General features: G+C 34.2%; 1 protein-coding gene across 3 annotated transcripts; it reads right to left on the bottom strand.

Moving 5' to 3' along the window:
• Positions 1-50,231: 50,231 nt before the first annotated feature.
• CDH19 (cadherin 19) lies at positions 50,232-100,962 on the bottom strand. Of its 3 annotated transcripts, none has more exons than XM_019729359.2 (12): positions 100,788-100,962; positions 85,489-85,790; positions 82,539-82,833; positions 74,811-74,930; positions 71,646-71,810; positions 68,897-69,081; positions 68,077-68,330; positions 65,747-65,868; positions 59,591-59,712; positions 53,798-53,915; positions 52,164-52,415; positions 50,232-50,845 (listed from the first exon to the last, which is right to left on the bottom strand). In XM_019729359.2, exons 2-12 carry the CDS (start codon positions 85,681-85,683, stop codon positions 50,355-50,357), a joined length of 2,319 nt encoding a protein of 772 aa, XP_019584918.2. In that variant the 5' UTR covers positions 85,684-85,790; positions 100,788-100,962; the 3' UTR covers positions 50,232-50,354. The 3 variants fall into 3 exon arrangements, with proteins under 3 accessions (XP_019584918.2, XP_019584919.2, XP_074195964.1); XM_019729360.2 differs by having other exon boundaries at positions 50,232-50,824; XM_074339863.1 differs by lacking the exon at positions 50,232-50,845 and having other exon boundaries at positions 52,199-52,387.
• Between the last annotated feature and the right edge of the window lie 43,217 nt (positions 100,963-144,179).

Raw genomic sequence — 144,179 nt, 5'->3', positions numbered from 1 at the left:
CTTTGATTTTTCTAACCAGCTCCTTTCTCCACTCTAGCATGGACCCTAAAGTCCTTATGCAAATGAGACCACCTCTTGAATTTATGTGTCTCTAAAATGCTTCTGTCAGTGGCAACGAAGACATATCTATGTCATCCCGAGATCGTATTTCTGCTTGTTTAGTTCAAAATCTTGGAGAAGCTTATTGAGTTTACTAAGATGAATGATTCAGCCAAAACACCTTATGTGAAGAGGTGCTATGATTGATAGCCCTAACTCTGCCTCACAGTTTCCCATATACGTGAAATCTGACATAATAGACACTGTTAAAACGAGAGGATATAGGAACTAGAGAGATCCTTGTAAACTACAGTAGAGATGCTTGAAATGCTCCACAAAAAAGTTTAGAATGCCCAAGAAGTTTCCTTTCACCTATTTTTAGGATTTCCTGGCTAATATACCCTATATTCCATATCGAAGCCCATTTAGTTGGTGATTTATTTCTGTAATAATCTAAAATGTATTATTCTGTCTTTACAGTAAAACATACTATATGTAATCAACTCCAAGTTACCAATGACTGTAGTTTTTGCTAATATGCCATGTGCAAGATAGGATTATAATTACAAACTGTTGATTGAAAGAACTTTCTCAATTTCTGATATGTAAATTTGTGAAAAATATGTATTTTGAGCTCAGTGTAGTCTGCTCTATCTTTAGTGAAGTAAGTATAAAATATTTTGCGCAACCAATCACACAAACTCCTCATTTTTTAATAAAAGAATAGAAAACATTGATTTTGAAGATAGTCTTTCAATCACTAATTTATTATGAATATGATGTGAAATCTAAAGTTGTATATCCACTTTCATAAAGTAATGCATCATGCAGCTGAGGTCCAGGGGACCAGACTGACTAACTTTTTTTAGTTTTCAATTAAAGCTTAGTGCGGTGACAATGGTTAGTAAAGTTACATTGATTTCAGGTGTACAATTCTGTAATACATCATCTATATATCACATTGTGTGTGCACCACCCAGAGTCAGTTCTCCTTCCATCACCATATATTTGATCCTGTTTACCCTGACGTTTTGGCAATGCCATGACAATAAATGCCAAGACTTGAGACAGTTTACCTGAGCGTGCAGGTTCTTCAGTCGTGTGTCATCAGTCATGTGGCCCGTGATTTCATGTTGTTAGTGCCCACTGCTAGCAAATATGGATGTTGAACTTTCTTTAGAAACTCCAAGTACACTTTGGAAGAAGTCAAGGAGGACATTACTGTATGATGTGCTGCCACTTTCATGGATTCTAAGTACTTAGTGGAGGATGCTCCCTCCACGGTGCCATATGATTTTATTTTCAATGAAAGCTTCTAAATTTACCTAGTGTATTTGTCTACCTTGTGCATTCATTCAGATTGAGGGGAATCTTGTAAAGACAGAGTGCTGAGGGATATTAAAATAGTTTCTAATGAACACTGAGAAATGGCATATTTCAGCACTATTTTTTAGGCTCAATGCGCTATCAAGTAAGTAATTGTTTTTACACCCTTATGACTGGAAGTAGAAAAACTCAAGAGTAGGTATTAATTCATGATGGGTGGTTATCCATGAAAGCATACCTGGATGGAAAGCAAACACCCTTTTAACAAAAATGACTTCCGGCTCGGCCCGGAGACTCAGGCGGTTGGAGCTCCATGCTCCTAACTCCGAAGGCTGCCGGTTGGATTTCCACATGGGCCAGTGGGCTCTCAACCACAAGGTTGCCAGTTCGATTCCTTGAGTCCCACAAGGGATGGTGGGCAGTGCCCACTGCAACTAAGATTGAACATGGCACCTTGAGCTGAGCTGCCGCTGAGCTCCTGGATGGCTCAGTTGTTTGGAGCTCATCCTCTCAACCACAAGGTTGCCCATTCGACTCCTGCAAGGTATGGTGGGCTGTGCCCCCTGCAACTCGCAACAGCAACTGGACCTGGAGCTGAGCTTCGCCCTCCACAACTAAGACTGAAAGGACAACAACTTGAAGCTGAACGGCACCCTCCACAACTAATATTGAAAGGACAACAACTTGACTTGGAAAAAAGTCCTGAAAGTACACACTGTTCCCCAATAAAGTCCTGTTCCCCTTCCCCAATAAAGGGAATTCAGAAGAAGTCTGTCAGGCTGGTTTTGCTGAAATCCCCTTTACTTATTCCCAATATTTTCTCTTAGTAATTTTCCACCCACTAACCTCACACACACTGCTTCTTAGCTATACATCCCCCATTGTAAAATTGTATCACAGTGGTCTCTGTAGCTATCACAATGGTCCTAAGTAAGTCTGCTTTACCATCGATAACAAGTGTCATTGACATTTTTTTTTTTTTTCCTTTAGCAATATCTGCCAGGTTCCTTTAGAACTTTAGAAAACTTACATATAAGTGCTATCAAAAAGTTAATACCTGGGATAACACAGTAAAGAAAACTAAACAGTCGTTTTTGTTGATTGGCACATTTGATTTAATTCAACATGCCCACCTCCAAGGCTTTGTGAAAGCCATGCAAATAAAACACTGGTTGGATCATGTGCTGTTCAGCTAGGAGATACTCAGTTAAAGACACAAAGATTCAAACTTTAGAAAGTAAAAGGCTCATAGAAAACAATAGAGTTCTTACACCTTAAAAGCATTTGTAGCACCTAGTAGCCATCATCTGTCCAACCTTCTTCACCTTAAACTAAAGGTGGAAGCCCTTGACCTCTCAGAAGATTTGTAAAGTGAGCCAAGGCTCCGCCCTCTGTACAAAGCCCAGCTCTGCACCTTTCAGTGTGGCTCGTCACGGGACTCTACTCCAGAGTCACTCCTCCCCACATAGACTTTTTGAGAAACAGGAGCCCAAATTCTAGTCTAGGGAATGCACAGCAAGGCCTGGACACAGGTGGATATGTCAGCTAACAGTTTCACAGACATGCGTAAAGTACTTAAGTAAAAACCTAGAAGCCACAGTTCAGCGTCCTCCCCAATACAGTCACAGAGATTCTTTGCATGTTTGCCATGCTTATTACTGTTATCAGCTTATTGGCAGGATCTCAACCAGTTATTTGGGGTTGTCTTGGCAGCAGAAAAACTCCATAAAATGCACACACAGGCCGACCACACAGACAAAGCAAGTGGTCTAAAAGATGAGACTGTGTAAAGGCAGGCTCAGAGAAATTGAATGAGGCAGCTTTGCATTCTGCCCAGAAGGTCAGACTAAACAAAAACAAACATTTGTAAACTGAGCAAAGGTGAAAGAGTAGGTGAGTACCTGGGAGAGTGACTCACAGATTTGAATACCATTTGGGAATTGAAACCATGGAAAATGCTCTTCAGGGCCATATTTGTGTGTGGCCTCCACCCTAAAGTTCAAAAGCAATTTTAAATCACTTTTGTGAGCAGAGTTGAGATGCAGAGAATCTGTCCAGACTGAGACAAATGACTGATTACGGTATAAACTGCCAGTCAAAAAAATGGGAAAGATACAGAGTTAAAATTTATGGCCCTCAATTTAGCATTCCTAAATTATAAATTAAAAGAATGTGGGACCATTAGGATCAAGGAAGGAACTGTCAGAAATGAGAAAATGGTTCAATAAAAATGAAAATGGTTCTTGGGATTTTATTCTTCCAGTGGTAATGCTATATTAGGCAGTAAAGACACCAGAAAACAGTGTTTTAATTGATTTTGTCAAGCACTCCCAAAAGCTCTTCTTAGGGGAAAAGAAAAAGGACTAGTCAGTAGGAACACTTCTAGCAGAGTCTAGGAATCAGAATCTATCTTACACTCCCCTCCATTTGTATTTTTAGAACGCAGAACTACTTCTTCCCGTGGGAAAATGCAGACCAGTAAATGGACATTAGGCTAACTAATCACTGCTGTTAAAAAATAATAGTATTTGTTTCCAGGTCCACTCCCCCCGAAAATTGTCTAGGTTCTTTGTAGAACGGGCACATTTCTCCATATAAGCAATTCAGACATTCATTTCAATGTAAAGTTTGTAAAGGATCACAAATTTCTTATTTCTTATTCTACCCTGTTTATTCTGTTTCTATCATTACAGAGTGCAGATATAGTAGAAATAAGAAATTAGCTTATGAAATGTAAGTTGGGTAAAGAATGTGCCATTCAGTAACCCGAGGCAATTCCTTTGCCCTAGTGAGTATGAAAGGAAACTCCCAACAGGAGAAACTCATCTGAGCCACACGAAATCATGAGTGGAAAATCCCAGCAGATTATCCTCATCAATTCTCATTCCAGAGAACATCCTAAATTATGTCATTGATAACTATGCTATAAGTTATTGTTGTAACTTGTGCACAGTGTAGAATCTTCTGATTTATATAACTAAAAAAAATATTTCCAGGCCCCTTACTAATTTTGCTTATCAGTTACTTCTTGGCAATCGGGCCTAGCTTCAATACATCAAAGAGATGGTGGATTATGGAATTAAGTAAACAAAACTGAACTAAACTGGTTTTTCTAATAAGTAGTGATTTTCCATGTGACTATTTTTCTTAAAGACTCCGGGCTTCACATTGGCAGACTCATTCTTCCTTGATGAAATGGGGATTTGCTGAATCGTTTCTCTGTGCTGCATCAGTTGACCTTATAAACATATTTATTCAATGGCTTCTTGATGTTTATATTTTTTTCTCAGTGCCATATTTTCCTAGATACAGATGCCTCTAGTCAAATGGCTGGCATTAAATACAGTGCAATAACTGGCTGGCCAGACTGAGGATGCCAAGAACTAACGTTTTACATATATCCTTTTGCAGAGCTAATTAGTACCAAGAATGTCAGCAGACCCTGCCTGTCATTAGCAGACCCACTTGCCTTACCATTTTCCAACTAAATGAGTTCTCTAAAATCTTAGTAGGTATAGCTTTACTAACTCAGGCTATCTGCCTTCCTGAAGACGTCCACTCACTGAGAAAAGTATACACTGCCCTATAGTTATGGATTTAATTTTATAGGTGAATTTGATCAGAATATACAGAAAGTCCCACAAGAAAAATAATCAAGCATATAAATCAAATTAAATGGTGGATCTTTCAGAAATGTTTCTCAGCTTGACCCAGATCATTTCCACTTTAAAAATACAAATAAATGGTTGAATCTGTGCTAACAAATCAGACTTTTTGGGGAAAAAAAAAAAAAGACAATTTCTCACCACTCTCCTCACCGGTCCATTTCCTTGGGGATAAGCTCATTTTCATTGCTGCATGATCTAGTTTTTGAACAAACCAAGACCTTTGAAATAGCAGAATATCACCAATGGCAGGAAGAAAGTTAGTCCTAGTTTGTGTATAAAATTGCTGGCTCTGGTGACAGATTTGTGGGAAAGTAACCCCACCATACTGACAAAATGGTCATGATTTTATCAGCCTTCTTTGAAATTATATCACCTACAACTTGACTTATTCTTTGGTATTTTATATATTCTGTTTTTTGTTAGTATATCGGAAGTCTATGTCTGTGTATTATTATATCTTGCTACTTAAACTTTTTTCTTATTGCTTACAATAGTTTTCACTGGATCACTGTATCTGCCATTTGTTTTCAAATTCCTATATACTGATGGTAACAGATACATCTAATTAAATATTAAAGACTAGTGATAATTATAAGTGTATTTTCTTGTTTCTGGTCATGCAAAGAACGTGTTTACTATTTCCCCCATAGGGAAAATAGCAGATTGCTGATGTTTATGTATATTTATATTCATAAAAAACTTGTCAAATAGGCATCCTTTCACTTGTTTCTGTATCACTTACTGTTTCAGCATACGTGGAGATACATTTTCTCTTAGAAGCAATGAAATAATTATACAAATTGTTTCCCAATTTTTATAATATATGTGCATTCTCACAAATAACTCTACTTGAATATGATGTATTACTTTTTGATTATGACATTAGATTCTGTTCACAAAGATTTTCTTAGGATTTCCACAATGCTATTTATAAGTGAGCATGTTTCAAGTTTCTTTAAGGTCTGTAAGTGTGATTGATAGGTCTTCTTTTTTGATCCAAACTTTAAATAGTTTAGTTTTTATGTTATATTTACTTAATTAGAATTTTTTTTTTAAATTTTCGTATGTTATGAAACAATTCAGTTAGTTCTAAATAATTTATTTAAGGCTATGGAAAAATTCTCCTGTGGAACTCTGTGAGCTTGGAATTATGAGACATGTTAGAAAGCTTTCTGTATTCCATGGATGGAAACTGATCTACACAGACTTCTCTATTCCATCTGAGATTCATTTGGGTAAGTTATAGTTTAACCCAGGTTCCATATGCATTTGCATAGACTTGTGTAAAGATGAAATTTGTTATTTTTCTTAAAGTTTCATTTATTTTGACGGTTTTTCCCCCTTACTATTTCTTATTTTGTGTGTTTGTACTTTCTTCCTGTGTCTTTGGATTAGGTCATTGAGAAATATATCTCTTTTTACCAATTTTGCCCTATTGACAAATTTTTATATTCACATACATGGTCTATGGTTTTTCTGCTTTCTAATTCATTGATTAATATTTTATTTTTATGTCTTGTTTATTCATATTTCTTAAACATTTTCTTGCTTCAGATGAATAATTCATGTATTTTTATTTTTAAAAGATTTTAAAGCTATCAATATATATGTGCATACATAATGACATAACTGTTTAAAGCCAGTTATTTCTGAGTATTGCTTTAGCTCTAACCATAGAATATACTATGAAGCATTTTCATTATTATCATTTTTTTTGGACATCACACTACTTAGCTTGTATTTCCCCATGAACCTGAGGTTTTTCAGTTTTTGTTGTTTTTTTGTCTGTTTTATACAAAGGTTTTACATTTCAAAATGAAATTACTATTGCTTCCACGTTTATGTTTTGGTTTCAATTTTGATTTTATTGATATAAGGTAGTTTTGTGTGAGTCACTCCTACTTTGGGGAGTTTACTGAGAATTTTCTGATAGGCAAATATATAATCCATTTTTATAAATGATACAGGAGCACTTGAAAAGATGTTTTTTGTTTTCTTCCACATTTTAAATTTATTATTATTATTTTGAAACTTTTTGTTGAGAAAATATGACACAAAATCACACAATATAGGAAATAAATATATAGCTTAATAAACTATAATAACATCCATGCATTTACCACCCAGTACAAGAAATACAACACGTGTGGCCTATCTCCTCTCTATCATTTTATGGTTATCTTTGAGGTTTTCAGGATATGTTCTTTAAAAGAAAAAAAAAAGTACAATACATAGAATTATATGAATCCAATATCTAGGATTCAGGATTTTAAGAACCATCAGATGACTTAACGTTTTAAGTCAGTTCCTGTGAGAACTGGTTTGATTCAGGATACCAGTTATCCCAAATGCAGCCTTTCGGGGTCCAAACAACAAACTCAAGGAGGCTGCCACACATAACGTCATTTAGGGTGACATTCGCATTCCACATTCCACTTGAGATGATTCTTCTAGCCAGGTGGAAAGTGAGTGACCAATCTCAAAGTCCCTTAGTCCTGAGGCCTTGAACTTCTCTAATGCTCACTGTGTCATCTGTAGCCTCTGGATTGCCGGTCCCAAAACACAGCTAGACTTGCAATAGATGCATTGGTATTCACGATTGTGAGTGATATAGGGGAAAAGGAGAGTCAGCAAGTAGGGAAAGCCTCCGGCCTACACTACAGACCAGGGGCCAAGGAGAAGGGTCTGGCAATCATCCAAGATGGCGGAAATAACCAAAGCATAACAAAGAAGAGCCTTCCACAGGATTAGGTCTTTTAATCAGTTTAACTCTATCTGCCTATGTCAGGAGTCTCTTACAGGTATTCCTTTATTTTCAGATATAAAGCTTTCTTTCACATCTGAGGCATCTCAAGAGTTGTATTTATGGAAGAAGCTGAATTTTGCGAAGATTCTTACTTTAAATATTCTATCACTTTTAAAGAGATCACCCTCTTCCTGTCAGGCCAAATAGTTAAATCACTGAATCTTGTTCCGTGGGTATAACTAAATAAACAAAATAAAGAAATGAATCAAAAATAATCTCTACAAAACGCCTTCATCCTGAGATACTTAAATTAAAAGTTGACTACACGGAATACATTTCCTCCTTTAATACAAGGACAATTAATACTCTACCCTTACGCAGTAACACATGAGATATGTGGCGTTTATGTTCCCTGTTGCAGAGAACATTAATGAACTTACTTCTAGATTTTCCTTTTGTTTCAACTGATTGGTTTTTAATACCATATTGTTAAATTATTACTGTAGATAAATACCTATATCTTAATTGTTTTAAGAAGGTAAAAATGTCTATGATATGAGTAAATTAAATACAAATAAGAACCATAAATTTTATTTTATGAAATAGTCAATTTATTCTTTATTAGAACAGCAAAATATGTCTGATGTATGTTTGGTTCTTGAATAACTGATCCTGATTATAGTCTTTCCAATAATAATTACTAGGGCAGAGGCTAGTGGGTCTGTTTCTAAATACAGAGAATAGAGTAAGGCATATGCAGTCAAAGCAAAACCGAATATAATATCATTTTTCTCTCCAGTTATTTTTGAGTTATGTGATTATGAATATCCAGAGTGGGAAGGTACACACAGGAAATATTGAAACCACATATTATGACACTAATATACTTCCTTCCCTGTAATAAATCTGTAGATTTTACATATAAAAACTGAAATTCTTGATTTATTCTCTATGACAAAGAAACACATTTTCACTTGGAATTGTAAGTGTAAACAGAAATGTATTAAAAATGAAAAAAAAACACTACATCTGCTTGGCCTCATGTAATGTATGAAAACAGTAAAAATCGACACTGCATCCTTAATTCACTTTCTTCTTCCTCAATCATTTTATAAGACTGTATTTTTTAGTTTCATTTATTTTCTACTGTACACTAGCAGAATGGGTTTATATTTATAACAAAAACATTTGAGATTAACATATGTGTTTTTAAACAAAATTTAGGAAAATTTAAATAAAATAACACTTCAAGGAACGTGTAGACAAGATTCTACTAGTCTGGTTTACCATCGTGGATTTCACACTCAAAAAAAAAAAAAAATGTTGTCTTTGGGGTAGACTAGATAATGCTGCAAACCTGCACCATCACTGAGTGAGCCTGTGATGAGCTTTGAGACACTCACTCAATCTGAGGACTATAATAGCCTTCGCCATTTGGGTACCCAAGGAAGGTTCTAAAATTGAATAGAAATGGATTTGCAGCTCTGCTCACTGGAACAATATGTTATTGTGCACATATACTCAGAAGATCCCAGGGTGGGAGTGGGGGGTTTATGCTCAGCCTGTATTTCCGTATCCTCAGACCTCTGGGCTTTAGGGCACATTTAATTTTTACTTCTGAGTGGCACCCTTTCTTTTAGACAACTTTCCCTCTTCTGCTCCTTGCTAGTGCTAGGACTCAATCATCCAACACTACTCAACCAAGTCTAGGGTTATAGTTCAACAAGATCTTCAGTCCTTAGAATTTGAATATTGAACAGGCACACTTAAGTGTATAGAAGTTGGATCTGAATTATTATGGTGGCAGTACCCTCCTAATGAAGCTGCTGTCAGCTTTTTAGATTTCTAAAGCTACTTGTTCTCTCTCTCTCTCTCTCTCTCTCATGATTTGGTGGGATCCGTTTTTCCACAGAATACTTCCTTTGATTAACCATTAATTTTATATAAATCATTTAATGTTACCCAATTTTAACTGGTTTTGATCGCCATGAAAAAATCAAACATATGAAGGAAGCTCGAAGACCACTGCTTCCATAGAAACATTACAAATTTGAGCAATGCTGTCAGAATCAACTTTGGCAGAATTATAACAAATAGTCAAAGGTTTACAGCATACAAGTGTATATTGTTTTTTAAAGGCAAGATGAAAAAAAAAGGTGAGTGTGTATGGTGGTTTTGTCTGCCCCTCCCCTAAACTCTCCCCGGCTTTGTAGTGGTATTGAAGAAAGCAGCCCTTGTACCCTGTGTGAGACGCTGGTCCCAAGTCTGGAGGAAGCACAGTAGACCTTATTCTCAAAGAATCCCGTTTGTCTGTTTCTACCTGCCTCTGGGCTACTATTTACAAGCACTATGACTATATCTATGGACATTATCAAGAAAGTGAAAAAACAATCTACTGAATGGGATAAAATATTGACAGTCATATATCTGATAAGGGTCTAGTACCCAGAACATATAAAGAAATCTAGTTTGAGCACCTGTTTGCAAATCATGTGCTGCCTGGCCATTTGTATATCTTTTTGAGAGACATATCTAGCCAAGCCCTTTGACAATTTTTAAATTGGGTTTCTTGTGTTTTGGTTATTGAGTTGTAAGAGGAAAGTCACTTGCACTGCTTTTAAACTTTTCCCACTGGGTTCTATTTGCCTTCATGGAAGAGAAATGTGAGGAAAAATTATTTATGTGTACAGTACCTACATTAGCTAAATTAAATTCATTCTGATAAGTTCTTTGTTTTTTGAATTTTGTAAGCTAAAAGATCTTTCTAATAACTTTCATATCTATCCAGCTAGCTAGCTAGCTACACACACACACACACACACACACACACACACACCCCACACACACACACATTTATGTTTATTGTATTCTACTGATTAACATTAGTTTATGGAGTGAAAACTGATGATCTATATTCAAAATCAAAAACTGCCTGCAAAAGACAATTACATCCTAAAAATATTTCAGACCATGTAGAATGGAAGTTAAGGTTTTCATAAACATAGAGAAAAAGGTTTTATGTTGTAGTATTATTGCAGGGAAAAGCAATGGTTCTCTGGGAAGTGAGGAGGGAAGGACATACTATATAGTCTAGAATCATGGAGATTAAGGGAGGGAATGTTAATTTCTAGTATTCAGTAGGAGTAACGCAACAACTGATAATACTGATTATGAAATATGTAGCTGGTGATTTAAATTCAAACAAAATTTATATTGATTTAAAAATATATAGGTAGAATGAAATATATTGATTTAGTATTATCATTCAATGCATATTAAATCCTACAGACAATGATGCCAGAATGGTTAAATTAAAATTGCTGCCTGATATATGTTATTTCCTGAAGCTTCCTGTCTTTGCTAAATTTAATGGCAATGGTCACTGGGCTAATGTCAAACACTTGACAGATAATCTGTAATCCACCTTTGTTTTTGTATCATAATTTCAGCTCTCTGGTAAGAATTTAATTTTGCCTTTAAGTCAGAAAGCATCCACCAACTTCCTCCTGCTGATATTGAGACAATAGATTTTTCTCTTTTAACCTGCAGGTTAGACTATCATCATGACCCTTTTTAAATGATCTTTGAGGAAAAAAGATGCTGCAAAATCTCAACTTTAGCAAAATGCAACTGTCAGAATTTTATTCACACTAAATGGCCTCAGCATGTCACTGTTTTCCCATGGGAACTGCAATGGCTCCCTGTCAAATACCAAATTGATTTTAAAATTGCTTGGATGGCTTCTGAGGCACAGCAGTGGGGAACTGTGTGTTTATCTGAATCAGTGTTAGTACACGAGCCAGGGTCTCTTCCAGCAGGCGTAGATATATTAACGCATGTTCCAAGTGTAGGAGAGGTTAAAAGCCTCACGTTCAACAATTTAACCTGCACATATGGTGATCACAGCACAGCTGTCAGTTACACGCTTGGAATGGTCGGTATATGTGCTGCCAAAGTGAGCACATTTGGGATATTCACATCCTTATGTAAAGCACATCAGAACTTAAAAATTGTTTTACAATGCATGTATTTCCATTGTGACATAGAAACATGCCATTTACACAATTAAGGATTAAGGCAGAATACAACTTTTCAAAAGTAGCTAAGCTCTTTTACATTTAGAACTTATGAAAAACACAAAGGATAAATCAATAGCACTTGTGAATTCTCTAAAGATTCAGCAAATTTTAAGGCAATTCATCGTTATTTTCACTGTGCCTATTAACAGTCACTTGTTCAAAATAGACTGAAAATATTACAGCCAAGTGTGCTTCACGTGCACATGCAAGGGCCATGCAATTAATCAGTTAGTTTTAATTTATACTGTCTATTTTTGAAGATAATATAAATGTGTTGGTTTTTAAGAGACAAAAGTTTATTAGAAAATTTAAGAAATCAGAAGTATATGAAAAGGCAGAAGAAAGTTAAATATATACATATATATTTATCAAGCTACTTTCCACCACACAAAAATGACCATCTTTAGTACAGCGAACATTATCCTTTCTAGGAGGGTTAGCAGATTGGCATAGACGCTGGTGTGTGTGTGTGTGTGTGTGTGTGTGTGTGTGTGTTTGTGCTGGGGGGTGGCAGGGAATACATACATTCACCTGGAACACCACAGAAGACCACCTAAGACATTGACCTTCCTGACAATGGACCATGGAGCATGGGATGTAACGTCGAGGAAATTTAAAGGGTATTTTTGATTGAGCTATAAGAGAGATATCATATTCACAGGGAGTAGTTAGGTTCAATACGAGAAAGAAGCAGAATACAACTCACACTGAGAAAGATAAAGAACAAAAGATAGAGGGAGTTTTGCATGTTAGAGACTGTGAGCTGAGAGGGAGAACAGCGGAAGATTCTGGAGGGTCAGCGAGGCATTGGCGATGGGGTCCCATCAAGTATTGCCTAACAACATGGGCACACAAATTCATCTGATGACGATGGCCCCGAGAAGCTCAGACTGCTACCGTGACTGAGGTAAGAAGATTGAGAAAGCAAGCTGGGATCAGTGGTGATGATGTCTCTGAGAATGAGTGGGCGGAACCAATTTTAACCTCATGAGTTCTTTCTGCCACTTCCCACCCCCCAACGCCAAGGTTTTATTTTTCAAAAGTTAAAATAAGGAGGCAGGCGGTGTGTTGATGGGGAGAGGTGATTGTGGTTGTGACACAGGGACATGTGGTGTTCTGGTGGGTCTCCCCAAAGTCTTCCTGTAGGGGGTCACCTATCTAAGCACCAGACCTACAGGCCTCCTTTGCATGTCCAGATTAGGGGCAATCCTTCTTGCCAGAACACATCTCTGAGTGCCAACTTGTCACCTACTGTTTACATGCTTGTGTCCACCAGTGGTGATACCATAAAGAGTACTTGTATCTTTCCATATTTGCTTAAATGATAAAAGGAAGTAATAAGGGGTCTGACTCCATTTCTTGACTGCTTGTCTGCTGGCAGATTTTAAGCCTCATCCTTCCCTCTTCCCTCTGCCACACATCTGGACAAGCAGATGGAAAGTCCTTTGATGCAGGTGGGGAGTTCAAACAGAAAGTCTCTGTGTGTGGGAACCTCGCCCACCATTCCTTCCTAAGCGCAACCAAATCTCCAGCCAGTGTTTCTCCTTGCCCTTTTCAGTCATTTCGGGCCTGCTTTGGGGGTTTGCCTCTTCTCTGCAGAGACCTCGGTTATGTACACAATATACCTTTCATGCACATTGGGGTTCGTGTGACATCATCGGTCTCGACATGCAAACCAAACTGTACATAAAGATTTATTTGCATTTGCAGGGTGAGAATAACAAGGACAAGTAGATAACAAATGCCTGGAATATGGACGGGAAAGAACATATAGATTTTCTACATTAAAAGTAGCCATATTTTCAACCTCCAAAATTAGAGTGGCTTCAATATGGATCTCAGATTATATTTCAAAAAAAGATGCTTTACCATAACTTATAAAAATAAATATAACAAGATCTTGAGAGTGAATGTTTGTGTGGCTTTGGTAACTGGAAAAAGGGACACTCGACTAAGTTGAAATACATTTTCCAATCTTACATCCTAAAAAGAGCTGCAAACAGGTGGGGCTAAAATGTCCTCCAAAGGTTATTAACAGGTAGGCCAACTAACTCTGCTACGTGGACCATCATGGAGCTCTTCCCCTGAACCCATGCATGTGAGAAGTTAGTTTGCAGACAGGTGTGGCTGGATAAATAGATGGTTAGATTTGGAGGCATGCAATTTGGCAAAAATGAGAATACTGCAACTTTTTCAACTTGCTCACCTGTTGAATAAATGTGGAATGTTCCAAAAGAACAACAACAAAAAACAGATTATAATAGAATCATGTGTATGTACTGAGGTGCTTTTAAGGGGGTTATTGTCTAGTCATCTCCAGCTAGATGTCTGTTTAGGCAATGGATCTGATGTCCCCTGCACTTTCCCAGCAGAAGAGACATTAAAGAGAGAAATGTCGTACAGACACCAGAGAAAAACATATAAGTTTTGTGGTAATAATATTTTCCTCTGCTTGATTATTTTCAAATCTCGCGTTGGTTATTTCTAAATAACGATATTCTGTAACAGACAAACACATGCAAGTCTGGACATGACGTATTGACACAAGCCATTCATAATGTTGAATACAACCAATGAAACCTTTCCTGTGGACTCACTGTGTGAAATGTGAATTCGTAACTTCCATTTTTTTTAAATCCTTTTAACTTATTATACATTTCACTGCATAAATTATAGTAAAATATATGTTTCTAGTGCAATTAGTGGTATTAGACATATTTATAGTTTAACCCCGTCTTCCACACTGCATTTCACTAAGCAGATGTTGAAAAGTATTTTGTTTAAATGATGACTGTTAAAATATTTTGTTAAATAAAGAAATCCTTAATTAAAGTTTATTTTATGGGATACTTAGATCCACTGAAATGCTCTAAGGAACAAACTTATTTCATTGTTACTCATTTTTAGATTTGTCATATTTATTATTTCAGCTTTAATGTCCTTTTGTGTAAAACAATGATTTTGTACTAAATCAGTATGATTTGGGAAGACTACCAGGGATGTTATTTAAACCATGGGATCAGGAGTCAAATTGCTTGGTTTTGAATTCTGACTCTGCTTTTTAATAACTATGCATTTGGGTAAGTTATTTAAACTCTTTACCACATTTATGCAGGGAGGTTTGAATATTAAGTGCTAAATACTTATGACTGTACCTGGATTAAAAGTATGTCTCTATATCACTTACTATCATACATCATTATGCTAATAATTAGCCCTATAATTTTAAGATAAATTACCTGGTAGATCACGTACCAGATCAAATACTTAACAATAATTCATTTCAGCATTTAACATAGGAAATGAAATCTAGAATACAAAATAGACTTATTTATTCAACTATCTGTCTAAAAACGTTTCTCTAAAGTAATATAAAGGCACTGCAGTTACAAAATCATTACTAAAATATTTAGCTTCTTTATCTTTTTTCCTTAGTAGATGGATTATATCCTGCAAAACTATCCATTTGGTGAAGTCGATTTCCATGCATTTTTTAGAAGATCAGAACACATTTCTCTATTTAACAACAACAGGAAATTGGGAAAGCAGATGAAACATCAGACTGAATCTCAGGAGAGATAAAGGGAACAATTACAGTAAAATCACTTTACGGTGGTTTTAGAAACCAGTCCCTCAAACAGCATTAACAGTAAAATCTAAGAACCATGAAGAAAATATACTGACAAGTAACGGATAAGCAACATGTTATATATGTAATCAAACACTCCTTAAGAAAGTTTTTTGTTTATGTATTTCCTAGCATGAATTTTAAAGATATCCACATGCTACATTTATTTTCCCACAGAGGATTGTCAGGGCTGTTATTTTTAGTTTATTTACAAGACTAATACTATATATTTTCATTTAGAGTTGCCATACCGAATTCTGGCTTTCACTGTTCATTCTAGAGTAAATGAGACTCTCTTATGTTTCAGTACCCACAATATTCCCAGAGAACATTTTTGGGCACATAGACAAAACAGAAATAAATGTATGTATAGGATCGAGTGTGCACGCAGGCCTAGAGTCCTGTGCTGGAGAAACAAGACTTGCTGCATGCATGTGATTCTTGCCTCATGCATGTGAGACTTGCTGCATGCATGTGATTAAGCAGTCTTCTTGTCTAATGTTAACTTCACTCATCGGTCTCAGGGTCCAGCTTATAAATCTACTGTTTGACATAAAATCACGTATGTTTTACTGATTCCCTAAAAAGGCATTTCATATTGTGGATGATTCCAGAGATCGAGGGACTTAGTCATGAAATCATAGAAAACTTGTTACAACTCTGGTTTTATTACGCACACATTGTCCTTTTTATAGTTGAATTCCAGATTTTTCATCAAAAATACAATTATAAAATCTAGCACTTGGGGAATAAAGACAACATTCTTCACAAATTTATTTAGGGAATCAGACACATAAAATCATGTTTGAATGTACGTATTTAAATTGTCATCCTCATAGTAAGGCAAGTATTATTACTGATAATATCTCTATTAAAATAACTCCACAATGCGTGGCTCAGAGGTGCCCAGGAAAGACTGTGGTTGTGTGTATTTCATAACCAGTCACTGACTGCTTTTGGAACAGTCTATATAACATTTATGGTCTTCAAGATACAAACGGCCCTTGTATAACTTATCCTTATAAAATCACATTATTTTACAAAACAAAGATATCATCAATCTCTGACTTTGTCCAGTTTGTAGCTACCTAATCTTTATGACATGTTCCTACTAGCTCACAGAATCAGAGAACTGATTTTCCTTCAAAAAATATTTTAACATTAGTCTGAATCCAAGGCATTCACTCTCATATTAGGTGACACCAACAAAGAGTGCTCAGTATTCTGAATGAGAAGGAAAGTAAAATCAAACAAACAAACAAATAAAATCATGCTGCAAATACTCCCGTAGTTTTTTGTAAACAAATTTAACGATCCAGCCTCCATCGTTAAATTTAATATCACTATTAAATTGACAAGACATTTTTATCTTATGTACTCTTGCTTTGAATTTTAATTCTCCAAGTTATAACTAGAGACAATATTAAGAAAATCATGAGTGAAGATGCACAACTGTATCACATCCATTCTTGCAAGAGCTTCCATTCTCCAATGCAAAGGGGAAATAAAGCCTTTTTTGGGTGTATTAAATGATCTCCACATTTAAAGGCAAGCATCTGTTAACAGCATAAATAAAATGCAAAAAAAAGAAAAACATAAAAATACGTAAGTATATGGGAACAGCTATAAAAAACATCTCTCTTCATTTTGAATGAATGGTTCATGGCTCAGCTGCAAACCCAGAGGTCTATACTGAATCTTGGTGGAAATAAATGAAGTTCATTATATATCTGAAAAATATTTGAAATTACTATAAAGATCTATAAAATATTTACATCATTATTTTACCCAGTGTAAGTTATTTAATTTTAGCTATCGAGTGTCGTAATTGACTGTGGGAAGAGAAATGGTGATACTGTGTCCATCTCTATCATCAATATTCATCTTAAACTGACTTCATAATAAATAATGCATTGTATCACCACCTTTCCTTTCTACTACTTCCCTCTATTTATATACCAACAATTGTCACAGTTGATCTCCAACTGGTAACTGGAAAGACAAGTTCCTTCAAAAGTGACTGAAATGAAAACACAAGCTATCTCCCTGTAAACAATTCTGATGTAGTCAGCTGGTTATTTTTCTGGCCATCTGCCTCTTCTTTAGAACCATAATCGAGCAGACAGTGGTTTGTAAACAAAGCCTTATCTGTCCATCTTTCTGGTCTTATTGCCTTCTGCTCGATGCTTTGTGGGTTGGTATCTCACAATTAATCACTTCAAGTTGAAGTTCATGAAAATTTCCCCAAGTCTGGTCAATGTTTCATCAATTTCCAGTGTCCATTCTAGTATTTTAGATAATTTTCTATATCTTCATGAACATTTCCTGGAAAGTTGGGAGAGATGGTAGCAGAAATGTCTAGAGAATTATGATATTAACTTTTGTTTTGATTGAGTTCCCTAGAAAAAGACCTGAAGAAGGTATGTTCAGGAGCATTATTGGGAAATGCCCTGTGAATAAGGCCTGTGGGGAAGTGAAGGAAGTAGAACAGAAATTGTTGAAAAATCCAGAAGATGCAGCCAAGATTTCAGATGACCCCACAATATCTTCTAGAACTGAAAAAGCCATTCAGAATTGTCTCACCTAAAGGTAAAATGGGTGAGCATTTATATTCCCTTTATTGACTAATCGTTTGATACACACTATTCTAAGAAGGGGACATGAGCTTGGACAAGGCTGGGAGACATTCCCTCAGAGCAGTTTGGTTAAGAGTTTGAGATGCCACTGCTGATAGCACCTAGTGAAACAATGCCTTAGTCTTAGACGAGAAATCTTGGCAGTGCATCATGGCATCCACAGCTGTCATAAGTATGAAATCACTATCCGTCAAAAATATCCCTGGAGGTTACCTGCTCCCGTCAGAACCACTTATTTTGTCTCATGAGTGGTGCATCCAAATTTTTTCTGAGTTTTGATATGAAAAGTGCAAACCACAGCATAGATAGATAGATAGATAGATAGATAGATAGATAGATAGATAGATATAGATATGTGTATATATATATATATATATATATATATATATATATAGACTATATATATGTATAGTCTGATCAAACAATATGGTGAATGTTTAAAAACAAACAAACAAAATCTTATTACAGTAAAAGACACATTGCCATTAATCCCCCTCAAAATACTCACCCTCACTTCAAACATACTTATCCCATAATTCTTGACACTTTCTGAAGCAGTTCTGGAAGTCCTCTTTCGTGAGTATCTTTGGTTGCTCTGTTGTGGCTGCCTCCATGTCCTGAATCATTTTGATTTTGGGGAAGAGCCAGAAGTCACACGGTGCCAGATCCGGTAGATAAGGTGCGTGAGGACACACCGTAATGTTTTTATTTGACAGAAATTGCTGTATACCAGAAGCGGTGTATGACACGCAATGTTGTCGTGATAGAAGATGATTTATAGCACACTTTAAAACACATCTTCTCTCAACCATAGCTCACAGCCGACTGACTGCACCGAACAAGTTGAAACTTGTCACACACTGTTACTAAGGTTTAATGCACACTTCTTGTACTGAAGATCCCTGCCTTTCCGTGGGATGGCACTTGGCAGCAGCATTCACCGTATGTTTTGATCGCAAAGGAAAAGCTCAGTGTCACGCATCTCTTCTGGTACAGCAATGTCTGTCAATTGAAAGCATCACGGTGTGTCCTCATCCCCCGTATTCACCCGATCTAGCACCATGCGTCTTCTGGCTCTTCCCCAAAGTCAAAATGATTCAGGACATCCAGGCAGCCACTACAGTGCAACTAAAAGAGGACTTTCAGAAGTGCTTCAGAAAGTGGCAAGAGTGATGGGATGAGTGTGTTTGAAGCGAGGGGCAGTATTTTGAGGAGGATGAATGGCAATGTGTCTTTTACTGCAATAAATTTTTTCATTTAAACATTCATCGTATTTTGTTATCATACACACACACACACACACACACACACACCAGGGGTGCCAAAAAATGTATACACATGACTTGTATTCATCTCTTGCTATCAGTATATATTGAGTATTACAATTTTAATACAGATTTTTCCTATCTTAAAATGTGTATACTTTTTTCACACCCTCTCTATATATGTATATGTTGAGCTATAAAATGATATACATTTATGCATTTACATCTAAATAACTAGGTAACTTTATCTAGCTAATTAATATCTGAAGTAACAAAGCTATTCTTGAATTATGATAACTACTTTTGCATATCCAACATGTATAAGTGTTTATATATATATATATATATATATATATATACACACAGTATATAAGTTGGGTAACTCACTATGCAAAATATGTCTCTATTAGTTCATGTAGTAACCTAAAAAATATTAATTCTTAATATAAATTAATTTTTAATCTTTAAAATAAGAACCAAACATAAGTTAAGTATAATAATAAATCACTTTTTACTAATCACCTTTTTAAAAACCAGTAAAATACACAGAACATAAATTTACAATTAACCATTTTTAAGTGTACAGCTCTGTGGCACTAAGCACATTCTCATTGTTGTGCTACAATCACCGTCATCCATCCACAGAAGTCTTGTTATCTTGCAAAACTGAAACACTACCTAATATAAAATACTCCCAATTCCCCAAACCTCCAGCTCCTGGCAGCCATTATTCTACTGTCTGTCTCCATGAATCTGATTACTCTAGATAACATATAAGTGGAATCATACAATGTTTATTATTTTGTGACTTTCATATTTCACTTAGCATAATGTCCTCAGGGTTAATCCATGCTGTAGCACATGTCAGAATTTACTCCCTTTTAAGATGAATAATATTCAATTATATGTATACAGCACATTTTGTTTATCCATCAATAGATACTTGGATGACTTCCACCTTTCCACTATTGTGAATGCTGCTGCAATAACGTAAGTCTACAAATACTTCTTTAAGACCCAGGTTTCAATTCTTTGGGGTATATATCCAGAAGTGGAAATGCCAGATCATACAGTTATTCTAAGTTTGCTTTCTTAAAGAACTGCCATACTGTTTTCCATAACAACTATATCATTTTATGTTTTCATCAACAGAGCACAAAGTTTCCAATTTTTCTACATCCTTGTCAATACTTCTTATTTCCTGTTTTTCAATAGTAGCCATACTTATGAAAGTGAGGTGTTATCTCCTTTTAATGTTGATTTGCTTTTCCCTAATTATTAGCGATGTTCAGCATTCTTTCATGTGTTTATTGCCCATTTGTCTATCTTCATCGGACACATTTCTATTCAAGTCCTGTCTCCTTTTTAAAAATTGGGTTGTTCTTTCACGTGTTATGGAGATATAGGAGTTCTTTATATGTTCCTGATATTATTTTCTTTATATGTTTATGATTTACACATATTTTCCTCCACTCTGAGGGTTGCCTTTTCACTCTATTGTGTCCTTTGATGCACAAGACATTTAATTTTAAGATAGTCACATTTGTTTACTTTTTTCCTCTGGTCACCCGTGTTTTTGGTATCATATCCAAGAAACGACTGACAAATATAATGTCATGAAGCTTCCTCACTTAAAAAAAAAATCAAGTCCTACTACTCTGGCAAAACTGTTATGTTGATGCAGTCCTTCTGCTGTACAGTTTCTTCATCTTTCTTCTATATTTTCCTCAACAGTTGAGCCTGCATACTCCGTGCATGCATCACTAAAATCCTTTAGCCCATTTTTCATAAACTGTACTGTAATAGTCTTACCTTATCTCTAACAGTAGCAATCTACACTCTCATAATAATACAGAGCAATTCCATAAATTGTGTTTATTTTTCTATCAGATTTGTTCTGTCTTCACTATCGATTTAGTTTTCATATTTGGATGGCAGTAACTCTGCTATACTGCAGTAGCAGTATAACAGATGTAATAGATATAAGCTTTTCAAGAGAGTAGAATATTTATGTAGTGGTTCTCAAGGAAAAACATTTATTTCCTTGAAATATTTTTTATCTATTCTACCCCTTGGAACCCCGTGATTTGTTAACCTCTGGTTGCCATTCCATCCTTATAGTAGTTATAGCCATCCTGTTTCTAATACAATACAACTTGACATCTTCTATTTTAGAATTTTATCATTCCATTGAAAATAGGGAGCAGTTTCACAACAGTATCCCTACCATCACCTGTGGCTTACAGAAAGGAGCCAAAGGTAACCAAAACAGCGAAGTCAATGTGCATTTCATCAACAAAATTATTTTTAGCTCAGTGGACAGAGGGCTGTTTGGCTTTCTCAAGGAACAGAGTTATCTTCTAGTTTCTCTTACACCATAGACCCATTCTTGCATGCCCACATTCTGAGTTATGTGATCTTTTTCTCTGTACTCTGCCAAGGGAATGCATACATCTTCACTGTATTTTAAGTGAACTATTGGATTTCCAAGCTTCCAGGATCATCCTAGGAGTGTATTAGGATTGGTTTCTGGAGTTATAGAAAGGAAGTTACATCCTAAACCAAAGGAGAGTCTGCCTACCCACACTGACACAGTTTACTTTATCTAGACTTAAATTATTAGTCCTTGAGTTCCATAACCCCCGATCCACTCACAAACATGCTCTCCAAGTCTCTAATAATCAATGTTAGTGAATTACTACAGTTGCTTTGGTGTGCATACCATTTTGTACGTTTTGTAGTTTAGTCATGCCAGAGATATTTGACCTCATTACAGGACTCGCGGCCAGGAAAGAATGTAGGGGTCCAACATCCTGAGAGAAAAGTATTGTCTTGCAAGCCATCTGTCTCACAATTTCAAGATAGAAAGATAGGGCCATTGAAGAAACCTCAGATAGGAATCAATGCTGTTATGTGTCAACCCACAATTCTGAGTCCCAGTTTTGCCACTTAGGAAGCATGTGAACTTTGATCACATTAGAGATCCTCTCCAGGTCTTGGCTTCTGGATATGAAAAGAAATGTGGAGGTCATAATTTATGTAATACACTATATGTATACAGAATATGCATGAATGCATACACACAGTATCCCTACCATCACCATTGGCTTACAGAAAGGAGCCAAAGGTAACCAAAACAACGAAGAGAAAGAGAGAGAGAGGAAGAGAGAGAGAGAGAAAAGAGAACTGGACCATTCTTGAACTTTTAGGTTGTAAATCTGAGTGTTAGACTTGAAACTAAATGATGAACTAACAGAATATGCTCCAAACAGAATACGACATCTGATAATTAAGTTCATGAACTTGTTGTACCGATGTTGCGAACCTTCTTTGATATCAGAGGGATTATTCATTATGAATTTCTACCAACTGGACAAACAGTTAACCAAGTTTACTATTTCAAAGTGCTGAAAAGGCCATGCGAATAGGTTAGACGACATGAACTTTTTGGGAGCAATTCACGGCTCTTGCATCACGACAATGCACCAGCTCACACAGCACTATCTGTGAGGGAGTTTTTAGCCAGTAAATAGATAACTGTATTGGAACACCCTCCCTACTCACCTGATCTGGCCCCCAATGACTTCTTTCTTTACCTGAAGATAAAAGAAATATTGAAAAAAAGATATTTGGATGACATTCAGGACATCAAGGGTAATACGACAACAGTTCTGATGACCATTCCAGAAAAAGAGTTCCAAAATTGCTTTGAAGGATGGACTAGGCACATGGCTTCCCAAAGGGTGTATTTTGAAGGTGACCATAATGATATTCAGCAATGAGGCATGTAGCACTTTTTCTAGGATGAGTTCGTGAACTTAATTGTGCGACCTCGTATACGGGATTGTAAGGAAAACAAAAGTTTGTATGTGAGAAACGAATTTTGGCTGTTGAAGAGAAAATTGGTGGTGAGGGGTTATGAAGATTACCTTAAAAAATCAAAGGGATACTGTTCTTATAAGAGTAATTGTATGTGTAGAATAAAACTTCACATGAGAGAATTAATGTATAGAAATAATGGTGCAGAAGATTCTGTATCAATATCACGATATTCTAAAATCAACTTCAGAAAAAAATTATTGACTAAAATTTCTCTGGAGTAGGTTCATTCTCATCTATATGGGTGTGTATAAGCAGAGGTGGGATGGGAGTTTCCCAAATGTGTTGAACAAATTTATGCACCTCGTGAGGACCTGGACTAAGACGTTGAACAATTAACTTTTTTTGAACATGAGATCCTAGCATTGTACCTAACCGCATTATATTATAGTTAATTAATGATTACATTTAATGATATATTCAGGTATAGGAAATATTAATATAGTTAATATGCATTTCTTTATTAAAATTATTCTTACCATAATACATATAACACTTTCATTTAGGAAAAAATAAAGAATTACTGATAAATTCAAAACAGCCTAGAGGTATGGATTCATTTATAAAAATAAATATAAAATGTCACAGTATTTTCTCCCATTCAGTATTGCTGAATGTCATAGCTAAGATATATTGATGTTCTGCTAATTTTACCTTTTATTTATTATAGATTTATTTTTCTACTGCTATTAATCAATGTTAACATAATTTAAATAACAGTATTATTTTTTGTTCTGTTTTTATGAAACTTGGCTTTGATTGAAGTTTTACACAAAGTACCATTAAAATGCCAAGAAAAAAAATGAAGACTTTCAATATTTATTTCAAATTTTCTAAATAAATTTGCACCCAAAATGTTTTCATCAACTTTAATTCTGCTAGTTTATTGTCATTTGGTAAGTATATTAAATTTACATTGGTGAATGTAAATTTCACTAATTTCAAAGTATACTTATCTGTAAGAGGTCTGGAACATACGGGCTACACAACTACTAGAAATCTAAAACAATTATCTCTCTAAATATTTATATCTTGCTTTCCTTTATTTTTTAGGACTTTGCTTTTAAAAAGAATGTCTTTAACAATTCTAGAGAAATGTATGAAATTAACAACACTGAAAATGAAACTGTTACCCTACCTGATGGTTAATTTTATGTCAACTTTGCTAGGCCATGGTACCCAGATATGTGATAAAAAAAAAATGATTCTAGATATTTTAAAATGAGATTAACATTTAAATCATGTGGACACTGAGTAAAGCAGATTCCCTTTCATAATGTAAGTGGGCCTCATCCAGTCAAAGTGATCTTCCCTGAGGAAGAGAAATTCTCCTGGCAAACTGACTTTGGACTCCTACAGCAGCATCCACTTTTCCCTGGGTCTCCAGTGTGCTGGCCGACCCTGTAAAATGTGAACTTGCCAACCTCCCCAATCTTATAAGCCCATTACTTAAAATTGTTCAATCAACCTGTGTGTGTGTGTGTGTGTGTGTGTGTGTGTGTGTGTGTGTGCAGTTTTGCCTGAATTGGGTTGTAGTTTTCCATTGACGGTCATCACAACGCATGGTAGCGCTAAGAGATACCATGAGGAATCTCCTGTACTCCAGATGTACTCTTCCTTACTTCCATTGTGGAGTAGCAGTACAATTTCCCCCTGATAATCAGGATTAGCATCTCACCTAGCACATTAACCTCCTCCTTTGCCTAAGTTAGAGGCACAAAGTGGACAGTAACAGTTGTAACTTCCAGTCAATGGAATCGTTTTGTCTCTTGGGAGAAACGCTCCTCCCTTTGGAAGTCTCTAAACCAAAAGAGTCTAAGTTCATGGGGTTAGGAAGCAAATGTTTCCCAGTGGATCCCTAGGCATCAGAGTGAGTGACGCTATTCCCATTTCCATCACTTGACTCCTGAACTTATGAATCACGGTTATGCGAGAATCACACATATTTTGATACTGATTTAGAGCATATACAGAATCTTGAAGAACATTTCCCTGAACCCACAAGGCATGATTACTTAGCTGGCACCAAGAGGCTTAAAAAGGCCATTCAGCCCCTCTGTCAAGCCAGATGGACAGGTGAATTCTACGTGGTTGCACCGATGTACTTTATTTATTGTGAAATGAGTTCCTGGTTCAGCAAGGATGCTATCTCAAGTACCATGACAGTGTACAAGGAATTCTGCAAGTTCATGGATAGTAAATGCTGTGACTAAATCATGAACCCCGCTCCCCCCCCAAATTCATATGTTGGAGCTCTAACCCTTAATTGGATGGTCTTTGAAGATAGGGCTCTGGGAGGTAATTAGGTTTAGATAAGGTCATCAGGATGGTGCCCTCATGGTGAGATCAGTGCAACTGTAACAAGAGACACAAGGGCTCTCTCTCTCTCTCTCTCTCTCTCTCTCTCTCTCTCTCTCTCTCTCTCGGACATAGTGAGAAGGTAGCCATTTGGAAGCCAGAAAGAGAACCTTCACTGGGTAACCAAATTGGTTGGCACCTTGACCTGGGACTTCTCAACCTCCAGAACGATGAGAAATACATTCCGACTGTTTCAGCCACCTAGTCTATAATAATTTGTTATGGTCGCCAATACCATAACAATACAACCTCCATACTTGACATCATCAATACATGAGCCCAACAGAGAATGCCAAGAGTATCTGGGTATATAAGCTGAGTGGTATTTCCTTATTAGTTTATCCTATCTCTTTAATTTTTAAAATCCTCCTCTGCCCAGGCCCCCCTTTTGTGGGCATACACACAAGATACAAATATCTTCACCTTAGGTGCTCATTCAGAGAAACTCGTCAGCATTCTTCCTGTCATAATTTTTAATGATGTCAATATTCACGTATATGAACCTTTCCATAGCCTGACCTATTTTCCCTTAGTAACCTTGTCTCCCACCTAACCTCAATCCAAATTTTAGTAGACCCTCATAATTTCAAATTTATGCATCCCACTCTCACCAGTGGGATACAGTCTCCTGTATCTGCAGTTAATTTTTCTAGTGCTGCATCTCCAACAAGCTTTCCGCTGACAGAACTGGGTTCAATGACCCTATTATGTTCTCACTTCCCTTTATCCTCAGTTCTCTTTACTTACTCCTTACCTAGCCTCAGTTCCACAGTCAATCATTATAATCATTCCCTAGCATACACTCTCATTTCTTTTGCCTTTATTTTTTTACTGTTATAGTCCTCAAATCCAAATCTTTTAGTACTCCTTATTAACATCCGTGTTGGAGGAAAACATACTATGATACAGCATAATGTCACTTTAATTTATGATTATTAACCTCATGTAGGATTGACTAACAGTGTATGTTCGTAGCGCATTCATTCTCTCATTTTTCACACCTTTCTCCTTAATCCTCCAAAACATTCTCCTCCGTTATTACTCTTAGCTAATGTCTTGCTTTCCACTAAGGAAATAGGATCTATCTGCAGAGAAATTCCATAAGCTCCTTTCACCACATCCACCCACCTCCCTGTATTAGAGCTCAGATCTTTGAATTTAGCTCTCTTAACTATGAATGACCAATTCAGGTCTCCTCACTAAAACCAGCTTTTCCGTTTGACCATCAGATCCCATCTTCTGTCACTTACCCAAGGACATTACCCTCGTAATGTCTCCCTTACTTTCTAGCATCATTAATCTTCCCCTATTTGCTCATTCTCATCAAGTTGTGATTTTTCCAATTAAAAGAAAAATAAATCTTGTCATCTCAATTCCCCTCCAGGAAGTTCCACATTTCTATATTTTTACAGGAAATACTCTTGAAAGAGGTCTCTAACACAGTCTCAACTTTTCCCCTCCCATTTTCTCTTATACTCAGTTCAGATAGGTGTTCACCTCCACCAATCCATGGATACTGCTCTTGTAAAAGTTCCAGTGATGGCCACACTGCTGAATCCAAAGGGCTATTCTCAGTCCATACCAGGAGTGTTGATGCAGTGGATCATTCTTTTTCATTTTATTGTGTGTTTTTTCCTTCTCAGAATCCTGGTTGTTTCTTCCTCATCTTCCTCTCTTCTCCGTTCTTCCAGTTGCTCAGACCAAAATCTTGCAGTCCTACTCACCTCATATCGTCTTACATTATCATAGCAAATCCTGGGACTTTATCTTCCTCATATGCACAGAGCCTAGTCACATTTCACCACCACCCTTAGCAGTCTGGTCCAAACACCAGCATCTCTTGTTCTGTCATTGCTGCAGCCTAACAGTTGTCCCTGCCTCTGTCTTTCAGTGTATTCATAACACAGCAGCCATACGATAATTTATCACTGGAAGGGATATGACGTTCCTCATTCTGCTCCCATTTACTCAGAGCAGCAGCAAAAACCATCACAATGACTTAGAAGACAGTCTGTCCTGTGGTCCATCACAGGTCTGAGCAAATCTCCTACTGTCGACACACTGTCCCGCCCAACCACAGTGATCTCTTGGTTGTTTTAAATATTTTAAACACAAATCACTTTAAGACTTTTGCACATCTTCTCTCTGCCTGGAATGCTTTCCTTCCCCTTATATTCAGGTCTCATTGACTCATCTTGTTCAGGTCTGTAATCAAATGCCACATTTTCCCCTGCTCATCTTACTGCAAATGGCAATGACCTTCTCCCCCTAACATTGATGCTTTCTATTCTACTTCTGTTCCTTTCTCCTTAACTTTATCACTTTCTATCCTTCCTGTAGACAGCACATGGTTACACATAGTTGAGCTGTTTTTTGTTGTTGTTGTTGTTGTTTGTTTGTTTTCGTTTTTTAATCAATTCTGTTAATACCTGTCATTTGGTGTAATAGACCATTTAAATTTAAATTAATTACTGAGATGTTAGATGAAGTGCCATTTTATTATTTGTTTCTCCTTTATTGAAGAAAGTAATCACAAACAAGAAGGAAGAATAACCTTCATTCCCAATGCAGTAATTTGATTCTGTAATAATATATTGAGATAGTTTCAAAGAAATACTCTATAAAAAGTCAGACAACATTCTTACAATAGCATACTCAGATTTTCAAAAAATATTCAAGGCTAAGAGAATGAGTTCTTTTTCAATGTAATTTGAAGTCTAGGTCTCAGATTTGTTTTGTGCTTAGCAAAATTTGCTTCAAAAGTACATATTTCAGATGGTGGATAATCTAGCCACAAATCAATTTTTGTGCAAAACAAATTGCATATTCGAGAAGATGAGTAAGGCTGCATACTGTGTAATGTCTCAGTCAGTATTGTAAAACTTTTCAATTTGCTTTATGAATTTTATGTTATTGTGCCAGGTTTTTTATGTTGTAAAGACAATAGAAACTAATAACTAACAATTGTAAATTCTCAAAAAAGTTTTTTGAATGGCTGACTATATGAATGAATAACGAATCGAGAAAGATTGCAAATATCATAATAAAATTATATGATTTTATGATATGTTTATTGACAAAAGTATGTAATTTTCATCACTGTATTTTCATAGGCCTCTAAAACTTGCTTAGAAATATATTGGACCATCTATAACAATGTATCTCTTAAAGTCAATTTTTATGATTTCTAAATTTTTAGAACTGGAAAACTTGGAAATTATTAAAAATAAGTATTTAGAAATTTTAAAATGTGAAATATTTACAGATGTCATTAATTCACAAAAATATAAAGTATAAAAAATAAATAATTCTGAAAAAAGTGAATGAAAGAAACCTACAACATTAAAATATTTGCATTTATGCTGAAAATAATTATTTTAAAAAATAAAATAAAAATGAATAAACTGGACGAAACCCTAGCTAATCTAATATTCAACAAGGTGGTTTAAAGTACAAATATAAAATTAAGAAAGGGCAAGGAAATATCACAGAATAGAGAAATTTTTTTAAAAAGTAACAAAATAGCTCTCTGTTTATAAATGTGAAAACCCAGATAACACGTGTGTTTTAGAGTGAAATATATAAACATCACAACCAGAAGACATAAAAAGTAGGAATATATGTATATATATATATATATATATATATATATATATATATATATTTAATAGAACACGATTTAAAAGAACTTCCCAGTAAAAGTCACAAGACTCATATATATATTTTTTCCCCTGAGGGAAATTTTACCAAATCTTTAAAGGACAGAAATTAAAATACTTAAACTGTTTCAGAGAATAGTAAAGGACAGAAATTTTCCAATATTTATGTGAGTATACTGAAATGTGAGGGACATAATGATAAAACAATACTACAGGTCAACATCACTTCTGAATATCAATGAAAATTATTTTCAAACAATCTCATAATGTATTATGAAAAATAATACATTATGACCAATTGAAGCTTATTTTTGAAATTCAGTGATTATGTAAATTAAGAAATCCTTTAATATAATGCATTATATTTATAGAACTGGGAAGTAATATCATAATTTCCGTAAATACACTAGCACAGTTTTTTTTAGCTGAACTTCTACAACAAAAACCTGAGCTAGGCACAATGACACCCATTTTGCACATAAAAAAAGAAAAATCTCAGATAAGCGGCACAGAAGTGACATCAGGATACAAAATGGGGCAGGGGATATATTCACCTTATATTGCTGAGTTCTACCACATTTCCAGCTCTCTTTTTGGAACACCTGAGACTGCTAAATTCTAAGCCTTTTGTAAAGTTTATTATGCAAATCAGGTCCATCTTGACTTTCTCCATCAGTTTTGGATTCTACTTTCTTGCATCTGTTAGGTCAGTTACTTTTACATTTGTTTTCTAGCTTTTTATATTTTATTGTTGTTTCCTTCCTTTAATATTCTCCATTTTTTCTCTTTTTCTCATTTTCTTATCTTTGAAAATGATACTATTGTCATTTTAGGGGGATTTTGTGAGGCAAGGAAGGTAAATGCATATATTCAGCCTAGTGATTCTATGTGAAATGATCACAGACTTTTGAAAATAACGTTTTTATACTATCGTCTATTCATAATCTGTCTATATATCCTTGAGGTGTTCAACACTAAAAGAGGAAACGTGAAAGGGAAATAATGAATGTGGGGAGAGAATCAGAATACTGCTAGAAAGTCTATGGCCACGTTTCAAATACAACCTAGGTGACAGTACACTGCTTGAAGAAGAGATTTCTTTGAAAGCTAGTTGCTCCGCCAGTCATATTCTTAGTCACACATATGAAGATGATAAAGTAACTTTTAGCTCAATCCAAACATGCTATAAAAGCTAAAAAGAGAAAAATAGAGCAACAAAAAAGCCCAAAATATTTATGCTATGCTAATCACCTGGTACTCCCAATATTGCCAATTTTCTCTTCATTACATGTTAGCGGCTCAAAGAAGCATCAGTACAGGTGTCCCAGACAGATATGCACTAAACAAACCTAATTACAATTTTCTGGCATGTCTCAAATACATTGAAATTGACTTGCCATGTTTAAGATAACATTTTTAAGTTGTTTTTTCCATACATTTTTTTTTTTATAAGGGGAAGTGTAAAATTGAACTTTCAAGAGGCAAATATGTTCTTTCAGTAATGTTATAATTCAATATTGTAAGCCAATGTAAATTTTATCATTTGGAAATATTTATCTTACTGAATAATGTTAAACTTTTCTTATAAATAATAAACTTTGTGACTAAAATATAGACAATTTTTTACACAAACATTTCTTCAGCTTTCCATTTGTTTACTGTGTGGGATGCAATCAAGTAGGTGTATTGAGAAACTGATGTTAGTAATTGCCTGGTAATTTTCTTGCAATTAGCAAAAGATTTTTGTTACTCTGGAGGAGGGAAGATAATACGGGAGAAAAAAGAAGGATATAAATATTGAACTAAGAATCACTGAAGTCAGCATTCGAGTTCCGGGTACAATAAATTAACCAAGTATACACAAAAGCATGATTATTTCACCTCCTTACACCATGAAATAATGAATCAAAATATCTGTTCCATGACCTGCAGAAACTGGAAAACCTGTGTTGCTACTCGAGGCAAGTGTAGCCTCTGTTTATGTCACTGGAATGCAGTCACCCAGCTTGAGAAGAAAAGTAAAACTTTATGAATATTTTTCAAAAATATAATGGATCAGAACAGATTAACATAAAAATACATAATGAGTTTAAGTTTGAGGGACATAAAAAGCTCAAATGCAAAGTCAGGGGAATGGAAAATGAATAAATATGGCACAGAGAAAGAGGAGTGGTCTCTAGATTTCCTCACTTTACAATGGATGTTGTTCAAACTAAAGGAATATCAATCTAGAGAAACATTTGGTCTCTTATGCAAATTTCAAAAATTAGAAATACATTTATTGGGGTAATCCCAAGTCAAGTGTGATCCACATGTATGCAGTTTCATTTATTCCATTTTACCAAGTTAGGCAACGTTAAGGAAGCCCATGCGACTGACATATTGATCCCAAATCCCAAGACATTGATTTATTTCATAGAAGATGAGTTTATTAATTTAGAATGAGATATTCTTCTGGTTTTAACTCCTGCTCCTATCTCCCAGAAGATAATCAATGATGAAGACCAATTATAGACAAGAATGGTGCTTAATGAGAAAAAACTTAGAATGAAAAAAAATGAAGTCACCAAATAATGTTTTTATGGGACAATAAATTAGTCTTTCCACATGAAGACTTAAATCTGCAGTTAAAATACAAGCAATGACAACAATAAACAAGAAAAAAACTATTTTCTTTAATATTTCCCAATGATTTCTGACTGCTACACAAAACACCATGCTTTTTCAAAACAGTTATTTATAATAGGTTGTGATTTGAAGGAAATATTATGTTAATTTAAAAGCTCAGTCATTTTTTAGTCCTAAATATAACTTGAATATTGATAACTGTCTCTCTAGTTGTTCAATTCTGCAGCTAGCTCATCCCACTTTTCACATAATGATATCTATTTGTAACATTTCACAGGGAAAATTGTTCTATTGGGAGGCTGTCTCTTAGTGTGTAATTAGTTCCTCAGCACTGGTTAAGAGGATTTTTTTAAAGCCTGCAACAATGTGAATAAACCACAAACACAAAACACATTACTCCTTTGGGAGGAAGAAATGCCATTTTCTGTATATTTTTCAAAGAGAGACAAAGTAGGATACAACATTAGAGGAAGAAAGATGGAAGAGAGGAAAGGAGGAAGGAATTAGAGAAGAAATTACATATACCATGTCAATTGAAAGTATAGTGTCTTCTTAGATTACATAATAATATGAGATCAAGTCTTTCAAGATTCACCAAACCTATTTTTACCTAAAAATTAATAATAATAATAATAATAATAATAATAATGTCAAGCAAGAATGTACCATGAAGGCAAAGAACATTGGATGCAATAGATTCATCTTCAAAGTCTAGAATTCCAAATTCTGTTCTTTACTATTTGTTGAGCCATATATTTTTACATCACTAATTTGTATCAGAATTAATTTTCTTATTCATAAATAATGATAAGGCAATTTGGTCCCTGGGTACAAGACTGAAGTAATGGCATAGATTGCCATCTTCTGTGACTGAATATTTGTGTCCTGTCCAAAATTCATATGTGAAGATCATATAACACTCAAGGTGACGTTATTAGGAGATGGAACATTTGGGAGAAGATTAGGTCATGAGGGGAGAGCCGTCATGAATGGGATTTGTGCCTTTCTAAAAGCAGCCCAGAGAAGCTTGCCCCTTCTCTCATGTGAGGTTGCAGTGAAAAGAAGGCCATCTTAGGAGGAAATGGGCCCTCTCCAGAAACTGAATCTGCTGGCATCTTGACCTTGGGCTTCCTAGTCTCCAGAACTGTGAGAAATTAATTTCTGTCATATGTAAGCTACACAGTCTATGATATTTTATTATAGCAGTCTGAACAGAGTAAGACACCACCATATGTCTAATTTTAATTATTGCACATGTGGTCCTTAATAGTACTGATCTTTTGACCCATTAACAAGATAATTTTTTTTACATTTTAGAAGTCATGTTTCATTTTTCTCAACATTATTTGTAGTTTTCAGTGTAGAGGTGTTCACCTTGTTAGAATTTTTCCTGTTTTATTTTTTGATACATCATAACTTATTTTCTTTTAACTTCAATTTCTGTTTCTTCATGGCTACATGTGAAATATAGTTGATTTTTGTATATTAATCTTGTGTTCTGTAGTTTTCCTAAACTTATTTATTAGTTCCACTACTTTCCTTTGCAAATTTCATAAGATTTTGTTACATAAACTATCATACCATTTGCAAATAAATTCAGCTTTACTATGACTACCCTCATTTTAACTTTAATATATATGTATATATACGTATATATATATGCATATATACATATATATACTTGAAAAGAGAACACTTTGAAATTTTCCAGAGGGCAAGCTGTCTAGAGAGATTAAAAATATGTTAAGCAAAATGATAAAGCTTATGTTTAAAGAAATTAAGAATATTAATAGAAATGAGTCTAACTCTCTCTAATCATTGCCCTAAACTAAATATGGCATGTGCCTTAGGTGTGCTACCAATAATAGTACTCATGCTTTTACTTGATATTATGTTCAAAGAAAACGGACATTAAGATGTGACTCGAAACGTGAAATGATTTTATTTGCACTCATCTTTGCATTGGAACGAGGCTATTGTAATTTTTCTTTCCAGTCACGTAAAATTACACATGTATTATGTTTTTAGTTTTACAGTACAAATTAGAGAAAGATAATTGTTATTCATTTTATAGAGAGTCGGGGATATGTAACACTGGTACGTGAGAAATGATTGAAGCTGCTTAGTTTACAGAAGAGAAAATTTGATATGAAAAGAAATCTTGCATATAATAGCTAATAGTGGCTTCTAAATATGTATAGGGTTTAACATGGAAAAATGTGCCCCCATCCCGCCTCTGTAGTTTAATACATTTTTGAGTAAATCACATGGTATTGAGTTTCATTAATTCACCTGCCTTCAAAGTATTAACATGATGCCTTTTGGCCCTTTCCTGTTTTGCTACTGAAAAATCCTAAACCCAACTTTACAGGTTGGTCCTGGTAACAATGTTTTGACTCTATTCTTCATAATTATTAGATAGATAATCATTAATATGTTGTTTCTTGAATTTATATTTGGCACAGTTAAAACTTTCAAACTTTTCAGCATCTTGGAAAACAAATTTGAGATAAAGAACAATTACTGCAAGTTGGCAGTGTTTATATCATGAATTATTTATTAAATTTTATCAGAAATACTTGAATGACACTGCCAAAATTTATCACTGAGGAAGGGGATTTGGGCTTATTTACACTTATTTTCACAGGAGAGCTCAATTAAATTTTTTATATAAAATAGACATTAAATACCATTCTTTAAAATGTTATTCTTTGTTGTCATTTCATGAGTTTTCTACAAAATTGTTTTCAAGAAAGTTTTATATTAAATATTTTATATGACAGAAATAAATAAGTTTATAATCTAAAAGAGAAATATTAATATTTCATCCCCATGTTTTTCTAGTTCTTTCTTCCCCTATTTATTTGCACATCCCTCATTCAATATAATTTTCACTAGAAAAGTGATTCTTTTTTATTAGTTTTAGTGTGGACTTCTATATTGTTGTAACCATTACAGATGATTAAAACTGAGTGTTCTTCCAAGTTCTTAGTCTCCATTAATATTTAGGTTAACTTAACCTAATCTGAAAATAATCTCAACATACATCTGTTCAACATTCATATGTGTTAATACTGGTACATTTACTTCTTTCAGATAAAACCCCCAAAAATGTGCTTTTAGGGCCAAAGAGGAAACCCAGTTTCGTTTTCAAAACCTAAAAAAAAAAATCATTTCTCTAAAATTTATCAAAAAGTAGAAGTGTAGTAGTCGCAATCTGGTTTAAAGAGGAAAAAAACATGTATTTGGGGTGGAGAACTAACTACAGGGCATTTTTAGTTATATATTTTCATGTTGAAATAAAGCATTGTCAATATGGAATAAATCAGTCAAGTTTTTCTTCTGTTATCCAGTTTAACTTATTTTTGTATCCTTCATTGATACATATATATATATATATATATATATATATATATATATATATATATATATATGGATATGATGCACCCTGACACAAAATTATTTCTGACCTTGAGAATTCATTTGATAGGAGGTAAGCAATTAAACTTTGATGTGAAAAGATATGAACAGCACTCTGATTTTTTTTTTTTTTCCTTAACAGTTAAATGGGGCTTGACTGTGGCATGGCTGAGGTAGTTCTTGAGGCCACACACAGATTTTCAGAGGCACAAAGTAGACTGTCTCGTGGCCCACTAGGGTTTACTTGCCCTGGGTAACTGACTCCAGCAAATGTCTGATTTAGAAGAAGTAAGTGCAAAGAAAGAACCTAACTGAACTGACATCCTTTGGGACAGGTTGGTCCAGCACTGACCAGAATCAATATTGCCAGTGAAAAATGACAGGCTTACATGAAAACTTTAATTTTCTAATAGATATATTTTAAAAAGTAAAAATGAACAGGCAAAATTAATTTTAATATCGTATTTTACTTAAACCCAATACATCTACAGTATCATTTCAATAATGCAATCAATATATTATCAGTGTGATATGATCTACTCCTTGTTCTCCCGTTAAATCTTTGAAAGCCTAGGTGTATTTTACACTTATATAACACCTCAATCCAAATCCACTTCATTTCATATGGTCAAGAGTCACATTTTTCTTGCAGCTGTCAATAGTCAATGTTGCATATAGTAAATACTTAATAAATGTTAGCTATTATCACTGGCACTATTTTAAGGAGTTTGATTTTATTTGAAATGCAAAGGAAGCCATGAAATAGTTAATGATAAAGGTGGAGAAAAGTGAATATTTCTGAGATCTGTTTAAAAAATAGAGTCAGCAGAACTTGATGATAGACTCGATGCGGGTGAATAAGAAGTGGGGGAAAAAGATATACCACAACTAACGATCACCTTCATCATCTGCCACTCCCTGAATAAGCACTGACAGCACATTTCTGGTTGAGGTTTTGCCAGTGAGCGACTTGGAAAGACAGAGAAGCAAAGCCAAGTTAGAAGGCAGACGAGGAGTAGAAACCATTGCTTTTCCTCCAATGGTCTCCAGTGTAAGCCTTGATAGACTAGAAGCTGTGCAGCTCTGTGGTCCCCCTGACAATTTCCCTGTCTGTTGTTATAGTCAGTATTATCATTGCTGAAGTTTTCCTGTACTTCTGCAAATTACTGATTTTCTAAAATTGAGAGCTAGTAATGGCTGCCTGGGCCTTGACTTCTTTAGCATTCTCAAAGAATTTTAAGGATTATCATTCCATGTATATTGAAAACTATTTGCAGGAAAGAATGGCTGTCTAACTCTGGCTAGACTGCACTCCATGTCAGAAGGAGGTTGAACTTCCCTCCAACCTGCATTATTTGAATTTAAACTCTACTGATAAGAAGTGTAAGATCTGGAAAGTGATGGAGAAAAAGAGAGGCAACTATTTCAGTAGTGGTGGGCAGACCCACAGGCTTCGGAGGAAGTACCATATTGCAGCTCCTTCGGCTTTACTCTCTTTTTTTCCTGCAAATTTCCTGTGCAGTGCTATAGGCATCTATGGTCATTGGCAATTTCCTGCTAATTTGATAACTTCTTGATTTCCTGAAAATTAAGAAGAAACTGTCAAGGAAAGTTTCTCCTAGACTTTCGTAAATCAAATATTTCAATAATCTTCATGCACTTAATTGTTTCAATTATATTTTATCTCTTCGACTCACCTAGCGTGATAAAAATCAAACTTCAAAAGGCACATCGTCCAGTCCTGTAAATCATGTTTAGTAATTATAGATCAGGACATGGAGTCAGAAAATAATGCATCTAGATTTTAACACCAAACTTGACAATGTTTCTTACATTTTTATGGATACCTTTGAATAATACTGGTTCTGTGACAGTGTTTTGGAAGATGGATATATGCTGATAAGATTATCTAACTGGAGTTCACCAGTGATACATTAAGATTCAACACTAATTATCTTTCATAGAAAATTGCTGTTGAACCTTAAGCTTTCAAAATGTTTGTCCATGACTTCAATTAAAAAGTAGGAAACATGGTACCATATTATCAGGTGCAATAAAGATGAGAAATTGAAAAAATAAATTGTGTACCATTAAAATTTCTCTTTGTGGCCAGTTTACCACTTAAGTTTATTTTGACACTTGTCAAATCCAAATATTTAATTTACAAGAAATCACAGTATATCTTTCACCTGCTTGGCTTTTTTCCCCATGTTAGACATAACACTATACAAAAATTAATATTGGTATAAGTCCATGCAATATAAATGCATGATAGTATTCAGTCTGCAGCCATTTATTTAGTTCTTATTAACTTGAAAAAGGAGGCATCTATGACCCAAAAAGACCGATCAGCTCTCTCAGCACAGTTTTAAGCATTTCTCTTTTCGGATAAGTTAATTTTGTAAGGATAATTTATACCTATCTGAAGAGATGAATTTATTATTTCATTGATGACCTATTCAGTGCCCAGCTCTGTACTACGCTCTGTGATTATTAAAGAGATAACTTTTTGGCATGATAAATTAGGATCAATTCAGAAAGGACTAACAGATATGAATTTTAAAAAATCTAAGCTAACTAGAGATAAAAAAGATGAGTAACAACTATATCTTCCTATGTCCTGTAAAGTGTCACTATGGGACTTTGCAAATTAAGTGACTTGCACTTAATCCCTTTTCTAAATGTACTTCTCAAGGCATTTACAAGTGTCTCCAAAAGTGAATGTGGATGGAGACAGTGCTTTAAAACTATTTCAGAATATGCTCCACTGGTGTTAATTTTGAAATCTAGGAGGCTGATTCACCCCGGACTGTGTTTCAAATAAAACGGCCCATAAAGATACTGTAGTTCCATCCTGACAAATTCATGTTGTAGAAATGTTTCCATAATTCTTTAGCAAAGCATTAAACCTACTTCCCTGTTAAATTACATATGAAAAAAAAAATGATCTACAAGCTTTTGTTTTAAAGAAATGACAGGGATGGCTACTACTTAAAGAAGATCTGTATTTTATGAGAAGTACTGTATATGATAATCACTCTACCAGAAGTGTCCATTCAAAGGAATGGCTGCTTTGGGGGAGATTACAGATGAAATGTGGAGTTATATGCTGAAAATCTAGGTTATTTCAAAGTCATATAATCCTCTTTGAACCAAGCCGAGTTAAAGCCGAGCCAACAGACAAAACCATCTACTCTTTCAAGGAGTGAAAATGCCAGAGAACCAGGGATAAAAAGGTAATTGCTGATCAATTAATTCATGGATTGAATATTGCTTCAATACACTGGGACATATTTAACTAGAAGCTTAGATCAGATTTCCCTGACTGTGAAGGAAAGAATATGTTTACCAGTGTAATTATAACAAATCTTAAGTACCTAGTATCTTATCATTTATAATACATTTTATATTTGATCTTTAAAAATAGGCCAAATATAAAAAGCAGGTGTGTACTCCCACAAAGAACTGCAATAGGCTTAGGGAAGTTACGACTCTTTAAATTGTTTTCCTCAGTTCTGTCCTCCTTTCAGAAAGATATTACCATGCCTGATGTTGCCCATGGATAAACTGAAGCAGGGAATTTCAATTACTTTCCAACATCCCATAGGGCACGTTTTGTAAACATAATGCCGGCAAATGTCACATCATTTGTTTAACTCTTAAGACATCGACAAGAAATCATTATTTAAAACACTAAAGTACAGAAATATAGCTAGGTATGTATTGGATTTCCAAAGAATATCCTAGAACAAGGATTAGAAAACTACAACCCGTAGGCAAGCTGCCTGTTTTTACAAACTATGCTTTAAGGGAACGTAGCCAATCCTGCTAATGTGTGTGTTTTCTATGGTGTTCTATACCATGAAAGCAAACGTTGAAAAGTTGCAGTAGAGATTCTATGCAAAGCAAGCTGAAGATATTTCCTATCTGATTCTGTCAGAAAGATTTAAAGACCACTGTCTGGAGTTCACCAGCGCCACAAAGAATTTCAAATTTCAACACCACAGTAATGAGAAGAGGCAATCCCCCATCAGAGGGAACTCAGAACCCAGAGCTTCTCCTGAGCAGCGACAGGTTTGAACGCTGTGTTGAGCAACCAACCTGTAAGACCGGCAACTGAGAGATGAGCTCCCCAAACATGTAGCTTTGAAAACCAATGGAGCTCAGGACCAGGAAACCCACACGCCTGCAGCAAACCAGGAAATAGTTTTTAGAAGGCTCTCCCCAGGCCCCAGTGCAGAAGGAGCCCTTTCAAAAGCACCCAGACTTCATGTGATAAAAGCTCATTTGCTAACCTTAAAGCGCCAGCCCTGGGGTCGGGGTCCTGCTGGGGTCTGCTCCAGGAATGAAGACCATAGGCTGCCATCACTGCATCCTCTCAGCCAGAGAATCCTTGGCTCCCCCTCACCTTGCTCCTGCTGGCAGGCACCAGGTGGGACCTTATACACACAGGTGAAGCGGGTCCCAGCTTAATTGGCTGCCCTGGACCATCAGCTCCTGGGCCCTGCAGCCGGCTATGGGGGTGAATTGCAGGAGACTGAGCGTGGATATCAGGAGAGTGAGAAATTTCTGGGAGCTGCAGTGTTTTGTGGATTTCCCCTCTGAATTCCAGCAGGTTCTCATAGTAAAGAGACAAAAAAAAAGAAAAAAGAAAAAAGAAAAAAAAAAAAAGAAGGAAAAGGAGAAGAAAGGGAGGAAGGAAGAAAAGAAAGAAGTAACGTTTCCTTGTGTTTCTGGCAGTGGGAAAGGAAAGGTAACCATTGTGAAAATACACCCAGAGTGTTCTTGGAGAGTCTAGAGTACAGCATATGGCCATGGCCTACTCTCCAGGGGAAAAGACCTTATCAGAGACATACCCACCCAGAGACAATGGCATTTATATGTAGGCTATACATGACAGCATTTTCCTTTGCACAATTTTGTGAGGTGCTTAGAGAGTGAGTGGGTGTCTACATATACTCATGTATCACTTAGTTACCTGAGCCAAATCATCCTCAAAGTGGAGCATTACAGGGATCACGTAGACATCCCATTTTAGTGATATTTAACATTTTATTCAAATGCATCTTCTGAAGAAAATAATTGCTTAAGTAACCAAAAAACTTCGAAAATTTGCAGTTTTACCTCTTGCCACATTTTAGTTGAAGGACACGTCAGGGACATATTGTCTTACAAGTAGTTTCATTGGTGTAACTGTATAAGATTTAATCTTTTGGAAAGATTAACAATGTTAATGACACACTGTACTTCCCTAAAGAATATGTACCAAGACTTGAGAATTCCAAACCGGTAGCTCTTAACTCTTGTATTAATAATGCAAAGCACTATAGGTATGTTATTTCAAAATTCATTATTTTTCTGATTTTCTCACATTGGGGGCGATGTCTTAAGACAAAGGCTAATTGTAAAAGCTACACATCAGATCATTTCTATTTGAATTAAGAAGCTGCCTGGAAGAAAAGCATCTTGAATTGCTTTATGAAGGTGATGACGCTGTTGGGATCCCTATGTCTCTCCGTGGGACTGTTGCTCTGTTGAACACATTTAATATGTTTAAGCATCCGACCTTTCAGAAAAGCAATTAGAGGTCATAATGAAGTACCCTGATTTGGTAATGTTATCTACAGTAGGAAAATAAGTAGAAGTGATTAGGGACGGGACAATTTGGGTTCAAATCTGCCTCAGGGAGTAGTGTGTGTGCCATAGAAAGCGGCATTTTGTTTGCAGAATTGTAAGGCAGGCAGCTAAACAAGACTCAGATTGGAAATGAATAGCACTGCCCCCATAATGCTCTTTGAGTTCCATTCCCAAGGTTCCAAAAGCTTTGTGCAACTGATTTAATTAGAAAGAGAACACATTGTATGCTGACAAATGATTTACAATGGCAGAAACCCTTCTGCCATCTGGAATGTTAAATACTCTAAGATGATTCACTCATAAAGGCCTGAAATATAACTTTCAGTTCTAGTTCTCTCTATATATTCTAGTAAATCTATTATTTTCTACTAGTGTTGTAAACCAATAATGTAAAAACCTGGAAATCATAAGAATTTTGATTTTAATGTGATAGAAACTTCTGTCAGTGTTGCTACTTCCTTATACATATTTAACTACATTCTCCTTCTCTGAGCCGATAACGGTAATATTTCCCATGATGCAAAATGCAGCATGGCCCATAGTCTTCCATCTAAGTACAAGCCAGGAGAATACACCCCCTGCTGGGCCACACGTGGCCATGACTTGTATGCTTTGCTTTGGGCAGATCAGGGTCAAGCTTCATTTCAGCAAGAGTAACAAGGCACAAGGCATTTTAATTACCTGGGTAGGAATGCAGTACTGAATCCATGCTAATAATTGCTTCCTGTCATTTCTAATATTTTCTATAAAAATACTAGAGAGGGAGGATTTTAGATCATGTGCTTTCCACCAAGGAGAGTAGAAATGGAGAAGCGTCACCTGAGCACATTTGCCCTTTGAAAATGTGTTTAGATGTGTCACTCCTGATTTATTTTCTCTCTTCCTTGTTTTCACTCTTTCCAGGTTTATTATTATAAAGATTTGCATGTCTTTTTTTGCCCTAAATTTTATCAGAAAACGTTTTTAAATATAGAATTTCAAGAGAAAACTTCAAATTAAGTGGACTTGTATCATTCTATGTTGGCCACCTTAAAAACCAATAGCACGTTTAAATATATATTTTGGAAGCTCAAAAATAAAATCAATTACAATTCAGATGTGCAAAAGATTGGGTGATTGATGTGCTTGCTTGTCAGTGTGTCGATTTTGTACCATGACCATACTGTGAACAAAATGGAAATGTCTCTGTTTTCAGCCTGCATGAAGTGGATATGTGTTAGGGCAATCGATAAACTTGACCTGGGGCTTATTAGGGATGGTGCCTTTTATATTGGCATTTGGGGTCATCTTATGGTCAGTTTCTGTCTCCTTTAATCAGGGAGGACTACACTCTTTGATATGACAGAGACCATGCAGTCTGATATCAGAAGGGGAAAGTCAAAGGAACGTGTCAAGCTTCTCATTTTGTTCTTGTTACTGGAGCACAGATAACTGCTAAAATAAGTCAGATAATCAGATCTGTTTATTTCTGTAAGCTTACTTTGTGTTACCCAGCCACATCAGAATCATTCAGAAATTGTGAGTACTCAGTTCTCAGTCTCTAATGAATTTCAAAGCACATTGCTTAAAAGCCCCTAATCTCTATCTTTGGTTGAGGATTAAGTAATGAATAAAAGACACAAAAATCAAGCACATTTATTGTAAGTGATATATCATACAGAAAATGCCAAAATGGGAGAGCAAAGGACGAAGCAGGGGTTGTTGCAGAAGCAATGCAAGTGAATGGTAGTTGCTCTGAATTCTCCAATGTGAGTTTAATGTTTTGACCACACTCTTGCCTTAATGCTCTTTCTTTCTTTTGCTCGTCTTTTATTTGCTGTTCATAACAATATAAAAATCACACACACACACACACACACACACACACACACACACACATTTCTTTGCTCTTTGTTAGTATGGACAAGAAAAAATATAAGACATATTAAGTAAATTAATATACTGAGTTGGTATATTATTACCTAATATGAGAATAATTTAAGAATAAATGTCCTTCAATAATCAATATTTCATCTGTGCCCACATATGTTTTCAGTGTGTCATTTCTATGGTTGATTAGTAGCAATATGAATGATATATAATAATAATGGTAAAATAAAAAATGCTGGCATTTCATTTTGATAGAAACTGTCTAGGTAATAATAATATAAAAATGGGTACATATGTTTTGAAAAGTAAATGCTAATCAACTTTATCCTGTCTATGTGTACATAACATTAATATGTAGCCATAACATCTACAGTAACAAAAAATTATTAGGGAACAAATACTGTTAAAGCCTGAGTTAATAACCTAAGGAAGTGATGTAAATGGGGTGGAGGGGGGCGGTGTGGTGTAATGGGTAAAAGCTAGGAATCCAAAATTAGCATGCCTGGGTTTATATTATTACCACTTATCAGGTATATGACTTCAGGCATACGAACAGTCTCTCTTTGTCCCAGTTTCCTTATTAGTATCCCGAGAATCACATCAGTTCCTTCTCATATAATAGAGGATTAAATGAGAAAACACTTTGGGGGAAAAAAAAAAGAACACTTAGAATGGGTCCTGGAAACATACCTGCTGAAAACGTAAAAAGAGCTAGAGAGATTTAGCGTAACAGCTTTGTTGGTTTATTCAGAAAAAAAAAGGAAATAATACAAATCCTCTCATTATAAATATTTACCTTTTTGTGGCCAGTAGCATAATTCAGTGAGCCCAACTAAGAAGCAGTGATTTCTGTGGAGGGAAGCTGAGCCCGGCACCTGGTCTCACCTGAGCACCAACCTGTCAGCCTGGTCACATGTTCTCACTTCACCTCCAAGAGTTCCTCGCCGTTATTTTTTCAGGTTATGATGCAGAGATCTCATTTGTTATGATTTTATTAAGGGTTTATTGTTACGATTTTATTAAGGGTCTATTACACAGCACTCAACTTGGAGATGCTCAGTAGATACTGCTAGATAAAATCTTCCATGTTAGTTATTTACTTACTGAGGGGGAGTGAACACAAGTGAGAGAAATAGAATTTTCACAATTCAAAAATTTTCCTAGCATGTTCTTTGGTACAGATTTCCTTTTCAAGTATTTATGTAAAAAATAAATAAATAAATAAAGTAACGTGACTACAGGTAATATTTTTTTAAAAGAGAAAATTTTGTACTCAAAAACTGTGTTATTGAGACAAATTATTTTAACAACGGGGGAAAATGATAAGTTACTATGAATCTACTATATGATTTATCAACTTGTAATTTTATTGATACAATTAGTAAAACTTAGAACATTTTCAAACAACTGGGTGAAATTCTCTCTACGTAAATTAATATGTCCGGTGCAGATACATATGTGTTAACTTTTAAAAAGAGCTAAAATTAGATCATTGGCTCTGCAGTGGAAGTTTCCAAAATAATGTGGAGGTCACTTGGGATAAGCAAGAAGTTTCTAAATCTGAGGTGTCATATGAGCTGGAACAGTTGCCGAGAACTTACCTGAGCCCTAAGATTGGATAAAAGAAGCAGAGATGATTACAAACTTAGTCATTAAAGAACATATGGCAATGTGTGCTTACATTTTGTTTTTAAAAAGAGATAGGACAGGAGAATATAGATGGGAGCCAAAGGTGCAGCACTTCATTCTGTATTGTCAGAGGTAATGAGAACAATCTGCTTTGTAATTTAATTTTAAATTCTTAATATAAAATTAGAACTATGGTTATCAGATGTTTGATATTAACAAGAGGATTGAAAGCTTCTTCTTGGAGCCAATAACATGTTTCTTTTAATTCTTCCATGTAGTTCTAATAGAACATAGAAATAATTTCATTTCTTCATTAGATACAAATTGAGCAAAACTAACCCTTTCTTTTTTGATAGTTGTTTTTTTCCCCCTAAAATATGTATACCTATAAAAAGCTGCCACAAAACTTGGTTTCTACTTAATTTAGCAGTTTCTTTTTTTTTCACAAACAAATGTCATAGAGGAGTGACTTTCAATCAGAACATCTCATGCATAACATTAAACTTGAGCAATTTTTTTTTCTTTTGGTAATCATGCAATATTACTCTGGAAGGGTCAAATGGAGGGGGCAGTAACAAGAAGATAATTATTGTCTTAAATTAACTTGTTTTCTTTTTGTCCAATTAATTCTAGAGTAGGAATTGTCTAAGCATTTTAAAGATAAACCTTATAATATAATAACAATTATTATATTAGCAATAGTAACAGGTACAAACATTGTGTTTGCCATGCATTTAGCAAAGTTCATTCTTTACATGCATTATTCAGTTAATTCCTAAAATAGTGCGATGAGTTATATATTTTTGATATCCACATTATACAGATGAAGCTACCAAAAAATAAAGTTTTAAATAACTTGCCAAAGTTTACACAACAAAGGAATATTAACTGGCAAATAATTAAAAATGTACTTCATTGACTGCTTACTCTCACTAGCATGCAATGAGGTAATATACTGAAATTATGTGAATATCATCCATCATCTCCACTGCCTTTTGTAGAAAAAACATTCTAGGGATTTTTACCACTATTTATTGTGAATAAATGGTATTTTCCATGTCCAACTTTACTTATAGCTGAGATAAATCACTTTGCACTGCAGAACTCACTAGAAGATATCACAATTTAAATATTAAAATGAGTAAGCACAATGGAATGGCATGAAATAAAGTTGTGTAAACTATTTTAATATGCTCTCAAATGTTTTAAGAACACGATAAATTATATATACTTTTTCATATTTTGCTTATGGTTTATATTAGAAAATCAAATTTAAATTATTTGAACTCTATGGAATGCCAAATTTAGTTGATATGCTAATATATCCAGTTTATTGATTAGTTTGTAACTTGAAGAGGACATCATGAAAATGTTTTATTTTATTCAGTTGTTAGACACATTTGCATTGACCTTTCTAATGTGCGCCTTAGCCAAATCTCAGTTTGCACAGTTTCTGGTCATTGGCAAACAATTTTGTTTGTTCTTTGTTTTAACTCCCCCTTTCAGGTACCAGAAGACTTTAAATTCACATCCAACGTAAGGTTCCCTCTCTCACCAGCTCCCATTTTCTCTGCTGCTTTGGGGCCTTAGCTGTGCAGATAGGGCTGGAGAGAGGACGTGGGAGATGGTGAGCACGGCTGTTGCTATCACATTTTCACAGTCAGAGTTGTGTGAGGACAGGCATCTGGCTATTCAACCGCTGCCACTCTATCCTGGGGCCCCTGCTTGGGGCATCCGCACACATTTTAAGCACTTGAGGTCCCCATTGCTCCGTAGCCTGTGTGACATATTGTTTAGATGACTGATTTAAGCTCCCTCTCAGCTCCTACCTTCTGTGCAAAAATTTCTACAGCTGCAGTCACTTAACCTATGGGGGACTCATGCAGCTTTGCCTGTCACAGGCTAGGAACTGCATTGTGCCCAGCTGTGGCCCTTGCTTTCCCTGACAGTTTGGACCAGTCAGTCAGCCTCCCATCCTCAGAGCTCAAAGGTGCAAAAGGTGGCAACACATTCTAATAGGTCCCAATCTACTCTGTGATTGATATGCTCGTCTCCCCTCCTCCACAAAATCACAGTTCCTCTCAATAGATGAAAGACAGATATAGATGATAGATAGAACAGACAGACATAATTAGAAATGCAAAAAGCCACATATACCTTTCCTCCATTTCACTCTCAGCTTAGTCTCCCGGTCTTTAATGTATGTGATAGTCAATGTCCCTTCCCATCACATAGAAAAACATGAAGCTTACCTTGTAGGGTCTCAGTGGCCCTGTAACTTAGCAATGTGTTGGTTACTAAGTTGTACTCTGAAAAATCTCAGGCATTGCACATGTTTTCATGTTCGTCACACTTCCTGGGAACTTACTCCTATGAGATTTTCTACCACAATCATCAAAGGACCTGTTCTGACTGAACATTCTAACTAATTTTTTATTATTATTCCAGATACAATATCAATAAATCCAAATAAGCTAAAATGCCAAACTCATATAATTTCTAGAAACTGTATGCCAAATTCTTATAATTTCTTAGTTATTTACCCAATTACTACCCATTGCTAACCTATTGTATTTTGAAAATACATTAATTCCATATTAATATTCAACAAAAGTCAATATGGCTTCTAATCATGACCAAGTATTGATTGGGATTCATTATCACATTCATTTAAGACATATTTATTGGTCAGTTACTATGTGCTAGAAACAATTTTAGACAAGAAGAACAGACAATTCCTTGCCCACTTATAGTTTACATTCTAATAAGGATAAAGACAATAAAAAGTAAAATATACATCATCTAATAATTCCAGGTGGCTAAGCGATTTGATAAAGAGCAAGGCAGAGCAAGAGTCACAGTGGGCGACAGTGATCAGCGAGGCTTTTCTGAGAAAACCACAGATGATCACAGACATGAATGAAATGAGGGATTGAACAATATAAAGTTTTGGAGGAAGATTATTAAACCCTAGAAGATGTTATCGGAAGAGTTAAGAAGTTGCAGACATAAACAGGGACAGGATAATATATGCCTTCATGGGTCAGGTCAGGATACTGATTTATATCTCAAGTGTGCTGTTGGGATCAATCAGTGCAAGGAAAAAAAGGAATCTGTGTTTTCCTGCAGAATAGCATCTGCCATCAGAACGACGCTGTTAAACCGAGCCCTTATCATTTGTCAGGTACAAACGTTTGTGTTGCATGTTTTACAACCTCTTCACAGCTGTCATGTGACATAGGGAGAGCGGGTCTCGTTTCACAGATTACATACAGAGTCAGACCCAGATAGATTAGGCAGTTGGACACAATTCACACTGTTCTTTAGATAAAAGTGAACTACTTCAAACTGAGATCTGTGAGGCTCAAGCACGTGCCCTGAGTGCACAACTATTATTGCTAACTTTGTCTGATTCTTTAAAGGACTAAATATTTTCCTGTTCCAACCATTAGTTATTTAAGACTTACGCAAAACCCTGTGACTTAAGTACTTCAGGTATTAATGTGAAGCTGTGCTATTTTCATGAACATCTGCATTGACTGAGCCTTTATTAGTTTTACAAAAATGAGATTGTAATGCCAGGTCTTTAGCGTAGGATACAGCTGTGTTCTTGCAACATCCATGTGACTGGAAAAAGATTAAAATGGTTATTGAAAAATCAGTAAGTATAATATCTAGGATATTGTGACTTCTGTAGTAGAATTACATAGCACTTTATGATATAGTTTCAAAGGACTAGCTGATATGCAACCAGGCATGCAATTCTGCTGTATATCCTATGATTGACAATGTTATCATTAACTAAACCAGTATTTTAACACATCTGCTTAATGACACTGGACACAAACATTAAGCCCTGTTGATGCATATACTGCGTCAATGTGCATTTTTATAAGGTGTTCATCCAAACTGAAAAGTTGTGTATAAGGTTTACATCCATGATAGAAACTTCTGCATCCCCAGAACACCCTATCTATTTATTTACTTTTTAAATCTATTTTCCATGGATTGTTTCATCTGTTGTTTATCATACTTTCTGGTTCTTCAGCCAAGATTGTCTCTCTTTTTTTTTTAAATTCAGGGAAAATTTCTTCATGGAATAATTAATAAAAACTTAACTATACTCTTTCAATTTTTACATTAATATGATAGAAATATAAATGTTCTCTCAACTCATACATTTATATTTTGCTTGCAAGTTTTCACTTTTTCTAAATTTTCTTTTGTTTTCTTACTCTTCCTAAAGTAAATATGACATGGATATGAATATGAATACATAAGGATTTACTACAGCTTAGGTCCTCTCATCTACTTTTAATATCTTTCTAAATTGCTGCATTTCAACTCTGACATTCTTAGGCTTTTCTTAACTTATGATATCTGTGTCACCAACTTAATGGTACCTAACTGATATTGGTGAAAAACCTCTCTTCTATTATATGATATGGATATTTACATGTGAAAGTACAGAACAAAAATACTGTAACCATTCAACTACTCTAACTTTAGCTCACAATTATTCAAAATATTTGATTTAAACATATATGGCCAGTTTGGTTCAGCTTAGTTTCACATGCTATGAATAAAAAATGAACATATAAACCGATTATTGGGACACTGTATTCACTACTATCTTTCTGTTCAAACTATGAATTTTGAATCCCATCTGGATTGAGAATAGAATAAGGATCATTCTTAAAAAGTTGGCTAAAATTAAAGTGTTTTATCTTATTATCTAATATTACTATAAAGCTTTATGTCCAGCAGCTTATCATTCTTGCTTCATAATGTTACAATAAAAGTAACTACTGTGCCTAATTTCATATTCCGTAATAAAAACGACACTGAGGAATAAGTCATAATCTAAGCTCTTAATAAAAAAGAAATGCTGAGAATTTTGTCATTTTTTATCCTATGCATGGTAAGAGTCAGTGCAATTGGTCATAATATTTAGAATGGATATTAATTCAAGTTTCTGTTTAACACTCCTTTCATTTACCTCTATCATTTCTAGTAGCAATAAAATTTTTTTCACACTTTCCACCATTTTCAAAAAGTTTAAATTTAATGCTGAATAAATGTTGACATGCATTTTGTCATTGTATTATGACATCATAAATATATGTTTTGGTTACACATGAAAACAATTATGAAATACTCCTAAACATATTTTATGCCCCTTTTCATACACAGCTGTAATATAAAAAATAATACAACATATTATATATTAATTAAATTATACCAATTATCTGTCTAAATTTGGAATCAGTTTTAAAGTGTGGTCTTGACAAAGATTTTAAAACATCAAAGTCGAATGAATTATAGAATCCTAGTAAGAAACTTGCTTAGTCATGTAAACTGAAGAGCTTTTTCAAGTTTTACATAATTATCCACATTTTCCTGGGTGTTTATCTCTGTATAATATCAGGAACTTAACACACATAAACACTGTTCTCTTACTTGGTAAGATTTAATAAACATTTAAGTGAAATTATATTGAGCTACTCTAGGTTCAGTGCCTTTCTCACATTAAACATTCACAAACTTTGAGAATCTGTATTGGATGGTGCTGAAGAAAATGCTAGAAGACTATGTCAGTGGTGTGCTAGAGTTGGCTTGCACTGGCATCCAAGAGCTGATTGTCAGCATTTCTTCCCACATCTGCAGTCACTGACAATATTATGGGTGGATTGAAATAACGACGGGGTATTTACCCCAAGAGTAAATAGTGTTTTCATTTATAGAAAACACTATAAATCAGGTCATTTTCTTTTTTTTTTTCCTTTTTCTCCCCAGAGAACTGGGGCATACAACTCTTTACCAAGAGACTGCCAGCTTGCCCCACAACACATTAGCGTTTATTTATTTATTTTTTAAATTGAAAAGCCCTAATTATTTGGTGGCATAGCAGAACCAAACATGCATGCTAATCTTTTAAAGCGAGGTCCCAGCTCATTAAGGTAATCATAATTTTCATCCTGATCGGAGCTTGCTGAGCCTACGGAGCTCAGGGAGCCAGCCAATGACCCTGTTCCCTCAAAAGCATAGGTCTGGAGGGAATCAAAAGGAGGGGCACAAGGGTCGGTGTCAGCTTCTTCCAGCTTTTCTTGGATGAATTTCCTGAATATGGCGCTGTCTGGGCCAACCTGCAACGACTGCCTGTACAGGCTCCGGATGTCCGCAGGGGTGGTTTTCCGAGCCTTCCGCTCCCGCATGGTGGCGCTGCTCCTCAGCTCTGCGATGTCGAAGGCCTCTGTGTCTTCTTCTCCGCCCCCTTCATCATCATATCTGAATATATTCTCTCTGAAATCTTCACCTTTCTCAGGAAACAGAGACTGCTTTCTTCGATGTTTCAGACCTAGGATCAGAAAAATAAACCCTGACAAAAGAAGCACACCAGAAGATTAACACATATGATATGACATGATATGATATAATATGATATATATTAAGTATTGCATTATTTATAATAAACTTTACAATCCTTGCTTTTGTTACATGCTCAAGACATAAGCTTAGATTTTATGATTGCAAGACAAAAAGATACGTTTGCTGTGGAAAATTTGCAAAAGGGGCTTGCAAAATAACATAGGGAAGCATAACAATCATTCCGGTTGATGACTGAGAGTAGTAAAATATCATGAAAATACAGTGCAATGCTTTTGATGATGATCCATTTAAAACTTACAATTTTATTTTTTCTTATCCATTGGAAATAGAACAAAGCAAAATAAGGGAAAAGGTTCCAATCTACATGTATTTGTCAATTTAGCATTCAATGATACTGTTTCATAGAAGTTAAGCATTATGGAGCAGTTCGATGGTCCCCATTGAGGGAAATTTTGTGGCATTATTATTTTCTAAGTTAATAATTACTGACTACATAGTGTGTATCAGGCATTTTTCTAAAAACTTTACATTTATTCATAGGTTTAATTATGTTACCCATATATGATTATCCTTCCCTATTGAAGAGGGACAAACTGAAGCACAGGTGTTAAATCATATGCCCAGAGTCACACAGCAAGGAAACTGAAAACTGGCATTCAAAATCAGGTAATTGGTTCAGAATCTGTGCTCTGTGATAACACATTATTTTCAGAAATTCCAAACTATCAAGTTTATAATCATAAGATTGGTATGTCCACAATAAATATTTACTAATAAGGTAATTTTAACATCAAGTAGAAACAGAACAATTTTAGAACACTTTGTTTTTATTTTAAAGAAAATGTGTGTGTTTGTGTGAGTGTGTTTGTGTGTATCAAGGATAGTTAATTCTTACTCAACCTTGGTTCATATGTGGCTGTTCAGAATTTCATATACAGGACTTAAGCCAAATTTGACGCAATGTATCACAAAGATAAATATATTATGTAATAATTTATATAAAACTTACATTTAAAACACTGAAACAGTGCTCTTGAATTAAATAAAGACCACATTTAAATTCAAGTGCTTATTCTAAAACTCATCTGAGATTTATGGTTGAAATAGAAAGGGGTCTAATAAATAACTTTTAAATCTATGAATTGGAGTGGACACTCATAAAACTTTCTGAAAAACTACTGACTATTGGTTGACGTCACTTCCTTCTTCTAAGTGTTATGTATGCTGCTATAACGGAATTAATTCTTCTCTATGTTTTTCATGTAATTTTCAATCAATGAAAATATATACAGTTCAGTACTGCTTACCAAATATTACCACGACGCATATCAGAACAGCGATTATGATCTTTGTCCTGAACCCGATGGAAAGCATAAAATCCTTATTACTGCAGCTGTGTGTACTGCCATCTTCATCACAGTCACAGACGTGAATGCTGAGGGTGTTTGTACTCGTCAGTGATGGGATTCCATTGTCAGCAATTAAGATGTATATGTAGAAGACAGGCTCTTCTTGAAGGCTAAAACCGGTTCTATTAGTCAAAATTACAGCTGTGTTATCTAAAACAAAAATCCATGTGCATCATTTTTTCAACAATATAAAATAGATTCGTACCAGGCATAGGTACAAGAGGTAATAGCATAGATATCTAAATAACTTTTTTCAGTGTAATTTCTTCTGCCTCAGTACTGTGTTTTCCTTTTTCTTTCTTTCTTTCTTTCTTTTCTTTTTTTTTTTTTTTATATTTCTCTCCCCCAAAATATTTCCTGTAGAATTAGGACAAACACTAGAAGACACAAACTAGAAAATGCAAACAAAATGGAAGAACTTCAAAATGTATGTCAGTTATGATTTTTCCCAAATTGTCTTTTTAAACCAACTCTCCATCTTGCTCTTGAAGTCTATAAAACTTTTTTGATTTTAATTGCTAGACAGATTGGGGAGTTTACATTTTTTTCAATAAGATAGCGTATTTATAACCACAAACATTAAACCTGGCCAATTATTTTATTTTTCTGTTTCAGTATATATTTATTTTGCATCAGTACCTTATTTTTATATTAACATAAATAAATCTAAGCTATATCTCATGTCTTATATTGATATTTGAGTGCTTATCCTGAGTCTATCTGAGTTTCCTTCACTGGGGAATTTGATGAGGACAAAAAGGACATAACATGTCTGCATTTATTCTCCCAGCAGATGATCTACCCCAGAACAAAATTTAACTCGGTTGTCATGAATGACAGCTGCAGCTTTTGGTTACAGATGCTTGAGTAATAAGTCCAATGGTGATTCATATCTTTAGGATATAAAGAAAATTAAAACAGAAATCCATATGATGATAAAAATATTTTACTGAAGTGAAAGAGAAAAATGAGTGGCTTTCTATAAAAGTCAGTCTTCTTCTGCATGGAAGGAAAAGCAATTCTCTCTCCATACAAAATCCTTTAGAACACTTTGTCCTTAGATTGACATAATCATTTTATTTTGAAGGAAAAATGAAGAATATAAAATCAATTTTATATATTTATAGCCATAATTAATGACTCCAAATATCTTTGAATCAATTGAGCTAACATGACTACACGTCTATATCATTTTCTTCCCCAGACATAGATTGGAGTTTGAGTTCCATAACATGAAGGAAACATTGTTCCAGAACCGCAATTATATTTGTAGGGTCATTCAGATTTTACAAGAACTTGCAGCCACTGATTACTTGAAAAAATGTTTCTAATTTAAAGCAATCCAGTGGAAAATGGGGCTAGTGTTTTCAGAGCTTGACTTTGGGTTTTGTTTTTCTTTTTCATTTCTTGCTCTGTATCTCAACATTATCACATTGTAATAACAGTATAAATAGCAACACTATAAGTTCCCTTCAAAGCAAGCATGATTCTAAGAGAATGGAGCAAAAGCCATCATGAGTCAATGGAATTACCTTGATTATCAATGATTGCAAAACTAGCATTCTTTGAGTCTTCCACAGACAAATTAAAGTAAAAATGGTGAGCTTCTATGGATTCATCTCTATCCACTGCACTGATGGTCTGGATTATCTAGAAGAAAAATAGAAAAAGTGATTTTTTCTTTGATTCAAGAAAAAGATCACTGTTATTATTATTACTGTTAGCTTTACCAAAATCTTTATAGACACTTCAGAGGATAACTATCTAAATATTAACATATTTTTCAGGTTAAAATACCTTTACTTACCCCTTTCAAAATAGTGTTTTGTATTACAGAATAAATAGATTTTTGTGGATGGACCAGATGGTTTCCATAAGCTGAGTTTGTTAGAGTTCTCAAAGTACTGCTGCTATATTAAGACTCATCCCCATCCTTCCTGCTTAGCTTTCTTCCTTCCTTCTTTTCTCCCTTCCTTATCTTAGGGCCAACCATTATGATTTGCTGACATTGCATATTTATTGCTTATATTGAGAGCATAGATGTAGTAAAGTTATTATGTTACTAAAGTATTTGCTAAAGTAATGAGTTTTTAAGTTGATTAAAGAAAATAACACATTTAAAGTTTAGGGCAATGTACTAGATTTCCTTTGACACAAAGATTATAGGAAAAGTGTCCCACATCAAATAAGTTCCTTTCTCTATCTCCAATCATAAAAAAAAGTGAAGCAATGCAGTTATGCACGAATCAGTTCTCAATTAATTATTTTCTTTCAAGACATGAATGTATCTGTCAGTCAACTAGTTCATTATTGTCAAAAAGGGGATATGCTGTCAAAATTACATAGTGAGATGGTGATTAATTCTGGAAATTAAAGTAAATTGATTATACAAGTTATCGTTTCGAATTTTCTAGAATTAAAGAGCTTTTAACAGTGTGTCAAACAAAAATATCCTTAGTTGCAAGATGAAAGACCTAAAATTTGTAATGTTATACTTCAAAGAATAGCTATCTCGCTCCGTGCATAAAGAGCCCATGAAATTCATGCAATTTACACATTATTTATCTGTATCGATTCTTTCTCTTCATAACATTTCTAATTAAAACATAATCATATAGTGTTAATTAAATAATCGAATAAGAGAAAACGTATTTTCATTCAATGCATGCCAACAATAATAAATGTGTAACGCTTCAAGGTAATGCTTTTAGTCTCCTTACCAGAAGACTTTGTGTAGCTGGGGTAACGGCAGGTGCCTCTTACCAGTTTTCTGAGCTTAAAAAATAGAGACACTAATACTTAACTTTTAGGGTTCATTTTTAGGATTATATGTCTTAGCTTGCCAAAGTGCTTGTTGATAGTACATGTTTACTATGTATTTTCTTCATGAAAATATTGTCATGCTGAATTTTCATAGGATGGTTCCTTGAATATTATGAATAATCAAATAAAGGCACATTTGTTCAATTAAGATTGATAGCAAATTGTAAAAAAAAAAATTCAAATTTATCTTATTGGTATGCGCAGTCTTGATTTTTAGACAAGGAATAGTTTTAAATCTTGCTACCAGACTTCCTATTTTAAACACATACATTTGACTAAATATTGAAAATGTCTCCCTTTCATGTATGAAGGCTTAAGGACATTGGAGAGATTTTATTTTATATATATATATATATATATATATATATATATATATATATATATATATATATAATTACTATTAATTAATCAAACTACCCTACACGTATGTATAGGTAAACTGAATATGCATAGGTTTCAACACTCTGTCCCCTTTTCAATGAACATACCACGACTTACATTTGCTTTGTAAATTGGGCTTCCATCTATTTTATTGGGTTCCACCGCTTTACAAAACTAGGAAGCCACTGATGTACATAGCAGACTCATTTATTAAAGGAAAAATAGTATTTAACTTTAAAGATGATCAAGGGAAGAAATATAATCCTCTCTCTCTATCAATAACTTCGCACTGACTTTTTTTTCCTAAAAAAAGGAGGTGCACATGAGCCAGCTTACTAAAATATCCTCCCCAGATTAATTATCCTGATTTAAAAAATCAGCTTGTATTCATTTCTCCACCAACTAGAGTTATAAACTCTGTTAAACATGCATTTTTTGATAGCTAGTCAAAGAGGCAACTGTTATATACCGATTTGGAGGAAACAACACATTTGAATCCGTTTCTTTACCTGAATAGCAAATATCAGTAAAACTACTTCCAGGTTTGTGGAGGAATACATTTTTAATAAGATTATAAAGTATAAATTGAAAAATAAACTAGAAATTAATACATAGGTACTGAATATTAATTGACAGAAATTATCAATTCCTTGAAACATGCTTAATAAACAATTTCCCTCAATACAAAAATGATAAACAAAAAGTGGGAGTTGCAATAAACAAATATATGGAAGGAATTTTTGACAATCTCACCTAAATTGCTTGCTAATCTAGTTATTCTAGGTATTTGAACCTTGTATCAAGATGTACATGCAACTTCTCTCTCTCATTGTCAAGAAATTATTGTTAACACATCTGAACAAAATTATTGCTTTTTATACCACTCCACAGAGAAAATAATTCCATATAAGGCCAGTTTTGACAAAGTGAAATTACACGATTCAAAAAGGTTGTTCAATATCTGTTCAATAGATCAAAGTACTAATTAATAAAATAATACAGTTAGAGCCAACAAGAAAATCTAATCCATAATCTCTAGTTCTTTTCTTTTGTTTAGCAAGTTATTAAAAGAAAACTTATGACAGCCTGATATTTTGATCCTGGAACAGAGGCAGATGTACTCTAAATTTCCTTAAAAATCTTTTCATAAAATTACAGAAGATGTATTTAAATGTCATACACATTGTATTGTTTTGCCACTAACTTGTACAAATCTACTTATATTTAGCTAAAAATCACACCTCAGATTTTTATCCTCATATATACTTTATTTTTGTTTGTTAAATTAATTTTAAAAATACATTTTATAAAAAATCATATAAAAAGATTAAAATATAAAATATCTGATTAATATCCCAAATGTATCCATCTAACAAATATCCCATTAGCATTTTAGAACATGCCAAGCTATCTCAGGCCCTGGGTGGCCGGTGGTGCTTGGGGCCAGCAGTGTCTGTCACTTGTTTACATTCTAGCGGGGTAGAGAGACAAGCAGAATTGCAAACTTAAAGAGTGTCGAGAAGGTATATAACACCTAACGTCCAGAACAAAAACACATAATAAAATACATAAAGTATATAACAACTAAAATAAACTTTTGGGGGTCAGAGAATTGCATGGACCCTGGAAGCTGACACTGCATGGGTGAGAATGTGCACGGTGACTGTTCTAAGAGGGCATATTACAGATAATATTTTTACATGGAGACAATGTGAATGTCTTTACATTAAACCAAATAATGGTATAAAAGAATCTAAAAATCACCAATATTATACCTTCATTCTGGAAAAGATATTTGGTCTCAGTCAAGATAATAGAAATCATTAACTTGAAAAATGATAACTATTTCCACCAAACAGGAGAGGCAAATTGCTCTAATGTCAGCTTATTTATTATATTCATATTTTGCAAACCACTGAAAACCTCTCTCCCTCTTCTCTTCTCACCCTATCATTTACACATTAAGAATAAAAAACAAAACAAAACAAAACAAAAAACAAAAAACACAAACCTAAAACTTCTGTTTACCCACATAGATCATTAAGGAAATCTCTGGTTTCCTTCAGAATAGAGTGCAACTATTCTGGTATTTTGATTTTCTATAATGAAGGTATTACCTGTCTGAAGCAAATAGATATAGGACACATTTTTAACTTATCATTTTGTCCAGCTGTTTGAGCTTCTGGCAAATGAGACAAGAAAAATCTTCATAGTATGAGAAAATACATAAAATATTTCCTTGATGGTTTTTAATTTATTACATGTAAAAAAATCATAATATCCATAGATATTGTTTCAAATAAACATTAACATGGATCTCATCTTTTAAAAACTTTAATTGTAGTAACAGCACTTAACATGAGATCTAGACTCTTAACAAAATTCTAAGTATACAATTCAGCATTGTTAACTATAAGTTCAATATTGAACAGCAGATCTATAAAACTTACTCATCTTGCTGAACTGAAATGGTATATCGGTTGAATTAGCAATCCCCATTTTACTATCTGTTTAAACATGGCTTCAAAAAATTTAAAATTTGATCATATTAATTTGGCAGCAGTACACTAGATAATCTTAAGTAAATTTCCTTCTTTTCAGTAACTTTATTTCATATGTCTTTTATACATTATTGTATGAACCTAAGCTTCAAAACACTATGAAATGATAGTGTGAAAGAGAATTTCTTTCTCAATACTGTTTTAAAGTATGATGTTTTAAAGTATCAGTATTAAGTGAGATTTTGACTATTGATTCATATACGACTTCTATGATTTATTCTTTATTTATTGTGTGCCTTTTGACTTGTTTTATTTGTAACCCAGAATTTAAGTTTAATTTTGTCAAATGGCCTCTCAGTATGAAATGAAAAGTTCATGCCTATCTTTAAATTATATGCATATTATATCAATTTGTCAAAATATATTAATAGCTTTTAAAATGCTGTTTTGTTATACTGCTAAGCACCCTATTTTGGGATTATCACCTTTTGACACTCTCATAAATTGGTTTTAATTTTAATTTACATAAAATGTTTACAGCTATATGCTTAATAACTTTTTTGTTTTTTCAGTTTATATGTAGGTATTTAATTTTGACATTTTTTGCTATGAGTCACTTGAAAAAGAGTGATTTAATTTTCATTCTATAATTCCTAGCTAAAGATCCATTACAGATAACAAACAATTAAATGAGTAAATAGGCTGAATTGGCCTTTCTTTAAGGCAATTTTGTTAGTAACAGTAACAGTTAAAAGTAATGTCATACAAAGTTCTGACAATTAAGTTTGTGAACTTGTTGTACTAATGTTGCTAACCTTTTTTGATATCAGAGGAATTATTCATTATGGATTTGTACCAACTAGACAGATACTTAACCACGTTCACTATTTGGAAGTGCTGAAAAGGCTGCATGAAACAGACTACCTGAACTTTTTTGCCAACAATTCATTGCTCTTGCATCACAACAGTGTACCAGCTCACACAGCACTCACTGTCTGTGAAGGTAGTCACTAAACAAATAACTGTATTAGAACACCTTCCCTACTCACCTGCTCTGGCCCCCAATGACTTCTTTACCCGTAGATAAAGGAAATATTGAAAGGAAGACATTTTGATGACATTCAGGACATCAAGGGTAATATGATGGCAGCTCTGATGGCCATTCCAGAAAGAGTTCCAAAATTGCTTTGAAGGGTAGACTAGGCACTGGTATCAGTGCATAGCTTCCCAAGGGGAGTATTTTGAAGGTAACCATAGTGATATTTAGCAATGAGGTATGTAGCACTTTGTCTAGGATGAGTTCACGAACCTAATTGTCAGAACTCGTACATTACAAATTCTTAACTTGGGGTCCATCCCCGTCTTAAGAGATTCTGAATGAGCCATACTGGATCTGTGTACACTTGACCATTGCCTAGAAACAACACTGTCAATATGTACTGACTTGTTATTTTTTAAAAAGAAATTTAAGTTAGACAGTCCTCACAATATAAAAGCATGGAATTAATATAGTTAATAAAACTTATTTTCATCATTTCGAAGTGGGAGGAATACACAGCAAAAATTATTATAAATAATATAACATTGTTTAGATATCAGCAATTTATTACGAGTTCTTACCTGACCAGAGCCTGCATTTTCACAAACATAAGTCTCATAATATTCAGAGAACTCAGGAGCATGATCATTGATATTAAGAACTTGCACATACACAGGAACTGCAGAACTCTGTTGTTTATTGTCTGCAAATTGAATAAACAGAATTAAAAGAATGTTAATGCTGCCAGTAGGGGGGAAGCATCACAAAAATTGTGTTAGAGGCTATGAGGTGTATTTTTATTTTACCTGAACAGAAGATATCTGAGGACAGGATCACTATATAATTCATGTATTTATCAACAATACATCCTAGAAAAAACATGTGCTCAACACATTCAACTCAACCGATATTAAACCATTGGCATGACTATATAAAACATACATATATCTTCACAGCTACGTTTTAGAGCAGTTAGTAGTTTCATTCACTTAGCTGGCATGCAAATAAATAGCTTGTTGCTTAATTTGGCAAGTTTTCCAGGAAAGAGACTAAGCCAGTCACTGCGTTTGCTGGAAAAACAAATGTTTCCATGGAACGTCTCTTTTCTATAATCAGCATAACTGTTATGTTGAAAGTTTCTAGGTAACTAACGCATGCAGCAAGTGTTTTTTAAAAGAATTTTCCATCACACCATTTTCCACTATTTAGGTGGTTTGTTTATATTACTGCTGAGACTTACATGGTCAAACAATTATTTTTTGCTATTGCTTACAGTAATAAAAAATAGGCACTTATAAATATTTTCTCCAAAATTGTTCTAAAATAAGTTTAATTATATGCACTTAAAAAAATCGAGAGAGGAAACATACATGAAAATTGGTTATTCAGTGTTACAGAAGTTTTTCTAACCAGTTTCCCTTAAAATGAAACATTTTTTTTCGAAAATATGTCTTCATAGGTGAATCAAATGAACATTAACTATGTGAATTTCTGAGAATATGTATCTAATTATTTCATTTTAGAATTGCATTTTGCATCCTGTAACATTTCAGATATATGATGATAATAATAATGGGAATGTGGAAGATGACATGAGGGGAACCATATTAAAATAGAGCTGAGTAGTCATTTCCCAGAAACTGCCCTGTACGTCTTGTTTTCTGGATCTTCTAAACTGGACCGAGCCACCAATCTTCCATGAAAACAGCAAGGATGAGAATATCCTGTTTACAAGGGCTGATGAAATTGGACTTTGCCAATTCCCCAAATGCTAACCAAACAATAAAGTACAAATCTAGCCTTTTGCCTAATGACTGAATCTCAAGCCAGTTTATAAAGTACAAATCTAACTGTACCTCACCTAGTACCAATGATCTCCTTAATGCATTTACCTCATCTTCCTGCATTTTCCCCACAAAGCCCTTGAGTCCCTCTCCTGCAGGGAGGCAGTAGAGGGGATATACTTTTGGCTTATGCCAGAATCTGTACTTAAAGAATTGCAATTCCTTTGATCCCAAATAAACACTTTTAGTTCAATTATTGGCACCTGGATTTTTAGGTTCACAGAAAACTACTTGGTCTAAAAGTTTTTCTTTTTTTTTTTTTTTAATTCTAAGAAAACTATTTTATAGCTTCAGGAGCGGATCAGCATGAATTGTATAATTCCTGTACTTAATAACATTCCTAAGCATTTATTTCTGAAATAGTGATTAACTTCTAAGGATTAAATTCTATGTAACAGAAATATATTCAGCTTATATTCAGTCTGCCTTTGACAAGCATTTGAAATGTTTCCGTCGACTGCAATTGAAAGCATCTTTTACTTATAAATTATTTATTACAGTACAATATTTTATAGTTCACAAAATGTTAAGTTTGAAATTGTATTAGTTACTTTTGTTTCAATTTATTAATTTCAACATTGATCTAATCACATTTAATGAAATTCTGTATCTAAATTTACATATCTACTTTTATTAAATCTCATGTTTTATTCCATTTTTCCCTCTGAATTCACTTTGAAGGCTTATTTACATGCTTTTCCTCAAGAGAATTAAAATATTTTTAAGTCCATTAATTTATTTTTTTAAATGTCACATGAATCTTGTTTTGCTGTCCTCAAATATAAAATTATAAGTGCAATAGAAACACATCATGACTTACTGTTTCAAGAGAAAATTCATTTTAAAAAAGAAAACCTATATGTTTTTAATGTACTTCAGCCCAATAGGACCACAATCTTTAAAATCTACTTGAAAATGTAATCATCTCTTGAACTCCCCTTAAACAACTATGGCATTACTAGCCACACATGTTGTCACGGACATACGCATGTGGATGAAGCAATAGCTTCAGAATGAGTTGGACACACCTCAGAGCAGAGTGATACATAATAAGCATCAAAGGGGAATTCACCTAACATAATGACAGAGATTACTGACTGGCTATGAGGAGGTCACCTGAACTGATTGAAAGCTTACATATGAGTCATTAATTGAAATAACTTTGTAGCTAAAGTCTATTGTCATGAAGGAGCAAAATGGGGGAAAATGACACCTGTCAAGATTATTATGCATATATAAGTCAGAAGACACTAAGTGACAGCACGACAATTTTTCATAGTCTCAGTAAGACATAGTGTGGCATAGGGTTAAGACATACACTTTACAATCAGATATCATTGATTGTAATTGGTCCCAAGCATCAGCACCTATGAGTTGGGCAAATAAATTTCAGAAGTTTCAGACATCTTCTGTGAAATAGGAATGACATTTTCCTTCAAATTGTTATTAATACTTTAAAATGCTATTATATGCACAGTTTTCCACAGCATATATATATATATGCTTTTATATTCACATATATGTACATATGACCTTTTATATTCAATAAAAGTAAAATATTTAACAAAATATAAATCCTCAAAACTCACCAACACTCATACCACCTTGCAAAATAGGCTTTTTACAAATAAACATATGAAAAAACATTTAAGAAGTGACAAAGCAAGGATTTTTTTTTTCTTCTGGTGAATCACAAATAATACTTAGTTTTTATTGTCATTGCTGTTATTGTTTGTTATTTTCTCCAACATATACACCATTATAATATCCATGATCTTTAGGATAAACCTACCTACGTAATAAGTAATCTTGTAAGCTATGAATGGAAACAGTTCCATTTCCTGAATAGTATATGTCTACAAACAGACACACACACAGACTTTAATGCTGTGAGTACGGTGAGGTCTGCTGATCAGCTGATAAGCAGCAGTACATCTAAAGAGCTAAAGTCTCCTCTCGTTACTCATGTTGTGCTGGTCACTAAATACAGGGAGTGCCAAAAACATATATACAAGTGGAAACATATACAAAACAAATGTACAAAAACATATATACAAGTGTTTCTGAAATGTACACAACACTTTGGTCAATGTTGCTCAAGCAGTAGTTCGCCGTAATTAGAAGTGTCTGGACACTGATGGTAACCACTTCGAGCACCTCTTGTAATTGCAGAAGTCAAACGTGACTTATATTCTACTTTTGTTATTGGTATACATTGAGTATTACAATTTTAATACACTTTTCCTTTCTTAAAATGTGTATACATTTTTTTTTGGTACCCTCTGTCTTTGGATATCACATTTGCACACAATATACAATGACATAATATTTATTACACCATATACTTTGTTTATGCTATATATGTAAATATACATACATACATTGTAATTTTTATGGAGAGCAGCTATCTTGCAACAAAAATATTTGGGCTGTTTTTCTTTCACTTTGTAATGCTATAATGTATTCCCACCATATTAAAAGAAGGCAACGGAATAAATACTTCAACCTTTCTCCAGAAATCATCCTGACATCCCTCTAATACAAAGTCATCAAGTAGCTAATGGGATCAGATATAATTAAATTAACTTGCAAAGTTTTCATACCATTTATTCATCATTTTTTTCTTATTCATTCATAAAAGATCAATGTTTGACATCGCAGAATACACATATTAAATTTTAAAGATTCTTATTTCTAATAACTCAAGTTTCAGTACTTGTAATTTAACAAAACAAAATGATATATTCTTATGAAACACCCCCTCCTTGAATATTAAATAAGCTTACGGTGGACAATTATATAAACTCAATAAAGTATGCTCCTTCAATAGCTGAAAGCCATTAAACTCTTAGCTGAAAGACTCTTTTTAGAGATGTCCAGTCTTCTTAAACTTATTTGAATTCCTTCTCTCAATATTTTTGTAAATAGTGACATTACAAATAATCTGTTCTCAGAAATGCCCAATATTACAAGCTTCTTGCTTTTAGAATAAACATCTTTGTGTTTTCTGACACCAAAATCCTTGACATTTCTTCTGTGGCAGCAGACGTTTATTTCCTTGTAACACTTGCTCCCCGTCCTTTATTGTTTAGTTCATGGGAAAATGCAAAGCCCAGACTCAGTCCTCCTGCAGGATTTCCATAGAGATATTTGATATATATATCTCTATCTATCTATCTATCTATCTATCTATCTATCTATCTATCTATCTATATCTATCTATCTATTTAGATAGATAGATATAGATATATAGATATCAGAAAGCATGTATTTAATATATACTAGAATATATATATATACATATACATATATATGTGTATATATATCTAACACATCTAGTATATAGACATCTAGTATATATTAAGACATCTAGTATATATTGAAGACATACACATATGTGTGCATATATATGTGTATATATACATGTGTACATATACACATATATGTATATGTGTGTGTGTATATATATATATATATTTATATATATTCTAGTATATATTAAAGACATGTTTTCCACTCCACCATTTCAATGGCCAACTGCTCAATAAGTGAGGAACAATATATATGTGCAAAGGCTTTCAAAAATCAAGCCAAGAAAGGAAACAAATTATTAAAACTTTATGCAAAATCAGGTATGAAAGGATGCATTCTAGAATATTTTGTATTTAAAATTTTAATCCTTTACTGTAGTATATTAAATCCATTGGCTACATGAGAGAATGATTTGAAAATCTTATATATGGTTATATCTGTTCCTTTGAACTTTAATTAAAATGATTAATTTAATACCTGATTAATTTATAATTTTGAAGGCACTATCCAAGTGATAAATCTGGATAATTTTATCTACTTTTTACAACCTGAAAATGGAATCATCTGCCTATTTCTGAAAAAAACAAACAAACTAAAAACAACACTGGTCTGGTCACTACTGATTATTGAAAATGCGATTATCAGCACAACAGACAACATTTTAATTTGAAAATGTACTAGCTTTTGTGATGCATAGACTCTCAATAAATGATTCTTGTTTGAATTCTTCATATAATTTCCCATAATTTCACTGAAATATGATTGTTTTTAAATTCCTAAGTTTTTAAAAAAACTGCCCTGAAATGTCACCGTCCCTAATGTCTAAGAATATTGCTAATATTTTATCCTAGCAATAGAACAAGACACAGGAATTCTGTGTTTGATGCCAGACCAGTCTCCTCGTGTATTGAGTCAATCTAACCTGATTATGGTAAAATGGTAGAATATTAGCAGTCAACTTTAAATTATTTTAAATTAAAACATTTAATTCCAAATCAATAGTTTTATTACTACTTGTATAGTAGTAAAACAATATGTAACATTAACTAATCAGTTCTCTAAATTAAAATATCTGCTCTAAGCAAGAGAGTCCTATGAAATAATTATCATATGTTTCTGAAATGTGCAAAAGAATTTCTTTTTTTCATTAAACTCAACTTCAAAAGGAACCCATATAGAATATTGTCGAGTTTGGGAAACATAACTTGCAAAATTTATATTCAATTGTTATACATTGATATAAAAATGTATCCATGAAAAATATTATAATGTTTTAGAAATACAGGGGATTTTTTGTTTTATTATTTATGTTTTTTCCATGATTTATTTCTTGCATTAATCATTACATATTGTTTTTAAAAAGTTAAAGGTATTTAGTAGTAAGTATATTAATAAGCTGTAATAGAAATGAGCAGATATTATTTTAAAATAATAAAATACATATGCATGCATTTACATAAAATATCATTTAACTCTAATCCCAACAATATTTTAAGCTCGTATTTGTCCCTATATTCAGAAATTACTGAATGGTTTAAAAAGTTTGGTGAACCAATGTGAAGTTCCCGAATGAGTACTTACATTCTTCTGTGGCTGTAATACTTAGGTTGTGCCAAGCACTAATCTCTCTGTCAAGGGGGTTAGTTGTGATGATTGTGCCATTCTCATCAATATGGAACACTTTGCTTCTGGTAATAGAATACCTGCACCAAAAAAAAAAAATTCTTAATTTTATTTTTTCTATGTATAACACTGATACATCACAGCCTTTGAAAACAATGACAGATGATTAAATGCATGATCCATATAGCTAATTTAATGCTGAACAACTTTCAAAAAAGCACACTCCTATATTGAAGATTCAACTCAGTGGAGCTAGTAAAGAAAAAAATAAAATAAAATAAAAAAACTAAAACGGCCTCAAATTTAAGTTGATGCAAGAGAAATCTAAACACATGTGACTCATTCTCATTCCCAAGAAAGAATTTTAATAACTGAATAACTTGGTTAAAAAGAAATGGTAAAGTGTCATTTGTAAAATGAATAAAAGTGCAAATAAATGGAGATAAAAACTAATACTTGAGAACCTGTTTTTTTTTTTTTTTTTTTTTTTTATTATTTCATTTGAAGCGACATAAAACATCATTGGACTAGATGCTCTGAGTCTCTTTCCTGCACCACATAGAGGTTTGCTAAATGTGTGCATCATATTATAATTCATTGATTGCTAATGATTGAAATATGCTTGTTTTTGTTTGTGTAAAGGAAACAATTCGATACTATTTAATAAAGTATATACTTAATATATATACTTTATATCTATATCTATATCTATCTATCCCTCTGCTATCTATCTCTCTATCTACCTGTCTATATATCCCAAAAGTAAGGAAAACAGATCAAATGCGCTGTTAGATCATTCATGGAAAGAAGTCAGATAATAAAAGTCTCTCATGCAAAAGCCTGGAAAATGATCTCCCGCCCCACAATGAAAGAAGCCTTTGAAGTAGCCAGCATGTCTTATCTTCTTGCAAATGATTAATAATAAAAAATAAAGAAGAGTAATAACTAGGGTTCAGTGATGGCTTCTCATTGCAGGGATGTTCTGGAAGGCTCTGGTGAGACATCTGTGAGGTTTCCCACAATTATGTGACAAAAGATGAGACTATTTTAAACTTGAATTGACAGGCCTCTAAAAATATCACTAATTTGTAGCTTGGTGCTCTGGGGACAATTAAAATAGAAATTACAAAGAATTAAACTATGGAGGAATTCAGTTTTAACTGTACTCATTTTTAAACTTTTATAAGCAATTTACTTACAAATCCAAAAGTGGTCATATTTCCTACTTAAGTGATTTCTTGACAAAAAGAAACAGTAGTTTAACAGTTAATATTTTGTATTAAACTTCTAGAATCGCTTACTTATCACAGTGTCTTTAAAAATTTTGTATTCATTATATTCTAAAAAGAACAATAAATAGGTTAATAGACATACTTTAAAACTCTAAACAATTGATTTACTGGGTTATAATTATATACATATATCACATATACACTTATATTTATTATTAAAATGACTATAACTAAATAAGAAATATATATATGTATTATACATATAATACATATTATATGTATATATCAGGAAGCAGTATTTTATGGTTAAGAATTAACAGTGGAAAAGTGCGAGTATTCTTCTGTGTCAAAAATTTAAAGAAGCTCCTTCTTTTGTATCTGTAGCCCCTCTTTGTACAGAAGAGCCAGCATCTTAATAAACACATGGAGGTTTGTGTAATTCTCTGAACTCGGAAGTGTAGAAAATAGATGAGTAAGGGAAGGTAATTGGGAAATAAATGAACAGATTTTGTTTTTATATCTAACCAGACCAATAATTTGAATATTTAAAGACAGAAGAAAATATAGTACATGAGTCTAATAGACTAGTTTAATAGTGGCAATTATTGTTTCATTTTATCAGAGAAATTTATTTCTAAACAATTAGACTTATTTTCACTCCTTTAAGTGGTATCCTATAAAAAGCTTTCTCAATTGTTGAACACCATTTTAATTAAAGAATAATTCAATGAACCACATTTTGACCAGCTTTGTTACTTCTCTGACTTGGCATAATCAAGGTGTTTTTTTCCTTCACCTCCTTACCCCAATTAATAGTCGGTTGCATTGCATTTTAGTTAGTGGTTACCTAGTTCTTGGACATTTGCAATTGCTTATTTCACTGCTTTGTAACCAATGGGGAGGCTCCCTATTTTAACTTGTCTAAATTGTTGCAAATTTGATACATGCCATATAAAGAAATATAGATATATTGTAGTTACACTTGCTTGAAATTTTATATGAAAATTGATTGGGGTCCATCCATTCATTCCTGCAAAGCTGGCCTTCCAGACATACCAGATAGGAGATTTCCTCTGATCTGGATCTGTGGCAGAAACCACGCCCACCAAAGAACCATGGGGGTGTCCTTCAAAGATTTCAAATACGTAATACGGGAGGAGGAAGACGGGAGGTTCGTCGTCGTCTTCCACCTGGACCTTAATCATGGTGGTGGAGGCTTCAGCGTGGTATTTCCTGAGTTGCTCATCAACATGGCGGTTTTGAACTCTTGCTCGAATACGATACTGGTTCTGGTGCTCAAAATCCACTCTCTGCAAAGAAATACAGTGTGCACAGAAGACATGGCGTCAGTAACCCAAGGCACTCCTTAGAAAGAGGACGTTTCAGTTGTCAAATTATCTGTTTCAGTTAGGTTTTCCTTTTTATGTAGTGGGATTCCTTTGATACTGGCATTAAGCAGCACAGCAAATCCCTATGTGTATTTTGCTATTTGTGTGTATTATAAAAGGTTTGGAGATAATAACTATATTTTTTAATTTCAGTTTAAAATGATACTTTTCTGGGCAAAAGTATCTTATGAAAGTATCATAAGTATCACTAATCATATGAATTAATTTCTTGTCATTTAAGATCTTTTCAAAAAGCCAGTCCTCTATTTGAAATCTTTTTTAAAAATACTGTTCAAACATATAATTCAAGAAGCTCTGCAATAACTATCTCTCATCTCTAAACTCTTTGTTTCCCTAAACCATAAATGACAAGTTCTCATGTCAATTGCTTAATGAAGCAAAAACTAACTGGCTACACAAAATAACTGTATGTATTTCTGATTTGATTTTGCATTATTTTGCAAAACAAATAATTTTAATATATTTGCCTTTTTTAATATAACTATTCCTTCTTGGTTCTCATTATTAGTAATGATGTCAAATGTTTGTGAATCATCTTCTTCAATGCTGTAATCCATTTCTGCATTCTCTCCAATGTCTTTATCATATGCCTTGATTCTTCCTATAGAAGTGCCAGTGGGTGCAGATTCAGAGACAGTCATTCGGTATAAACCTTTAAAAACAAAATTCAAGATACGTTGCATAAATAATTAAGAGCCCCCTATTAGAGCACACTTTATGAGTTGTAGGAAAAATCCATACCCACCCTTTCCACCAGGTACTTGTTCTAAATCTATCTCTGTATATATTACGTATATATCTATATCATCAATTTATCTATCTATCTATAATATTATCTATTATTATATAGTTATATATTACATAAATATGTAATATATAACTATATATACATATATAACATATATGTATAGAAAGAGAGAGAGAAAGAGAGAGAGAAAGAGAGAGAGACAGAGAGAGACAGAGAGAAACAGAGAGAGACAGAGAGGTCAAAGGGTAGAATGCTAGTACATGAGGGCTGGGAGGTAATGGGGCAGGGCTGGATGACAGCAAATCATTTAGAACCATGTATGTTATACTTAGGCCTTTGACTTTTTCTCTCAGTGATATGGTAAGAGGTTTAAGTGATATGATCTGATTTTAACATTAACAAGATCACTAAAGATATGTTGGAAATAGATCAAGGGAGAACAATGATGGAAGCAGAGAGACTAGAAGAGAGCCTATTGCAATAATAGAAGCAAATTAAGAGGGTAGCATGATCCAAGGTTGTAGAATGAAGTTGGTGAGAAATGTTCAGATTATGGATATTTTTAAAAGGCCCAACCAACAGAATCTGCAGATTCTGAATTTTGGATATGAGAGAAAGAACAGAGGGAAAGGTGACCTTAAACCTTTAAATATAATGATTTTCTATTATCAGGAAGGGTGTGTGTGTGTGCGTGTGTGTGTGTTTGCTCATAGAATATAGAAAATCAGGAACTAGCAGGAATTGTGCATAACTAATTAGTAATCCAGTCTGGATTAGAATTAGAAATTGGAATTGACTTTGATTTGGCCTAGTGCCACCTGAGTAGATTGCTTGAACTGAATTGAATTGAATTGAATTAAACTGAGATTATTGACATGAACAGTATAAAACCTGGATTTGTTTGTGAGAAGCGAACATCTGTAGGAAGAGGAGGTTTAGAAGAAGGGGAAGGCAGGATCGGGAACACAATTAATTGTATGTTAAGTTTTAAGTGTATGTGATACATATATAAATGAATATATTGGGTAGAGAGTTATATATACATGTGTGGAGTTCTTGGGAGAGGTTCAGACTGGAAGCATATATTTGTAAACTTTCAGCACCAAGGAGGTATTTAAAGTCATATGGCTCGATAAGAACACCAAAGAGTCCAGGTAGAAGAAAAAAAGTCTTGATACCAGAAATATGCCAATGAGAAGGAAAGAAGACTGAAATAAAGTGACCAGTGAAATAGCAGAAAAAGCAGATGAGAAAGGCACATTGGATGAGAGCACAGAAATAAAAATTCAGATTTCTAATATTTCTAGAAAAGTTAGAGATTTAATGACTCTGCAGCTGGCACAAACTGACTGAATGGAATAGTGTCTGCATCATTTAGGAGTGTGTGTGTGTGTGTGTGTGTGTGTGTGTGTGTGTGTGAGATCTACTTCTTTCTTTAATCCATGTGTATCAAATTTTCCTTCTCTCATGATAATTGTCCATGATTTCCAGAAATGCTTGCAGATGTGTTTCTGTAGCTAAGACAGAAGCCCCTGAAAAATAAACTCCTTAGAAAAAAAAAACTACTCCTAGGAATTTAATAAGAAATTCCTTCTGAAGCATACCATGTGCTTTAACTTGTACTTACTACTTAAATTTTCAGAGCAGGTGTGATCTATCCTTGCTACAAAAAATAAAATAAACTAGATTCATTTTAAATCATTACTTGTAGTAGGTAGAAGAATGATCTCAAAAGATATCTGTGTCCTAGTATCCCAGAACACATGTATATGTTACTAAAATGGCAAAAGGGAATTAAGGTTGCAGGTGGAATTAAGATTGCTACTCAGCTGACATTGAAGTGTGGAGATTGTCTATCCAAGTGGGCCCATCTAGTCACATGGGTGGTCAAAAGTGGAAGAAGAGGCAAAAATATGGGTCAGAGAGATGGCAGTGAGAAAAGGTTATGATGTCCTTTATTGCTTCGGAGATGTGTGGGTTATGTACGAGTATGAGAGCCAGAAGAGGCCTCTAGGGTCTAACCATGTCCCCCAGTTCATAGCCATCAAGGAAACAGAGACCTTCAACCTACAAACACAATCAAGTAAGTTCAGCCAACACCCAGATCTAGGGAAATGGATTCTCCCCTAGAGTCCACAGAAAGGAATGCAGCCCTGCAGACACACTAGCATGACCTTGCTTGGTCTGCTGACACCGGCACAGAGTTCTTTCAGAGGACTAAATTTGTGTTAAGGCATGAAGATTGTGGTGATTTGTTACAGAAGCAATTAAAAAACAACACTTTATTTTTTCACTGGTATTTGACTTTTCACCCTAGTGAAAATAATCACACCTTAGAAAAATTGACAGATTTATTTTACATAATTTTAGTACTGCTGTAGTGCTTTAAGAATGCAAACTAACATATGCACACATTTGAAATACTCGGAATTATGTTATACTAAACATTCGAGATGCTTTCTACTTACTTTCTTTAAATACAGGTTTATTGTCATTAACATCAGAAAGTTTAATTAATACACTCGTTGTTCCAGACAGTGCTCCAGGAAGACCGATCATGTCTTTGGCTTGAATAATTACCCAATACTCGTCCTGGAGTTCTCGATCCATCTGAGAAGATATTCTTATGACACCTTTAAAAATGTGGTAACTCCAGTTATTATTTCATTATTAAGCACGGCATGCTCTCAGTTAATTTCTTAAGAATTCAACCCTATAATCATTCTTTTGACACATTTTGAACTACTACAAGATTCCAGACACTGCTCTAGAGAGAAAAAAAAAGTATAATAATAGTGAATTAAACAACAACTCTGCCTAGAATTTAGTGTGTCATCACAAAATTAAGGACACGACTAGACCCTTAATAAAATACCATGTTAAGATAACCCACGGGTACAGATTGCAAATGCCTTATTTTTGCCTCAATCTATTTTCTGCTGTCTTCTCTAACATATCATTAGTGTGCTACAATTAACTTTCCCCTTAACTTCGAAGAAGGTAGTTCATTATGGGTAAATGTGTAAATTACAATACCAACTTTACGCAAAATATATTGTCCACCTGAGATGTCTATTTTGCGTATTTTGAGTCATGATATACAAACAAGGTTAGTTTTTTACCTACAGTTATTCATAATGTAGCAATTAAATACACATATACATAGATATTTAAACTCAAGATGAACAATGACAAATATGGTAATACATGCTCACTTTCTGTAAAAGCGTTTAGTTAAAAAATTATTCATCACTAAAAAACAAAGAAAAACAGACAACAACAAAAACCTAGGAAAATTTTCAGACGGTTCATAGGACAGGGGGATGCAGTCCTAAAGATTTGGGGAACACATAACAAAAACATACGAAAGAGAATGTCCAACTCTCAAATGTGTCCAGGAAAAAGTGTTTATGTAAAAAATTGTGATATCAGTAAAACAAAATGGATAAATTGGACCACATTGTGAAAAGATTTTAACTGAGGACTAGAGTGTTTCACAATTATAATTTATTGCATTAATCAGTATGGAAACAATTGAATACGTTAAACAGATGCTGGTAGTATTTCCCTATGTGTGACTCAAGAGGGAAATGTGCTTCATATTAGCAAATGAGAACAGTATTGGAGCTTTCGGAATGATACATCCAAAGGTATAGAGATCAGTCAAGTAGAGAGTAGGGGAAACATATAGGCCTTAGCTCCTCATGGGTATGGGCTTCCATAAAATCTACTTACATTATTTACAACTTTTCCTCTCACATTCAGACTGAACAAAGGAGATATAGAGGGTGCCAAAAAAAATGTATACACATTTTAAGAAAGGAAAAAAACTGCATTAAAATCGTAATAATATATACTGATAACCAAAACTGAATACAAGTCATGTGTATACATTTTGTTGGCACCCTCTGTATATTCCTAGATCCTCTTATACACTCCAAACTTACCACTTCAGTGTTCTGGATTTTAAAAAGCAGTGAGAGTTGGGGGGGGAAAGACAGTGCTAAAAATTGTCAGGGAGATCCAATATGGCCCACTAAGTGTCTGTTCCTTAGATACCCCACTTTTCTACCATCCTCGTTTTTGCTTTTCCACACTGACCTCTAGTTAAAGAGCTTCAATGCTCTCCCATGCAGGAATTTCTCATACACCCTTCCCATAACCTGGAATGCTCTTCCATTCTCTCTTCACATTGGCTACAAGCTCAGTTTTCCTTTCTGGTGTCTGTGTATTCTACCTTGACCATGCACTCTGAAGTAGTCCTTTCTTTCTTTCTCTCAGGGAACCTTGTCTGTTTCACTCAATAATACTCACAAAATGAGTATATGAGTATGTATTCATTAATATTTGATGTTGAATATATATTTATAAGTTCCAAGAGAAAAGAGTTCATGTTTTTGTTGTTGTTTTTGTTATTATTATTTTTTTTTAAAACTTGCAATGTGCTAACACTGTAAACTTAGTATGTTGTACAAAGTCTGTTACATAATCAACTATTCTTAACCAAGATTGCATGAGGGAATTAATTAAAACCTACTGTCTAAAGGAATCCATTGCGTGCATTAAAATAGCTTTTGTCCTGTGCATCCAGAATAATAGAAGCTAGGTACCATCCTTGGAAGAATTAACAATATAGTCATTCAAGTCATATTTTTCAGAATCTGATTCTCTCAGGAAACCATGATTGAGAAGGCTGAGACACTTAATATTTGCAAAATGAATGAATCAATAAGAAATGTTTAAAAGTCCAACAAAATGCTCTATTCTTTTAAGCTTTCATGTCACCAAGATGAAAATAATAATTTGCTTCATGAGCAAGCATAGAATTTCCCTTCTTTGGACATTTGCCACATTCTTAATGGCTAGGTAAGTACTTAGGTGGGTTTTCTTTTTCCACTTATAGAGTCTATGAGCTCTTAAAGTCGGGATTTATATGGGCTTAATCTTTGTTTTGAACATGGCAATCAATATTTGTACAATGAATTAGTGTCATATAATTCTTATGTATTCAATTGACACATTTAAAATAAGAGAAAAATGTGTGTCCTACTTATTTTATAAAGTATTGATTAATGAAAATTGTAGAAGCAAGTTTAGAAAATTCAATTTTTTTTGCCTAAAAAATACATCAAATACACAACTACATTTTTTTGAAAGTGAATATCTCATACAAGTGCCTATACTGAGCCATCAATTCTTGCTTAATCTCAGTCATTTTGTTTGGGTGTGCAGGTGTATCTCCTTGTATTTAGTTAGTATTTCAGTGATGATTAATGAGGAGAACATTTTTAATATGCTTTTGTATGTGAACTTTCACTCAATTGCTTTGAAATGTATTTTCCCCATATTTTTTTATTGGGTTGCCTCTCTTTTTCTAATTAATTTGTAAGAATCTTTACCTATGTTTTATTCCCCATCCACAAACTATTTGTGGTGTGTAAAATTCCATCTTTCAATCTTAGAAAACTCAGCTAAAAGACTAAAAATAATTAAGTATTTAACATTGAATCCCATTTATTTATTTATATAACGCCAGGTCTGCTGTACAACATGTTTGTAAGCTGAGAATTTTTGCTCTCACATTCGCCTACTTAGAATCAGGTTGAATTGCACTTGGTTTCGTTCTGAAATACCTGTTGTTGGTTCAATGGAGAAATATGGTTGGCCTTGCAGTAAGCTGTACAGAAGACGGGCATTATTGCCACTTGAAGGGTCATCAGCATCACGTGCTGTCACCTGGATGACGAATGTTCCTGAATAAAGAAGAAATAGTTGTGAGAAATTAAGAGTGTGTACTGATTGAACAAAGAATTCAGTTCTGTAAAGCATTCTTTCTTCAGCAAGTAGAATGATGACATACAATGGAAGACTAGCCTACCTCGTTCTAAATTAGACAACTATGTAATATCTTTCTGTATAGACAAGAGACTATAACTTCATACGAAATAGCTCTAATTCCCATTTGCAATTTAGACTTTTAAACATGTAGATCTATGACATAATGAAATGAAACTATTAAACCATGCATTACTATGTGTAATTCAGGATTTTTCAAAGGTGTGTTATTAGCTGAGGAATCAAAAATTAATTGGAAACACTTTTCTTCAAAAACCATATTGTGAGTACCCCCTCAAATTGCAGAATGTTGATAAAATATTAATAAAGATTATTTAAATGAGCTTGAAATAGTATCAAGTTGAGCATGGGCATAACTATTTTGTCCTGTTTAATTCCCTTCTGAAAATACCTACTGTTTAAAGATTGTTTCTCTTTTAAGTGCAAAACAAAATCTACCAGATACTGATAAGGTAAGCATTCTCAGAATTCAGTAACAATCAATAAACAAGCACTTGACAATTAAAGTTAATGCTCAAATTAAAAATATTTCTTTAAAAATATTAAGCTTTTGAATTATCTTTATGGACTCTAGCATTATGGGTCTTGTTGAAAATCTGCACTTATTAAAACAGGACGTTCTATTTCAATTAACAATAGCAACATAAATGGCACAAAATCGAATAGCCGTTGTGATTTTCTTTACCACTAGCATCGTGAATTATTTCATTACAATCTAATGTTATAAACCGAGATACTCTAATAGGGAGCTCTTTGATTCTTCAGTAATAAAAATTTTGATTTGGGGAGATATTGATCAAAGGATATAAACTTTCAGTAAGAAGATGAGTAAGTTCTGGAGAGCTAATGCACAACACAGTGATTATAGTCAAATATATTGTATTATGAACTATTGTATTATGAACTTCAAAGTTTTTAAGAGACTAGATCTTAAAGGTCTTAGCACAGAAAAGAAATGATAATTATGTGACATGATGGAGATGCTTAGCTAATGGTATGGCGGTAATCATATGGCAATATGTAAATTTATCTAATTAACACATTGTATACCTTAAACTTACACATGTGGTATGCAAATTATCTTAATTAATTAATTAGTTAATTAATTAATATAGCCCTGCAGTCATTGTGAAGAGTTATTCCAAGAAAAGCCTTCTTAAGGACCTCTGTTCAATCAGTTTGTAGTAGGCTAGACATTCTTTTAACTGCTTTTCTGAGTACACATCCATTTACTTCCCCTCAATTCACCCTTATGTCTCCTTTTCATTTCTTTCCATAAAGGTTTCCCATCACTAGTTTCCAAAACTAGACTCTGTATTTAGCTTCAGAAATTATAGTCAAAATCATTGTGTGGTTAGTTGTTGGATTAAAAGGAATTCTTAGTATTAAAACTTCAGACTTTCTAATACACATACACCCCTTGGAAGAAGGTACAAGTAAAAAGCAGGTATCCTCCAAATTCACTCTGGTTTATTGTAATATACATACCAATGATATTTAAAAATAATAAAACATCAGGGACAAATGCTCCCAGGACAAGATGCCAGAAATAAAACAGGGTTAAGCAGGGCTGCTGTGGGTGCAACTAGAGATCGGAACACCCTACGTTAGAACAACTGTGACAATGCACAATGACACCCAGGATTATCTGTGAAAAAAAGCAGCAATACCTCAATTATGTGTATGTTGAATTGCCTCACTCTTAATCCCTATGATTCCACCATTAAAACACCATCCTGTAATCAGAATTGGGTAATTGATGGAAACTTTTAAAATTTTAAATTGGCTAGATCCTTGAAATTTAGTTAGCAAGCAAAGCAAACCAGAAAGTGGGAAAAACCTTCACTTGAGAACTGAAGGGTCCAAATATAGGTGCACGTCTCTGAGTTGAGTCACTCTAGCTTGGTCGGAGATGGCCATATTGTTTGTAAGTGCAATTAAGTGCACTTGCTGTCTAAAGAGCCTCTTAAACCTATTTGTATCTATTCTGTTAAGTGAACAAAAATATTCTCTTAGAATCATATTTTTATAAGATAATTTATTGGCTTACTTGTTCCAATAATAAACAAATATAATATCCAATCTAATAATTCTGGGTTCTATTAGTACATTGATAGTTAATATCATTTGCCTATATTATCCTTGAGAGTCTTTTACATAAATGCAAATTTAAAATCAGTTTTGTCTGTTTAGCCAGCTTCTGAAACTTTAAAGCTTTCTTTTTCAAAAGGCCTTTATGCCATTAAATTTAAGATATTTGACTGCATATTTTATGAGAGACATTGCATTGCAAAAATGTATTGTTATTCTGGTGATGCAAGATGTAAACTTGACGCAGGTGCTTTAGAGAAAAACCATAGTTTATTGTATCATAATCTGTATTTGCTGATATACTTTTTCATTTGTTATGACACAGATAGAATATTATAATAAAATAATGGTATATTAATATAAAGTATTCATTGCATATGAGAATTTACATATAAATTATGCTTTCTGTGACGTTAATGACTGCTAAAACTTATACAAATGCACACAATTTTTGAAGACTGAAAGCATTGTCGACAGCATCAACATAATTTTGCAACACATTAGACCTGTTTGCCCATTAAGAGTAAAACATAATGTAAAAATAATGTCCTTCTGTCGATGTTGATTTATATGGATTTTAGCGTTAACCAGAGTATCACAGAGGACTGATGATTCTCATCCAAATGTTGTTTAATATTAGTAACAAAATTGTATTAGATGATGTTTCATGTTTCACACAAAATGCTTTATCTTCCAGCGATTACATTTTTAGGTAAAAATGTAAAAGAGTGATAAATCTTGATAAGGAGACTAATTTAAATATCATATAAGAAATCCAGAAGTCAACAACCTGTGGCAATAATATTTTTTATGTAAAGTTTATATTTATTATAGAATACTAAATAAACAGTGTGCTAGCTATAGTTTAATACAGTATTTGAATGCCACGATTTGAACTGTAGATTTCAAAATAACTCATTTATTTTACTACGTAAAATTTTGTTTTAAACTCAGTGGTGAAAATATTAACAGGCTTTTCTTAGGATTAAGATATAAATTATCTAATAACAAAGCTATTTTTACATGTCATTTTAGTACAAGTATACTTTGATTAATCTGAAATGAATTTATTGAGAGGATGTTAACTTGTATAATGGTCAGATTCAAAGTAGCACAAATTTAAAAATATTACTTGGACCTACAGTCTGAATCTATGATTTTGGTAACAACAAAAACAGATATAAGATATTCAATGATCCAGTAAAAGTATAATTTTCAGAAATCAAATTCATGATGGAAATAATGGTTTATAACCAGTGCATCTGCTCACTCCTTCACATTGAAACTTATTTTATTTGTACAAGGATTATTGTTTGTTTACAAGCATTGATTGGCCTGTCCTTACTGTGTTTATATTTGAAATGCAATTACTTTACAACCTAGAACCTCCACATAAAACTCAAAAAACAGATATTGCCCCACTTGTCACCTGAAATGTGCAAAGTATTCTTCAAATATTTTTGTTTTATCATCCACAATCACCTGAAAATTCGGTCATCCTTATTATTCTTAGGTTGTAGTGTTGACACCTCTACTTTTAGTAATATGAGCAAATTTAAATGAAATAAATTGGGCTGCGATTAAGAAAGTAAACAATAATATATTCAAAGAGAGTACAAAGAGTAATCCATCACAATCTCCATCACTTTAAATTCACGTGTGCAAAAGAATGCTTCATAGACTCCAATTTTCATATTTGATGTATCTGAAGAAAGATTTTTATTTTTCTGAGAAATCTCTGCTATATATTAATGCTTATTACAATTTATGAAATAAAATATTGAAATTGTCTAAATCTGTATGTGTTTTACATAAATTGAGTTTATGTAAATTTATGTAAATTTATAATGGCTTTACACTATGACATATTTGTACCATATTGATACATATTTTTAAAGTGGATTTTCTTTTTAATTCCAGCTTTATTGAGATAATTGACATATAACATAAGTTTAAGGTATAAACATGATAATTGATACACACGTATATTGGGAAATGATAATCACAATAAGGTCAGTTAACACATCCAACACCTAACATGATCACAATTTTATATTTTGTGGTAAGAACAGTTAAGATCTACTCCCTTAGCAACTGTCAAGTAAATGATACAGTACTGCAAAAGTACTATATGTTGTATTCCTAGAACTTAATCACCTTGTAACTGTGTGACTCCTGGCCTATCAGATCTTGTATTTTGTATAGAAGAAAAATAACTTTGCAAATCCAGACTGACAAGTGGGAAAACATGATGTTTTATCTCAATTCGACTTGACAGTTCTAATGTGAAAGTAACTGCATTTCAAAAATAAATATAATTAGTAAAAGCCCATCATTATTTGTAAATAAATATTATTTGTTAAATAAGCAACATGTAGTTTGTAGTTTTCTTGGTGTTTCTCTTCTGATTATCCTCAAATGTAGATTCCTTTCAGTTGTCCAACGAAGTCTAAGCTCAATTACAGGTTGTAACACAGTCGTTGGTAGCAGACTCCAAGGCAAGACAAATATATTTAAGAAACACAACAGAGAATAAAATGTTTGCACTGACTGCTTTGTAAAACATAAAATAGGTGGTAGGGAATTTAGAAGTGAGAATAACACTTAAGAGCCTATTAAATGGCAATTTAATAGAAAGAAGATGAAGAATTAAAGATAGATTCAGGCAAAAGCATCCACATTATTTATTAATTAAATATGGAGGGAAACAGAGAAATCACATATAATAATATTAATTGGTTTCTTTGAAGCTAAGCTAATACTTGTAAGAACTTTTCAGAGGGGAGCTGTCTATAAAATGGTTGATAGAGTAATAGGTATATCCCACTATTTCCATATTAGATAACATTTGTGACAGCAGCTGACCATCATTCTGTTGACCCCTTCCTCCCCTGGACAGGTATAAAAAATGCTCATTGATTTTAGTATGATTCCACACAAAGCCTGAACCTTGACTGGCACTTCCACAGGATGTATTAAATCACACAGATTGACTAGGTGAATATGTACAGAAACCTCCAACTGCAAAGCACCAAGACATCTGTGGTAGCCAGATATTCTATAGACCAAACCAGTGTTTTGTGACCTCTACCAAATTGACCACAGTGTGACCACACTTGGTGCCATGATACAAATGCTGTGTTGTACACACTGTAATCCCCCAGTGGGCTCACTCTCCAACTTTGCACAATGGTGGTTTTGTACCTGGTCTTCTCTAGCTAAAGTTCTACCCCTCTGCTCTCAGTTACTGACTTTGTCTCATATTTCACTGATAAAACGGAAACAATCACTTATTAATTGGTTTATTATCAATCAACCTACCTGAATCTGACCACTTTACTATTGCCTTAGATGTCATGGCTCTTTCTCTTCTCAAGAACAGTTTTCTAACACTTATATCCCTCTCATTTTGCCCCCAAAACACACTTCTATTGCATCATTTCCTACAGTATATAACTGTGCTATTAAATTTCCCATCATAATCAATGATTAAATGATGATTTAAGAAAAAATCCCCTTTACCTCCATTGCCCTCTGCCTAGTGCCTCTCATCTCTATTTTCTCTCTGTTGCATAACATCTTTTAAAGTTGGCTAAATTAATTGTTACCTCCTCTTCTCCTACCGTTCGTGCAATAGAACAATCTCCAGCATACTGCCACCAAATTGCTCTTACCAAAATCACTAGGAGCCGTCAACCTTCTACATCAAAAGTCACTGCTGGGTCTTGATGCTATTCAACCTCACAGCAGCTTTCCACACAGTTGGAAGATCTTTTGCAACCTCTATTCTTATGTCTTTCTCTTCTTCCTGCATCACTGGCCATTCCCATTCATACCAGTATACCAGGCAACCCCCATTTGCTTAATAGTCAAGTCAGCGCACATGCTTTTCTAGTCTTTACCCACATTCTCTTCCAAGGGCATCTCACCCATTACCATGCCCACCCACCCCTCCCCCCCCCATGCTCACTGCAGGCAAATAACTCCCATTATTGATAATGGAACCCTAGTCATCCTATAGGAATCCTTTCCTAGAACATGCCATGACTGGCCTCTTTGTATCATTCCCTTCAAATATCACTTCTTAAAATGTCCCCACTTCCTCCAGTCAATTAGCCATCATCATACTTAACATTTTCATAACATGTATCAAGTATCCCCTTGTTAATGAAAGTTATTTATTGTGTTAAAAATAAAATATAAGTTCCATACTATCAGTCACCTCATATATCTCCTTTGCAACAGAATCCCCAGTTTCAAAGAAAAGTTACTAGAACATGCTGGTTAGAGCCATAATATATGCTTGTTGAAGAAGGAGGAGAGGAAAATAAAGAGACGGAGGAGGATTGGGGGGAAGAAAAACTGTCTCATTGCCTAGCTACCAAATAGAAAAATATTAATGTGTCATTTAAATCGAATGATAATTGGTCTTGATACGTATCACACAGATACATTTGTTCATGCTCTAGTTGAAGACCTATGTTCTGAACACATGTAGAAAGCGGGCTTTAAATTGCTACCTGGAATGTTGAATAACAAAGAATCAGTAAAATACACAATGGAATATGCATTTTTAGACTCAAAGGCTAATGAATCACATATTTAAGTAAAACAGTTTTTAAGCATGTAAGCAAAATTTAAAGTTACCATAATGAATCACATTTAAGTTTATCACACATAAGTAAATTTCATAAATTAAATTTTGCTATATATGTGGTATCAAAATTTTCTGACTCAGTGAGTGAGTGGACACATTTTGCATACCATACTATAATTTCCCCCCTACTAGAAAGACAATTCTGATTCCCAAGGTAGTCAATTCTTATATCATGTGGAAAGCACTCTCTTCTACATCTGCTAGATTTAAAATATTTATAAAAATAATATTGAGCTTGAAAAGCAACTTGAAAATGCATACAGCTACATAGAGGTACTCAACCAATTTATTCTGTTTCAATTCTTTGTGTTCCATCATTTTGATGCATAGGGTATTTTTGTCTTATAAATTGGCTTTTCCTACCTTTATATGCGTATCGTTTAGGATGGCCTTATGTGCTTTTTTAGGATAGAAAATATATTTTATCTTAGAAAATAAATTATTATAGTGAAGAAACCAGTCAGTGAACAAACTGAAGAATTTTATAGATCACGCAAATAAACATGTTTAACCTTTTTTTCTATTGCTTTGAAGGCTGAAATTATATTTTAACAAGACAACTAATTTATTGATACATAGTACCATTGCTTACAAAAGTTTAAGGAATAGTTTAATTTTTCAAATAGTTTACTTAACACATTTGTAGGAGGAAGTGCAAATGTAGAACTTGAAATAATTCACTTCCAAAACATATGCTAGAAACCTTAAATCTGTTTTCATTGTTAATATATGTTTGATGTAAATTAATATGCAATACCTTCTGGAGACATCTCTGGTACAATGGCCTCATAAGGTTCATCTAGGAATTGTGGTGCATTGTCATTGATATCCGCAACTCTGATGACAAACTCAGACTCAGGTTCCACAGCCCTTCCAGTGGTGGTGTCTATTACCTGGGCTCTAAGAGTGTAGAGGGACCGTTCTTCTCTGTCAAGCTTCTGGATGGCATATATGTCACCTGTCCTTTCATCAATGACAAAAATGCTTCCAGCCCCAAATCCCAAAAGCTTGTACTGGAAAGAGTTGTTTCCATTATCTATATCGGATTTCAACTGCAAGTGCAAAGAGAAATAATTTAGTTTCCAGACATGTCCAAATGGGCACGTCAATTTTAGTGATTTCATTTTCATATCTGTTCATGATTTCCCAAGGTACTAATTCCATATAATTCCCATATTGTGTTAAACAAGGTATACTATTAATTTTAAGATTAAAATCCAACACTAGGCATATCTTACTCAATTCTCAAATACCAATTTTCCCGTGCTCTCATTATTTTTATTTTCTAAAAGCAAAGTAAATCAGCTCATCATTCATAGTATTAACATAATTTTGAATTTTACATAAAAACAAGGGTTATTATGATATAGGTAACATTGGTTGTGTTTTTTTACATCTAAATTGTTTTTACATAAAGAAAGGAAGCATGCCATAAGCTCCTAATTATTGTGAATGCATGGTTTTCTTTATTCATCACTTATGATTATGCCCTTCTTCAAAGTAAGAACTTCTCTGAAATTTTACAAAGTTAACAAAGAACTACAATCTTAAATTCATAACTTTTGTAACAGCTCAAGGTGCAGTGTGTTATTCTAGACTAATTAATACATTTTTCTATGTGATTGAGGAGAATATCTGAAGATATCTAAAACAACAAATTCTAATAATATGGTGAATATCATGGCTGTGCAATAAAATTGGGACTAGTAATAAAAATGATGGTGAGTTTTAGCTCTTTTAATTTGATAATCCTTTATTACTCATAAAATAAAAAATGAAGTCTCCATGTCCAATGATAAGTTAAGGAAAACAAATATCCTCTCAAATAAATATATCAAACGAAGCAAAGTATGGGCCAAGATTTTACCAAGTATCATTTCAATATAGGTTGAAAATTGGATTCAATATTAGAATGAAGGTAAGTCAAATTTACTAATGAATACATGTATTTCAAAAATGTTCGCAGTGTAATCTTCATCGATCAATGAGCTGGATTTTTTTAAGTATCCAGATTTCAATAAAAAAAGGAAAAAATATGTTTTGAACATTTGCTTCTTAATAACACAGAATGCTTAAGTTAAACACATTTCAATTTCATGAATTCTAGTATTATAAAAATTTCTATATTTTTATTCAAAAATATTTTTCAGGTAGTTATGAATTCGGCAAATCAATATGACTTTAAATTTTTACTTAACTGTGCTCTCTAAACTCAACCTCTTTTAACCAATAGATCAAAAAGAAAGTTATCTTGGACACATCAGCTACCTTTAATTTTACCTGTGATTTAATTATAAGCACCTAAATATTCATTTGTAATAGCTCATTCACTCATATTCATTTCAGTCTCTTTTAAACCAGTTACCTGTGTTATTTAAGCCTAATGAGATTGTTTAGAGTGAAAATAGCTAGTCAAATATTTTCATAAGTATTTTTACAGAATGAAGAAAATAGGCAAACCAATTAATTGCTTTGTGAAGGGAAGAAACAGGAGATTTGTGTAGGAAGCAGAAAAACAAAAACTAGAAAATATGACAGCCCAGGAGCAAGTCCCTGTGCTGACTGTACTGATGTACTTCCCTGCAGAGCCTTATTCAGGAAAAGTCTCCAGCCCATGTTAGCAAGTCACCCCATTCAATGATGGGAGAGCATATGGTGCTCTATAAAGTCCACTGTGCATGTGGAAGAAATACTCAAGTAGCAGCATTAAGCTATGGACCTCATGGCATTCTGCCTATGACTTCCCTGCAGGTCATCTTTGAAAACAAAAAGGGATGAGAAATATTATTTGTAGCAGGTCTCTCTCTCTCTCTCTCTCTCTCTCTCTCTCAATCTGTTTGCCTGAGATCCTAATCTAAGTCTTTGGTTCACTGTTCTCATATATATTTGGATGATAAGATAGATGAACTCATATGGACTCCGGACATCAAGCTAACACTGCAGCTCTCCTGAAAGGGCTAGAAAAAAAGGGTTAATGAATTTTGAGTGCTTCACCCTTTGGGCCCAATTAAATTTTAGTGTCAGTTAATGAGCAGTTAAACTTACTTCACTTCATTCATCTAGAGAAAAAGCTTTACAGAAAAGGACGTGCCATCGTAATTACTGCTGTTTAAAGAAAATCAAATAATAATAATAATAAAGACCAGAAACACAAATAGGAAATTGTCTTTCTCACTAATGAAACTGACAATAATTATTATATACCTAATATATAATAATTATAAGAAAGTGAAAATATGCTTTGTACTTCAGCTTCACTAATCAGCTGAAGTATGGAGGTTCTTGAAGCTACTTAACTGTAAAAGGATTTGGTATTAGTCTGCTTCATTAATAAGTAATGAGGGGTAAATCAACACCTACTTAGCATAATAGAAAATGAGGCTAAATACTGTTGGTAACATGGTTATGCTGAGTATGGTTGGTTTGATCCATCACCAGAAATAACGCCTTCAAATATCCAGATGTCCATCAGGAGGGCTGCATTTTTATAGGGAAGGCTCAAGTGAAATGTGAATATCAGAGCTTTCCCTCTTCCTTAAGTTTCTGAGACTATTTTAGGTGCTTTCAAAGCTGATACAATTAATTGCTCTGGTATTTGAAGCTTTCTGATGATTCTACTGAGAAAATGTAGAACTCATCAAAGACCAAAACTTCCTCATTTAGATTTGTCAACGTTATTTCCTGTAACACTTCCAGAAAATCAGTACCTGGCCAATGTGATAAGGAATCTTATTCATTTCCTCAGGTACAAAAAAGTGGTTCCACATCCAGCCACGCTTCACTCTCCAATGAGATCCCGCTGGGTGTTTAACTTCCTCCGTTTTAGAGCTTTCTGTCGTCCTAAGACAAGGCCATAGGAGAGGGATTCCCAGCATAAAAGGTAGCAATAAACAACAATTCATTCTGCTCTTTTGATTTCAGCGGATGCTCTTCAGAGGAAACGATATGTTGCAAAATAAACCTTATGTTTCTCTACAATCCTTTTGACTCTTAAGTGTCTTTCATATGCCTAAAGGACAAAAAATACACAAAATTTGACATTTTAAAAACAACATTTTCTCACTTAATTGCTAACGAAATAATACGACATTTGCATCCATAAAACATGAAACAAAAATATATATTTAACTTACTTTCAATTATGCTAGTTAATTATATTTGGTAGTTCAGCAATATTTGAATGGAATAATTATAAATTTCTGCTGAGGCACACTGTTCATTTTAAGCGGTAGTCAAATCTGCCTGAAGGTTGGAAAGTTGCTCTGGCAATCTCCTTGATTGATAGCTGACATTGAGACAGACTTTTTTTTTTTTTTTAAACTGCTTACTTCTTCCACTTTATCTCAGTAAAAAAAAAACAAAAAAACACTATCCCATTAAAACAAGAGTCAGGAAAGAGGGGCAAATGTGTAATTTCTCCTCTTTTTCAATAGAAATATGTTTTCTCATACAATTTTCCAAAGTATCATTTTATGTAGTATTAAATAAACAAAATGGCAATTAAGCTTCAAACCTGGGGGATTTACTAATCAGTTATACTGATGTTATAAAACACTCTGTGAAAAGAAAGTCTGTGCAAGATATTTACCATTTTATACTATGAAAGATATGAAATGAAATGCTTTTCACCTTAACAAAGAAATTATGCCATCTTTAGAAAATAAATACAAAATTATAGTGCCTGAGTCAAAATATGTAAGACAGATGAAAGAAATCTTCTATTATTTAAACATTAAAACAAACAACTCAAACTACTGAGTTTTCTAGTTAAAGCTTTCCATTTAACTGAGACTGATCATACCAAAGTTCTCTGAAATGACTGGTCAATCTTACCCTTAGTATTTAATTGAATAGATTTGCATTTTGTTTGGGACTCATGAAGGAAAACAGTTTTGTGAGATCTACAATGGAGTTGAACAACATAATCAACAGAAAAGCCACAGAGTTCCTGTTCCTATGATGAGTTTTCTATATGACCTTGTTTTGAATCTTCACATATTTTTGAATGCCCCCTGATTGCTTTTTTAAGTCTTTGGCTCTCATTAGGAAGTGTGTTAAAAACATCTAATTAAGAAAGAACACTTTATTGTAAATGGGTGTCATCCCTCTGTAGTTCTTTCAAGCATGTGTATGTTTTGTTGCAAGTTTATTTAATGAAGGTTATGAAGAAATTCAGCTGAGATTAAAATTAAAGAAAAATTTCATCCTTAGGTTTAATACTTCAAATTAAAATAATGGCTGTTGTTTAGAAATTGTTAAATATATATTTTGATACCTAGTGTAATGAAAACATTTGGAACAAATACAGTTTCCTTTATGAGAAAATATTTTGTATAAATTTGATAATCTCACTAACAGTGACAAGTATACTGCAATGTTGGGCAAATAGCATTCTTGTTAATTTTATATTATGATATTTTCATATATCTAGAAATAGAGAAAATAGTATCATGAACATCTATACACCATTACTCAACTTCAAAATTATCAAAGCTTGGACATTCTTGTTTCATCTATATACATACCCACTTTCTGATATTAAAACAAATTTCAAATGTCATGTCATTGAAAGCATTCATTACACAAATACACACACTTCTGCACAAATGCTATATATCTATGTGTATGCAACCTTCTAAAGATCAAGATTGAATATTAAAAAAATTAGGAATAAATCTTTAATATAATCAAATATTCAATAGTGTTCAAATTAAAATTTTTTAAACATCTTTGATTCAGGATTTAACTATATCCACACAAAGCAGGTTGTTGATACATTCCTTAAGTCTCATTTAGTCTATAAGTTTCATGATTCTAATTTTCCTCTTCATTTATGTGTTGGACAAAGTCATTTATCCTATACAGTTTCCCACATTATCGATTTTGCTAACTGTATCCCACAGTGTGATTTAATATGATTCTTTATTTCTGTAAATTAATAGACTTAATTAGATGCAGTTTTAAATATTTGTCAAAAATTCCCATAGCTGATCCTCTGTAATGCCTATTGCATGATTTCTGAATGTATAAAATACCTAGCATTTTTTCACATTTTGTTTTCAGTATTGAAGTTTTTTTTTCTTCTAAGATTTATTAATAGTTTCATATATTGTCAGTTGGATATTTTATTTTAAATTTCCTAGTCAATCTTTTTTTTAAAGTTTTATCAGTTATTGATGGTCATTGCCTAAGTTGACTATTTCAGTGACCACATGGTGAAAAACAGCAAACAGAAATTCAAAATAACCAAATGAAACTGCTACAATTGAAAATTTAATATCTGAAATAAAAAACAAAATCACAGGATAGCTTTATCAAAAGATTGAATGCTATAGAAGAAAATATATTGGTTTTGAAAATTTTTTACAGAAATTATACAACTTAAAGTACAGAGATAAAATACAGAAGCAAAAATAATTTTAAAAATAAAGATAATTTCAGTAACTGTGGACCCATTTCAAGTGACATAATAAAAGTACAATTGGATTCCCAAAAAGGAAGAAGAAAAAAATTGGGTTAAAAAATAATAACAATGGCCAATGGTTTTTCAGATTTCCAAAACAAAATCACACCCAAAAAGACTCTCAACAAACACTAAGCAGAACACACAAAAAACTAAGGATTTATTGTAAAATTACTACAAATAAAATGTAAACAGAAAATATTAAAATCTCACCAGAAAAAAGTAAACAATAAGAATACCCAATAAATGTTCATCAGAAATAACGTAAGACTGATGGCAATACAACATACTTTAAGTTCTGAGAGAAAAACTTTTAACTTATAATTATATATCCTTCAAAACAAGGGTAATATAAAGCAAAGTAGGGAAATTAACAGCATAGCTGCACTATAATAATATTGAGGAGAAAATATTCACAATGAAGGGCGTGTAAATGTACATAAAGTAATGAAATGAGATGGAAACACTAAATATACAAATACATATAAAAGGCTATCCTTCTGCTTCTTTAGTATTTTTAAATAATTTACTATTTGTGCATTAATAACAATGTGTTATAAGATATTGAACATATATAGAAGTAAAATTCATGATCATAATGACACAAATAGTGAGCTGTGGAAAATGAAAATATCTGGTAGTCAACTTCCTATAAGTAGTGATATAACTAATTCAAGTAGACTGCTGTTGACGAGAGACCGATGTACATCAAAATGAACTATCGATACACACAATAGCATCTTGAAACAATTGTGCTGAGTGAAAGTAACTTGACAAAAAAAACTCATATTGTATGTTTCCACTTATATATAATAATTCCAAAAAAAATCTAAACTCATACAGTGGACAGAAAACAGATTAGTTATAAGAGAATACAGATGATGAAGGAATAGCAAGGAAAGACTGCCAGGGTCATGAGGGACCTTTTCAGGATGATGGTTGTGTTCATCATCTTGATTGAGATGGTGGTCTCACAGGAGTATAAATATATTTAATCTATAAACTAGTAGCTATTTTTTACTCCTTTATACATGAAGAAACTTTCAAATTTGTCCACTGGCAGGCACCTATAAATCAGATTAGTTGGAAAAAATATGTGAAAATAAGAAATTTCAAATGAGGGTACTATACGATACCAACTATAGAAGTGCTTCAAAATTATAAGATGATACCTTATGAGACTATTGTCATAAATAGATTTTTGTATATAAGTCTAGGAAATGAAAAATGGTATGCAAAATTATGATAATTTTGATAATTATGATAAAAACTATGATAATTACCATGATAGCAAAGAGAAACATGGTTTAAAGTTTGAGGTTTAGAAATACCTGTTACATTTGTCTCCCTCTAAAACAAGTTAAAGTATATATGTCAAACAACAATATTCATTAAATCTAGGTTATTTTTCTACCATATGTTGTATTTTTCTGGTTAAGTGTGTGATTGAAATATTTCACAATTAAATTTTAAAAAGTTAAAATACTTTATAATCATAAATTATAATAAAACAGATATGAGTTACCCTATCATTTGAAGCTTTTTGTATAAAAACACAAGAATGAAATGGTCGTAGTAAATATGCCTGAATGATGAGATATTGTGGCTTTGTTTATATTCTTCCACATTCTGAATTTTCTATAATGGTCATATGTTTCAGGGGAAGAGAAAACATTTCAAATAATGGTCCATTTGTGATTGAAGAGTGTTGGCAGCTGTCAGCAGTGCCAGACTGAGAAATACACAGGACTGAGTCCAAGCTAATAAGGAAAAATGCTATCAATTAGTATTCTGAAATGTTCTCCAGAGAAACAAGCAGTGATACCTTCACCTTACATCAGCAGTCCTGGATATATTTTCCAATCAGGTGAACACCTGGGTAAAAACTGCATATTATTTCAATATGGGGGAAAAAAAATGCTCATACTGTCTCATGTTAGTGTATTTAGATTTAATCTCTGCCGGTTCTAGGCATAGTTATAAATATATATTAAATAAAATGTAGTATACAGTACATTTCAAAATACATAATGAATAAAAATAAAATGGCAGTGGTATTAACATAATATTACATAATAAAATAATTATATTAATATTTTATTTGTACTATTTTCATAAACATCAATGTATTATGTTCAAGTAGAATCATCTGATTTTAGCATTAAAAAGCACATTTCATCTAATGTGCTACATTCACATATGAAGGAATTTATAGCAAGAAAATTTAAGTGACCTGCCCAGTACCAAATAGTTACTAATCAGTAAAGGTAGGATTGGAAACATAACATTAAGAGAATAGGGTGCATAATATATACCTCGCTTAACTGCATGGAAGAAAGAAAATGCATAGATATCTAACATCGTGCATGACATCTGGCACTGATAATTCACCTTACTTAAATTGAATAAAGACCTATAACTGAAACCAGACATTATATAATGTTTTCTGTTATTCCCCTTTTAGGACAACCCTCCCTTATTCTAAAGATTTGTGAGGTGGAAAAAAAAAAGGAAGTCAGAATGATGGATCTGGTGGTTGTGAGGGGGAATATAAAAATTGAAGCTGGGGAAATGTCGACAAGATAAATATAGAAACTTAATCCTATTTGTAATCTCTTAAAAATCAAAGGAAACTTGGCAGCCTCGTAGAGTGACACTATCCATAAAGATTTTTAAATGGCTTTCTCAGAACCACTAATAGGAAATATGGAAAGGGATGTGAGTGGATAGAGCTGGTGTACACAAGTGAGAAGGGAACAGTATTTCTGGACCAAAAATTATGATTAACCATGTGCCAACTCTTTCTCCATAGACCTAGAATATAAAAGATCTTTCTTTGGCCCATTTATGAACTATCATTAAGCATATTGTACATATTTACTGTCACAAATAAAAGCCGTGTGCTGCAGATAAAGCAATGTAAAGTCAGAGCACCCGCATAGCAGCCTCTGGGGCTATCTCTGACATCACAGCCTTCTCCATGCATCATTGGTGTGGTGTCCTAGGGTTTGGAGCGACAAGTTCATCCCATTCCTAGGCCTGCGAATGTGATTGCTTATGTTTAAGCAGTGAGGCGTGCCCCTTAAATGAGCACCATACTCGGATTGCTAAACATCGATTGAACCTGAGCATGCAGAATATTCTAGAATGAAACACAGATTCCAGTTGATGAAATACACACTGGCAAAAATCTCATTTTTTAAAAATCTGGTATCCCACTTTTTCCCCCCTTCCACAGCTACCAAAACATGATTTCTCCTTATTATTTCAAGGTTAAATCTTTGTATGGCTCTGTACTGAGGATTCGTCTAAAACTCCTTTTGGATCATATTCCTAGTTATATGTTGCCAATGCAAGTAATCTGTATAGAACTTAATTATCTCTTTGCTGTTTTGTAATCTGATTTTAATTTAGCTATTACCTGCCCATAAGCTATTTCTTACATTTGATTTCCTGTGTGACTGCAGTCAAGATTAGAAAGTATTTTCTTTTCTGAAATCCCTTTTTCTCTTAATGTTCTTCTAAAAATGTGTAACACGGATGAATAAAGCAATACTTTATTTCTAATATCCCCCCAATTCTTCTATTATCACTTATATTATTTAAGGAGTTAAACACATGTATATTTGTCTATATTTTTATTTTCATTGTACAATTTAAAAACACTAAAAATCCCCTGAATACCTTCAATCTATTCATTTGGAGAAGATACATAAAACTGATTTCACAGTCAAGACGGAAACAGGTGAATAAAAAATAATTTCAAAATTGCTATTATTAATAACTGTTATTCAGCCATTAATAGTGGTTCTGTAAAGTCACCACATGATATGAAAATATAGCTATAGCACTTTGTTAGGTGGAAAAAAAAAACAGAAATTAAATCACACGCAATGATTCCATTCATTTAAGGAATGGAATTTTTTAAATTACGGAAATGAATTCCATTCATTTAAGGAAAAAATGTCGATGAACGCAGAGAAGAAGGTGTAGGAGATCATGCTCTCATATGCAAACAGAAAATATCTCTGAATTGAGTAATTATAAATGGTTTAAATTTTCCCTCATGTGTATTTCTATGTTTTACTATTTATTCAGCTCATACATATACAGACATAATTTTGTAATGAATTATAAAACTATTTTACATAAATAAAGGTCATTTAGCACCACAGTGAATAAAGATTCTGGGGTAATTCTCCCAAATATGTTGAGCTGAATATTCTAAAGTCAGCTTGCTGGAATGAAGAGCCACCCAGGGAGCAAAGATGGCTGAATGACTAGACGAGACGGCCACCCACACTGGCTGCATGACTTTGGACACAAGGCGTAACTTCTGGGTGTCTCAGCTGTCTCACGTGAAAAAGGAGGATAGCAATAGTGCCTATCCCAAAGGGTTGTTATCTTGGTTAAATGAGTTGATGCAGACAGAATACCGACTGACACATATTGTTATGTGTTTTAAACTAGATACATAAAAATAGCAACCTATAAGGGGGTGGTGGAGATCTAATAATTTCTTTATTTCTAAACTTTGAAATGTTCAACTACTGCTATTTCTGCAAACAATACACACATATATAAAACTTTATAGATGACTCTTGCAAAAACAGTGTAAAATACGTTGTGTTCTACACGTATTTTCAAATGATTTGGATGTCTCCCCCACCACCACCACCAAGCATGGATAAGTGGCTATGAAAAATACACTTTGTCATGCTTGAAACAATATGTGATAGTGCATGGGCATAGATAGGATGAAAATGATCCCAGGGTGACTCAGAACAATTATGTTTTCAAAGACGACTAATTATGACTTAAGGGATGAAAATATTATAATCTATGCACTTATAACATTTGTAACTGGATCTAATTAGAAATTGTCTTCTATGACCTCTTCTTGGTTACATAAAGATAATTATTCCATCTGTGAAAACTTATAAAAATATAATGTATTCTGGAAGGCTTGTGCAAGCTGAACGAAGTTCAACTAAGCCAGCTTCTCATAAAGAAAAGCAGATGGCAATTAATATAATGTCTCCATCTTTAGAAAACAATTTAGTGGGCTGACCAAACTAATATTTCAAAAGATTTATACTTTGTGATGGTCAGAAAGTTCCAAAGCTTAAAAAGAAAAAGGAAAACTCTTAAATTCATGGTTTCTAAAATGTTACTTAAAAATACTTCTTGTCTAACGTCTTATATCAGGGTCTGAAGAAAGCAAATTCAGTGTGAAACAAATAGTAGAATGTGGCTCTTGCGACTGTAAGTGGTAATATTATTACAGAGAAAGTAGTTAGAGACTCTTCTTCTATTTTAATTTGAGGGATTATTTATAAAGCAAAAAAATAAATAAATAAAAATAAAAAAGAAGGCCTGCAAATGTCTTTTAACAATCCCTCTTTATTACATAAGCTTCTTTATAATTCCTTATAGAGCAGGAAAATGGATGTTTAGTGGCAAGTTATACAGTATACCTAGAAGTCTTTCCTTTATTTTTAATGTTATAGATACTGCCTCAATATTTATTTCAAAGAAGGTACTTTTTCTTGTGTGATTCAATTTAAAATCTTAACTAAAACAGAGAAGAAAGGGTATTAATAATGGAAAAATGTTAGGTATTTGAACTGTTTCAGCAGAAATATCTTAGGGAATCCATATCACCTATTGTCTTATTTCCCATCTCAATGTCTACCTTTATATTTCATTTATATTTATTTTAATTTTAATCATTAGTTGCAATATGGTTTAGTTTTCAGTGAAATGATCTGGATCTTCTAATCTGTGCTTAAAAGCATCTGTGATTCCAGGATGTTGGAATTGTCATTCCATTTCTACCATCTATGATTCTGGATCCATGGCAGTTTATCATCTACTTGAAAGTGCAAATGCATCCCAACACTCAGCTAATCATGGCCCCCAGAAAGGGTAATGCAAGTAAGAAACTCAATGAATAACATGGAAACAGAATTCACAAAACTCTATGACCAATTGGATTTCAAGTGAGATTGCCTGTGTAGGGAGTATCAAAGTAGGTTTAGAAATACTGAGGTTAAGATACCTGTAAAAATTATAGGCAAAGATTCTAAGTGGGCATTTTTGTCATTCCAAATTCAGAGAGATCTGTAATTGTTACCACAATTATACCTTTCCACCCCAATGCTCTAAGGAAAGCTTGGCTTTAATTCTGTATGATTTCATAAGCTATCCCTAAACTTTGGATGATTAGTAAGCATAAATGAATGAAACTAGGATATGAAATAAGAGAATTAAAAAATAATAAAAAAATAAAATAATATATTTTTGTAACTGTGGTAGACATACTATTGTTTATCAACACTGCTTTTACATTGGGCTGACTTGTATAACTAGTTTTGCTAATGAATTATAAGAGTGATATCTATCACCTTACAGTTGAATAATTCTTTTGTCTTATCTCTCCCTTCCTTGGCAGCCAGAGGCTGTACTTATGAGATGGTGGAGCCTCAATCAAGCTTGGGTCACTGAGTCACTGTGTGGAGCTGAGTGCTGCACTCTCACTGACTCTGAGTAAATTGTTGTAGTATGTCATTGATGAGAATATGGCAGCTACTTGATTACATAGCTTGGCACCCTATTAAAATCACCAACTATATACCTGACACCAAAATAGGTACTTCATACATTCTCATGTTAATCTTTCTTGTAACTCAATGAGCTATTAATTATTAACCTCCATTTAAAGAGATAAGAAAGAAGATCAAAGTGAGCTTATATAAACTCATGAGAGAAAGGGAGTCACAGAGGCCAGCTACAGATAATAGCTGAAATAAAGAGTTGTCAAACTAATAGAAGAGATAAAAATGCCTAACCTGAAAGAATGTGAGAAGGTGAATAGGGTCAGAGTAAGGAAGAAATATTCCATGCCCAGGGACAGGTTACATTTGCATATTAATTTCAAAAACATGATCAGACAGCAGCCCAAGTTAAGCCATTTCCAAGGTAAGACATTAAGGGTAGCTAAATAGACTACAAATCTCCATAGCCTGGAAAATTCAGCTAAGTCCTTCTTGTGTACATGTCAAGTCTTGGTTTCTCTAGTTCAACTGAGTCCTGTTTTTTCCAAGGATATTTTTATCTTCAATTTTATGTAGCAAAGGAATTATACTGCCATTTCTTCACTATGTTTAAAGTAAACGCGCACAATTTTTTATCTTGAGTTGTATTTTTTGTGCGATTTCACCATGTGTCTGGAGCATACAGATTCAGAGGCATTCCTTAAGCATTTAATACCAGCATAATTTACATGTATGCCCACAATATATGAAATATTGAAATCAATTTTGGGTATGCCATTTAAAAAAAACTAAAACTTGAAAAAAATCTTCACATCTTTAGAGTTATGATGTACAACTTTTAAATCAAGATTTGTTAGATATAAGGAAAATACATTTTCTGCAAAATAACCAATTTTAGATTTTTTTTCCTTGAGGTGCACAGCTTATCGGTTTTCTTTCTTAAGTAATTAGTAGAGGTATTATTATTATTATTATATTATTTTGGACTTGTACTAGATAGATAGATAGATAGATAGATAGATAGATAGATAGATAGATATAGATGTACAGACATTAGTTCAAGTAGCATTCCTATGAAATGGCAGGCAACATATAATTTTTTTTATTAGCTGTTTTTAGTTTGTGACATTAATTAACAATAATAGCAGTTAATATTTAAAAACAAGAAAAGCAGATGTTAAATTTTTAGAGTAAATAAAAAGTGTTTTATTTTATATGTGATTATAAAGATGAAAGGCAGTTAAGAACAGTAAATACAAAGAGAGATCTACAACTGACAATGAGTCTACATTCACACAGAATAACGTATTAGTAGCAGGTCTAATAGTCTGAATAAAGTATATTAACTGCACAAATATATGAACACTTTAAATCCCTTTAAGATGAATGGCATGCTTTTATAGTAAATAAATTCCTATACTATAATTCCCAAACTAAGAATTTTGAGTATCATTAAAATTCCAAATAAAATGCATATAGAAAAAAAATTAAAACAGGTATGTTTTTAAATCTAGAAAACAGTAAAAGCATATGTCCAAGAGACAGGGTGGGTTAAAAATACATGCAAATTGAAGGAAGGAAAACTATCATGAATATAGTTAACTTGAGATACAAAATGGATTTTAAGAGATAGGTTATCTCCTATAAGTTTTTGATTCCTTTGTAATTGATGCCAGAGAGGGTAAATATGCCTTTTTTTAAGTGCTTAAATGTAGCAGTATTCAGTATAATCTGGATGCATGAATGAATGAATCATTGAGCAAATAAATGTATCTCTTTTTTCTTAAAAATTTTAGTTATATGGACTATGAACAACTTCAATTTGTTGAAGGATAGGGGAGAATTACTATATTCTGTACAAAGGAATCATGTCCTCTATGAAGTAATTCCTCACATAACATTTTGTCTTTTTAAATCTGGCAACCCTAATACCATTTTTCCCCCATAATATGCAGAAGTCAGTTAATTAATATCTTACTGAGATTTGTAATATTTAACTAACCTACATATACTGGTATAGTCTTAAACATGTTCTGCTTATTCTTTTTTTTCCCTATAAAACAAAGTCTCAATGGCACCTTTAGAATGAAATTTCACATAATCTCACAAAAATTAAACTCATGGGTTAAGAGCTGTGTGTTTTAAGCATTAGTTTAAACACACACATACACACACAAAATGACAATATTACTTCATTTCTTTAAAATAGTTTACATTAAATTTCATATAAATGACTTCATTAAATACACACGTGACAAAATGGCACAGCATTTTAACAAATAATTTGTGTTGTCATAAAATTATCAAATGAGCATATATATAAATTTGTAATTTGTCAATAGACAAAATATATAGACACAAATATGTGTATGCATGTATGTGTTCATGCAAAGGCATTTGCTTATTTATTAATAACCAATACATTTGTAATCAAATTCTGAAATGCCTAGAGAACTGGCATATTCTATAGACATTTGATGAAAGAGAGAAAATAGATAAGCAAAGAGAAACCAAAATCTCATACAACCCCTAAGAAAAAACATCTTATTTACAAGGAGTGGATTTACGCCCAACTGAAAAGTGATGTTATGGCCTCTGTATGTTTTTTCTAACCCTATGGGAAATGGGTTATATTTTGCTTTACTAATTCAAGAGCAATTTCAAGCACCATCAAGAAAAATGTGCTGAATGACAAACAACAATACCATTAAAAATTAAAAAAATATGTGTCTATATTATTTTCTATGTATTTTAATGTTCTAGTATCATTTTATGTTTGTCTCTGAATTTGGTTCTACTATCTCTTTATCAAAGGACTCTTAGACTCTCCGCCAGAAATTTTTAAGAATAAAATAGATGGCAAACTCTTGGATACAATTTAGCTATAACCCAATTTAAAGAAAAAATGGTGGTGTTTCTCTTTCCTATGATTTATGTATAATTTGCTCATTTCCATAGGAATGACAGTTCTAAATTTTGCACTTACAGAAAATTACCTAGGTTATTTTAAGCCATAACTTATGTGCCAAAATTATTTCCACTTTAATATACTACCCTGCAAATTATCAAAGTTCATTTACCATGTAAGTTCTTAGAATGAATAGAAAAAGTGTGGATGTACTGATCCTATATGTTGATAAGTCACTGTCCTAAATAACATTTCTAATTTTGATTTTATTGAAGTAACGTTGGTTTATAACATTATGTAAGTTTGAGGAGTGCAGCATTCTAATGCAATATCTGTATACACTACATTGTGCTCAAAACCGAAAGTGCAGTTTTCATCCATCACCATACAGTGGAGCCCTGTGGCCTGTTTTGTCCACCTCCCGCCCATCTCCCTCTCTGGTAACCCCCAACTAGTTGTCTGCCTCTGTGGGTTTGTTTTTGTTTGACTTTGCATGCCAAAGCAGAGTCTATAAAAACGGATACATTTTGATTTAATTAATATTACGTCATTCTTTGATGATTCTGAATGTCATTAACTAATTCAACAAATTTCTGACAAAACATTTGTTTTACTAATCTAGAGCAGTTTTGAAAGTGAGTTAAGAATTCTCTTACTGGATCATATCAGAATCTGCAAGAGGGCATGCATCGTTTGAAAAAGAAATTGATTTGTTCTGAGTTGTGAAAAGTCAGGCTTTAGATTTCAGCTGGATTTTTTTTATTGAGTCTTGATGTGAGTTGGTAACAAACTCTTACGGTTTTGATTTTTTTAAAAATGTGTCAAACATCTTTCAGGTCACTTTGATAAAAGTAAATCATTTCTCAAATCTGTGAGCTGTCAGCAGCAATCTAAAGAAAGTTATGTGGAAAAAACAATAGGTCCTTATAAACTATATAAAAACACACGTATTATTATTGTATTACTGCTCAATAACATGTTAAGTGCTGCTCTATTATATTTGAAATATAACGTAATATTTAAGTGGCACAAGTTAAGACCATGAGTGGCAAAAAATTCAATATCCATTTATAAATAATCATAGTATGCCATTATCAAATTATATGTAGATATATTATGACAAATTTCTAAAATAATATTAACAATTCTTAAGAATGCATTTGTGCACAGCATTTTAAAGCATCTTCAATTTACAGTGATTTAATTGAATTAATAAAAAAGATATACCCTGGAGACAAGGACTTTGGAAACATTCCAAAGGGGAAAGCAAAACAAAACAAAGAATATAAATAGATAATATATGTTTTAAGACTTACAAATTGTGTGTGATGTGTGTGTGTGTGTGTGTGTGTGTGTGTGTGTGTCTGAGAGAGAGAGACAGAGAGACAGAGAGACTGAGAGACAGAGTGAAAAGTATCAATATTTCATTAAGGCACAAGTAAATGACTTTACTAAAATTGAAACTATAAAACACAGATATGATTTAAATAATAAACTGATACATTTCAGCCATTGTTAAAGACTTAGTAAAGTAGGAAACACATTTAAAGAATCACAGATCTGATAATTTCTAGATTTCATAAGTTGGTTATTTTTAAAATGGAATAATTCTAGACTGAATTCTGTGATATTTATTTATTTTTCAAAATATTTTTATTAGTTGCAAAATTTGGGAATCAGAAATATTCACATTACATTGAAATTTAATATTTTATTTATTTAAATCTTTTTTCAATTTATTTTTAAAATTATAGTTGACATATATTACTAAGTTACTATATTATTGACTATATTCTCTGTGCTGTACATTACATCCTTGTGACATGTTGTTTGTGAAAGTTTGTACTTCTTAATCCCTTTCAGCTTTTTCAAATAAACATTTTTAAGCATGTATATTTGCATACTTACAACACTTAAACATCTGAAGTACTTAGAATTTTTAATAAAATATATTATATGGATGTATATTGTTTTATTATTTACTATTGCAAATACATTCAAAATATACATTACTAAATTTGCAAATGTCTATATAAATAATGTCTTCTTTATAGATATAGTAATTCAAAAAATGCATTAGTAGAGCTAAGTATAAATTTACATAATCTAAAGAAAACATTTGCCATCAATTTAGAAATTTTTGTTCACATCTTCATGTGTATGCATTTTTTATATGGTAGTTACAGATTTACTAAATTCCTATGGCAAAATTACATTGAAATATTTCATTGAATTAGTAACCTAAATTACTTGTAATGAATTTAAATTGAAACAATATTAAATGTCTTTCACATTTTGCATTTTCTTAACTTACACTTTTATGTCTTTCATACTTGATGAATTAGCCTTTTTATTACATGTAATAGATATAATATATTGTAAATTCATGTGTGTACGTGTTTGAATATGAATGTGTTTGTGTTCATAACATGTTCAATATTTTACTTTTATTTGTTATTATTATAACATCCTGAATTAAACTTTTTTGTTTGAAAAATTTTTGAATATCGATAGAAAATTTAATAGACAAAAGAGATAGAAAATAAAGTAATTATATATCAGCTTTGATAATATATTGTCCCTCAAAGAAACATTTAGTTTTATCCAGATGTGCGGAAAGCTCCATACTGAATATCATTTTCTAAAAAATAAATTATTTGTTATATGAAAATATTTACCCTATAAATAAACAATTTTCTCATATCTTTAAAGTTGATGACTTTATTGTTCCTAGCATCTGATAATACCGAAGTAAATGCATAGTAAATCAAAAAACAAAATTCTGGAGAAAGAAAAAGATGCAGTAGTGATAAAATCCTCCCAAGAAACTTAACATTTTAAATGGCTAGTTATGAGCAACTTTTGTTTTCCTCAACCTGAATTGTAGAGATGGCGATTTGTTCTCACGAATATTTGTTTTAGAAAAAATTCAATATACATGTCATCGCTATAAAACTTTTAGGATTTTTTTTTTTGTCCTTATGAACTAGCAAAGAGCTCCTCAAGTATTTGTTGACCCTATATTCATTGAAAGATCATTTATCTCATTTAACATATGCCTGATTCTCACATTCTTACCTGTGTATCTTCAAGTTCTAGTTCTGAAATTCAAAATTTGCACTAAACACCTGAGGGACAGTAGATAGTAGGAGAGAGTGTTCCTATTTTTCTTCACCGGCTTCTCCTCAGACCTCCAGGAGCCACACGCCTCTCAGTCACAGACGCTTCTGCTCTCAGTACCAGGACACTCAGTATGTCACTGCTTACTGAATGCTATTTTGGGTTCTCTGAGTAAAGCTATGAACACTGAGCCTTTTGTGCAAAATATCATAAGGTCACTCTGATGTCCGCGCATAGTCTGGGATTAAAATGCACACAGCACCAGCAAACAGCATGAGCTGATTATCTTTTTTTGTTTTTCCCCCCTTTTTCCTAACAACAAGCAAAAAGAAAATAAAGTACTTATTGGCTTGAGGTGATAAGGAGGGAATTCAACTTATGTAAGAGAATTCTACAAGTGGCAAGGACATGCCCTCTGCTTGGGGATTAGCTGATGAAACAAATGATCAATTTAAAGTAGGCACAAAAGTTACTAAAAAGAGAAGAGCTTTTCCGTGGTGTGTCTATGCCTTCTGGCTGCTTCAATTTAGTCTTTCTGTTCAGGAGTCAAGGCAATGACAGAAAGAAAAGGCAAGGTCTAAATTAGAATCCTCCTCTTTCCCTGGATTTATTTGCTACCTAAATATACTTATTTTATTAACTTTATAATTAGATTTTATTATAAATACTTGTTATTTACTGTGAAATACACAATATTAAGTTCTATGCTTTTTTTAAGCTACTTTTCATTAAAAATAAATTTTGAAGCAAATCAGAGAGATGTTGACAAATATGAACAATGTTTAAAACTATAATTGATGTCTATAAAACTTAATCTGTTAAGGGTTACATATGTAATTATTATAAGGAGACACCCTCAAATTTCAGAAACATACTTAAGTCCTTCAATATCGCATGGTCTATATGCATGGTCATTGCTTTTCTATCATAGCAAGGGAAGGAGAGTAGAAAAAAGATTATAACTAATGCTGTGAGAACTAAATAGATCATGTGATGCCTGAGTGATGCTTACTTCATCTTTTAATTCATAAAAAACAAATTTTACTAGTTACCATTTGCTAAATAAATGTTAGATGTTTCTGGAACATGCGGCAACCCGAACAAAAATAAGTTTTGTCCTATAAGCTTTTTCATTTTTTTAAATTTTGTTCAGAACACTAAACATGCTATCTACCCTCTTCACAAATTTTAAAATGTATACTACAGAATTGTTAATTATAGGTACAATGTTGTACAGCAGATATCTAGGACTTACTCATCTTGCGTAACTGAAACTTTATACCCATTGAAAAGTGACTCCCCGTCTGTCCCCTGCCCCCAGTCCTGGACCCACCATTCCACTCTCTGCTTCTATGAAATTGACTACTTGCAATGCCTCAGATAAGTGGAATCATGTAGTATTTGTTCTTCTGTGACTGATTTATTTCACTTAGCACAATGCCCTCAAGATGCATCCATGTTCTGGTGTTCATGTAAGAATCTAACATTTTATGGGAAATTGTTTCCTGCTGAGACATACTGTGCAGCCCACTTCGGATGGGAATCACACTTTTCCACCCTGAGAGTGTGTGTTTAACCTGATGTCCTGAGGGTTTATTTTAGGGCCTAACGGAGCAAGCGTGGGTCAGCGTTTGCTATGCTGACTGTTATAATACTACTAAAGAGATAATCAGGATTGTAAAAACTACAGTGAGACAGGATTACATTTTCTAAATAATGTACAGTTGGGAACTTTATGTAGAATACCTTTAACAGCAATTTGTGATTTCATTTCATGGAAGGTCTGTTATAAAACACCTACGTAAAGTGACTGACTAGGTGTGATTTTAACTTAGGCACAAAGTACTTCATAACTTAAAACATGTTTCTCTTCCCTGGAGGATGAGAGGTGACTCACCACGGGAGGCCTGGATGCCAGCACGTCTCTCCACCTAAGCCACAGCCAAAAACATAGACTTCACGGCACTGATGGGTCTAGGCAGCAAATAAGCTTAGGGATTACTTTTATTGCATCGTCCTCCTATCGGATGAAAAGTCCATGAAGTCTTTTCCAAGTATAGGAGGAGAAAGAAATTTGGAATAGTGTGTGGAACATGACTGTACGTGAATGGAGAATCTCAGAATGAAGTACACCACTATCTACACGAGAGTCACCACACCATAGATTGATGTGTGGGAGGGCGGACAGTTACTGAGACACAGATGCTGTTTCATAACTACACAGAAACATTCTGGTAAACAAATGTTGGCTTTCACATGCAATCTGGGGGAATTCTGCAAATGTCATCTGCCAACAGGCTAAGAAAGAAAACTTGAAGAGTCAGAAGCCTTCAAGCCAGAATTACACATATGAACGAATTATACCAAAGAGAAAAACTAAGAACCATTAAGCTATTCCTGCACCTGGGAGTATGAACTACTTGGTGAGAAAACAGACTAATTTCTTTAAATCAGGGTGAGGTAGCTGGATCAACTTGTCACCCAACAGTATTTACTAACAACATGTATAAAATAGCTTTTAAAAAAGCTGAAAATAGATAGAAATGATTTTCTCAATGGATAATCTTTAGATGTTTTTCTTTTCTATTAGTCCAATTTGTGGTAGTTTCTTTTATTTCTTTAAGAGTGAGCCTGTTTCACAACGATAAAGAGGAGAAAATAAAATGAATACTGATAACAAAAACAACAATAAAACACTAGCTAATCCATATACTTCAAACAATGCCAAGTCCTATTTTGTCAAACTTGGTTCCCTGCAAAGAAACATTCTACTGAATATGCCAACAGTTTGTATAGTCTTGGAAGATTTATCATTTAAATTCTTACTGCAGTAGCTTTAGCAATTATGAATAAAGTGGTTCAGGTTTTTGTGTGGACACAAACTTTTCCTATTTGGTTTTAAGGATTTTTTTAATATCTATTTTTTAAAGTGTTTTCATTCGTACTCTCCAACAGCGTTTAAACTCCTTGCTTTCAATAAGCATTTCTAGAAAATTAATCTTGGTTTTGTTAAAAAAATAATAATAACAGCTTATCCTTTCAGAATTATTTCATTTGTTATATTGTGTAAATCCATGTTTTCAATAATAAGGAATCCTGGCATAGGTGGTGTTGCAGCATAGCTTGCCCTTGGGAGGCATATATTTGCATGGTTTACAGCAAATGTGTGGTCGTGAACTATAGAGTGTTGTGGCAGGTTAAGAGTGGTTTGTTTAGCAAGAAAGAAAAAAAAAGGAAATCTTCAGTTACTCTTTTTTATAGTACATATGGAACGACTGGATTAGGACATAAGTTATACCTACATACTCTTATTTAATCCTGCAACATTTCTTCCAACAACTGTTGACACCCACTTTACATTTGAGTAAATAAGAGACAAATAGCACAGCAGTTCTTGAATAATCAGTGGGACATTGTTATGCCAAAATCCATGTTGTACTCTTTCTAATATCCTCCCTCTTTACTGAATAAAACTTACAATTTGTCAAAGAAACACATCTTTAAAAAACGTAATCACCAATTTAATGTAGTAGCATTATAGTAATCACCACTCGTAGAGCAATAAAACCAAGTATGAAAGCCCTTACACTAAAGCCTTTCCTTCCTTCCCTGGTTTCCTTTTTTGTCCTTCCCAAGAAATTCTTGAGCATCTACTATTTTCCAGGCACCTGTCTTCGCGCTGGAGGTACACTCCTGGGTACTACCGACGAAAGCCCCATCTAAACAGAGCGCATGTTCTAGTGAAGGGGCACAGGCAAAGGGTGAGACAAATTAGTTAAATACACAGTATACTAGATAAACAAAATAACCCATTAGAGAAAAAATAACACATTAGAGACGGGTAGTTAGTATTGCCATGGGGTAGGAAGCACAGAATTTTGTATGGAAAGGTTCCACTGAAGAGATAGTGAGTAGAAACATTCATGAGATGAGGGCACGTGCTTTGAAGTTCTCTAGCCAAAGAACAGCTCAGGGCACATGAAACCATTAGCAGAAAACGTTCAAGAAACATCAAGGAGGCCTCTATGACCGGGGTGGAGAGAGCCAGACGAGGGGTGTGCGTGTGCATGCCTGTGTGTGTGTACTCACTTATGCACACCGGGACACATTTTATCAGGCCTTGCTGGAGGTCATTTGGCCTTTATAGGGAGTGACGTGGAAAGCTGTTGGAGAGTTTTAAACAAAGGTGGATGCGAACTAACTTACATTATAAACAACCGACCAAGCTTGTGTCTTAAGATTAGAATGCCAGTGGCCATGATGGCAAAAGGGTTAAAACATGGTAACAGCTCCTGTAAAAATCAACATCCATCTTTTTGATTTCAGCAAATTTATGAAGCAGGTATTGATCCATCAGGTAATTTGGGTTACACAGAAATCCAAGAGCTTTCATTGTAGTTACGCTTAAGCAGAGTTTCGTGGAAATAAAGGAAGAGCCATGCAGGGTTAGAATAGTGATGTCTGCGGTGGGGGTTCACAGTTTTCACTTTAGGTTTCCAGAAGTGATTTGGCCTCTCTCTCTCTCTCTCTCTCTCTCTCTCTCTCTCTCTCTCTCTCCTCCTTTTCCACTTAATACAAAATTTTGTCATTTCTTTTCTTTTTCTCTGTATGGCGTTTCTTTCCCTCAGAGTTTTTGCTTATGCATAATTTACCTTATTTATGGCTGATTGTGACACCTATAAATTCTTTGTCACAGATTTTCAACTTCTACTAAGCAATGCTTATTCTCTTCTTATTTTCCTGTTAAAATTTTTAAAGGGACAACACATTTATGTACATAAGCAATGATCCTACAATCACTAGCTTTTGGAATCACATCTCTTGTCCAATTTTCCGTAGCAAAGGGAGTAGAGGGCAGTGTATGCAGTAAGTGGTAATTCCCCAGGGCATCCCTTCCAGCAGCAGTAGGATGAAGGATGCTGTGACCCTTTTAAGTGATACCACAATGTCAGGCATCAGGATATATGTTGGTTGCAATTATTTTCATCCTCATAGAAGGCACAGGGGAACTAAAACTCAGAGAATGTCATGCAGTTCGGATTTTCTGCAGCCAGATTTCAAGTTTCTGTCAATATGATGCCAGGAATGATACAGTTTCCACTCTATCAGGCTGTGTTATGTTTAGGAGTGCAAGGGAATGTACAATATTCATTTATTCAAAGAGTGTTTATTGAGTGTGGTTCTGTGCGGTGTCCTGTGCTATAAGTAGATTAAAAAAAACAAACAAATCAAATAATTCCACTGTGGCCTTTCCCCACAAGAATGAAGCCTGCTATTAGTTAAAGGTTCCTGCTCTTTTTATACTCTGATAAGTGCTATGGTATATTTGGCACAAGGTCCTACAAGAACACAGGAGGATGTGGCTGCATCTATCGATGTTTTGCACATGGAAAGTGTAAAAGACAGTCCGGAAACCAGTCCCAAAAGAGATGGCTCTCACGTTGTGCTTGCTGAATAGCAGGTCCACTTACGTCAAGAAAGGTAAGCATATGTTCAGTACCACGATCAAGAAGGCCATCTTAATGCAATGCCCCAAATTGGCACTGTTGGATTTTAGGTGGATGTAAGGAAATGTTAGGAGTTAAGCACAACAATGTAAGCAGAACAAGAATACATATGGAGGTGTCTGACCTAGTTCTGAATACATTGCAATATCTGGGGAAAGGATAATTTGACTAGAGCTGAAGTTTTGGAAAGGAATTTTGGCAATGGTAAGAAAGAGTGATGTTCAACAGCGAACGTAAGATACACAAATGAGTCTATTGTAGTAAATCTCACACAAAATGAATAATACGTAAAGGTGATGAAAATGAGAAGAAAATGAATTGTCAGGATATTATTATTTAGGCTCTTCAAGACTTGCTAATTGTAGGTAAATGAGAGGGAGAAGTAGAATATTTTTTCTACAGGTTTCTAGATTGCCAAATGTGAGAAGAGACGAAGGAAATGGAATAATGTGGAGGAGTTAGGGGTAATTTGGTTTGGGCATGGAGAGAAAAAAAAAGAATAGAAGAGACAGGGAGGGAAGGGAATAATGTTTAAGGAATTGATGTCATTGAATTTACAATCAATGTGGGAGTAATTGAAAATAAAACACCATTGATTCTTCCAGCCTGGGAACACGATACAGTCTCCATTTGTTTGTACTTCTTTCTAATTTATATCAGCAATGTTTTGTAATTTGGTCTTGATTATACTACGTTAAATGTATCTATAATGGTTACATAGTCTTGACATTTTATCTTGGAACCTTTTAAGTTCACTTATTAGACATAGTAGCTTTTTTTGTAGGTTTCTTAGGATTTTCTATGTAAATGATTAATTTGTAAGCAAAGAGATTTTGATTTTTTTTCCTTTCAAATCTTTGAATACTTTATTTCCTTTATATACCTTATTGTGCTGGGTCAGACATTCAGTACAATGTGTAATACAAATTTTGAAACTGGGTATTCTTGTCATGTTACTGTCTAAGGGGAAAACATTCAGTTTTCATGATTACCTGGAAAATGTTCCCTTCAGTTCCTAGTGTGCTGAGAGTTTTTATCATGAATGAACATTCAAAGCTATATAAATTTTCTGTAAGCTCCGCTTTAGGTGTTTCACACACATTTGGATGAGTTTTCATTACCATTCTTCTAAAATATTTTCTAACATGTTGTATGCAATGTCTTAATAATGTTTAAAGCTTTAAATCAATATACACATACACACTCACACTCATATGATTTAAATAGCTAATGCATAAATAACAACAAATTAGACATATACATTTATTATAGTTTTATATTCTATGTATATTCTAATTTTAGAATTTATAATTGTTATTTGCAGGATATTTTGCCCAACCATTTAATCTTGGATTAAATTAACCTTAGATTAGAAGCCCGACACTTGAAACCTGCTTATATCTTTGTATTAATGATATAAACCTACAGATAGAGAAGATATAAACAAATAATAATTTCACCTCAGCTACTCGTATACATTCTTTCTCTGTAATTATTTTAATTAATCCTCACAAAAGCCCCATTCGGTAGATATATTTCCCATGTTTGGCATGAGAAGACTGCAGGTTAGAGAGGTCAAGTAATCGCCTCAAAGTTCACAGAACGTGAATGACAGACTCTAAACTCAAGCTTAAGGAAGTCTGAGACCAGTACTTGTCATCTTAATCTACCACCTTTGGAGATTTTGTAGAGGGCAATTAAAGAGTTGGAAATGTGCATGAGTAGGCAAGAGTGACCGGAAAAGACTCAGGTGGTTTGCTTTCAAATGATCCTCTTTACTAAATTATCGGATAGAAAATAAATCTGGATACAGATACCAATAATCTATGTAAATTGTGAAATAAGTGTATCAGTAATGATACTAACTACCATTTAAGCTCCATTTACCTAGACCTGAAACTACTTTTGTTGCTTTAAACACAGGCTCTGTCTAATGTTACTATGGTTAGAGCTAAGGGTGCGTAAGCAATACTTTGGGGCACTTTCATATTAATGTGTCCCCTGAGCTGTGTGTCACAGTAGCTCTGTGGCTCTGCGTAGCACTGTGCTGTCGAATTCCACTGCCAGCCCTTATTATAAATATCAAAACATGGCTCAAATTATTTTTTAATACTTTCCTCTAAAAAACACTTCATGTGTGGTTATTTTTGAAGATTAGATTATGTACCAAACCACAATCAGAAAAGAAAGACGAGTAGATGAACACACCATAATCATAGTATGTAAAATATTTCCAAAGAGACTCAGAACCACAGTCTCCTTTCTGGGGCCTAGACATGAAAAGGCCTAGGCAGATGGCTAAGGGTAGGGACGGTGTGACGGTGCCAGTGCAGTGACAGCTCTTCAACTCATATTATTTTTATCTTCCCTTCTCAAAATCAATGATTCTGTTAAAATAATGAAACAGCATTGACCAAGAATTTGCTCACAATTGTCTATTCCTTGCCCTCACCTGGTCTTGACCAAACTTTAGCAGGATTTCTCTCCTACCTCAGGGTCCCTGACTCTACCTGACTCTAAACCTAAAATGTGGAGCCCACCCACTGGTCAGCTTCTCCTGAATACCAGCTGACCACAGGAAGACGCATTTCCTGTCAGAGGTCACTGATCGTCACCCGCTGGCTGGCTTGCTTCCGCTGAAAAATATCTGTTAATATAGGCTTATTCCTTCTTACTCATTTTGTTTTGCTTTGAAAGGCCCTTTTCTGTTTGATTCTGAGACAGTGGCATATTCCTAAAATCAGAGCATGCTCCTTATAACAGCAGTCTTACTTCTGAATAAAGTCTCTTCTGCTCTAAGTGTGGATGGGTTTTTATACTCTGACAATGTAAATCTTAGATCTATCTGACTTAGATTGTGAGCATACCATCTGGCCCAAGCTTTGTCCAGTTAGCAGGTGACATTGGTCCTCTTTCTAATTTCCTTTTGGAGTATTTCCTTGGGTTTTAATGTAAAGTACCTCACCCAGCTCAGTTGATATTTGTATATTCTCTTCTTTCAAAGAGAACAAAAAGTTCTTTTTTTTTAAAATGGATAAACTCATTCACTTTTTATTAAACCCTCTGGCACATCTGTATCTTTACACTAAACTACAAAAAATAGGACACTAAAAGTGGAGAGGCTATACTGATTTAAGAGTGCACTCGTTTCTTCCAAATAAGACAGGATATTTGTATAGAGCAAAAGATAACATACTGCTGTAAATAATTGCAAATATCGGTTAAAAAAAAAGTGAGAAAACAATGTCCTAAAAGTTTAAATATAAAGCCGAGTGGAGGATGAACACAAACCAACATCTGTTTTTTTCCTAATAACTTTGAAAGCATTATACTGAATATTCTCATAAATATAAAAGAAATGAAATCCCTCAAAAAGGAAGAAATAGATCTCTCAGAATTTCTTCTAATTCACATTAAGAAAGCAAACAAACTTTTAAGGACGTGGAAACGCTCTGTGTAACACTGCAACGACAGATATACATAATTATACATTTGCACAAACCCATACAACGTGCACCACCAAGTGAACCCTGGTGTAATCTGTGGGCCCTGGGTGATTACGATGTGTCAGTGTAGGTCACTGTGCCCAATGTACCACTGGCGGGACAGTCATAATGAGGAACTCGATCTATGACTAGGACACAGTGGAAATCTCTGTACCTTCCTCCCAATTTTGCCGTGAACCTAATACTGCTCTAAAAACAGAGTTAAAGGCAGAATCAGAATCAGGAAGAAGGAAGAGGAAAGGAGAGGAAGGAACAGGAAGGAACAGGAAGGAAGAAGAAGGAGAAAGAAGGAGAAGAAGGAGGAGGATGAAGAAAAGCAGGGGGAGAAGACGAAAGGGAAGGAGAAGAAAGCAAACAAGTCTCAACATCAATGACCAGACATTACACTAGGCCGCTCATCTTGACGTCATAAGTGTGCTGTGTCTGAGGTTGTGGGAGTGCAGATAAACCTCTATCGCTAGAAGTGCTTTTGCATGTAAGTCAACTTGCATTTAAGAATAAAAAGACTAAAAATGCTACCATTTTGTCTATTATGGCAATTTTATCAAGTTATATTTAGAAATGTTGCAAGATGCTAGGAAAAAAAATGTCACTGCTGTTCCTTCAAACCTATTCTAATAATATTAAAGGCTTCTGGGGCATTAATTTATACATGTCATAAAATGTTGTATTGGGGAAAAAACAGGGAAATCATTTTGCCCTTCAGCTTCTGTATTTTTTGTTTTTTAATCTGCATTCTGTCATGACACTTTCAAAGGAGGAGAGGTATCAGTGATTGAGACAGAAATGAAATATGTCATAACAGCCAAACACAAAAACTACTGTAAGTATATTTTGCATTAAAATGTAAGAAGAGACCATATGTAAACATAAGACTTTTCAATATGGCAATAACAAACGTTAATATTTACAATGATTTTCTCTGCCCAAAACTTGTTTCCTCTGAACTGACTTGTTCATTTAACAATTTATATAATCAACCTTATATTAGTTTTTATGATTGATTGAGGACATATGGAGGAACTCTATGTTTACTTTACCTCAAGTTATATTTTTATGATCTTGCATTAGTCACACATAATACAATTTGACATAATAATATCAAAAGAAACAATGCATAAAGTATTCTCGTGTAAAGCACAAAAGAAACTCTTAAAGATATGTATATTAATGTCTCAATACTTTGTTTTCTTTGTGGAGGTAAATTTTTTTCTGCTAGGAAGACTAGCCCCACCGATACATCCCCACTGGGATAATAATGGAAGCTTTTATCCATTAATCCTTCGAGGTAAGCCTCAAAGGATTACCTTTAGGACATCTCAGAATATCAAACTAACTCTTCTCACCAATTTTGACCTGCTTATAAATGCTATAGAATGTCCAGTTAACTAGAACACAGTTGATACAGTCATGGGAACCAGTAGTGAAATGAATTTCAGTAGTCAGTTTATCAATGAGTAATTCAATGCCAAGTCAAAACACAGTGATATGTGTTTTCTTTCTTTCCTTATATGAAAGCCATGGATTCCCCCCACTTTAGGGAGGACATGCATGTATGAAACAGAAATCCTTTTTGCACCAGTTGTAAACATTCATGTTAGACACTGGCTTTGATGGGCACATCTTTTATGCCTAGTGACTTATCAAAGAATTTCTTACTAACAAATACTGTTCTTTCTCTGAGAATTGTAAGTAGTTTGTATTGATATGCATTACCTTTAGTTGCAATGCCACCTAAACACATCACATGAGTCATCTTGGAAGAGGCCTCTTCCCTAATCAAGCCTTCAGATTAGACCACAGCTCCAGCCAACACCTCAATCTCAGCCTTGTGAGAGATTCTAAAGTAGGGCATCCAGCTAAATCACATTTGGATTCCCAACCCACAGAAATGTGAGATAATGTTTGGGGGGTATTTTAAGCCATCAAATTTTGGTGTAATGCATTGTGCAATAAAGACAAACAAGGCAATCACAATCTAGGAATCCCGTATCTCCTGCTTTGCCAAGAGAGCACATGAAACATTAAGTTTAATACACAGAATTTGCTGCACCTGTGCCATTTACAGATATATTATCTACACTGCTACTAAAGCATATAAGATAAACCTGTGAAAAAATGCATTCCTAATTAATCTCAAATGTAACCTTATTCTGCCGATTATTCAAACCTTGAGTTAACATTGTAAATGTCAGTGGTCCTATATATTGTTTTGGTTTTAAACACTGATTAAAACTGTATTTTTAATGCATATTATTCCTCTTCCCGAAGTCTTTTGTCTCTTGGGTCCCTATCCTGTGACCAAGTCATAGTGCCATGGTTAACGGTGAGTCAGTGATGAGAACTGAAAGAGTCTGTGCTAAAGGTCAGGCATTAAAATATCTGAGAGTGTTTTGGAGGCAAGATTGTGCTTTAAAGTAGTTCTTAATTTGAGATTTTCATAGTGCTTCTCAAAAAACAAACCAAAAAAAAAAAAAACACTAAGGAAAAAAAATGGAGAGAGAGTGGAATCAGGGTTTAGGTTCTAAAGGAAAATGTTAAGTGCAACAAAGGTTATTTTAGTTGAAACATTTAAGTTCAGTTTTAAAGTTAAAACTTTAACTTTCCCATGATATTGTAAAATGTAAATCTTCAAAGACAACTATGCAAGATAACTTGCCAAAGGACCTTTCTGTCCTCAGGGCACCGAATAGCAGTTGACAAATCAATGCTTCCTGCAACAAATATTTCCTAGGTATCATTTTTGGTCATTCTGTAAAAGTTGGTCACATATTAAAGTGTTTCAGGAAACCTCATTATGCCCTCCTATCATTTTCTCCTTTTGATCATTCTCTTTAAAATATTTTCTAGTTTAAAAAACATCAAGTCGTTTATCACTGCCATGTTTGGGAAGGAAGAGGGTCAGTAACAGTTTTCATATATAGCAGCCGCTGCCATCAAGTAGCTAACATAGGTGAAGGACCTCCAGCATATTTTCATGCCTTTTTTTTGACAATGGAGCTCATGAAACCAGCTCTTTGCCTATTTAGAGACTAAGTCAGTATACAGAACTGCAGCAAAAGAATTGACTAATGCTGGTTAACCAATCTCAGAAATGTAGGCAGGCAAAAACATTGTTACAGATTTCAACTCTGACTCTTCCACATGTAAGGTATGTGATTAAGGGCAACTCATTGCTTATGGTACCTGTAAAATGGATAGGAGTGTCATGAATATTCAAATACATAATATAAATAAAGTTACTATAGGAACCTTGCTCATGCTTACAGGCTGTACCATTTTCCTCTTCTAAAAGCAAATATTTTGCCTGTTAATACTAAGGAAGATTAGATAGTGCTGCACATTGATTCAAACCAGTCAGCTTAGAAACTTTGTGAGGTTCTTTTCTTTGAGGCATCCTTCAATGAGAGGAGGAAGATGGGCTGCATGGGTGAGACCACTCCCACCCTGGACTCTATATAACAGACCTGTGGAGAAAGCCCGGAACACCTCATGTTCTGAATGAGCTTCCCTCCCTTCCAACTCCACAGCACTCCTGGCAGGAGAGAAGAGGGCATTCCAGATATCTGCATGGCCTGGAAAGACCTCAACCCTGCATTTTCCTTCCAGCACACTGAAAGCCTCAGCACCATATCTGCCCGGGGGTCACAGGGTCTAATCCTGACTGCTATTTAACACTGTCTATAGCGCAAGCACCCTGACTCCCAGACCTTCCTATCCCCTGACTTTCATCACCATAAAGCTGTACCCGTCCATTGTTCTCCATGGAAATGGTAATCATCAGCAAAATTCTTCCAAATATTATTTATAAGCATTGCATTCCGAGTCTTCTCTAATCAAACTTAGCTCTGCCTGAGCACCCTGCTTCCTAAGCACCTTTGAAGTTTCTTTTTCCTCTTACCCCTCTAAAAGTGACAGCCTCCTGTAGAGATGGGCAGGATCTCAGCTATCACATGCACAATGCTTCTCGATACACTCATCGACAGAACCGGAATCACATTTTTCTCATAGTTTGAAGATTTTAACTCATTATACTCTCTAATAGATTTCCCAGGTTTCTCCAAAAAGACTCTTGTCATAATTCGTAATAATCTCTACAGACGGCGTTTCCCCGAAAATAAGACCTAGCTGGACCATCAGCTGTAATGTGTCTTTTGGAGCAAAAATTAATATAAGACCCGGTATTATGTTATATTATATTACATCAGTATTATATTATATTATATTATATTATATTATATTATATTATATTACACTACACTACACTACACTACACTACACTACACTACACTATATTATATTATATTATATTATATTATATTATATTATATTATATTATACCTGGTCTGATATTATATTAAAATAAGACCGGGTTTTATATTAAATTTTGCTCCAAAAGACGCATTAAATCTGATGGTCCAGCTAGGTGTTATTTTCGGGGAAACACAGTAGACAAACTCAGTAGTTTGAAATCGTCTTCTCTGCTACATGTCAGCCTTTTACCATACCCTAGGATTTGCCATTACCAATAACTGTTACCTATTTAACTACCTTCTTTTCAAACTTTACATCACCCAAGCTTCACAGTGTATGTTTTCATCTCACAACTCTCCATCACCTGATTCCAACAGTCATTGACCACAGAGGGACCCATGATTCCTTAAACACAGATTTTCCCTTCATCCACGACACTCTTGTTTGTTCTCGCCACTCCGACCCCACTACAGTCTTGCTGTTCATCCCAAAGGCAGGCACTCTGCTCCTCAGAGTATGTGAATTTGCTGTTTCATAATCAAAGAGTGCCTTCCCCCTTTTGAAGCCACATAATAACTCTTCAGCATCTCCACCATGGTCAATCGTTGGCTGGGAGCAACCTCAGGCATCAGGAATTTGGCACCAACGAGGGGGTGTGGTGGTGGACCCAGACTCCAGAGCGGTAATCGTGGGGATTGCCAATCGCCTGGTTCACCACAGAGGGAAATCATATGGGGGTTCCCGTGGCCACCATCATGACCATATGTAGAGTTTGTTTATTAAAATCACAGAGAGACTTATAAATTAAATATTAAATATCAAGTACTATTTTTGGTAGACATTATAATGTCAAGGTATTTACTTGATCATAATTTGACTTATCATATGAGCCTCATGAATGAAGAAAGGGTAATCGGAATGTATTCTCATCATTGTCTATCTTGCATATATCTTCACCTAAAAGCTCTGCCAAGAGACTGAGTCTTCCGAAAATTGTGGTCTTGACCCTCAGCCATTGCTGATCAATAATTCCCATCCCAAACTCTAGTGAATCAATGGAGGTAACAAGCCTTTTCTACAGAAGCATAAGGGGAATAAGCAGTAAAGGCTGTTTCCTCTTAAGCCTGCTTTAAGACTAAAACAAAAGATGCATAAACTAAGAGTATGTCTTATTTAAAGGGAAATTGTACTGTGGGATTAACATTTGGGAGTGATAAACTTAAAGATCTAAACCATTTGGAATTTCCTTTGAACTTTATGAAGACGAGCACTTAGTTTTTCCTAAATCGTCCCTCCTCTGCTTCTTCCACTTGAGATCTAACTCTTTCAATTTCCAAGTTTTTGCCTATGTTGCAATTGTATATTTATTGTAATTTTGTTTAAGAGTGAGTATTGTGAAGCACTATTTCTACAGCCAATAACACTTTTATCAATTTAACTTGCACGTCATATTAAAATGATTACAGTGCACTTCACAAAGGTGTACAAACCAGTTTCTGTATTGAGAATAAATGTCTTCTTTCATTCATTTGGATGTTTGCACTTGAACTCTACAACTAAATAAGAGGCACTTGACTGAGTTGGATGGCACAAAGAATTAAATTGCGCTAATGGCATCCAGAATATTCACTAAAGTATCAAAAACATGAAAGCTTATAAGACATGATAAAGACAGTTCTGTATAATAAGCTATGACACTCCTCTTTAAAAGGTTGGCTAAGAGAGCCTCACCAACGGGAAACCGTAGGATCATACAAGATAATGAACTCTGAGGCTTTATAACATTCTGGGTTTGTTTTCAAGTATTTTCCATATTAAAATTATATCCAGTGTAAATTGGCAAGATCAAAAATAAAATTATTTCCCAGAAAATTATTTCAATAATGTGGACAAAAACGTACTGAAGTACATTTTTCATTCATGTTCAAATAAAATTGATGTTTAGTTCATGCAAAAACTGAAATTTCAGATACAATTCCATTCATATGAGGGGATTTATGTAATGCTACTGAATCTCAACCTCATTTACATGTAACTATTATAAATACAGAATAAATCAAAGGGCATTTAAAGAGTTTTTAATTTTAAATATCTAGTTAATTCAAATATTATTTGGCATATGATTTTCCTGGAGAAACAAAACACCATTCTAATTAAAAATATGGTAGTCACTTGATTAACTAAATTTAACTTCACAGCTCAAAACTATTTTGATCTTAGTATATTTTTGCTTTCACTAAATATTATAAATAATAAAGTAAGTTCCTAGGAAGAAACTTACTTATGGAGACTAATTTATGTCCAAGCTCTTACTTTTTTCCATTTCAATACATTTTTTAGTAAATCACAAGAACATTTTCCTAATAAGAAAGTCTGTAGCAAATGTATTTCTAACCTTAACCAATAAATAATAGTTTTTTTCACCAATAAAATCGATAGCTACAACAAAGCTATATTTGTCTGTTCAATACTGTCTTGGTAGGTATTTTTGCAACAAGATAACAATTGCTTCACTGATCACTTCTCATTGGAAACAGACTTAAATGGAAAAGGCACTATCTATGTTTCTGTGGCTAAAAACAACATTGTCTCTGGGAGAAAAAGTACACAAAATGTATTCAACATTTTTGTAAAGTTGTGTTGTCATCCTGGAGATTATGGCTGCTGGTTTACACTTGCGTTCAAGTACAACGTGCTTTGTGTTTTTGTAACAAAATTTTCCTTTCCCTTTATTTTCCTTAATGTGGGCAAACCCCGCCTTCCCCCCAAAAAATGGGCCTATGTTAATAATGTCTTCTCCATGTAATGATAATTAAAGAGATATGTGTGGGTTAAAACATATTAGACTATGACTAATGCAAAAATTAATTAACATGGAAAACAATGCTGGATAAAAATATGTTTAAAATATGTCGGCATATTTTCCCAAGTTTTGAGTAATGTTCAATAAACGGTTTTATCTATCAAGACAGACTAAATCATGCTGCAGTTAAAAAAAAAAAAAAGTAAACCTTAGTGGCATAAAAACAAATGATTCTTTCTCCTCAAACTACATTTTATAAAGGTTAGCTGGGACTCTGCTTGTGTCTCCTCTCTCCAGAACTCACATTATCAGGGCAGACACGGAATTGATGCTGGGTGTCAGAGTCCTGTAAAGAAAGACTGATGGGTTGTGTACTGGTTCTTTAATTTTACAACTGGACCTGACAAATGTCACTTCTGCTCACATTTTACGGGTGTTCAATGGGGCAGGGCAGTGAAATCATATTAGATTCTCAGAAGGGGTCCAGTAACACAGGAGAGGCGGCCCTAATGATACCACAGGCTAACGGTACCTCGGAGAACAGGTTCCTCTCCTTACTATAAGCAGACATACTCTTTCCTCTAGAGAATAATGCAAAATTTGCATGCAGTCACTGTGTTCCAACTCAAATTCCATGAACTCTAGTGATATCTTTTTTTTTTCATGCCCAGATGTAAGTCCTTCTGATCTAGAGACCTACAGATTAGGAAAACATGTTTTCTCAAAACTCAAACAGCATGCAATGACAAAACAGGTATATAGTCCACAATAAACTCTTGCATTTGGAAGGAATACTAAGTACACAAAGCAGTCCCAGACATGTAGCAACTCTGAACTCCTTCCTGCAAGCAAGGCCAGGGCCCGTACTTTAGAGGTGGAAATCGCTCCAGGGTTAGGCCTTAATTCTGCTCTTTAGGAGAGGTTCCCTAATCAAGCTTTCTCTGTAGATGTTGGTGTCATATTCTGGCGTTTCTTTTTACCCATTGTTCTCACCGACCATGTCTCAGTTGGATTGGAAACTATACCTTAATGGGGTTTAAGCAAGTTTCTCAGCTTATTTCCTGCCGCTAGTCACCTGGACCAAAGGAACATTGTAAGTCTTAAATGGTCACAGTTTATGTTGGTCTGGGAGCAGTGGTGATGGATGTTCTGGCATTATACCTCTCTGAAATGATTTGGCCTCTGCTCTGTTTGATTCTAGTCAGATCCACATGCCAAGATGTATTCATGTTCTTTCTTAAATCTACTTCCTGTATTTGCTATATACTGTATTTTCTCATTCCCACACCAACCATGATGGGGTACGTGGTAGGCAGAATTCTAAAAATATTTTTTTCAGACAATGATTAAAATTGAATGTATATGGAAATAGTTGCATTGGATGACATCAAATCACTTTATATAAATGGGCAGTTAAGAGCAGACTTTCTCTATTATCAAAAAACAATACAATAGTCTGAAGATTACTTAGATTTTTCCAAATGTAGCCAAGAATATGAAAATGTTCTCCGACTAGAAACACTGAAGTGTTGATCTTGTTTGTATTTTATTAATATCGTCAAGATTTTTTGTTTCAGGTTATGCAAGGAAATAAGTCTCTAGTATTGAATTTTCTTCCATTAGCTATTTGATCTGAAACAAGTGATTTATAGTTCTGTATTTCAGTGTTTTATCTTTAACATTATTGTTGCCAATTATTATAAAAATCGGAGCGGTAGAGCAATTTTTACCATGTTTTTCTCACAAGAATTATAGTGCAAATTAAGCCAGATGCTGAAACTATACCATATACATAAACACATGAGAATAAATGTGGTAAAAATATTGATTATATAAAACATATTCACTTAAATATGTTTAGTTTTATGATATTATTTTAGGTTGATTAAATTGTGAGTTTAAGCTTGGCAGGTAATATTATTTGATTCACTGAAAACTTGTACCTAGACATTTTCCAATGATTAAGTAGGAGCCACATATTTTTTTAAAAGATTGAGACTGCTCTCTACTTAAAAAATAAATTCAAAGGTGAATTTTTAAAAATGTGGATAAAATGTCAAAAAATGCAAATGAATTATAGTAATGGTAGAATATCAAATTAAATGAGTAGAGAAGTGTCCTCTACCTTTTTAAAATTCAGCAAAAGATCGCATAGTATGAGCTTACTTCTGTGTTAATTGATTATCAGAATTTGCCTGTGAGATTACATGGTACTAGAATTTTCATTCTTGGAAGTAGTTTAACTAAAGATTGAATCAATATATATATAGAACTATTTCAATTATTCCTTTTTAGGTGACTTTTGTAGTTTGTGTTATTCAAGGATTTGTTCCCTTTCAACTATAGAGTACCCAGAAAGGAATACCCTCATTTTTTGTACTTAGCTCTTTACTAAGGGCTCCTTTGATGATATGTATACAGAAAACAAGCATGACTTACTCTAACCATGCTCTCTTGAGCTTGATCCTCCGTACCTGACCACAGACTCAAAACTAGGACCGAGGGGACAAATAACCTTACCTCTTCTGCGATAAACCGTATTTCTACCTGAATCACTCTATTTTCTCCCCAAAACACCAGGCACCATTTCAATCTTGTTTTTTCTCCTTTTCCTTCTCCTTTTTTTCCTACCCAGTCCCTGATGGCTTATGTGGTTCAACTTACCACTTTCATTCCGAGTCACTTTGGAGCTCTCCTTGGTGCTGAAAGAGACATCAGCACAGGCCTCTCTATCTGTAAGGGGGAGGCTTTCCTTGGTTGAGCATCAAAACAAATAGTGATGCCCAGACAGGGCAACCTAAGGACAAAAGTAAAATTTGCCCTCCACAAAACAGAAGCCTGAGGATCATTCATGTCTGCTGCACGCACGACCCAGCAAAAGCCTTAACACCCTCAAAAACCAGTACAATGGTGACACTGAATGGATAACAGCAGAAGAGGGCTGAATTGATTTAACTATCTGTGTTCTCTTATTAAGGAAGACCAGAACAAATAATAATGAGTGAAGATGTACAACTTCACCAAGAATACTGGTGGCCACTACCACCACACTGACACCAACTTCTTCACAGCACTGCCATGGAGAAATATAGCTTTAAGCAACATCACTCATACCTAAAATAGGTCCCTGCTGTATGCTCATTTGCTTCCAGCTTCCATCTTATAAGCTCTATTTTCTCAATAATTGGGGCTGGAATTAATTGTCACTTAAGAAAAAACAACAACAACAACAACAACCCTTGAAGTCTGAGGTTGAGTGAATAAGGAGTAACTTGGAGGCCAAGACTGACATTTCTGATGTGAGAAACAGTATAATTCCAAAGTCACACACATCATTCCTGAGCAGAGAATCCAAACAAGGGTTGTACTACTTAATCTCTAGGGAAGCAGGGGTACATTTATGACCCCTAGCAAAAAGTACGTTGACCGATGTCCTTAGGACATCTTACGGTAAATATTCCATTAAAAATTATCTCTATTAAGCTTATACCACATGTACATTTAATCTAACAAGGACCTCCTAAATTCCTGAGTTGCAATATATCAGATATTTCTAATGCATATGCCATTTGGACTCAGACCAGTAGGGAATCTCAGCAGTCCCAGGGAAATAACAGGAAGCCTGTTACTGTTAGGACTGAAACCCCACATGAAAAGTAGTCACTACAACTTTTTCTTACCAAAGTATAGAGATAACCCCACACACTGAGAAAAAAAAAATTAGTCAATATTCTTTGTTCTATCTCCCACTTTCTTATCTCCCAAAATGTAATAGAACCACATTTCATTAACATATCATCTAAGTGCAAACTAATTGAGATGTTATAGAAGACCATGCTGACTACATTCATCATGACAGTATGTTCACAATTATCCTCTGAGTCCTTCCTTGATCCCAGTAGCTTAGTGGTGATGGATTATTTTTGTGTAAAATGGATGAATTCAATGTCACCTTCCTTACACCATGTGTTCAGAAAATATGATACGCTCCGGGGAATTAATGACATATCATCACCATTACCCTAGAAAACACATCAATGCTGCAATTTGTACAAACCATAAACTGGGTATGGGATGAATATTGAAAGTAAATTGACACCGAATGAAAGTTAAAATTGCACCCCCACCCCCTACATATGTCAATGTGGCTTCTTTCATTTTAAGAATGCATTACAAAGGAGCTTTCTCATTGATAAGTGTTTGGTATTTATGGACCATCTAAACCAGACAAAAGTTGCAGAAAACTTATTGAAAGTGGTCTGACTAACTTTTCATAAGTTATATTCACTGATGCACATACAGAACTTTTTGTATTGGTGGAAACCAAACTGACAATGTGTCAACGAACTGCATATCATTTGTTTGTAAACTGATGCACATACAGAACTTTTTGTATTGGTGGAAACCAAACTGACAATGTGTCAACGAACTGCATATCATTTGTTTGTAAACTTTGTTGGGAAGGATGCAAACAGCCTGCATTTAAAAAAAAAAATCTATCAATCCTAAAAATTCTGAGAATCAGGTATTGATAATGTGTTCACATATGGATGTTAGTTAATGTTAAAGAGCATTTTCAATTCCTATCATTTGATTTTGTATTTCTACATAATTTTGCTTGGAAATGCAATTGAAGGATAGGAATGTTGCTACTACCTCACTTAATAAAACCACAGGCAATAATTCTTTTGTTTAATGTAACAATAGTTATGATGGAGTAGCTTGTCCCCTACTCATGCTCCTCTGATAACCATTATAGAAACTAGAAAAATACATGAAATAAAAATGAATGGGATGAAAAGGTATCTAGAACATGAAGGATCAAGATTCTGGGGAGAAGCTAAGCTTCCTGAGGTGAGCCCAGCGCTCTGTCCACCTCTTCCTCCTTGAAGCATTTTCTAATACTAGGCATAGGGAGAGAGTTTGCAAAGTCAGTTAGATGGTGATTTCCATGCAAAGGAGAAACCAGCAGAGCTCTTGGCAATACGTAGTGATAAATGCTGGATCCCGAGACAAGTAGGGCTTGAAAGTGCAAGAATGTGGAGAAGAGAGAGGCTCAGAAAATTGATCTGGACGTTTAGCATCCTTGAGGCATTTGGAATTGTTAAGTTGTGTAGGGAGAGACTAAGATGTCAAGTGGAAAAGGAACAACTGAGAAGCAATGGACAAGTGTCCTTAATGCCACAGTGCAGGAAAATAAATCACACTTGAATCCAGAACCTTCTAGGGAAGATGGACACTAATAATTATTCTAGAGTCTCAGTGAATACTCTGAAAGGGCTTTTTCCTTTGGAGTGAATATGAATCAGAGGCATGTTTAAATATTCAAAAACTTCATACTGTCCTGGAATAAATTCAAACCACAAGCGGATTGAGAAAACTTGTCTCTATTTGGATTCAGGACCCAATTCTAACCTGTGTGAATTGAGGGGTGGGGGTGTTCAAATTCCACCACCAAGCAGTTCTCAGGAGATGAGCTGGGTGCCCTACAATTCAACTCAAGTCTGACAAGATCTACCCAGGGAGATTGCAATAGATCCCACGTGTTAAGGGTTTAGTTTACAACACTATTCTCCACTTAGACACCAGTGGTAAGTCCATGTTCTCACCTGAACTTGTGATGTACCAACTGCAAATTGGAGGATCCCATGACCTCCTTCTTAGACTTCAAATGCCAGTCAACTACAGGTTGTCACCTCATACATCCGGCTGACTGGCTATAACTCACAGGTTTCCAAGACCCCTTCTTCGGGTTTGATTAAATTGCTAGATGGCTCACAGAACTCAGGTAAACAGTATACTTATGTTTACCAATTTATTACAAAAGGATAGAATTTAGGAACAGCTCGATGGAAGGGATGCAAGGTAATGTGAAAAGGCACAGAGTTTCCATGCTTTTCTGAGCACATTACTCTCTCTACTTTGTCACCAACCCAGAAGCTATTTGAATGCCTGCCTGTCCTTTGGGGGTTTATGGAGACTTCATTACATAGACATAATTGACTGAATTGTTGGCTACTGGTTATTGAACTGAATCTCACACCCCTCTCCCCTCCCTGCAGGCCAGGGGTGGGAGAGGGGTGGGACTGAAAGTTCCAACCTGTAATCACATGGTTGGCTCCACTGGCAACAAGCCTCCATCCTTAGGAACAGTCCAAAAGCCACCTTATTACATAACAAAGGACAACATTTTAGCTCTCCTCACTTAGGAAATTCCAAGGGAATTTGGAGCTTTGTGCCAGAAATGGGACAAAGATCTAATATACATTTCTTGTTATAAATCACAATATCACATCCCCACTCTAGTTCCCTGTCAGTCCAATCTACCCTAAAGGAAGATAGAAAACTGCATCTAGATACTTTACAATTTTTTTCCTATAAGTCTCACATTAAATACAATACTCCATAAATACATAAGCAAGATTTAAAAAAAAATGCAACAGAAACAAACCCAGAACTAACATATGCATTTATCAGACATAGACTTTAAAAAGTTGTGTCAATAAATTGAATAAAATTTATGGCTGGTTGCAGAATTTCAACAAAAACTGGAACACACACACACACATACACACACAGACACACACACATATATAAAAGAATCAATTAAACTTTATGTAATAGGAAAATACAATAATTGAAGTTGAGAACTTAGATGGACAAAAATGGATTTGTCACAGCAGAAGAAAAATATCAATGTGTGAGGAAGAAAATATAGACTTTCAAGCATGGACAGCAAACAGGGTGGGAAATTAAAAAAAAAAAAAAAAAAAAAAAACAAGTGTGAAATAGGTAGGTCAGGATGGAAAATATTTGTCATGAATTTAAATGGACTCCTAGAGGGGGAGGTGGGAAGAAGATTCTCCTTTGGCAATGAAGCCTGTGTGGTGTAGGGAATGCTCACAGCTCCTTAGCTGTCTTGCTCACACTGATGCTTTATCATTATTATTGTTAAATAAGTATGCTCTCCACTTGTTTTTGTTTGTTTGTTTTTGTTTTTAAAATTAAAGACAATTAGTCAGGATTCTCCAGAGACACACACCTTAAACTTTATATCTATATCCGTATCTATAGAGATAGATATCTATCTGTCATCTATTATCTATCTATCTATCCATCCATTTACCCACCTGTTGATATTTAGGCTGAGGAGTTCCATAATCCACCATCTGCAAGCTAGAAACTCAGGATATCCGGTGGTGTGATTCAGTCAGAGTGCAAAGGCCTGGGAACCAGAGGAGACAATGGTATAAATCCCAGGACAAGGGCAGGGGAAGACCAATGTCCTGGTTCTACAGGCAGATAGAACGAAAAAGGGGTAACAGGCAGATAGAATGAAATAGGGGTGAATTCTCACTTCTTCTGCCTTTTGTTCTAGTTAGCCCCTCAGGGAATTGGATTATGCCCACCACAATGGGGAGGGCAATTTACTGTACTGAGTCCACAGATTCATTGCTAATCCATATTAAGTTTACTGAATCTTAGATTTTTAATATTTAATTGAAAAGGCAAGATGCAGTATGATAACATATCCAAAAAGATCAATATAACTATGTAATAAGATGTATATTTATTGTAGATAAAACACTTTCTTGTGTTGAAACCTCCCCCAATTCCCATGGCCAAGTCTGAATCTAAATTGGTCTGGTGAGCTCCATTGCTCTACCCTGCTGACTTAAAGGAACCCAGACGCACCCACCTCCCCCAATACCAGATGTACTTTCTCTACCAGCAGCCAGCTCCGCCCACATGGCACTCTTTCTTGGAAAACTATGGGAGTTCACGGGGTTCCAGGTGGGTGGGAACTAAACTCTGTGTGCTCTGAGACTTTTGCTGAGCAGCTCCAGACTCAGCACTTGCAGAAAACCAGAGTCTACATTAACCTGGTGACCACAACTCTTCCTACTCTAGTGACTCCCCGAGACTGCCAACTTGGGTGCTGCATGAGCCTTTATCAGTGGCTGAACCTTAAGGAAGCTGGCAGGTGGCAGCAGATCTTAGGTTGTCCAGGCTATTTGCAGAGCTACCCCAAGCCTGATACTGGTGGCAGATGTCGTTAATTCACAAGCATGGTCTCTCCCACATGCCTCCAGGTTTAGCACAGGCAGAGAACAACCATGAATTGCTTTGCAGCTCCTACCAGGTAGTCCCCAGCCAATTACAGGCAGTGGGTGACCTGGGCCTACACCGGAGCCCCTACCAAGAGTCTGCAGAACCAACATACTTGGAGGTTTGACTCAGACCATAGCAGAGCACTGCCCAATTAGCCCCACAAGCGTCACACACAAAGGGCTGTCTCAACAGGCACTAGAGCCCACTGGGGCGAATCCCATTCAGTGGTGTAAGCCCCCCATACACATTGCCAAACCCCACATCCCATAAGCCTAAGGGGCAATTCCACCCGGTGACATGCTAGTAGTGATCAAGGCTCAGCTATAACAGGAACGCACACATCCACACAAGGGACACTCCTGGAGCACCTGCATCAAGTGTCCAAGGAGACTGTTCTCGAGCCCCACAGGGAACCTAGTACATAAGGCCACCCAGTGAAGACTGGGAGATACAGCAGAACTAACTAATAAATAGGAACAAGCACAGAGAGGCAGCCAAAATGAGGAAACAGACATATGTCACAAATAAAGAATAGGAGAAAACTCCAGAAAAATAATTAAATGAAATGGAGGCAAGCAACCTACCATGGACAGAGTTCAAAACAATGCTTATAAAGATGCTCAAGGAACTTAGTGAGAATTTTAACACAGAGATAGCAAGCATAAAAAAGGACATAGAAACCATTAAAAATAACCAGTCAAAAGTGAAGAATACAATAACTGAAATGAAGAATGCACTAGAAGGAATCACCAGCAGAGTAGATGAAGCAGTGGGTCAAATCAATGATTTGGGAGACAAGGTAGCTGAAAACATCCAGTCAGAATAGCAAGAAGAAAAAACGAATCCAAAAGAAAGGCTATTTTAAAAGACCTCTGGGACAGCATCAAGCATAACAACATTCATGTCATAGGACTACCAGAAGGAGACGAGAGAAAACAAGGGATTGAAAATCTATTTGAAGAAATAATTACTGAAAAGTTTCCTAATCTGGTAAAAGAAATAGACATACAAGTCCAGCAAGCACAGAGAGTCCCAACCAAGATGAAACTAAACAGGCCCACAATAATACACATTATAATTAGACATGCAAAGTTTAAGGACAAAGAGAGCATCCTAAAAGAAGCAAAAGAAAAGAAATTAGTACCTTACAAGAGGGCTTCCATATGATTGTCAACAGATATTTTGCAGGTCAGAAGGGATTGGCACAAGATAGTCAACGTGATAAAAAGCAAGTTCCTACAACCAAGATACTCTATCCAGCAAGGCTGTCATTTAAAATTGAAGGAGAAATAAAGCACTTCCCAGACAAGAAAAAGCTAAAGGAGTTCATCACCACCAAACCAGTATTACAAGGAATGTTAGAGGGACTTCTTTAAGATGGAAAAAAGAAAAAGATAAAAATCATGAATAATAAAACGGCAATAGCTACATATTTATCAACAATTACTTTAAATTTAAATGGCTTACATGTTCCAATCAAATGACATAGCAGGGCTGAATGGATATGAAAACAAAACACTTACATATGCTGCCTACGAGAGAATCACTTCAGATTGAAAGACACACACAGATGGAAAGTAAAATGATGGAAAAAGCTGTTACATGAAAATGGAAACAAACAAACAAACAAAAACTTGGGTAGCAATGCTTATACCAGACAAAATAGACTTTAAAACAAAGGCTATAATAAGAGACAAAGAAGGACCCAATAATCCCAATTCTGGGTATTTATCTGAAGAAACCCAAAACACTTCTTCGAGGGGATATCTGCATCCATTGTTTACAATGGCCAAGACATGGAGGCAGCCTGGGTGTCCACTGATGGAAGAATGGATAAAGAGGAGGTGGTACATGTGTACAATGAAATATTCCCCAGCCAGGAAAGGGAATGGCTTCTCGCCATCTGTGGCAGCATGGATGGACCTGGAGGGTATTGTGCTGAGTGGAGTATGTCAGACAGAGAAAGACAAATGCAATGTGATTTCTCTTACATGTGGAAACTAAAGAACAAAATAAACAACAACAATAAAAACAGAAAGAAACTCATAGATACAGAGAACATTTTGATCACTGACTCATGGGAGTTGGGTTGGGGGGGTGGGTCAAAAAAGAGGAAAGAATTAAGAAGTACATATTGGTTGTTACAAAGTAGTTATGGGGATATAGGGTATAGCATAAGGAATATAGTCAATAGTATTGTTACAGCTATGTATGGTGTCAGATAGGTACTAGATTTGTTGGTGTGATAGATGGGAGGCATTTGGGGGGGGCAGGGTAAAAATGGTTAAAAGATTAAGAAGTACAAATTGGTAGCTACAAAATAGTCACAGGTAATGTGACTATTGTAATATAAAGTCTAGGGAATATAGTGAATAATTGATAATAACTATGTATAGTGCCAGGTGGGTACTAGACTAGTCAAGGGGCTCACTTCTTAAATTATATAAATGTCTAATCACTGTGGTGTACACCTGAAATTAATATAAAATAATAGTAAATATCAAGTGTAATTGAAAAACTTTAAAGGGGAGGGGAAGGTGAAGAGGAATGGGAGGTCCAAATTTCCAGGTATAAAACAAATAAGTTATGGGGATGTAAGGTACAGCATACAAAATATAGTTAATAATATTGTGATAGCGTGGGATGGTGTCAGATGGTTGCTGGATTTATGATGATCACTTCTTAGGTATATAAATGTTGAATAATTATGATGTACTGCTGAAACTAATATAATATTGTATGCTAGCTATATTTTTAACAAAAATCTTTTAAAAAATCATCAAAAGGCATTTTAACATTTTCTGGGTGAAATATAGGTTATCTGTAGTTGACTATACTTTTCCTCAAGATGTATTTAGTTTTATTAATACACTTAAGAGATTTTGTAAGTATAAAGGAACAATGTTAATTTGAAAAGATACATAACTTATAATTGGAGGAAAAAATTCTGAAGAGACTCTATAACTTTAGGAAAAAAATAAGAGTGGTACTAGGTTTTTTGATCAGTGATGACAATTTGAAACTGAGGGTTCTCATGATTTTCATTTGATTTGTGATTATAGCTTTAGAAATCATTTCATTCCTCTCTCTTTATGGACCTCATACACATAGCCTTTCACCTTGATAACTGTCAACCCCTGTGGCAGCAGAAGACAGTAGCACAGACACGACTAATGGTCTCACGGTCTGGACCTCTGGCAGATAAAGATACGTCTTGTCCTAAGTTAGGTGTCAGCTCCCGAGTCCTAAGGTGGAAGGACCCCCTGGTGACTCTTCTATGAAACCAGCAGAGAGACTCTGGAGCAGACCTCAGAGCTGTCCTCAGGACTGAAGAAACGATTACCCTTACCTCACTTCCAACCAACCACCTCCTAGTATAACACCAAACACCTAATCCACGGTGTCTTGTGATTTTGCCCTGTAGAATCTGTGTAGAATCAGTAACCTCCATGCTCTCAGGGTGTTGGATCTTTTAGAGCAAGAGCAAACCCTCACTCTGGATTGGCCTATCATATGATAAATACCTCCTTTCTTCACTGCAAACTCCTGCTTGTGTGTTTCTTTTTGGCCTGTGAGCTCAAGCAGATGCACTCAGATACTGAGGCTTGACAATAAATTCCAAGTGAATCCTCAAGCCTTCACTGAGTTCCCGTTACAGGAAGAATATACTCCAAAGTCCTTTCCGAACCCCACAAAGACCTTAGACAGCTGGCCCCTGCCTCATTTACACCACTGTCCCTACCAAGCTCCCTCCCACTTGTCTCATCACTCTAGCCCCACTCCTTGCCTCCTCAAGAGAAGACAAACGTGTCTGCCTCAGAGCCTTTGCTTTTGACAAAACTGTTGCAATGTTTTTTCTCTGGATATTCACATAGTTCAGTCTCTCAGCTGTCCCAAGTCTTTCCTCAGTCCACTTGCCTGATCATCATGGTTGCTACAGGAGCAGGAAGCATAGCAGAAGCCACAATAAAGGCTTTCCCCAAAATATAAAGTACTTGATAATGGAATTGTAAATTGGTACCATTTTGCAGTACAATTTGCCAATTTCTGTCACACACACACACACACACACACAGAGCAATTTTTGCTACAAGCAAATATGTGCTTACAATTTTCCTTGAAGCATTCTTTTTGTTAGGGGAAAAGAAAAAGAAAAACTCTGAGTATCCACAAATTAAGCCATGGATGGAATATGAAATAATGGAATAGTTAGCTAGGACCATGGATATTCCTTTTTTTTTGCAATGCACCACATGAAGAATTCTTTGTGAATGTATACAATGTCCCACAAGACACATGCATTTATAATTTTTGAATCTTGAAGATTACTCAATTTTGCATATAAAAACAACTACATTTTCCATGGTTTCAAGACGCTGACTATACACGTGTATATTTCAGAAATCCCAATCCTGTGTAAACTGAGGGAAGATGATAAGTTATTCTATGTAGAACATTTTCATTTTCAAAAACATTTTGCTGAGATGTTAACAATGACAACTGCATGTTATATTATTGCAAAACAGCATGCATATTTCTGTCTGAATTTGTAGCTGATAGTCACATGGGATTTAAATACTAGTACAAAATGATTATGTTTCCAGTACGGTCATATCTGAATACTTTCATATTGAAAATATTATTGCATTATAATTACCTTCCCTTTTATTTCTCCTTTTAGTAATTACTATTAGCATGCTTTGCTGACTCATTTCAGTTTTTTTTACACATTTTGATAGATTATCATATCAATACATTTTGTTTCAGGATACAAAATGGTATTGCAAACTTTTGTTTCAATGATTGAGCCTCACAGAGAGAAGTATTTCTCTTATCCTTTGCTGCTCAAATGTCAATGTTCAGTTGTTGGACCAACAGAAACAGCATAATTTGGGATCTTGTTAGAAGTTTGTAATCTCCAGACCCTCCCCCAGACCTGCCCAATTAAAGTCTGAATGTTAATATCTGCAATTCGTTCATATTCACATTGATATTTGAGAAACACTATTTTAATCAATCTATTTGTCTCTTTTTCTGCTGCTGATAGTTTAGTCCTGTATGTTTTATTAAGGGTTCTGCAAGAGTTTAAGTGCTTTCTGTTCCTGCTACCCTTCAATCCACTCCTTCAAAAAGTAGAAATAATTATCTGTTTAAAAGAAAACAATCTAATTTGCTTGATCCCTTCAATGGCATATTAGTACTCTTAGGAAAACCCTCACAACCCTAACTGTACATGACCCTTCCTCTTACCCAGAGGCCCCACGCGACCCCGTCCCAGCACACCACAGCCAACTCATTGTCGGCAAATCTGAACTGCTGTGAATAATGACATGGAGGCTTTTCTGTTTATCACCTACCATGCTATTTCTTACTTCATAGTATTGTAAGTTCTGTTCCCTTCATTTCGCCAGTGCTTTTCCATCCCCTGACCCAAGTTCCTTAATTTTGCTAGTTCTTATTTTTCCTTCAAATGTGAACTCAAATATATCTTCTTCAAGAGAAACTTCTTTAAACATCATTTATCACTTGACATTTTTATTTTAAAAGTTGATAGGATCCTAAATGATATTATTTTTTAAATGAGAAACTGAATATACTAGGGGACAATATCCAGATCATGCATGACGATAAAACTTTGCCCACAATCTCTGCAGCAATCAGTGGGGAAGCCAAACCACTTTAGCAGCAATTGGCCCAGAAGGTCAGCATTTCATCAGTCACTGACAGCTTGCTAATGTTTCTCCCTGCTCCCAACTCAGGACCAACCAGAGAAAGCCAGTTATGCTTTTCCCCAAAAAATCACAGAATACATCCTGCTTCTAGTTAGATCACCTACAGCTCCCTCTGCAACTGCCAATCAGGGTGCACCTAGAACCTGCTCTTTATTCTTCTAAAGCTTATCCATTGACCTGTCTGCCTTTGAGTCTCTGCCAAAAGCAAGTAATGGTCGCTGACTTCTTGCAAGTGCTGAATAAACAGCCTTTGTTTTTCTTTATTCTCATTTGGATCCTTTGTGTTTATTTCCACATTACTAACTTAATGATTTGAAAATAATTTCTTTATCTTGGATGAAATTCATACGATGTGGTACAAATAATAATAAGAGAATTACAAGGAGATTCTATTATTCTCCTTTTCTCTCAAAATGAAGAGCTCTCAGTCAAAATTTATTTTATCTATCTTTAAGTGTGAAATATATTTTTTGATGTATGTGACCAGAGAGAGAACAGATATATCAACATAATACTATATTAAGAGCACTTAAGAATTATGGAAAGTCTCTTTTGTTTTCAACCTTTCAGCATTTTCAAGATCTGTCCATCTTTTGAAATATTTTGCTTTCTTGTATATAGCTGATGTGCTGAAATCCAATAAATGCAAGACTATTTCTAACCTGGAGGCAGTCATTTCTAGGAAATTAATTTCAAAATAGTATGCTACTGCATTGTATTCATGTGTAAGTCATTTTCATAGAAAACTGTATCCCGGTACATTTGACCAAGTTAAATAATGCAATTATGAAATGCAATAATAGAAGTAGAAAGAAAAAGACATGGTTTTAGATGGGATTTGAAATGGCAGCTTCAATAACGCAGAAAGATACAGAAAGCCTGTTCCAGATGTTAGTCACTGCTGCAGAGAAGACTGGGAGTGATAATTTTGTGTGAAGTAACATAGAAAGACAAATGAATTCCATGTATTTTGGACATACCAATTTTGATTTTGCAATTTCAATCTGTGGACCTGAAGTTGGGAAAAAAGCAACTTGATATAACTGAAAATATAGTTTGATTTGGAATTACATTCAACTTTTATTGAGAACCTACTAAGTACTAGAAAACACCCTAGAGTTTTAGGTATATTGTTATTGTGAGTTGCTGGAGAGCCCCACTCTAAACATGTGGGAAGAAACAGCTATGGATAAATGCAAAGCCAGGATGGCCAAGTGCACAGCACCAGTTATAGTTACATTGATCAAAAGATTAATTTTGTTTCTAGATTTGGGAAAAGGATAGATTTTCTGATTATAAGCATGTTTATTAACAATAAACTCTTACCTTATACAGAAAAATATGGTATTTCCCCTTTATCTGTAGGGAATACATTCTAAGACCCCCAATGGATGCCTGAAAATTGTAAATACTACTGAATCCTACATATACTACATTTTTTCCTATGCATATACACCAGTGATAAATATACTTTCTGAATTAGGCACAATGAGAAATTAACAATAACTAATAATAAAGTCGAACAATTATAAAAATACATTGTAGTAAAAGTTATATGCCTGGTCTCTCTCAAAACATCTGATTGCACAGAATTGATCCTTTTTCTTGTGACGATATGAGATGATTCAGTGCCTGTGCAACAAGGTGAAATGAGGTGAATGACGTGGGCATTGTGACATAGTGTTAAGCTACTACTGACTTTCTGAGATATGTCCAAAGAAGGATGAAAACTAGCATGAATTTCTGTTTCCTTTTTCATAATTTCAGAGATAGAAGTTTCCTTCTTACTGTAGATCTTACTAACCTCAGCATACGATTTTTTCCTTTCCTTATTTATTGGAGAGCTTTCACCTTTTCACTTAAATGAAGAACTTCAAGGCTTCTCTTTGGCATAGCTGAACTGCCAGCATCACTACTCCTGTGCTTTGGGGGGCATTATTCAGTAAAATAAGGGTGACCTGCACACAATCACTGAGATACCAGGACATTTGACCTGATAACTAAGGCTACTAAGTGACTAATGTCCAGTATGGAGATACTGGACAAATAAATGGTTCATGGCACAGGTGGAACAGCACAAGATTTCATCATGCTACTCAGAAAGGCACGCAATTAAAGATGTATGAATTGTTTATTTCCATTTAATATTTTTAGATTGTGATTGACTGAAGGTAACTGAAATTACAGAAAACAAAATTTTGGATAAGAGGGAACTACTGTACAGAGAATACAGTGCTGATAACCCATAATCCCAGCACACATAATTTTAATATTTTTATAAAGACTGCCAGATGTTGTATAAATATTTACACAACTAATATATGTATTATTCTCTACTGTTTATGCAATCTCACTAATTTCCCATCATCTCAGCTTAAATCAAAGTCCACTTCTTCTATGGAGGCTCCTGAACTACCATAGAAATTATCCCCTTTATCTCTTACAAGAGGACATACATACTCACAATCAATCGTTGTAAAACAATGTCATTAACTAGCACGTAATACCTAGAAGTCAGACCTTATATTTTACATTTGTTTATATATTTTTTTTACCCACGCATTCAAGAGAGTTCCTTATATAGAAATGTACTATTAGGACTTCCTTTGCTCATAACTGAAAGCCGCCTAGGACAAGATTAAGTAATTTGTGTATAAGGAAAGGACAGAGGTAACGGTAACTTTATTTTGCAAAACAAAGTTAGAACTCTATTTTATCTCTGTTTCTGGGGACAGTGGCCCCATTTTCTTTTGCTGCAAGTACACTTATGTTAACTTCTATGCATAGGGGTATATGAGAGATAAATCTTGCCACAAACAATTTTGATGTTAACCTTACAAGCAAATTAAAATGACTTCTTTTCAGGGAACGCAAGCCAGAAAACCCTGAAAAAGGAATGCAACGCTTACATACCCACTCCTGGACTGACTTCCGTGGTGATGTGTGGGAGAGCAATTATTGTTAGCCTACCCTGTGTCACGTGTCTACCTTGTGGTAATACATATAAGTCTATGATTTGCATCTCCCAACAAAACTATGCATTTGTTTTAGTCAAAATGTTGCCAAAATGCAGTACTAAATTATTTCCAATTGTGTACACCTGTCTTATCCAAGTTGTCTATAAAACTATTATTAGTAAAATGTTCACAGATGATTGAAACTCTTCCTATGATAAAAATGCATTATAAGTAAGCCTTCTGAGACGTGGGGATCATTCAGTGGTGGTAATTTCCTTCATCATCACGCTGCGGTGGAAGAGTTCTGTACGTGTGTTTGTTTGGAGAAAACCCTTACATAACAAAGCTACTTCTGCTTTCAGAAAAGAAAAGATGGAAGAAACACATTCAAGGACAATGGGAAACAAGGTTTTTACAAAGAATTATGTAAAAAATTCTATGTAACTGCTAAGTGCAGGTTACATGGGCAACAATTTTGCTACTGAAAATAATGAAAACTATTTTCATTATCTACGGATCATCTGACATGTTTTCCCTCTGACACTTAAAATTGTATTAGTTGATAATTAGCTGCATTATCTCAATCTCATCTACTAATAAAATATCCTCTTATATAAAACTAGTATTGCTATAGGAACCAAACAATTTATAAAAAATATTCTTAAGCTTCAGCATAAATTATATAATTAATACTAACACATTCTGTGAAAAAGGTGGCATATTTATTAGCAGTTTCAATTTTTATATGAAAAAACTTTCACCAGAGATTTCAAGTAATGTGTTCAAGAGCCTATACTTAGTGGTTTTTAGTCGAATTCACGATCCACAGCTTACTGCTCAAGCCACTACTCAGGATTTTGTGAACACGCTGTTAATTTCAATCGCATTGTTTATCTGTACCAATGTCTTCCAGTAGGTATATTATTTATAAGAGAAAATTCCTGAATCAGACTGCTCCTAGACATAAAATATGGTGTGTTTTTCCATTTTAATGAGGCGTTATATTTTTAGAAGTATTCTCATCTTTTTTCAGATCCCAGGAATCAATGGTTGATCTTTCTGTGGTTAACCAGAGGAAGGTAAAGCAGAAGAAATTGCTGTGTTTTGTCAGTGTTGTACAGATGTAATTCCACATATCAGCCTTTTTCACTAATCATGTTCCATATTTGGTCTGTTGTTCAATTAACAGAGGAAAGGACTAGTTAGGAGACAGGAAAGAGAAAGAACGGTTAAAATTTTTAAGTCAAAATTTTCATTTCATGATTGCTGTTTAAGCTAAATAGTACCTGGAGAGTAAGGCAGGCAATAAATAAATGTACTCTTTTCTAAATGAAAGACCTGTTGCCATCTCCCAAGTGCTTCCTTAGCATAATGACCTTATGTCATTTTAAAGCTTACCCAAGATACTATCAAATTAAATTCCTATCTTTGGCATTTGTGTAAATCTATATATTGTATTATGTTTATGCCAGCCCTAAAGATCCACGGCTTCTCTCCATATATATTTATTAATTTCTAATAAACTCGTTTCATTGACTCGGTTCTTTTCTTCTTGACTCTAGTTCCCAGCAGAAGTCAATATTAATGGGAAGAAAACATGAAGGAAACAGTAACAGCATATCCAATATATGGATATTCTCTTTATAAAAAGAAACATTAAGGCCACTTGAAGGTGGCTTATCTGTTGTTGTTGCAGAACTCTAGAACATCCAGGCCTCTCACGGGGGCAGGGTGATTACAGTAATCATTACCTGAGAGTAAAGTTAAAAAATGAATCTAAAATACAGCATGATGAAGCACCACTTTTGCTATCGGTAGCCAGTACTGTCAATGACTGAAAACCACGGGACAGAGAATGGTCAGTCCCATTTTTGCTGTGGTGTTAGAAAGGAAAGGTATGTGGTATGTGGGTGAGTCAGGGAGAGAGAAACAGTCCAAATGAGAGTCTAAATATATGCTATAGGGTTACTTTATTCCAGATGGTTTTCCCTTATTGCTAGAATGACTCAAAATATCTGCATCTGAAAAGCTGCTGTCTGCTATTAAATTTGAAGGACTATCACAGTTATTCCCTGATTGCACTCCAAGGAGGCAATGTGGCCTCTGGGTGTGGACATTGAAATGTAGTCCATTAAACATGCCTTAAGAGACCTGAAGAAATGGTATAACACTATGTAATTATTAATAAGTAATTGTACTCATCACATTTACAGCCAGTAAAACATTTATAAAGGTTGCAAAATTAATAGTATAAATCCAGATAACGGTCTGAGATTGCTCATCTAATGCAGTGAAATGCAACAATATATTTTCCCATAAAATTGATTAGAATGTCTCCTCGACTCTGAATACTCTCTTAAAACTATCATAGTGACTATTTACAATATAGGAAATATTAATCCAGTTTTACAAATGAGAAGACCTGCCTGTCAAAGAGGTCCAGAAAGCTACACTGGCCCAGGAAGAGCCACCAGCATTGGGAACCATTTCTATTTCTGTCCTGTCCTACCAGGGTGCTCTCCCTCTGCCATGCCATCCTGTATGTACACAGGCCACATTCTTACAAAAATACTGCTGAACAAACTGAAGAAGGTACCGTTCGATACCATGGGGCACACTGACTACAGAAGTGAACATTTACCTGCACATTGTCAATGAATAGAATTAGGGATGCCAGCAAGGGTAATTGGGTTTTCTAGAGGCTTTTAGTAACTTAATCAACAGCTTATTTCTTGAGTATTTAGCATTCTCAAAGACATCCTAAATAGAACAGATTACTATAGAAAAAAGGTAAAATCATATTATAAAATTGTTGAATAGCTCAAGAAAAACGAAGATATACTTAAATCTTAGGACATTTGGGGATGGAAAAGGTGGAAAAAAATAGAAACTGTGATGAGCTTAATTATAAGGAAGCGTGCAGTGCTAGTATTTTATACAGACAACAATGCTTGAATAAGCCTCACATTCTACTAATGTCAAATTCTACCATTCCCAGCATTCATTGTTGAGCAAAGAGTGTATAATGGCAATTTTAAAAAATAATTTTAGATCTTTACCTGAATTTTCAAACTTTATTAAATGCTTTTGGATGACACAGTTGATAAACAGAATAAGTAGTTGATTTTCAGTTTCTATCATTCCATATTTTTTTTCTGAGAAGAACAAAATCCATTTTTGCCCTCAGTAAAATAAATGTCTATCTCTTTTTAGCGATATCTTTTTAGATATCTCTATAAGAGTATTTCTATCCTCCAACTAAACTTTTACAAAAGAAAACAAAGGTACCTGCTGTAGAGACAATACTGAAAAACAGAAATCTCCCTTTTACACCAAGAAAATAGCCATTTGGAAATGTCCGGAATATAAACGTCATTACAAATAGAAAATGAGTTGCATGGAACCCTGTGAACCTGTAGGAAATCAGTTAAGGAAAATGAGATGTAACTGCTCAGACATGTAAATCCCGTACTAGGTGATCAACCTTATCACCAGTTTGCACTCTTATCAATCAATGGCAGAGAGCATCAGAGTACATTCACTCCGATTTACTCTGTGGAGACTTTTTCAGATTTAAACCTATTTTGCCAAGACAGATGGAGTGAGAAATGTAATACATTAGGTAGGCATTATACAAGCAAAGGTATTTTAGCCCTATAGTTACTGAAAAAAATCAAAGGCAAAGGAAAACAAAACCTCAGACCTATTCTTCATCTTTACTAAGAGGCAGATACCAAAGACCAAGCTGGGGAGAATAATCTCTATATATGTGATATATAATCTATCTATCTATCCTATCTATATCTATATCTATATATATATATATAGATATAAATATATAGATCATATCTATCTATCTATCTATCTATCTATCTATCTATCTATCTATATGATTTATTTTTCTTTCTGTCTCCCCCCCCCAAAAAAAAAAAAAAAGACATTTTAGATAACTGTGGCAGCTGTGACCCTTCCAGGGTAGTGACAAGCAGCCACCTCTTTCTGCTGTGTGGCTTGGCTTCCACAGGAGGGAATCTGCTTGTCCCACTTTGTTCGGTATGTTTGTGAATATGTGATTTTCACAGAAGACAAACAGGAGAAGAGCTCTGGAATTCAATAGAAGGTCAGCATGGCAATCTTTTTGCCGGGTCCAGCTTCCTCTTGTACTCTGACATCTGGCACCCATTAGCAGAACAAATGAGAGCTATTCCAAGCAGAGGCTGCGGGGAAGAACTTCCTGTTCTCACACAGCACACTCATCCATGCGAACACAGGAAGTCAGGCTCAAAACAAGGCAGCCATAGAAACAGATCTGTGACACTTGCTTTGCAGACTTACAGCATAGCCTGTGGGAAGTGTAATTAAGGAGAAGATGGATTCTATCAGAGTCACAATTATACCGATTAGTTTGCGTTAAGTTTTCATCTTACTGTAATGTGAAATATAATTGCATAATCAAGCTTTTGTTTGTTTTGTTTTGTTTATCATGAGAGAAGACAATCAGTCATCAGAAATATTATAAAACCCAACAATTTAACTCATGCTGTTAGAATGCTACAATGGAATCCTGCAGGTCATTCATAAACCTCATCGATTCACTAGGTCTTTCTTCTATATAATTATTCTTATTTTTTTTTATTTTAATCACACATTTTGGCTGTGTTCCCAAATGTATCCTTTGGATTTTTCATGCCTAGAAATCTCACTGGAAGAAGTTCAACTCTATTAATATTTGTTTTTCCCTGTTGATAATAATATTTAGCATCCTTTTAAAAATTGTATTTATTAAAACAACAACAACAACAAAACCCTAACTCTTCTACAGTGTTACACACAGGAAAGAAGATGGCAACACTGTTTAAACAGAATATGGAAATTAAACTTCTGGGTAACTCACTCAAGTGACCAGGCTAGGTTTTCATCTCAAATCTCTTGATATTGAATATGCAAATCAAAATTCTGAGGCACTACATAGTGGCTTAAGATGGAGTAATATCTCATAAAATGATTTTATGATTTATTTTTAAAATATTTAAGGTAATAATAATAGTTGAGTATTTTAAAATTATATTTTAAACCATAAGAATGAATTTTGAACTATTCAGTGGACAGAATAAAATGTATTCTCAGAACTTTATTTTTTCATTATTGATTTTGCATATACAAGATACATTTATACATATTGATATATAGACATACATAAACCCATATATATATTCCTCACTTATTACAATTTCCACTTCTTTTCTATGCAGCTTTTTTCTTCCCTCTGTTCTTCATTACATGTTGATTTATGTTATTTATATAAACTTTTGACATTATATTTTTCATATTTCTATTCTATGTAAGATGGGAATTCATTAAATATTAAATGACAAATTATCTGTCTTGTCTACTCAAATGCTATGATCAGCTATGCTTACTTAATACAAACTCCATGGTATATCCAGGGACTATTAAGATACTCTTTTTAAATTTGTAAGTAGGAATTTCAATACTGACACTATTCGTATGCCTAAGGAAAAGCCTCATGACACTAAAGGTAGAGAACATTTGGTGAGGGTTGAAAGCCTTACCAATTTTTGTTCATTATTTTTTTAAATTTTACTTTACTCTATACACTTTTAATGTCACATGGCTGATTTGTTAGCTTAATGCAGAATGATTTCTACAGTGTAGACAAATGATAAATAGTCCGGTTACTACATTTATTGTGACTCTCATGGGTGACTGTATTGGACAGTGCTGAGATGTGTGCACAGTGATTGAAGGCTTTGACTGTCTTCCCAGAGTCCATTTGTTTCTGATGGTTTTAAAGGATCATTTTGTCTCCTTTGGTTGTTTGTGTCTGTCTATAAAATGCTTGACTAGTTGGGTCTAAGATAGCAGGAAGATGGAAAATTCCTCATGTATCCTTTTATAATTGCTCCACATAGTCCACAAATATAATGAAAAGTTACTGCCCCAGAAAAAGAAATATATTCAGTTATGTAGGGAAAAAAATCATGCTTTACATTGTAAAAATGATCTTATCTTTCCATCATTTTTTCAAATATTTCATACAATTTTTTTTAATGTTTTTTATTGGGGAATACTGGGGAACAGTGTGTTTTCCCAGGACCCATCAGCTCCAAGTCGTTGTCCTTCAATCTACTTGTGGAGGGCGCAGCTCAGCTCCAAGTCCAGGGGCTGTTTTCAATCTTAGTTGCAGGGGGCGCAGCCCACCATCCCATGCAGGAATTGAACCGGCAACCTTATTGTGAAGAGCTTGCACTCTAACCAATTGAGCCATCCGGCCACCCCATATAATGTTTTATCATTATGTGAAGTTTAGATTATTTTATCCAGTTAAGACAATTTAAGTAGATTTTATCTAAATTTACTGTAGAATTTATCAACTTATAGTAGATAAATGTTAACATTTATATATTGAAACCAATCTTTGAAAAAGAAATGCACCTAACTTTACTTTGTTATTTTACTATTTAATGTATACCACATTAGATCACGATATATTATAATACTATATTTTAATATTTTATGGATTTGACTTGCTAAACGTAATAAGATTTTCAAGTCCCACTATATTTAACAGGTATTTTAAAAATATTTTCAAGACCCACACTTTCATTTATTTCTTTTTTAGGTTTTTATATTTTTTAATGCCAGTATTTAATCATCATTTTCATTGTCGTTATATGATTAGTAGGTATTCAGAATTTTCGTTTGAATGTCTGGATGCTTATTTTATGATTGCTTTTTTCATTATTGAAGATTGCAATGATAACATTCAGAAGAATTTCCTTCTTTTGAGTACTTTTCATGCTATCAATTCCTCTATAAAATGTGTTGTTGTTTTTTAATAAATCTTGATGCAAGTCCCTGTATTTGTATTGTAAAATATTCCGTAATTTTATAATACTGTAAAAGAGACTATTAGTACTGGGCATAATAATTATTATTTTACTATATATATTTTATTATATTGTATATAATTGCTTAGTTAAGAAAACAAAGGAATGGAATTTCATCTGATTACATTTCCATTTCTTGAAATATTTTCTAGTCAAAATTATTTTAAATACTTATTTTCATTTCCAAATTTCCTTTTGTGAACCAAATAATTTTGTTTTTGTCATATCTATTAACTAGTCTTACTTTATTATCCTTCTTTTATTGTTAGCTCATTGAAAAATGAGTACATTTGAAATAAATATTTCCTGCTTTGTCATTGCTATTGTTATGGAATATTTAAAGAAAAAATAGAATGGTTGTTTTTCTGAACACAGACATTTTGAATCCACTGTCTTTAAATTTCTTGTATTTAAGTTTACAAAGTGATCTTTTTTTTCCCTTAGTACTTACTTTCAGCATATTTGGCCATTTTATCATTTTATGGTATAAGATGCTTAGTTTTTACTTTAATTAATTCGTCTGTATTTTATTTTGTAATATGATTAAGGGTATGCACTAAATCTATCATTTCCCTAATTTCAACCAAACATCAAAACCCTGTTTATTGAATAACCCTTCATTATCTTAATAATTTTATTTTACCCCTTTTTGTCAAACGAAATTTTTCTATATAATAGTGTTTTTCAGGGCCACTTTGTCTCAACCTTCCATCTGTCTTTTCCTTGCTAGTAGCAGATGGCTTTAATTAAAGTTTCAGTACAATTTTCATTTTGAAATGCTGATAAATCTCTACCAGTCCGAACACAGGGGAAAAAAAAAAAAAGACTAGATAGTCAAAGGAAAGTTATTGATGAAAACAACAAAAAATAGAGAGTCAGTTGTTCAGTAGCCATCCATACAGTTTGAGAATTGGTATAATTTGATGTGTTACAATCTATTTTTCAACTATGCTTAAGACATATGTAGCGCTAAATGTGAACATAGTATGACAACACACAGTATAGGAGTTTAGGGTTTTTAGTTAGTTAGTTAGTTTGTTTGTTTGTTTATTTATTTTAGGGGGAAACCCTTTTGACCCTTTAATATCTTTAATCTCTTCTTTCACTTTGTCTGTTGTAGCATGCACTAGGTATTTCTGTCACTCTCATGTGACTTGTGATGGTTGAGAAGTGATACAATTTAGTACTAAGATAGACTTAGATTAAAATAATTAAATAAATAAAAATTTGGCCTAGATTAAGGAGGCATTACTATCCTTTTCCAAGTGTGATATCTCTTACTATCACAAAAAATACAAATAACTATATATATTTTCTACTTGCTAACATATAAACTATAATGATTTAATCTCTTTAGATATGTATGTATGGTAAGGTATATGTTTACATATCTAATGTAGATACAAGGATACGCCATGTTGTAACAATATGTCAATCTTCAAATTAACGTATCAATACATCTAATATCAACACACAGGGAGACATACAATATATGTCCTCATTGGGCAAAGTAACAATAGTGATTGCTTTGCTAGAGAGAATGTCAGATTTCAGTCAAACTAACCTCTCAATAATCTCTTTGCTTTTATTGATATGTTATGAAAGATACTGATTATAAAATATTGCTCTAGCTTTCAAACATCTTACAGTTAATTTAGAATGAGCAAAGTGTTTGTTTACCTTCTTACAAAGGGAGAGGGCTCTGAAGAAGAGTTAGCACAATATTAAATTCTATTACATTTGTGTGGCTGATTCAGTGTGTAGAGAACATTATTTTTATTTCTTTATTTACTTTTATGAGTTACAGGACTTAACTAGATGTGTTAGCTATCTTCTATAAATTCTGTGTAATATGAGCACAATATTTTGGACAATTCATTAAAACGCTCTTTTCCGTTTTATTGATTATATTTCCTGAAATATATTAGACATACTCCAATAAAAAGCAGTGAACAGGGGGACAAATTGTGGCTGATTTAAAGATGCATGTTTTGATGCAACATTTTCGTATATCATAAAAACAGAACGTCTCACCGATCACCTCCCAGGTGCCGTGAACAGCATGCAGGTGAGGGAATAGGCTAGTGTCCTGAAATCTAGGTCTCCGCATAAAGTGACTTTCAAACGGTACCACATTTGGAAGATTCCCATGCCAAATGAATCCTAACAAAGGATATATACTTCTTTTGCAGGTAAAATTATCAATTTTTAAAAATTTGAGTCAAAATGGAAAATATATTGATGCATTTCATTAACTTTAATGGAAAAGCTCATGAATATTATATAAAACAATGAGTTTATTTTTTGCCAACTAAATGAGTTTATCTAAGAGTTGAAGAATTCCGCGGGGCAGGATATATTGGACTACCACTGCGATACAACATCCTTTTTAACGTTCTTACGATTCTGGTCTGATCATTGTTGCTCTGCCCAATGTTATCAAAGCAGTTAGAGCTGTAATTACATTAGCTATTAAAAAAAAAAAAAAACAACAACAAAAAACTCCATTTACTTTGTCTTATCCTTTTGAAAGAAAGAAAAAAAACGATCTCTTGGTCAACGATCTCTTTATTTTCTCTTTTGACATCTTGTGTGCCAAGAAATTTTTAAAAAGCAAAAGAAAGAATCTTAGGAGATATGAATAGCATATTTAGCAAATAGCAAATAGGGTGCCTGTGGCAGCTTGAGGAAAATAAATGGCTTATTTATAAGCTTTTTCATCTCATAGAAATCTAGATGACAAAAGCAGGTGAAACTGATATTTTCTGCCTAAAATTCACATTCCTCCTCCTCCTCCTCTTCCTCCTCCATCTTAGTATCCCTGATGCTTAACACAGGAATGGTTTAGGGAATAAAGGACTTAATAGATGGCTTGATCTTTCACGTATCTGAGAGCCCTAAATGCACATGAAACAATTTATCGACTGGCGAGTATGGTGGGTGGAGAATCGTGACACAGTGGAGCAGATTACAAGTACAATGAGTGTACTGGGCTATTGGAGATGGAACAAAATATGTTTCCAGTGAATATCAACTGCTGCCAGCAGTATTATAAGCTCCATTGGGAGACACTAAACTTAATGTCTCTCTCCATCCAGCGTCTCATCAGTATTAATAATTAAAGAGAAATGTAACTGTGACCATAATAAAGGACATGAGAGCTAACATGGAGATGATAAAGATAATAAGAGAGATGGTTTTTAGAGAAGCATATTTCTGAAATACAATAAAGAACAATATCATGTCAAGTCAGTGCGATTATTTTTTAAAAGATTTTTATTTATTTTTTTTAAAATTCCACATTAAGGATGTTGGCATTTCTGTTGTTAAATAAATTCCTGAAAACGGAAAAACAAAACAAAAAAAATAACCTCTCAGAGTGAAAAATTGAGAACTAAAAACCACTGTGGCAATAGGATCAGGCAGCTTCTTGGGTGGTTGCCACCCCTCTGCCTGCTGACAGACAGTTTGCACCTCACGCCTGCCCCCCTTAGCACAATCGGGCACCCACCATTTCCACCTCATTCTAGAGCTCTCTGGGCACCAGCTTCTTTATTAGAGTGTTTCT

Source organism: Rhinolophus sinicus, linkage group LG09 (assembly GCF_036562045.2).
Source record: "Rhinolophus sinicus isolate RSC01 linkage group LG09, ASM3656204v1, whole genome shotgun sequence".
NCBI lineage: Eukaryota > Metazoa > Chordata > Mammalia > Chiroptera > Rhinolophidae > Rhinolophus > Rhinolophus sinicus.
The sequence above is the reverse complement of the archived record's forward strand: the minus strand, read 5'-3'. Positions and strand labels throughout refer to the sequence as shown.

Bases quoted from the DNA above. Each gene is read 5' to 3' on its own strand.
- CDH19 (XM_019729359.2), bottom strand. From the start codon at position 85,683: ATGAATTGTTGTTTATTGCTACCTTTTATGCTGGGAATCCCTCTCCTA. The intron at 82,834-85,488 runs GTACTGATTTTC...TTGCACTTGCAG, and splicing joins TTCCTTATCACATTGGCCAG to TTGAAATCCGATATAGATAA. The intron at 59,713-65,746 runs GTAAGTACTCAT...TTCAATTTGCAG, and splicing joins TATTACAGCCACAGAAGAAT to ACAATAAACAACAGAGTTCT.